The sequence below is a fragment of the Thermobia domestica genome, chromosome 3 (assembly GCF_964235325.1).
Source record: "Thermobia domestica chromosome 3, izTheDome1.hap1.1, whole genome shotgun sequence".
Classification (NCBI taxonomy): Eukaryota; Metazoa; Arthropoda; class Insecta; order Zygentoma; family Lepismatidae; genus Thermobia; species Thermobia domestica.
In genome coordinates this window covers 47,513,209-47,652,333 of record NC_137456.1, presented here as the reverse complement: position 1 = coordinate 47,652,333, position 139,125 = coordinate 47,513,209, and the positions used below count along the sequence as shown (strand labels likewise).

The window sequence follows — 139,125 nt, the reverse complement described above, 5'->3', positions numbered from 1 at the left end:
TCCCCTTGAGGTGCTCCTTCAACTTTGGAACCAAATGAAAGTCACTAGGGGCGAGGTCGGGTGAGTAGAGAGGATGTTCTAACACATCAAAACCAGCAGCATGGATTGCGGCACCAGTAAGATGGCTTTCGTGGGCTGGAGCATTATCTTGGTGGAACAGCACTGTTCGCTGCAACATCCCGCGCCGTTTTTCCTTGATTGTTTCGCGTAACTTAGGGATTAGGGCTGTATAATAGGCCCCCGTGATAGTGTGTCCAATCTTCACCAAAAAATGTGGCCATAACCTTGCGTGCTGATGCTTGCACCTTGAACTTGCGTGGGTGAGCCGAACTGCTGTGCCGCCACTCCATGCTCTGTCGTTTGGACTCGGAATCATAGTGGTGGAGCCACGTCTCATCCACTGTCACAAATCTATCACAGAACTCTTTCAGGTTTGACCCATAACCTCCAAACCAGCCCTTGAACATCGAACTCTGTCTTTCTGATGTTCACGAGATAACATTTTGGGTGCCCATCGCGCTGACACCTTTCTGAATCCCAAGTGTTCATGCACAATGGTTTCCGCTGAGCCTACAGAGATGTGCATGATGTCTGCTAACTGTTGCACCGTGATTCGTCTGTCTGCTATAATCATATCATGCACAGCATCAATGTTTTCTGGGATGCATGCTGTTGTTGGAGGACCAGCACCAGGGGCCTGTTGGTAGCTTTCCCTGCCGCAACGGAAGTTGGGGCACCAGTTCTTTACCACTTGGTAGGAAGGAGCCCCATCACGCAACACATTGATCATGTCTTCATGAATCTCCTTTGGGCTTAATCCCTTTTTCTGGAGGTACTTGATGACAGCTCGTTTTCCGGTTTTCTCCATTTTTTCAAACTAGGTGCCACCTCTCACACCTGAAACGACAAAAAGATTATTAATATAGCAGCTATGGTTCTGAAATTTAGCATATAGGCATCTAAGACATTAGGCTACAATATCCCCCATCATCCATCCCAGCTTAAGTATTTTTGCCGGGGACAATAATTACTGAACCTTCCTCGAATATATAAACACAAACAAAACTTGACACTTGAATTGCCCAACCGATCTCGATCAAATTTTCAACATCACGTTCGGGCTTTGGATAATTTTTATCATTTAAATTTAATGGTGCAACGTAGGGAATGAGGAGGGGGAGATATATATGTAAAAAAAAAATATAAATGAAAGTGACTGTCTTTCTGACTTCACTCTTGAACTACTTGACCGATCTCGATCAAATTTTCAACATAGATGAGGTTCGGGCTTGGAATGGTATTTATTTATTTACTTTGACGATAGAACGTAGGGGAGGAAGTAGGAGGGAGATATATATATAAAAATAAATAAAACTTAATAACTCTCAAACCACAGGACCGATCTCGATCAAATTTTTAACCTAGATGAAGTTCGAACATGAGATGATTTTTGTCATATCATTTTGACGATGTAACTTAAAGGAGGGGAAAAGACATTTACAAATGATCGAAAATGACTGATATTAGTGTCGAATCTATAGTTTTTGAAGTCGCTGAGATAAACAATGTCACTTCTTATGTCTCTTAAATCCAAATTCAACCCCGGAAATTGTGGGAGGGGAGGGGGGATATATAAAAATCATCGAAAATGACCACTATCAAAGAGCGTTTAGTAATAGTAAAAAGTGACTGAGTAACGAAAAATATAAATAGTTTTTCTTAATGACCCAGCGAAGCGGGTAATTGATGCTAGTTATTAACTATTTTGAAAATATAGTGTATTTAAGTGATCTAAAATAGTGTGTAATAATTGAACTATCATCGTAGTAAGCAGCAACTATATTTTATATGAGTATGTACTATATGATAAATCTTTAAATAAGGAAATATTCGAACTGTGGCATTATAACAGGTAGGAAGCAAGCAAAGGATACAATTAAATCTAGCAACTATCTATCTATCTATGAGGCAATCGGAGCGTTTTTTACCCCTTGACAACTTGAAAACTTATATATATATATATATATATATATATATATATATATATATATATATATATATATATATATATATATATATATATATATATACAGGGTGTCTCACCTAACTTTGCGACCTCAGATATTTCCGAAATAACAAAAAAATTGACAAATCTGGTTAGGCAAGAATGTACACATGTCAAGGCCTATAAAATTCTGTAAACAGAAAGTGCCTCCAGGGGTCCCATCATAGGTCCCCAAGGGCCAACTCGAAAATTCCAAACGGAAACCACCTATTTTTGTTGCAGATTATGATTTTACAATCAAAATTAAGCAACTTTTACTTGAAGCACTTTTTCGTTATTCTAACAGATGGCACTGTAATCGTAAAAAAATAAATATCATCGTAAGTACGTCCCTTAACTCTGCGACCTCAAATATTTCCGGAATAACAAAAAATGTAACAAATCTAATTACGTAAGAATTTACACATGTCAGGGGTCTATAAACTACAAGTGCCCCTAAAGATCCCATCATAGGGCCCCAGGGGCCAACTCGAAAATTTCAAATGGAAACCCTTATTTTTATTGAAGATTCTGATTCTATAATCAAAACTAAGCAACTTTTACTTGAAGCACATTTTCGTTATTCTAATAGATGGCGCTGTAATCGCAAAAAAGGATATCATCGTACGTACGTCCCCTAACTTTGCGATCTCAAATATTTCCGAGATAACAAAAAATGGAACTAATCTAGTTAGCTAAGAATGTCAGGGGCCTATAAAATTCTGTGAACAACAAGCCAACTTGAAAGTTTTAAATGGAAACCCCCTATTTTTATTGCAGATTCTGATTCTGCGATCGAAAATAAAGAACTTTTAGTTGAAGTATATTTGCGTTATTCTACTAGCTGGAGTCGTAGCAAAAATAATTCAATATCATCGTACGTTTGTACGTCACCCAAGGCTAGTGATACTCTAAATACCTCGAGAAATAAACTTGCAATTTAAGTACGTGTCCAATCATTTTAAAAGATCTATTCAACTAACATAAAATGAAGTTATCTTCGTCTTCCCAAAACTCCAAAAAATTCCATCTTCTTCTTCATCTCCTCTCCATTAATGCAGGTTCGGATACTGCGACCGAAAATACGCAACTTTTCGTTTAAGTATTTTTTCGTTGTCCTCCTAGATAACACATAAATTGCAAAAATAATAATATCGTTGTACCTGAGGTTGATAAATGAAAAGCTGGTTCAAGAACTGCACATGCTGTGTAATGTTGTTGCTAAGACTTGCAAACAAAGTTAGAACTAGGGATGGGCAAAACCGGTTTATATAAAAACCGAAAACCGGTTTCTATAAAAACTGAAACCCGAAAAACCGACATTTCGGTTTTCTCTAAAAACCGGTACGGTTTTTCACCGAAACTGGTTTCGGTGAAAACTTTTCGAAAACACATAAGACTATTTCTGTGGAAATGGATTCGGTTTCCGGAGAACAACGAAACACCATTCTGCTCAGAAATAGAACAAATCTTGAAAAAAAAAACCGGAATCGGTTTTGAAGAAAACCGAAACCGGACCAGGTAAAAAACCGAACCGGTTTTGGAGAAAACCGATAACCGGTTTCGGTGAAAAACCAAACCGGTTTTGAAGATTCATCGGAAAATTTTCAAAAACCGGTTTCGTTTTTTCTAAAAACCGAAAAACCGGTTTTTTGTGCCCACCACTAGTTAGAACACAAGTTTGTGATAATAATATTCTCCAAGAACTGATATTTTTTCTGTGAGCTTATGGACACTATGAAAGTTGATTTACTTTAGCTCTCCGTTGGGTCATGAAGTTTCAATTAATAATCGGGCATAGTGTCAAAAGAGAATTAAGTTATTCATTTTTGCCGTGTTTATGTAGATATGTATCATACGATTTGATTTGAATAGAGACCATATGATTTTACCTGAGATATAAAATTAAAAGAGAACACTTTAGGTTGATCGGTGGATCTATTAAAGTGTAAAAGGATATCATTTATTTTGTTGTTATGGTTATGTAGATGTGCATAATTACGATTTGATTTGAAACTACATATAATTCTATTTGAGAAGTGGAAGTAAATATTAACATGTAAAGTTGATTGGTAGATCTAAGAGAGCAAATGGGCTCTAATAAATTTAGTGTAACAAATAACATTTGACCAGAAGACACATATGCGTCACCCCTATGTCATGTTCTGTAAATACTTATGGTTGATTGTAAATTACGGTCCAGCAACGTAAAAGCCATTATTAGATATTGATAGCAGTAGGAATTATTACAGAGAACCTCTCAACACTCAAGCTGTATTTCCACTGTGTTTCAACTGCTCTCAAAGTAAAGTTCTAACGCTCTTGATGATACGAGGATGAGCAATAACCAAAGATCATGTGCTGAAGTAAGGGTAATATTTAACGAAAAAATTCGCGTTCTACACAATCCCATTTCGAGACCTGCTGTCTAGTGTATCGTAAGACGCGTCGAGAAAACGGTAACTATAAAGGATTGTAACATTCCTGGTCGACCGAAATTGGCGACAAACAGCTTGATGTTGCAGTCATTTGCTGAAAATACTTAACTTAGCATTCATAAAGTTGCAGAACAATATGACATTAGTCCATGTCTGCGAGAAGAATGTTAAAGAAGTTCTACCCATACAAAATTCATGTGATACACCAACTGAATGAAGATGTCTTTTATCGCCGTGTAGAATTTTGTAAAGATATGATGAAACAAACCAATAATGATAATACGTTTCTCACCAGCATTGTGTAACACGCATGTGTTCATAAAAAAAAATAATCTTGAGTTTTCTCTAATTTAACATAAGCTGCATGTCATTGTGACTAAACAAAGTTGAGTTATTAACCTTTGAAATCGTGAAGATCATTTAAATAGCCCTGTGTATCAATTAAGTTTCTTTGCGCTTATCCAGGTTTTGTAAATTTGTTCTGTGAAATCTTCTTTGTCATTTGTGCTTTTACGTACTAGTGTGAAATAATGATTTTATTTAATCTGTCCATGTCACGTGATATTTAATAAACATATTGGCTTACTTGACCTTTACAATTCTAGGGAAGATGTTTCTTGTTACAAAACACAAAAATCTTTCTTTTTCATATCGTAATTGTCTACCATGGTCGCATTCAAATGTAATTGAAAGCAATTTTGTTCTATGCTAAGCTTTTTTAAAATATTGGTCGCAACCACGCCCTGGAGGAAGAAGCATCCCTTGACAAACAGCGCATTGCCATAATATGCACAAGTGCTGAGAGATAGGACAATGGCAGAAGGAGTTTAGAGTACGTTTGACACACTTCCCGCCAATGCATTTGATTGGCTTATAAAGTATTTCCTGCTAGCACTCACCTGAACGTTTTAATCCAATAGACGTCTTATTGGTTTTGTCGTGTAGGTGACGTTAGTTTTCAGCCAGCCCGTGAAATGAAGTCATTGCTATTTGGTGCGTATTTGCAGAGTATGATTAATGGGGGGTCTTAGAGGGGCTGTCTGTAGCCCCGAGCCTGCACTCTGATCAAGATACAATCATCATCAGATCAAGAATTATACAATATACAATCATCATCACAAGACAAAATATGACCACAAATATGAAACATATTCCCTTAACTTTCCTACTGGACTTTCACAGAAATGTATCTATTAGGTGACGTCAGCAGAGGTCACATTTTTTCTAGCCCCGGACCTCCAGATGGGTTAATCCAGCCATGTGTATTCGGAATGTTTAGTTGCCACAATTGGAGAAATGTGTTACCGTGATTTGTGAGAGGAGTGGCGTTTTGCTATTTCCTAGCGTATTATAACTCTCGACTCAACCCTGGCGTGGCAGCAAGACATTGCAGACAGATCCGTCCTTTACGCGGGAAGCGCACAAAGTAAAAACAAACGTACTCTAGATGAGGACCGAATTTCTGTTTGAAATAAAACAGATTCACGAGTATTAAGGATAGCTTATAACTAAGTCACGTATTTTTATGTTCTTACATTTTTCTTTGTATGTACGTTGCTGAAAATCAGAAATGCTGGAAAATTACGATGTGAGGAACCATACACTGAGAAAAAAAATTGTAGGTGGCATACTTAAAAACGTAGGTTACATTCGTAATTCCTGTAGTTTCTGGACTTAACGTACAACCGTATATAACATCCTGCAGCAAACGTATAGCTGAAAAAGTATGTATTATACGTACTGTCTGCATAAGTGCAATGACGTCATTCGTGTGACGTCATCTGCAGTAACAAGTATATACGGAGGTGATATCTAGCTTTGTGACGTCAGGGTCGTATGTAGCATGTGGGTTAATAATGACGACATACACTGACTATCAGGACGGAGCATGATTTCAAGAAGTATGCAATATACGTTCTGTACGTATGTTTCTTGCGTTCAACCCCGAGACAGCATCTATATTGTACTTGTGCCCCATACGTACGACTAGATACAGTATACGTATTGTACGTATGTATTATACAAATTTTCCTTATGTCGCACACAGCTTGTCCAGATACAGCATACAGAATATCCGTATGCACCATACAGAGTGCATATATGTAGCTTACAGACTGTCTGCATGCAGCATATAGATTATACGTATGTCGCGTACAGGTTGGCCATATGTAATGTATAGATTGGATGTATATAGCTAATAGGTTGTCCATATGAAATATACAGATTTTACCTTTATCGAATACGTATTGCCTTCTTGTAATGTATGGATCGGACATATGCAGGATCTAGAGTGTACGTATAGTGCACCATTATTAAAGTGCTGCAACATACTGCAAAGTGCATGATACATTCTTACTGTAATGTTGTCAAATATTGTTTTACTCTGTATGAAAACAAAAATAGCTTAAAATATGGTTGATCTCCTTTGTGCCAATAATAATAAAATTAACAATACTACACTTTTCAAATCTTAGTTTGGAGCAGTGAAACTGTCCAAAGAAATGTATTTACCTGCAGGGTGTCCTATAAGTTTGGGCTTCCTGCTAATTCGTTGGAAAGCTACTGCAAAGTCAAGTGTTGAAAAGTGACAAACGTTAATTTTAAAATTATGGGCACAAAGCAGGGGCGGATCCAGGACGGACTTCTGGGGGGGGGGCGGTCGGCGGTAATACTGCTACTTTTAAGAGCTCCAAACTTGTTATGGATGGGTTTATTTATATATAAAATAAGAAAGTTTCCTCTTGTGGGGGGGGGGGGCGATCGCCCCGATCGCCCCCCTCTGGATCCGCCCCTGGCACAAAGGAGGTTAACCATATATTAAACTATTTTCGTTTCCATACAGAGTAAATCAATATGTGATATATTACTGTAAGAATTTATCATATGGTTTGCAGTTAGTTAGTTGCAGCACCTCAATAATAATGCAAAATGCACAGCCTTATACAATCCTATATTCAAACTCAAACAAGATTTACGTACAATCATTTATTAAGCTGTTATCATCCATTGCTTGTACGATATAAAGATTATTTTACCTCATTCTTTTCCTTAATAGTATCTTCTACTAAAGTGCAGTTGTTACCACAAGAGGCCTGAATAGAATTTTCCAGAAATAACTTCTCTGTACATTTTAATTAACAGGTATTTTTTTTTAAATGTCGCAATAATTAAAAGTGTGGTGTCAGCCGGAAACGCATTCGCTTACAATATTATTCCTACTCAGTACTCGCCATTAAAAATGAAACACCAAGAAGGAGACTGGGTAGATGCGCCAAAGTTCCCAGGCCGATACCTAATAGTAAGTGCAGAATACTCTTAAACGTTCGCTGTATTCGCTGTGTGACAACGTGGTGACAGCGGAGGCGTTGTGCAGCCATCGACTAAACATATTTATTCTTCCCTGCTATAGACATTCTGCAAATTTGGACTTTCCTGGATGCATCCTTCTTAGTGCAACATTTTAAGGAAAGAGCAATTTAACAGTCTCATACATTGCTTAAAGAAAGAGCAATGATTCTCAGAATTACTCGGAAGATATATATACACAATAATTTAAAACGGTTATTTCAAACTTTGCAATTCAAAGCACGAAAAGAACTATAGATAAAGGAACACTGATTTTAGCCAAATAGTAATTAGTAAACTCAATCACACTCAGTACCATTAGTTGCTTGGTGTTATCCGTAAGTCAGAGATCACGGTATCTCATTTCGTGTAGATTTTTGCATTTGTTTAACGCTAAAAATGTATTTTATCGCTAATTGAACCCAGTACCATATATATACCAACAGGACGTACCTTAGTCACAAGGTGACATGAGTGAAACACTAAACTATTCGATTGACACCTGCGGCCTTGTCAACACTAGAGAAAGTTACAAAGTGATTAAGTAAATACGGAACATAGTTCATACAAAGTATAGCGATGTATGAAGTCTCCGTTTCATACGACTTGGATAAAGGATACATCTGAAATAGCAACAAAGAAATATATAATGATTTCTCTGGATAATTTGGATTAGTCCAGAATTCGAACACACACACGCTGGTAAGTCCAACATTTTTTTTTTTTTTTTTTAACTTCGTTCTTCGGATTCCCAATAAAGTTGACTACTGAAAAGCTGAGTTATAGATTCTGTATTAAAACAACACCTTCGCTAGACATGTTCAGTATACACATTGTCTTACATACAGAACAATACATTAGTTATTAATGCATGTCTGAAATAATAGTGCTTCGTATAGAATTTTACTTCATCCAATCGCAATAGCACAAAGATAAAAAATATTGCTAGGGATAATGTTCTTATTACAGAGAAAAAGAATTAAAATGACTTAACATTAACTATCATTTTCTTTAAACAGAGATAATATTTTATTATAATTTATGGAAGAAAGAAATAATTTGTAGTACAGTATCTTTATTAGGGTTATATATTCGTACAAAATAATGTAAGTACAACTGAGTCTGTCTTCAGAAAGGGCGTACTTTTAGCCACAACCTACACTGCTTCTTTTGACTGTCTTTCAAGCAGAATTCTGGTTTGATGCACGAAATACCTGCAACAAAAATCAGAAAATATTTAAAATGTTATATTCAGTGTGCTTAATTTGGTTGTACTTAACAATACAAAGTATCTTAACATTTTTGAGATTAAATGGACAAAATATGTTCGGTCAGGTATGGACTTTTGGGTTGCACGTAGAAAAACTATGAAGTGTTTATTGATGCTGAACAACAACTCAAAATGTATTACCATTCAAAAGTAAGTGGGTACCTCAATGGTGTTCGGGCTACCATGGGGTACCTAATGTCTGTATTTTTTAGATATATGAAAATATGTCTCTAAAATGTAAGGAACTGACATCTGTTTACCGAAAACCTCAACTCGGTAAGCCTTATGGATATCGAGATATGGGAAAATAAAGAGCGACACTACAGAACTGTGGAGTTTGCGTACTAGATGGTGCAGTTTCGGAAACGTAATTACGAGGGCTTACAACAACCTCAAAAGTAGTTTCAATTAAATACACTACACACACGCCCTGATGGGGGTTTTCGGGTACCATGATATTCCCAGAACTCTCATTTCTAAATATTCTAAAATATGTCTTAATAACGTTTTAAAGAACGTTAGAGGTGTGTGTTTACCGAAACCGCAAGTCGGTACGCCTAACAGTTACCGAAATATGGTGAAATAAAAAGCGACACCATAGGTACGTGGAGCTTGCATATTAGACAGTACAATTTAGAAAATTAATTAAAATATGACTATCAAGATATTGTCAAATAAAGGGAGGATCCATATAGTTATGGGGTTTTCGTGTTAGGTGGTAAAATTTCCGAAACCGGTCATGTAAAGTTAATAAGCATCAGTAGCAATTTCATCTTAAAATAATTAGGTATTTCCATGGAGTTTAAGAACATCATGGGGTCTACCAAGATTAAATTTTAAAAGTTTTGTAAAATATATTTTGACATTTGTAAAGAGTATTAGAAATATGTATTTACCTAAAAGTTCCAGCTAGTACATCTAGCAGCTAGAGAGACACCATACAATAAAAGCGTATTAGATCTTGAAATTTCAGAAAACAATTATTGATCCTAACAAAAGTTAAATAAGATGGTACTTATATGGGTTAAGTGAGAACCTCAGACTCGTCAGTACAATTTCGATCGAAAGATTAATTCAGCTCTAAATTTTCTTTGGACAATTCCAAGCGTTCATCGGGCTCTGAAATAAAGTGAACATTTTTTGTCAATATCTAATATAGCAAGCGAGATATAAGGAATTATGTATTTTATGACGTCGTAAAAATAGAGACCCACATGGATTTGTACTTTTGAGTATTTGCTGTAAGAAGAAGAAATTTCAGAAAACAACCGTATATACCTTAATAGACAATTAAATGGGCGGGGGCACAGTGGCTTAGTGGTAGAGTGCTTACCTCTGATGTATTGGGTTCTTGGTTCGATCCACGGCCAAGTCAGTTTGTAGTGGACATCGTATTCGTGGGTTTTCTCGGGGTACTCTCCTCCCACCTTTGCATTCCATCAATTCTGTCAACAACATTCACTTGCTTTAATCATAATCTCCCTGAGACTAAAATGCATAATCGTGGGTCGCTACACTGAAATATTTCCTTTTATTTAATTTTAAAATTAAATAGGGAGTTAAGTATGATCGTATCTCTACGGGTTAAGTGAATACTCCAATAGTTTCTGCAAAAAAAAAAAAAAAAAAGATTAGTTAAACACCCTACCACTAAGCTACTGTGTCCCCGCCCATTGAATTGTCTATTAAGGTATATACAGTAGTTTTCTGATTTTTTTTTCTTATAGGAAAGACCCAAAAGTACAAATATATAAAGATCTCTATTTTTACGCCATAAAATATATAATTCCTTTTATCTTGGTTACTATCTTAGATATTGACAGCGAATTTTCATTCTTTTGTACAGCTCGATGAACCATTGGAATTGCCTGAAGAAAACCTAGGACTGAACTAATCTTTCGATCGAAATTGTACTGAGGTACTGATTTAACCCATAGAAGTACCATCTTATTTAATTTTGTTGCGACCAATAATTGTTTCCGAAATTTCAAGCTTTTATTTCACAGTGTTTCTCCAGATGTTAGATGTACTAGCTGGAAGTTTTGGGTAAATACATATTTCAAATACTGTTTACAAATGTCAGATTATATTTTCAAAAGCTTTTAAAATTTAATTTTGGTAGACTCCATGATGTTCTAACACCCCATGAAGATATCTAATTACTTTAAGATGAAATTGCTACTGGTGTTTATTAACTTTCCATGACCGATTTCGGAAATTTTAGCATCTAACACGAAAACCCCTTAACTGTGTTGGTCCTCCCTTTATTTGACAACATCTTGATAGCCGTTAGTCATATTTTAATTCAATTTCCGAATTGTAGCGTCAAGTATGCAAGCCCCACATACCTATAGTTTATTCCCCCCCCCTAAAAAAATCAGTTCTTTACATTTTAGAGACATGTATTTCCATATATCTAAAATGCAGAAATTAGGTACCGCATTGGAACCCCATTGGAGTACTCACTTACTTTTGCATAGCAAGGTAAAAACGCCAGTGGTTCTCACTTTAAGTTTGAAAACATACTATTTTGTCTCTTCTCTGAGCATCGTGAATCTGTCGGAGCTGTACCATAGTTGGAAAGACTCACTGATCCTTCCTATAGTGACCATGTAGTCAGAATTCAAAAAGGAGTAGCCCTTGAAGGAAAAACAATATTTTAAAATCCTTGCACCAGTAGTCGTCACCTTAAAATCAAAATGTTCCAGTAGTAGTCAGGATTTTCTACCAGTGTTCATCACTCAAATAACTTGACAATTTATTCAAAAACGCACTGTGTATCAGTTTAGGGTTGAGAATACAATATAAAGTAGTAAGCTTAATAACTTTGCATCACTTTTAGCACTCAAGAAAGAAAATAAAAACGTTTTTACATACTTTTTAAAGCAATTTCAGAAAGAAAAATGTTAACTGAATTCAAAAGTTAACTGTATATCACTTCCACGTTAAGAGTACAATATTAAATACTATGTTTAATAACTATACGTCACTTTAAACTCTCGAGAATGAACATAAACAATTGTACATACATTTTAAAAACAATCTGAGAAACAAAATAAGTTAACTGAATTCAAAATTTAATTATACATCACCTTAAGCTTAAGAATACACTATAAAATGCTGAGATTAATAAAAAATGAAATCTTTAAGTTTAACGTCCCACGGTTATGCCGGTTAGGATAAGGAGACGGTGATAATGAGAAATGAGTGAAATGGTGGAATGAACAAAGTGGGAGGAAACGGGAGAACCCCGAGAAAACCCACGAGCAAGGTGTTTGTCCACCACAAAGTCCACACGGCGCGAGTTGGGATCGAACCAGGGACCCCAAGCACCGGAGGTGAACGCTCTACCACTGAGCCACCGCCCCCCCTGAGATTAATAACAATGCATTACTGAAGAATGAAAACAAAAATGTTTTAGCTACCTATATTGTATTTACATGTTATTTCTCATTAACATTTTTTTTTTTTTGATAACTCATGATCAAGTCTAGGGATGCGCAAGAGAAAAGATTTGAGGTTGTCTCCTCTCGAAAAGGTGCCGCGAAAGTTGTCTCGTCTCGAAAACTGGATCCGTTTCTATTGGAAAAGCTCTATCTTGTCTCGAATTTCGTAACAAAAATTGTCTCGTCTTGTCTCGTGCGCATCCCTAATCAGGTCCATAGCCAAAAACTTCATTTCGGAGGGTGCTCGATAGGGCTTTGGGATATCCGAATTTAGATATAGATAATCGATGTCGACAAACTATCGAAACTTGTTCGAAATATCGAAAAATACAGCAATATCGAAATATAAACAATATCAAAAATCGAAAATATAGAAATATGAAAGAGATCAAAAATATGGATATATCGAACAAAAATGGATATATGATCTTGGAATACGATTTGGTGGAATAATGAGGGAGAAAAATAATCATTGATTAAATATTAAATTGAAAAGAAATAAGAGCCTGACGCTCAAATACTTATCTATCCGGCACCCATCTTGATCCCCATAAAATATCATGAAGTGCTTCATTGATTCTAAACCCAATAATAGTAATTTAACAATAAACACAATATATAATTTACTACGCACCTTGAAATGTAGAAATTAATGATTGTAATCCCCAGCTTTCCAATAGACCTTTGATTTCTCCAAATGAAGATTCGGATATCTTGTTTCTTCTCAAGCAATAATGGGTTACAATAATCAGTTGCAGTCCAAAGCCAAGTCACTAAGTTAAGCATAAAAATAAAAGAATTCATTAGTTAGATGCATACAAAATCCTACGCATGTAAATCCGAATCTACTTGTATTAAATTGTAAATTTAAACAAACTAAATTATACTACAGTTATAGTGACATCAAACATACATTAAATAAGGTATACAGGGTGTCTCAAAAGTCCCCTGACATAGGGTAACTCTGTTATTATCAGAGTTACAACAGAATGTAGGAGGGAAAAGCATATCCAATTATGATGTTTTCAATCTAAAGTGAAGGAATTTTTAAAATCGGATGACCCGTTTGCGCTGTACACTCTCTATGCGCCCAATGTGAAATGAAAATGCAACGTTGCCATTTACCTGGACCCACAACAGAAGTGAGTGAAGTTACTGTCTTTTACGCTAACATGTCGATGGCCAGCCCCCGTTTCAAACAGTAACTTCATTCACTTATGTCGTGGGTCCAGGTAAATGACAACGTTGCATTTTCATTTAAAATTGGGTGCATAAAGAGTATACAGCACATTCATCTTGTCCGATTTTTTAAAAAAGTGTTCACTTTAGATTGAAAACGTCATATTTCGAGATGTTTTTCCTCTTACATTTTGTCGTAACTCTGATAATAACAGAGTTACCCTATGTCAGGGAACGTTTGAGACATCCTGTATACATCATAAGAGGTTCCTTTCTTAATTCTACACGGATGTGGTTTCATTGAATGTGAGGTGGGTGATACACATTAGGCCTTTTGGGAGTACGTCACACGGACGACCGTAATTTTGTGTTCAAAATTTTTATGAACTGGTGGGATATGTGATACATATGGCCACGGGCTAGAATTTTCTCAGTATGTCAAATATGCAATCAGATTTCATGCAGCTTAATTTGGTGAAAAGCTATTGCCAATTGAACGTTACATTTACCTCTTTCTTGCAGATGTTGAACCATGCCGTTAGCACGTGAGGAATGGATCGAAATAATCAAACTGTGGGGCGGGAGGAGTATATGTGCAGTGGTTGCCGATTGCAGAGTCATCCACAATGTGACTCTGTGTCACATGTTTCAGTGTCACAGTAATTAACTAAATTTGAGAAGACGGGCACATTCGTAAACATACATCGTAGCGGTTCAAACTCGCGGGACCTTGTTCCTTCCCCATTTTGAACCGGTACATGAAAATGCCATTTACTCCATGTTTGCCTGCGCCGATTTTGAAAATTCCTTCACTAATCGATTTCTCCCGTTGAGTACTACAAGAACCAGTTAAAATCTCGCGGGCCCTTTATTCTTCCCCATTTTGAACCGGTACATGAAAGTGCGATTTTTTTTCATGCTTGCCTGCGCCGATTTTGAAAATTCCTTCACTAGTCGATTTCTCTCGACGAGTACTACAAGAATCAGTTAAAATCTCGCGGTCCTTTTTTCTTCCCATTTTGAACCGGTACCTGAAAATGCGATTTTCTTCATGTTTGCCTGTGCCGATTTTGAAAATTCTTTCAGTAATCTATTTCTGTCTTCGAGTACTACAAGAATCAGTTAAAATCTCGCGGGCCCTTTTTTCTTCCCCATTTTGAACCGGTACATGAAAATGCGATTTTCTTCATGCTTGCCTGCGCCGATTTTGAACATTCCTTCACTAATCGATTTCTCCCGTTGAGTACTACAAAAACCAGTTAAAATCTCGCGGGCCCTTTATTCTTCCCCATTTTGAACCGGTACATGAAAGTGCGATTTTTTTTCATGCTTGCCTGCGCCGATTTTGAAAATTCCTTCACTAGTCGATTTCTCTCGACGAGTACTACAAGAATCAGTTAAAATCTCGCGGTCCTTTTTTCTTCCCATTTTGAACCGGTACCTGAAAATGCGATTTTCTTCATGTTTGCCTGTGCCGATTTTGAAAATTCTTTCAGTAATCTATTTCTGTCTTCGAGTACTACAAGAATCAGTTAAAATCTCGCGGGCCCTTTTTTCTTCCCCATTTTGAACCGGTACATGAAAATGCGATTTTCTTCATGCTTGCCTGCGCCGATTTTGAACATTCCTTCACTAATCGATTTCTCTCGTCGAGTACTACAAGAATCAGTTAAAATCTCGCGGTCCTTTTTTCTTCCCATTTTGAACCGGTACATGAAAATGCAATTTTCTTCATGCTTGCCTGCGCCGATTTTGAAAATTCCTTCACTAGTCGATTTCTCTCGACGAGTACTACAAGAATCAGTTAAAATCTCGCGGGCCCTTTTTTCTTCCCATTTTGAACCGGTACCTGAAAATGCGATTTTCTTCATGTTTGCCTGTGCCGATTTTGAAAATTCTTTCAGTAATCTATTTCTGTCGTCGAGTACTACAAGAATCAGTTAAAATCTCGCGGGCCCTTTTTTCTTCCCCATTTTGAACCGGTACATGAAAGTGGGATTTTTTTTCATGCTTGCCTGCGCCGATTTTGAACATTCCTTCACTAATCGATTTCTCTCGTCGAGTACTACAAGAATCAGTTAAAATCTCGCGGTCCTTTTTTCTTCTCATTTTGAACCGGTACCTGAAAATGCGATTTTCTTCATGTTTGCCTGTGCCGATTTTGAAAATTCTTTCAGTAATCTATTTCTGTCGTCGAGTACTACAAGAATCAGTTAAAATCTCGCGGGCCCTTTTTTCTTCCCCAAGCCAATATTTTTTTGTATATTTTGAATGTATTCAAGTATGGAACAAAAGTATTATATAATTCCCTTAGTAGGCTTCTCAACTTAATATTTTTCAACTTAAATTTTATTTATTTTAATTATTTATTTTCTTGTGACTCAATATTTAATTGCAATCGTTCATTGGGGAGAAGGGTGGCCATTCTCAAATATATAAATATAGTATTCTTAAAATTTATGTGTTCTCGTACTATTAGTTTCTTCCACTAGACCTGGAAATTGCAAAATTAATACCTGGAAAACCTGGAAAATTCAGGGAAATTGAGTTCCATATTTATGTATGAACACTGCTATTTACAATTTTTTTTTTTTCGAATAGGGAGAACTGTACGAAAGGGTGGTTTGAGAATAGTATAACAGTAGGTTTCTGGGAGTGTTGTTCGAAATGAAATCTTTAAGTTTTACGTCCCACTATTATGCTGGCTAGGCTCAAGATGACGGGGTGTTGTTCGGTGGGGGTCAATGTTGCCAATTTTGGGTAAAGTCGCTAAATAAGGGGAATTCGACCTCAACGATAGCGCAGGGTGACCATAAAATTTTCAGTTAAAAACGGGACAGGTTCTTGCAACACTAGACTTTTAGATCTACCTTTGTTCTTATCAGTGCCTTGATATCAGAGTTCCCCCTCTCTCTCTTCGTTACAGAGCGGGTACTTATGAAAAAGGAAAGACACGTTGAAGTTTGTTTAACACACAACCAACTGCTAAAACCTCTGCTGCCTTTCGAGCAGTACTGCGAACTATAGAGTATTTTTAATATAGGGATTTTCAGTTCAATTTTTGCCGCTTTGTTATTATTAATACTTTTAAAAGGAGTAAAGGTACTGGGTTTGTTATTTACTTCTTTCATTTACATAAAACGGGACGAATACTACTTTTTTCCATCTACTGACGGGACGGCCGCGACACGCCCCTAAAACGGGACTGTCCCGGTCAAAACGGGACGTATGGTCGCCCTACGATAACGACAAAAAAAAAAAAAAATTCCGATTGGAGACTTTTTTGGGTGATTTTTAAATAACGATTTACCTACTTACACATTTAGCGACTTTTTGCTGCAAACAAAATGTTCATCTGTAGAGAAGCATTATTAGTTCAAAACAGTTTTTACGTTATTTTTTTCTGTTTGTTTGTTTTAATCAGCGCAAGTGATGAAGAGTTTGGAAATACAGCGTACTCACTACTCCACAATCCTGCATTGTTATGTTACCCTTGCCCTCTAACGAAGAATAACTACAAACTTGATGTCCTTTAGTTCGCAGAGTTTCCGTTGAAAATGAAATGAAATCTTTGAGTTTTACGTCCCACGGTTATGCCGGTTAGGCTAAAGGAGACGGTGATAATGAGAGATGAGTGAAATGGTGGAATGAAGAAAGTGGGAGGAAACGGGAGTACCCCGAGAAAACCCACGAGCACGGTGTTTGCCCACCACAAAGTTCACTTGGCGGGGGCTGGGATCGAACCCGGGACCCCAAGCACCAGAGGTGAACGCTCTACCACTGAGCCACCGTGCCCCCCAGAGTTTCCGTTGAGAGACACACGTAATACATCATTACCGATAGCAACAAGATTAGCTATAGATGCGTGAAAAAAGGCGAAGAAGGTGTTTGTTATATTTGTCCTCTGGGGTCTTTTAATTATTCTGCACTTTTTCTTTTACAAAAAATTGCTTAACGTAAGTACTGTAGTGTTAATTATTTAGGAACTATTTTGACCACAACATGAACAAAAGTACCCGAAACAACCTGAAATGATCCCTGAATTAAAGGATTGGTTGCGCCCTGTTTACAAAGATGTGAATAGAACCAGCGGCGCAAATCTGTCTTCAACATTGGGGGGGGGGGGAGGGTAAGACCGTTACCATACTTTTTTTGGCGATGTCCAAAATACTTATGAAGTTGAAAAACAATGTTGTGGAGGATCAGAGTTGTCTTTAGCGTTAGGAGGCTGCAGATTTGAGGCTTATTCTGGGGGACATCTCACGTTCCTTTGTAGCAATCGGACAAAAATCATCAAATTTCTCCCAAAAAACACATTTCAAATCGGATTATTTGGGAGAAGTCCCCATCAGTTCCAAGATTGGAGGGGACATGTATCCGTCATCCCCCCCCCCCGGGATTTGCGCCAGTGAGTAGAACATATTGTTTAGTTTACATCTACAACTTTTACAATGCTTATAGACAATTAATTTCTCGATTATTTCTTATAGCGACTTTTCACCCAAAATTGGAGTCGTCACCTCTCGTTTCGCAAACTTATTGCCAACATTTTAGAAACTGGTTGCGGGGAGAGCTACAATGGATGATTCAAGTTATTTCGTCGCTTCCGCTGTGAACCTAAGTACAAGATTCCAAAAGTCACATTTTTTTGGTTCCAAACAATATGTCTGCTGGGTGAAAGCATAGACTGGAATGTGTTGCCTTTCCTACCTTAACTTTAATCCCATAGTAGCTCCTTTCCCAAAGTTAAAAAAATGCAATTCTTCCTTTCTTAATAGTACTTATGACCCAAAGTATTACGTAAGCATTGTATGTTACTTATGTAGCTCACAGGGCCGCAGCTATGGGCAAGCAAGCAAAGCACGTGTCCCGGGCGCGTGGTTGGAGGGGCGCCTAAAAGAGAGGTTATATATTAGTACTTTTCCTGGCGGTATTTAATACTTTTCATCAGAGTGCGAAATCATGAAATCAAAGTGAGAGGAAAAAATGAAATGAAATCTTTGAGTTTTACGTCCCACGGTTATGCCGGTTAGGCTAAAGGAGACGGTGATTATGAGAAATGAATGAAATGGTGGAATGAAGTAAGTGGGAGGAAATGGGAGAACCCCGAGAAAACCCACGCACACGGTGTTTGTCCACCACAAGGTTCACTTGGCGGGGCTAGGATCGAATCCGTGACCCCAAGCACCAGAGGTGAACGCTCTACCACTGAGCCACCGCGGCCCTAAAAGTGAGAGGAGACTGGAGGAGTGAAGAGAGAGAGAGAGAGACAGAGAGAGAGAGAGAGAGAGAGAGAGAGAGAGAGAAGAAAACGCTCGCACTTTTACACTTCAAAGTAAATTAAGTCATTTATTTTTTCTGTCCCCCTCCTCCCCCTCCCCTAAGTTCTACTGTCAAAGTAAATAGCTAAAAACACTCCCAGGCCAGAAGCGCATCTACGTTGGAAATTTGATCGAGATCGGTCGGTCGGTGCAAGAGATTAAGAAAAAATGAAATGAAACCTTTGAGTTTTACGTCCCACAGTTATGCCAGTTAGGCTAAGGGAGACGCTGATGATGAGCAATGAATTAAATGGTGGAATGAAGTAAGTGGGAGGAAATGGGAGAACCCCGAGAAAACCCACGCACACGGTGTTTGTCCACCACAAGGTTCACTTGGCGGGGCTAGGATCGAATCCGGGACCCCAAGCACCAGAGGTGAACGCTCTACCACTGAGCCACCGCGGCCCCCGGCCGGGAATCGAACCCGGGTGTCCCACGCCAAAGGCGTGTTCATTAACCACTTAGCCACGAAAGAGCTCATCTGTGAGGCAGTGTAAACCCCCCAAAAAAGAAAGAAAATAAACGCACACTGGATGTTTGCGCAACTGAGGATCAAAACATTCTCAATGGAGTATGAGAAATAGTAAACGTCAATCAATGTGTGCTTTTGCTTATTCATTACTTCGTTAATACTTAATTCCTTCTAGAAATAGTGAAACAATACTATGAAGAAACACTAATTAAACTAATAACAATTACGTTGTATTTCTTACCATACCGTTTTTACCACCCATAGAATTTCAATCTAGCACTATACTGCATTATCACGCCGTAACGAAAGCTGAAATTCAAAGACATGGCACTCGTTAACTGTTGAAGCTGTGTTGTAGCTACCTGTATATCACGCGGCCTTCGTTGGTACTCCTCAACATAAATACGTCACAGCCCAAAGCCAGGAAACATCACAAACAGAAGACAGGGGCACAAGCAGTGCCTGACACTTCACGAACTCAAACCCACCAAGACTCAACTCAACATGACCTTCAATTACGTTCTAGAAACCAAACCAGTGCTAGGGCACAAACTCACCAACTTCCTATATGAAAACACAAGAAAAAAATCTAACGTTTTGGTTCCAAAGTGATGACATAACAATAATACTAAAAAGGTTTTAATTTTCAGTAACCCAAACATTAATTAACTAGGGAACATAACAAAGCAAAAATAAATAAATAAAAATAAATTAAATTAAAAAATAAAAACCTGACAAGTAAGCTCTCCCTGACTACTTTTTTTTTTAATTTCAGTGAGGCTGTAAAATATGTCAATATCTTCGTTATATATATATATATATATCATTGTAAACAAGTTCTTTAAACAAAAGAAAGCTCTGAGAGCGCTTACCTCTGATGCGGTAGGTCCCTGGTTCGATTCCTGCTCCCGACAAATAGGCTTTTGGTGAACACTGTAGTTGTGGTTATTCTTAAGACTTTCCAGTTTCCTTACATTTTCTTGATTCCACCATTATCATGTATCTCATCGTCACCTTCTCTCTTACATTGATGTACAATCATGGGGCGTTAAACTAAAAGAAAAAAAAATCTTGCAAATATCCTAGTAAAAATGAGTTTTCTAAACTACACTAGTGGCCCCGCGTAGCGTATTCGCTAACGCTCTCGCCTTCGGTGCGAACGGTCCCGGGTTCGATCCCGGTGGGGGAACTCGGTCGAAAAAGTATCAAAAGATTTTAAGTCCAGCCATCCTGAATGAGGTTTCCTTGGCTTTTCCTCATTCACAGCAGGCAAATGCCGGAGTGGTACCTAACATATAGGTCCCAAGCCGTTTTCTCCCTTCCGAAATCCAAAAATGAAAATGAAATCTTTGAGTTTTACGTCCCACGGTTATGCCGGTTAGGCTAAAGGAGACGGTGATGATGAGTAATGTATGAAATGGTGGAATGAAGAAAGTGGGAGGAAACGGGAGAACCCCGAAAAAACCCACGCACACGGTGTTTGTCCACCACAAAGTTCACTTGGCGGGAGCTGGGATCGAACCCGGGACCCCAAGCACCAGAGGTGAACGCTCTACCACTGAGCCACCGCGGCCCCATTTTTCCCCAATCCATTCTTCCCTTCCTTTCCCCGGATAGTGTGATCACCGAGGGAAGTCATCCCTCATATGCGACGGGCTAACAAGGCCATTGATGCCGAAAGCCCAGAAATCTAAATCCTAAATCTTCACTACACAAGGGAATTTTCGCGCTGAAAACGGTTTATTAGCAATTATGTTAAGCAGCCCTGTAGTAAATCTGCACCAAGTAATAAATCGTCACATATAAAACGGAATGAATAAACACATAACATTCATTTTGCTACCTTGAAATGTAAAATGTTTCAAAACATTAATATTCAAAGATTTCTCAAAATTCAGATTCACCCATTCCATTGTCCTCAATCATTAACGAGTTTTACAATAGTAAGAATTGTATTCGTAAACTACATTACTTACTTAGTACTATATTAAAGCAAGTTACACTAAAAGAATATATAATTAATGGAATATTTAACTAAAGTAATAGTTAACTAGTGTACTTACCCAAGCATTTTTCCTTCCTCTCTTCTTTTCCGTTTGTAAACAACCTCGTTTCGCAAGCAAAAGACGGTAGTTCAATGTCAGCCATGGCGAAAGAAAGAGGTGTCTATAGGCGGCCTGGATCTCACACACAGATGGACGTATATAACATATAGCTGAAGTATTTAACATACGTATATGTATGTAAAATACAGAAGATTGTTAGAAGTCAGACATCCTGCAGCGACATGATGTAATATCTAAGCGGGTAAAAGGCAGTACCTGTGTAGCATATGGATAAAGTACGCTCCGTACAGATTTCCTTAGTAAACATAACGAATCCTTGTATTTGTACAATATACCGCTGTCCGGATAATGGATTTTTCTCAGTGTATATATCAAAATCGCGTTACATATTTTTACATATTTTGAAGTCTGTTACATATTTTCCGTCTACTGTACATATTTTTTGCTGACGCACCTACATAATTTCTAATTAACTAACTACGAGACTCCAAATAAAAGTACAGCAGAAGGGAAACAATATGCCTTTCTAATAATTTATACCTACGGAAATTTCATTTTGCATGTTTATTTAAGGCAAAAACAAATAGAGTTCAATATATAAAAATTCTGCACAACTTTGCAATGAAATATCATTTTATGTCGTCTTAACTGATGTTTTCCCCCCTGATTATCCTTGGTCTTACTTAAGGCAAATGCTGGGATGGTGTCTTGTTGAGCCCAGGGTAGATACCTTCACATTTCTTAGATAAATTCCTCAGAGCAGTAACTGAGGGTTTTATTATTATTATTATTATTATTATTATTATTATTATTATTATTATTATTATTATTATTATTATTATTATTATTATTATTATTATGTGATTTGTATTTTCTTGAAATACATTTTCATTTGTTCCTTGTGAAAATTTGAACTGTCTGTGGCAAGTTAGTGATAATAATTTTGCAGTTATGCATAATTTTTTCAGAGCAACCTAGAATAAGCAACTGGAACATAAATAAATGATATATATATATATATATATATATATATATATATATATATATATATATATATATATATATATATATATATATATTTCATTGAGTAAATGAAGCAGAAATAAAATACACTTGAAAATATGTTCACATATTTTTACGTATGTTAATGATATTTTTACATATTTACAGTAGCCTAACTAAGGGCGCATGGATCTCCCAACTAAAATATTAAAAGAGACTCTCCTTCCAAGGTCATGAAGACACCCAGAATTTATAGAAAATACAGTTTTGACTTATGATGCTCCATGTAGTCAGTCACTACTTGTTCATACTATGGAAAAAATGCGTATAATAATTTATTATTATTAAGCAATTATACATTGAACTAAGAAAATATCAACAGAAACAGATTTTTCCTAAATAAATTAGAATAAAATGTTCACAAGTAATATATCAAAACCCATCAAAATTTCTGGAACCTCCTCACAATTTTCCAAATCGACAAACCACTTGGAAGAGGTATTAGTTGATTACTTTGTCAATATCAACATTGTGACTTTCTTGCCTTTCAATGCTCAAGATTATAAAAAAAACTCAACCATCTACGAATAGATAGTGACTAGCCAGAACATTATGACCACCTACTTAAAATTTCATGTGCCTAGTTTTGGTTCGCAGTACAGCAGCAATTCTATTTGGGAAACAATGAGACCTTGATACATGGTTGGAAACACTGCACATACAAGCAGAACCCTACACGGGCCGGGCGCGCCCGTTTGACCCGGCCCGGCCCTGCCCGTTTCAGGAAATAGCAAATTGTTTCAAGTAATATCAAACTGGACCGGGCCGAACCGGGCCGGGCACATTCCGGGTCGGACAGAAATGCTATAGGGCCGAACCGGGCACATGTATTTCCTGGTCGGCCCGGCCCAAACACTCTGAAAGACGGATCGGAAACTAATGTTGTCAGCCTATGTTAATCGTGTTGGGGAAACTGACCCTTTATTCAAGACTGCAAAGTACTGTAATACTACTACTATTACTACTACTTCTTCTTCTACTACTACTACTTCTGCTAATACTACTACAAACCACTCCTAATACTACTACAACTGCTACGACTTGGTGTCAGAGTTGACAGCTCTGGTGATACCGAATTTACTTTCTAAGTACATACAAAACGGAGAAATGCTAGTTATTATGGCAGGGCTGCGTAGAATGTGTACCGATTCTTGATCTACGAGGGACAACGGTGGCTCAGTAGGTAAAGCACTCACATCTGGTGCTAGAGGTCATCGGATCAATCCCAGCTCGTGCTATGTGAGCTTTGTGATGGACAAACACCGTGTGCGTGGGAGTCCCGATTCCTCCCACTGTATTCATTCCACAAATTCATCCCATCATCATCCATACGACCTGAGCCGTAGCTACCTAAAGAACATACAATAAAGTCAAGTAATTGACCTACTAAGTAGAATTTGGTACTCTACTATTAGACCACGGAGGTCAAAACCGTGAACTGGCGTGCTCCTAAGATTAATGCAATTTGTACTAATGTTCAATTATCAAGGCAAATTCCAAATGTTGTTACATGTTCCTGTATTCTTTATAGTATGATACTACAAACATAACTGAATATAATGATCAAATAAATCACCAAGACGCCGGGTCGATTAGGTGTTCCTGAAATGGTTGCTCAGTGGTTGAGCATTCACCTCTGGTGCATGGGGTCCCTGTTTCGATCCCAGCTCTCGCCAAGTGAACTTTGTGGTGGACAAACATCGTGTGGTGGGTTTTCTCGGCGTTCTCCCGTTTCCTCCCACTTTATTCATTCCACCAGTTCATTTATTTCTCATAATAACCGTCTCCTCTATCCCAGCTGGCATAACTGTGGGACGTAAAACTCAATGATTTCATTTTCATTCGTATTACTAGTAATAGCAGTAGTGGTATTTGCTGTCGTATTAGTATTGTAAAGAGTAATAGCAATAGTGGTAGTAGTAATAGTAGTAGTAGTAATAGTAGTAGCAGTGGCAGCAATAGTGGAATTAGCACTAGCATTCGTAATTGTAATAGTAATAGTAGTATTAGCAGTAGTAGTTGTAGTATTAGTATTACATATAGTTTGTTAGCAGTTTTACATATCTTCTCTGTTACTCATAATGCACTAATGAGTGCAGAATAAGACTTTTAAGTCCATGAACTGTATTTTCTATAATAAACATGGGTGGACGGAGCAAGCACAGACACAAATAGACAGACTGAATAGACATATAGAAAACAAACCTTTCACACGATTTTCCTATTCGAGCAGGACAAAAAGACATTGCAATATTATGACGACACATTTCTCATTTTCCATTGCATATTGAAGGATTGACTTTGTGCCCGGCCAGTTTAGGGTCCGGCCCGTTTCTGCCCGGCTCGACGTTCGGGCCGGACCGGGCACATAATATAGATCCATCTGGGCGGGCTGGGTTGTCTTCGGGGCTGGGTTTACAGAGCTCTGGTCCAAACTAGTGAGCTCGACACTCACGCTCAATCGTGCTCCGGCTGAATAATTGAGCATGAACTAGAGTGAGTCCGAGCCTCAATGATATAAGTAAGCGCGAGTCCGAGTGAGCGTGAGCCCAGTCGAGAGAAGTGAATGCGACAGCGAATGAGTGTGAGCCCAGTTGTGAGAAGTGATCGCGAGCTTCAGTGAGCTTAAGTGCAGTTGAGAGAAGTGAGCGCGAGTCCGAGTGAACGCGAGGTCACTTAGGATTATTGAGGGCGTGCCCATTCGGGATAATTGAATGAGAGCCCGGGTGAGCGCGAGCCAATTTCTGGAAGTGATCATGAGCCCGACTGAGCTCGAGCTAAGTTGTCAGAAGTGATCCCGTGCGCCCAGTTGAGGGAATTTAGCGTGAGCCTGAGTGAGCGCGAGCCCAGTTTGGGGAAGTGATCACGAGCCCAGTTGAGGGAACTGATCGTGAGCTCGAGCCATGTTGATAGAAATGAGTGCGAGCCCGAGTGAGTGCGAGCTCAGTTGAGAGAAGTGAGCCCGAGTGAGCGCGAACCCAGTTAAGAATAGTGAGCCCAGTCGAGAGAGGTGAGCGCAATACCAAGTATTCGCAAGCGCGAGTGATTGCGAGAACCGTCGAGGGAAATGGTCGGAAGTGCGAGCCGAATTGAGGTAAGTGATTGCTAGCCCGAGTGAGTACGAGCCCAGTTGAAAATAATGAGCTCGAGCGCGAGCGAGCTTAGTGTAAAATGGGTTTTGTCCATGGGCTGTTTTCGCTCACGCGGTATTTGCATGCGTTGTTTTTGTCCTCGTGCGGTTTTTGTTCATGCGCTGTTTTGTCCTTATACATATTTAACTGGGAAGAGTGCCTGTCAAATATGCAACCTGAATCACAGTAAAGACAGTTGGGTTGTCAAACTTAAGATACTTCTATATGAAAATTATTATATAAATTTGTTCAATTATTATACATTGTAAGCATAAAAATATTACTTACTGTATATTATGCTCTTGTAAATAGTATACTTATATATGGTATATTAATTTGGGTGCTGCTTACCCTACTCATTTAAAACCTTTGATGGTTCAAGAAAATAATATTGTAAGAATATGTTTAAAAACAAGGACTGAAGTAGATCAGATTTGAGTTGCCAGATGTCCCGGTTTTCAATGATAGAATTAACTGTCACGAAAAAGGCTTTCGGGATGCCTGTTTGTTCCGGTTTTGGTTCTTCAGATTGAAAAACATTAACATGCAAGAAATAGTATTTCTCGGCTAAAAACGAAAGATTTTCGGAACATTTGTGTAGCCAATTAATTTTACTAAACAAACAACTAGGAGTTTAAAATTCAATCCATTCTTTCTTCCTATAAGTTGTCGAGCTTCCAGAGGGAAAAAATGGATTTTGAAAATATTCAAGAGGGATCATATGTTATGGCAATAATTTCTTGAATATTACTTTCAATGAAAAAAAAATATATATATATTTTCTGGTGACAGGCTTTAACTACTAGTTATTTTATACTTCAATTGCCAGCGAAGAACCGTTTCATTGCTGGAACTTTGGTAAACAATGGAAATACCTACTGCTCTAAGCCGCTGCTTGTTAACCGCATTTAAACTATTTCGTCCTGTCTGCTATCTTCTGAGGCTTGGGGGGCGGATATTTTTGCATACCAAAAATGATAGTTTTATGTTTGACTTAAATTACAGTGCAACGTGTATTATGTTGTTGTTTTCATATTGTATAATTATAAATTAAAGTTATTTTAAATAAAATTTGCAATTTGTAAATAAGGTAATATCTACATATAAAATATTCGATTCTGGGTGTGAAAATATTGACATTTGAACCAGGGTCGGATTAAGGAGGGCTTAAGAGACTATAGCTCCAGACCTATAGGTGAACAGGAGCTTCCACTCTGATCAAAATTTCAACTGGCTATCCTGAAAGAATCATGAAGATACAATCATCATCATAAAATAAAATATGACCAAAAATATTCCCTTAACTTCCCTACTGTACACTCATGTCCAAAATTATGTCGCATGTCTATAAATGTGTTGTAGGAATATAATTTGATAACGAATTCGCCCGGTATTTCTTACAATTTTAGTATGTGTATAATCGGAAAAGACACGTATGTGACAAATTTCATGTCAAAAGAGCAGTAAATAAGAACAATAAAACGAAAATAAAGCTTTCTTGTCCATTTAGCAACATTTTGTTTTACTCATTCTAATTTTTGTATTTAAAATCCTTTTCCTATGAAATTTACAACAAATATACATTTCCCGATTATACAATAGTATCACTATTAAAAGTACCCTACAAAATCATTATCAAATTATATTGTTACAAGAAAACAGCTATAGATATGCGACAATTATTTTGGACATGAGTGTACTTTCACAGAAATGTATTAGGTGAAGCCGGCAGGGCCTACCTATTTTTTCTAGCTCCGGACCTCCAATAGGTACGGATGCGCACGGGACAAGATTTGTGGCTGTCTCGTCTCGAATATATGCTGTAAAAGTGATGTCTCGACTCGAAAAATGTATATTTTTCTGTTGGAAGAACCGTGTCTCGACTCGAATTTTGTCAGGAAAACCTGTCTCGACTCGTCTCGTGCGGAGATAGGTTAATCTAGCCCTGATTTTAGCCTATTACAGTGGTTCGAATTCGACGTTAAATGGTCCGTATGAATTGTACGCAGCCTCGGTATTGAGAAAGACACTAAACTCCTACCTAACAAACTTAATTGAAGATACCTTAGTGAACCTATATTTAACTGATTACACCACAATCTATCAGAGTTCGAAAAACCCTTTCGGATAAAATTTAGGACCCCAAGCACCGGAGGTGAACGCTCTACCACTGGCCCATCGCGCCCCAACAATTTCCACAGAATTCACAAGTAGCATCTTCCTAGGTTGATGTGATATGCAGCCTTTGAAGAAGGGAGAGAATGCAAATAAGAATGTTTATGAAGGTCTGAGACCATTTTGTGAAGTTTTGTTTTATTCGGGCTCTAGAAAGGCATTTCAGAACAAACGAATGAAAGAGATGGTTTTAGAGCGATAAATAATGCAAACTGGTTCCTGTGTTCTCCGTATTAATGGAAAGAGTACATTACATCGCACACCTTTTTAAACAAGGATAGGTCTAGGAGGGGGATGAGTTGGGGTGAATACCGGAAGAAACTAGTTGATGAGAAGTGTATTTCGGAAGCACACGGCGCAAGAGTTTGTTCCTAAGTTGAACTTTTTACAACATTTTCTATGCTTCGGACTGTACCTCAAGAATTTATGTGGCCCACTGTACATCACCGTTGTAATCCATGAAAACCATTAGTATTACCTTTCTGAACAGAAAAGGAAGTGGTTTATTTAGGCTTGGTCCTTTGGGTACTCGCCACTGGTAAACCGTTGATGTGTTTAGAGCATCATTGCCGAAACACTTTTCTAACATTTCCAAGGTCTTTGCACAATTGAATCCGTTTTTAAAGCAAAATTTAATACACACTCGTTGTTGCAAAATTAACTCCATTGCAAAAATCGAAACATGCCCCCAAACAAATGTACTCATCACTGTGTCACTTACACAAATGGCAAAATAGGTTGTTTAAAATTGGGAAGGAATATCGCTGAATTCCTAAATTTATTGTTATATCCTCCATTGTCTAGGTTATCCACTAAATTTCGAGAAAAGAGGGAGATCAGCTTAGTTCAAGAGCCTTAACCACATTTTTACTCGTTTTTCTCCTTTTACTGCCTGCACACCTTTGATGAAGCTGAACAATTAAGCTGACCTTCAGATGGCGCTAGCTGGCGTACACGTCGTTTTACAGATGAATGACTTTGGTGAATGAAGTGGGTACAATATTTTTAAAAAATCCATCAAGTTTTAGTCGTTCGAGGTGGGGTATTTCCCTTGTATGTGTAAAGCTAGATCTCTCAACATGCACATACAACTTTGAACCAGGAAAAGTGATCGGTCCAAATTTGTTTTATTTTAGGATGTTAGTATTAGCTTTATAAGTGTTTTGGTAGAATCACCCATGCAGTACTTCTTTGCTGAATATATTCATTAAAATAAAAATGAAAAGGTTAAGAAAACTATGCGATTAAGATTAAGATCCCGATTAAGATTCTAATGTGGATTATGATCCCGAGTTCGATTCCCGGTGGGGACACTCGCTCGAAAAAGTTTAAAGTTTTTTCTTGTCATCCATTCTAAGTGAGATTTTGATGGATTTTTCTGATTCACACCAGGAAAATGGCGGGATGGTACAAGGTCGCTTCCTTCCTTTTCCTCAGATAGTGTGATCCCCGAGGGATGTCATCCCTCATACATGACAGGATAACATGGCCATAGATACCGAAAGCTCAGAAATCTAATTTCTAACACTAATTAACATCTAGTGCATTAGAATTAAACATCAAGAGAAGATGAAAGTTTCAAAACACTCATGAACAAACTTGTTGAGTTATCAAAGGTCTCCTCATTGCGCTCGGTAACTCCCTATGTTTTAACCTTACGTAGGTTTTAACATTTCGGAACGCGTTTAGAAAGACTTGTTTACCCCCCCCCCCCCGAGGGCTGTGAATACATTTCTAAGGGCATACAAATCAATTACAATTATTCCAAGGATGGCTCTGTTCTGGATTCATGTTCGATTCTTGGTTTTACTTTTATGTTTTATTATACTTGTCTTACGTTTTAGTGTGTAACATTTGAGACTTGTCCTAAAAGAATACTTCTGCACTAATGGCATTACGTCGAACCCTTAGTTCACATGGATGTAATTGCAACTTACATATGTCAAGTGTATTACATGCTATTTACTGTAAGTGTAAAACTTATCTCTTTAATTTAACTTTCTTTATGCAAAGCCATTGACAAAATATTCCTAGGTCGTTTTCCGATTGGTATCCCAGTCAAGACTTTGAAAGCGTTTCTACTTTCTTCCATCCCAGCTACATGACCTACCTACCTAAGCCTCCTAGACTTGATGACCCTAACAATATTTGGTAAACAATGTAAATTATGTAGTTCCTTGTTATGAAGTTTCCGCCATTCTCCATTCTCGTTCCTCTTGGGTCCGAATATTCGTCTGAGGATCTTGTTCCCAAATACTTTCAGTCTATGTATCAAATACTACTACTACTACTAATAATAATAATAATAATGGTAATAGGTTCGCTTGTATCACAAGTGTATTTGGTATTATTTTTATATTAAAAATGACATTTTTTTTTTAATTTCTTGCATGAAATTTGATTCTTTTCAATAACTCACATGCGTCACAAACCTGTCAGGAAGGATGAAGAATGAATTGTCATTAAAGTGATAAAAATATTTTACGATTGTCGGCGACTCTGTTTATTAGTTTACTCCCCAAAGACTATTCTTAAACAAAACATTAAAGTACAACAAGTGTAAACTAGAACAAAACTGCACTAAGGCGAAAACGACGAGCTAAACCATGTCCCCGCATGCTAACACTCAATCTTCAGGTAATTAACCATTCAACCGGGATCATAGCACAGGCCCGTATCCAGGGGGTCTAGTGGGGACGCCCCCTAAATGTTTGCTGGCCCTCCCTAAAATTTTCACGATGGGCTTGCAAATGAATTATAATATTGTGATGAACTATAATGTGGTTGGATCGGCCTCCCCTATCTTCAGTCCCCCCTCCCCTACATTTTTGGGCTGGCTACCGGCCTGTCATGGCATATTTGCACCATCTTTCAAGAAGTCAAACATTCAAGCGTCAAGTAGCAGTGTGTCTCGGGGAAGAGCATGGGACTGGATGTAGCGTTTACTACGTAAGTCACTTTCCCTCTCTATCTTTTCACTTGAGCTGTGGATAGGGTAGCAAAGTTGGTATCCCGTGAGGAGATTATCTTACAATCACTGTAGGTTCTACTTCCTGTTGAATTCTTCTAAGAGGAAAGCAAAGCTGTCAATAAACTTTTATGTTTAAATTGAATTTTATAACTCGGTAGCAGACCTTCTTTTGACTTTAAAATAACATAACCCGTTTTCAGAGTTAAAAGATTGAAATCTTTTTTTAAAAAAGCAAAACTTTTAAAGATTAAAACACATGATAAATAGAGACGAGAAAAAACTTATTTTTAGTTATTCCATACGACAAGAGAAGTAAGTCCTGGAAACTAAAGAATTTTTCTTGAAATACTCTCCTCCACTAGAACCCCAGATTTTCCACTTCTTTTTGAAGGTGTATGAAATCAACACTATGTACCCAGGCCCGTATCTAGGGGGGCCGGGCCCCCCTTAATTTTTGCTGTCCCACTAAAATTTTCACGGTAGGCTTGCAAATGAACTATAATATGGGGATAAACTATAATATGGTTGGATCGGGCCCCCCGTACATTTTTGGGCTGGCTACCGGCCCGTATGTACCGCAAATTGAAACTTACTACTCTAGATTTAAAAATATGCATTGGGATCCAATAAAATACTTGCACAATGTCATAATTAATGAGTTTCTTTTTTTATTATTATTTACATGCGATAAATGTTTCCTTATAAGTGATTCATTACGTAATCAACAAACACAATAGCTTAATGTATGAGAATGAATGGTAGTGAAGATCTTTTGTTTCTTATGGTATGCAACGTTTCCACATGGTGAATTTCCTCAGCCCCAAAAGAACTAGTTACTCTGGAAAAGAGATCAGAAAGAGAGAAAAGAACATTATTCATTGAAAAATAAAATTAAACAGTATTTTTGAAGAGTATCCTTAACAAACAAACAAACAAAAAAGGAATACTTAATGCAGATTCTGGGGGCTTGTGTACAAGACATTCAATATAGTGGTCGATTTGGCAGAACCTGGTTCGAATCCGCTCTTAGCTCATATAGTTCGGAACTCACGTTAAGGTGTAAGTTCACGCCTCATGTAGCCTCCCTGCCGAAAATTAACTCCAATTCAACGAAGTGGTAGAATTGAAAATATATTACTACCGGTGTGTTTGTATATTATATACCTGTTTTAGGTGTATTTCAATATCGTAGAGAGCTTATTTTTGCATTTTTAGCTCCCGGCGTTAAGTATGCAGGAGTTAATACTCGTAGTTTCACTCCAGGTGTTTGTGTTATTTTATTTCACGGTAACTACTGGCCGGATCTAAACGAACTTTACTGAGCAAGTAGCCCATCGTCTAAGGAATAAAGGTCGCTATATATGGTGGGCAAACTCGGCTCAGGACAGGCTCGTCTCGGCAATACAGGCTGTGATTCACAGCTTTGCACGCCGGGAGCTTCTGATTTCGATTCACCGACTATGCTCCTCTTGATACAAGTGATTGATATATATATATTACTGTATTCATTTACTATTAGTGTGCCACACAGGATCACACCGATCCAATTTGATCACTGATTTAATGAAAGGCAAATTAAAATCTGAACAGGGCCAGTTCTACCCTGTGTGCAACACGTGCATCTGCACGGGGCGGCAAAGTGTGCCATAATTATTTTGTTTAAAATATTTCTTGTTGGAAATGGACTTCACGATCATGGTAGTTAAATTTACTAGGTTGACCTTCTATTTGAATACTACATTCATAAGTCATGTTTAGGTCACATTAGTTTAAGGTCACATGGACAGTGCTAAAGTAAATGGTTAAACAAGTCCCAGCATGAATAGTTTGATTGTTGTCAAATACAAGAAATTCATTCTCGAATGGTAGCGAACACCTGTTCCATTTAATTAGTTATCACCGTTTTGATATGAAAAGTAGTCTTGTCTTTATCACAAACAAGTTTCTTATCATCGAAGGTGGAAAAAAGTTGAAAAAAAAAACAGATGTAGAAGTAGAATCGAGAAACAAAGGTAAAAGATCTAGTCGCACTGGAATTGCAAATTGATATATTAAGAGTGAAGCTCGATATTGAATTCTATAGAACGGATTAACGTCTTTCCTCTGCAGGTGTATTTGCTTTATCTTTCACTAAGATAATAATTATTTAAAGAAAAAAACAGACACAACGAAATTGTATTTGTAGTGTTTAGGCCTTTTTGAGTGCAAGTGCTCTTTCCTTCCCCTTCGTTGTTAATGATGGGGTAGCATACTTAAAATTGAGGCTTTTAAGATTTGTTCCTTCTGGAGAAAAGGGGCGGCAAATGATGCTATTACACGGGGGGGGGGGGAGTTGCCTAGGGCTGGTCCTGAATATGAAGTCTACGGAAGGACGACTTTATGCAGGCAGAGCTAAAGGAAACACAAACACCATGACAATAGGATTGATAGTACGAATTCATCAGAGAACGAACATAAATGTAGTTACTATACCCATTCATAACAAATGAATGAGTATTATCATAAGATATCAATTTTGCTCCATAATTATCAATTTTGAAATCCTGTAGTGGATTTCGACCATTTCTAGTTTTCTTAAAGTGGTGAGAGCATAGTAGCAGTCTACTTTAAGCAATATATATTCTTATGAATATTATATGGAGTTATGAATATGATATTACCAACTAAGTATTAGATAAATAATTAATATCAATGCTTTATAATTTGTAGGTTTCAGGTTCGAATAGCTGGTCTAGACTCCATGACTAAGATTTTTCTAGAGATTTTGCTTGGAATTACGAGGTAAATGTACGGACTGTATCTTGCCGATTTCCTTCCGAATTCTGATTGTATTATATCTAGGTGCTTACAGCTCGTGCACGTACTAGCTGTAAAAATCTACATGAAAATAGAAAGCACTCGTTGTTGCCCAGACTTGGATAAATGAGAGGCAGAAGGGTGTTTTAATAACGATCCCACTACCTGTGTTTATCCTCAACTGTTATGTAAATCCGCAACACCTTAATGTAATGCTGGTTGCGTACAGGCCAGGAGCATTTAAAAATAAAAAAAAATATGGATGTATTTTCATCCAAATCTAAAATTTCCCAAAGCCAAAAATAGAAAAAAGAATCCTGATAAAGATCTGCCCGTCTACGAAATGTGGTGGCTCTAGGCCACTCCTTTCTACGCAAAATGCAGTCCACTATTACATACACAAATATACTCTTATGTTGTTCCATTATTATTAGATGTCTTATCGTATTTACTGTGACATACAAACGCATATACTCGTGTTAAGACCTTCCATATACTTATGAATAGCATAATTATCTCAACCTAAAAATCATTATGGATGAGTATCCACAAGAGTTTGTTATTGACCTTTCGTCTACATCTTGACAATATTATCCTGTATATCACGAAATCAGGAAAATCTCACAAAAATTAAACTATTCACCTATATTCACATGTAAATGACAACTAACAAGAAATTCGACAGAAACTTTACTTTTATTTATTTCTTTTGGGCTGACGGTGGCTTAACAGTAGAACGCTTATCTGTAATGCGTTACGTCCCTGGTTCGATTCCCGGACAAGTAAATTCGTGGAGGAGAACATCATGTCCATGGATTTCTCGGGGTACTTGTTTCCTCCTACACCCTCATTCCACCAATTATTCAATCATCATCAATTGCTTGCCTTAATCTTCGTCTCCCTTAGCAGAAAAGGCATAATCGTGCCATGTTAAACTGAGAGATTTTTTTTTTGTCTTTGTTAGTACCATGGCTTGAGGGAAATACAGAAATATTTTTAAAAGAATGTTAAAAGTACACTCACAAAAAATGCAACAACGTATACTAAATGTAATTGGAAAGAAATCGACAAGGTACAGTCTAAACATTTACCTTGTGTGGCAAGCGAAATTTCTGCAAAAATGTCAGCCACCGAGACCAGACCAACTATTCGAGCGTGGGACTTCCAGTTCATGAAGCATATATATATATATATATATATATATATATATATATATATATATATATATATATATATATATATATATATTAGACTAACATAATAGTCTTGAAGACTAAACTCCTTTTTTAATGATATACCTTCCATACAGCTTTGTAAGAAAAAATAGTAAGTTATGATGTACCAAACCATTAGCATTTTGTAGAAATATTGATAAAATTCAGGATTATAGAACTACAACAAAACTCACTACACTTGAGTCTGGAATAGTATAGTTGGCTAATTCCTCATGAATGACGGACAACATTGGGTTTTCTCCACTCCAACAGTTGTCCAAATAGTCATCGTAATTAACAGCCCATACCATAGCGCCACCATAACCATTGTCCTTGATGAATTGCATTTTGTATCTGATACTCTCCGGATCATCATAACCAATCCAGTCTACACCTGTTCAAGTAACAACATAAAGGATCTAATTAGCAACTAAATTATAAAGACATTAGTATACGAGATCTGTGAGTAAAGTAATGAGATCAGAAACTCGCTTTTATTTATAATGTCTACGGTTGCATTCTATCGCTTTCCAGATAGTTTCTGTCGGAAGTCATGCACCAATAAAGGAGTTGTTTCGAGTCTTCATAACAATGCTGAAACTGAGAAAGTGGGATTGCCTTCAGCTGGTTGTTTATAGCCGCTTTGATATTTTCCGTCATTTCGTAGTAAAGGGCTTACAGACAGGGGCGTCCGTAGAGTATTTTGTAAGGGGGGCCCATTCCATGGTTGCTATATCGCGTCTGATATTTAATATACGTGGTTTCCTATATTACGAATACATTATTGTGAGCCAAGGGGGGACTGGGCCCCACCTTGCCCTCTCCTTCGGGCGCTCATGCATTGAGATGTTCTTTACAATTGCAAAATGAAAGAAAGCACACAGACCCAGGTCAGGCGAATACGAAGGATGATGAACGACAGGAGTGTTTCTCCGTGTGAAAAGGTCCATAACCGAAACCGAAAAAATGAAATGAAATCTTTAAGTTTAACGTCCCACGGTTATGCCGGTTAGGCTAAAGGAGACGGTGATAATGAGAAATGAGTGAAAATGGTGGAATGAAGAAAGTGGGAGGAAACGGGAGAACCCCGAGCACGGTGTTTGTCCACCACAAAGTCCACACGGCGCGAGCTGGGATCGAACCAGGGACCCCAAGCACCGGAGGTGAACGCTCTACCACTGAGCCACCGTGCCTCCCAACCGAAACCGATATGTGAGAAGAAAGATTGTCGTGATGCAACATCCAAGTGTTTGAGATGTCGCACGTGAGCTACCGGTTTTACAGCCGTTCAAGAACAGCACAGTAAAAGTATCTAGACTGTCCTTGAAACACGATTTTTTAAATGGATAATGCCTGTACTGTCAAATAAGCAAATAAGCATTGTTTTGATTTTTGAGTTGGTCAATTGGGCTTTTTTCTGGTTGTGGTGATCTGACCTGAGAGTGTGTCGTTTGATTTCGGAAGATCTAAGTCTCGTCATCTGTGATGACATCCTTAAAAAATTTTTGATCATTTTCAATCGCTCCAAAAGATAACGACACAATTTTCCCTATTGCACTTTTGTCAGGAGTGAGATTTTTTCAGTACTAGATTCCCAGTTTTGTCATTCCAGTTCATTGGTCAAAATCTGACGAACGGTCGTGTGCTACAACCGTTCGGTTCGACTTCTTTAATCTGATAGTTAATCAATAGTCAACCTGTAGGGTCTACAAGATTTTCAATTCGTTTTACATTTGCATTATTTCTGGACTTTGCTGACTTCTCAGATTGGGGATCACCTCCTACTAATTCCTGGCCTTTGAAAAATGTCTTGAACCACAAAAGCTTGCGATCGAGACAAAGCAGCAAATCTGAAGGCCTGTTTAACATTTTTTTTTTTTTTTTGACATCTCGCTTGCGTTGTACCCAAGTTTGTAACAGAACTTGGCAATGGTGCTAGTAACTTCGTTCGCTCATTTTCGTGACACGGCATAAAAGCTCACTTTTTATTAACACGACGGACTTGTCACTCACACTGGCTCTGTACTTGATATCGATGATGCGTACACGTTGTGAGAGTGGGAATTAGGATGGCGTTCAGTGTTGCAAATTCGCGAGTTCTGACTCCAGTCTCATTACTCTAATTACAGACATCGTATGCTTAAAGAATAATCTATCAAGATGTCTGACAGATAAAATCTTAAGTGCAATCGAAGTTTTAAGTGTATAAGAATATGTTTTGTAGTAGATGAAATTAGAATAAGCAATTGTTAGTACTCTGAGCAAGTCCTATTCACTCTAAGGATAGAACACGAAACTTACAGTATTTTACTCTCCTCCCTGGACAAAAGTAAGCACATTCCCTAAATATATGAAGTAATCAGTAGCGGAAGATGGTACTCAAAAATTTGAACAAAATATTAATAGAAACGAAACATATAGTGTGTTTTACATCGCGATAATACACGTTCAACAATAAATGCAATGCTAAACCGAGAACTTGTCTGGGTAAGCACTTGTGATTCAGATTTCAATGGTGATGTATACAAATATTTCATAGAACTTGAGCAAATAGTGTGACAGTATATTACCAGATGATCAAAAAGTGGTCAGTTAAGAAAAGGTAAAATAAAATTTACAAATCTCTTTGTTAGAGTAAAAACCTCTTAAAAGCAAATTTAAAGATTTGTGCACTCACCCAAGGTAAACTACTCTTCTTATCTTTTAAGGTTTATTTGTTTATTATCTTGTTATACTTTTAGGAAATTTATTTCTTTTCTTAATTAGTAACTAGTAGGGTACCTTGAATACGGAAAACATTCGTTCTTCACTGAATCTTAGCAAATCTTTGATAAAAGTGCAAAAAATTGACTAAGCACAAATTCTAATGTTGATGGTGAATAATTCTCAAAAACCAAGCGCATACACAGGAAAATATTTTACGTGCAAACTAAACAAATCAAAGTCCACCTTTATGCCAAGCTTGGTTAAAATTGACTGTGAGAAAAGTAAATAAAGAACAAATATTACCTTTGTATATGTAAGGTGCTTTTCCAATATCATCCCATTCTTGAGTCCAACCTTCTTCTACTTGAAGGGTTGTACAGATCTGGAAGACATAATATGATCAATCACATTCTTTTATGACTAATGAAGAGACTATATGCAATTATAATACCGATGTCGTCATTATGTTCTGTTTCAAGTTTATCTAGCATAAAATTATATGAGTTAAATATCGTCCAGATTTGTGGAATTCTTCTAACAGTATGGTGATTCACAAGCTCGTTAAGAAGCTTTACGCTTCCTTTGAGATAATGAGATCAGCTGTTGTATGCTGTGTAAGTTATCCATGGCTTAAGTTGTAAATACTTTGTTTCAGAGCTAAGGTTGTTTGGAAACTGTAGCGCTCTGTTTAAAATTTAACAAATTTCTCAAACTAAATGTTCTGATAGACTAACTGATCGAAACACATGTCGATCTCAAGCAATCCCTTTACAGAAGTCCCGCCTAACTGAGATTGACTATTATCGCAACAATTCTAATCAATTATCTGTCTTTTAATTGTCGTTCTTGGTATCAGATGTCAGCTTGATGTAACAACATAAAGGTGATATAGGTCTCTTCGTTTATAAGTAATATACAATTATCAGTATTTTCGTCGTTTTTCAAGTACTGCTGTATTGGAAATCGAAGTTATTTCTTTCCTCACAATTATCACAGTGTAACAACATAAACAACGGGAACTGATGTTTACAATATAATGAAAGCGTGTCAAGTATGTGTTTAATCCTAAACACATTCAGTATCCGGTAAGTTTATTGATTTTCAGAACATTAATCAATTCTATTGTTGTTATTCGAGATTTCGAGTGTCACATTTAAAAGTGGATCTTTAAATGTGACACTCGAAATCGAAACATCTAACGAGACGCTCTATATCAAATCTGGTCTGTAAAGTCTGAACATTTGACTGCTACATCCGATTGGCTTATCAGATCTTAGACAGTTACAGTTATAGGTAGTTGCTACGACAGATTGGCTTATTAGATCTTAGGCAGTTTACACATATAGACAGCTGCTACGTTGGACTTACCAGATCGTCGAAAACTGTAGACATAGAAAGAAAATTCAATTACTTCCGACTATAGAAGTACTTTAAGTCAGTGTTTCTGACAGTGACAGTGGTTCAGTAAAATTATTTGAGTTGCGTATCACTCCTTAACACGTCAAATGTAACTAGTTCACTTATATTGATTTTGTAAGACCGAACAGAAACAGTATTAAGAAGATGAAGAATGATGTCAAATGTGAACCCGTGTAGCCTCGTAAACGTTGATACGTTATTTTAACTCGTTTTGCTTTTAGAATTAAAAAAATCATTATAATAAAACAGAAAATGTACTCGAGAAAGTTGTGACCCCTATATTGGATGACAAAAATCATCTATAGTGCGTAGGAAACTTCAGTGATTATTGTCTCAATTGTATTGGGGACATAAATAAATTAAAATATTTCGTCTGTTTATGGTACGGAGATCTAAAATAAAAGACACAGACCGTAATACTAAACGTTCTCGCTCCGATTTCTTACATGATACGAAATTATGCCATATTACAGTTACCATGAACTATTTACTTATGAATTATGAACAGAATTTGTTTATGAGAATATCGTCTGAAGTTGACGAATTTCCAAGAGTAAACTGCCCCAGCTTGATTTTTCCCAGAGGGATCATTTATACCATATTACAGAAGGTTGATCCGCCTATATGTATCCGATTTTAAACCTTCATTCCTGCTCACAGAATCGAACGATCTGAACGATTAAAACAGCTGGAGAAAGCCAAAGGCGACTAGTACCGGTATGGCTCCTAAGCTGAACCGGTTTTGAGAATGCTACGACGTAGCACTTTTCTATGTGAAGCTTTCCGTGACACATATTCAAAAACAATGCAAGGAAAATGGATGTGCATTGGGTCAACGACTATCAAGAACATAATTAATCGACATAAACACCAAGACGTTTCAGTACTTCGTTCACCCAGTAAGGGGGGTAGAAAGCGACCACATGTACTGAGGTGAATCCACATGTAGTTCAGAAGTTGCTTCGAATGACTCTGCAGGAAAACTTTCCTACACAACTGTAAAGGCAACGATTGCACGTGGCACAGTCAACTGTAAACTGCAGCCTACGTGGCAAATTAAAGCTCCGGATGTGTTTAAAAGTCGTGAATATATCATTACTGCAACCCACTGGAGGCAGAGAAACACCTATTGCAGATGCTTCTACAAACCGCTACAGACGTCTTTCCATCTATCCAGGGAAAAGTAAAAAGTTGTTACCACGCTCGATGAAGCGTGGATTTATCTATCAGATTGTGGCAAAATTCAGGCCGTAAAATACGCCTCACGAGACTGACTTCAATCATCAGTGCAAAGCAAGTTTCCCGAAGAGATTTTTGGTTATCATGGGATACTGCTATGAAGGTTCGATTAGGCGGGTGCCTAAAACCTGGAAAATCAATTCCGCATTTTTTCAGCGACATATCTTCACACCAATTTATACAGAAGATTAGCTCTGTTTATATGGAAATGCCATAAATCAAGACAATGTGTATATGAATAAGGCCTCATCACATACATCCCGTTCTACACAGAAATTTCGGTAGACACTGGCATCCAGGCTATTCCCTTATAGGACATATCAGTGAAGTCAGATGACACCAATCTCACGGGTGTTTTCAGGTTTGGTCTATTGAAAAGAGCACTTACATCTCGTGTCACTATTGTCCTACAAAGCCTGCCAGGAGGAAAGTTCAAGATTTCCGTTCCTGCATTTCAGAACCTTCTACAATGGTTATTGCCAAGACACATGGTGTTCACATCAAGGGCAACTGTTTGTGGTTCCGTTGTTTTATGTAGTAGGGAGACATCACAATCGGACACATATAGATGGACGGATCAACTTTCTGTATAAGATTGTTATTAAGTTGTTGATTTACGGAATATAAACAAACTCGTTAAAAATGTTTTCAAGGAATTCACAATTTTTGAATTCCATCCTCCAGTAAATTATGTTTATTTTGGGGGATAGGAAGAATATTAAAAAAAATCGTGAACCTCAATTTCAATCTTATAGAACCCTTAAATTTAAAATTTAATCCGGACATGTTGAACAGTACGGCTTCTAGTTGATTGTACATCCATCACGACATGCCAAGGGACCAACAGACGTTCAGACATGTAAAAACCTAGGAGCTGAGATATGTGTAAATGAATTCAAATCTAGAATTCAATTTCTTTTCACTCTTACTATACTTTATACTTTACTATCGTTGCTCGAAAGTAATTAATGAAGCACAGCACCAACAATGATATTCATTTTAGCGAATATGTTAAACTGACTTACAAGAAAACATTTTCTGTGTGTCGCACGAAATGTCGAACGTGACTATGGTCAATCGATTTGTGTTAGTGAACAATAAAATCCATAGGTTGGAAAAACCCTCGATCGCAACCGTTTCGTACTTATGGGGGTGTGTAGGGGCACTGGCAACAAAACACGTTGTGGATAATGAAACAAAATATGGAGCGAGTTTGATGAAAACATGCCTAGAAGCGCAGATAAACATTCGACAACACTCTGACAAGTGAGAGCAGAGGCGTAGCATATAACGACAGACGAGGGGGCGGGTAAGAGCAAATAAAAATTGTCATATAATTGAGGGAAACGGAGAAGCAAGACGTCAGGACATGGTCAAGTAATCAATCACAAACTATAGACAGCCTGTAGACAACACCATGAAGTAGTGTTGTAAATAGAAAAAAAACCGTTCGTTTTTTTTCAGAAATGTACGTTTTTTTTAGAAAAAAAAAACATTGCCTCTCGTTTTTTTTCTAAATTTCGTCTTTTTTCAAATAGTCATTTCTAATGCATCTTACGTCTATTTAAGTATTAAATATTTTTATGTTGGTATAATCACCGTAAAATGCAACATAAATTAAACGCTAGATACTGATACGCTACAAATATTTTACAATTTACATGAATACCATACCTATTAACAATTCGGGTTTCAGCAGTTTTCATCAATATCAACTAAGAAATAAAAGTAGAAATTAAATTTTGTTTTTTCGTGAAAGCAGGTCTTTAATAAGTACGAAAATAATGTCACGAACAGTATAAAATTCATATAACTTGTCTAAAGATAAAAACTAATGCTAATTTGCCTAATAGTATTTTTCTAAATGTCATATATAAATAATTTGTCGACTAGATACATATGATATGCAGAGCCGGCTCTACCATATATGCAAAACGTGCATTTGCATGGAGTGGCAAGTTTGGATGGTCCGGCAAAATCTGTCATAAGTATATTATTTAAATTAAATATTTCTTGTTGGAAACAGACTTTATGATGATGGTAGTTGCATTTACTAAGCTGACCTTCTATTTGAATACTACATTCATAAATTATGTTTAGGATGCATTAGTTTAAGGCCACATGGACAATGCTAAAGCAAATAGTCGAATAAATCCGAGCACAAATTGCTTGATTGTTGCCAAATGCAAGAATTCAATTCTCGAATAGTAGTGAATATCTGTTCCATTTAGTAAATTATCACAGTTTTGACATGACAACTAGTCTTGTTTTTGTCAGAAACAAGTTCCTTATCATTGAAGATAGAAACAAGTTTTTAAGAAAATGTTAACAGATATAGAAGAGAAATCAAGAAATAAAGATAAAAGAACTAGTTGCACTGGAATTGCAAACTGATACATTGAGATTGAAGCTCGATAGTGAATTCTATAAAAAGGATTACCATCTATCCTCTGCAGGTGTGTTTGCCTTATGTTTCACTAACATAATAGATTAATATTTAAAACACACACACACACAATGGGATTGCATTTTTAGTGAGTATTTAACCCTTATCCGGGCAACCGAGGCCTCCCAGGCCCAGTAGCTTCATTTTTCTAAAATTTCTCAATAACCATACATATTTAGAAGACATAAAATACTGAATTCTTCTATCTTTCGTCGAAGTTAAAATCATGAACATATCGAGTTGGTAAAGCTTTTTTTTTTTTAATTTGAAAATCTTTTCCTGACGTAACCGGGCAACCGGCGCCTAGGAGGCCCCGTATAACTTTAGTGAAATTCCTGTCAAATATTAGATCAAATTGTCACATAATTATATATTGAACACGTGACTATTGTAACCTTTAGTCGGAACAGTATGCGGCAACAGACATTGAATTTTGAGTGTTCTGCACTTAAAATATATACTGGGCCTGACAGGCCCCGGTTGCCCGTTTACGTTACAAAAATGTCTGGACCGGATTTGCTATTCTGCTTGGTCGGCTTACAAAAGCGTGACACGAAGTTTCGCTACTTGACAAAAATATATACCGGTACATTCTAGACTAGTCTGAACAGTAAGTGACACTGGGCCTCACAGGCCCCGGTTGCCCGTTTACGTTACAAAAATGTCTTGCCCGGATAAGGGTTAAGCCTTTCTGAGTGCAACTGCACTTACCCTCACCTTTGTTGTTCATGCTGGAGTAGCATACTTAAAATCATGACTTTTAAGATTTGTTCTTTCTGGAGAAAGGGGGAGGCGGCAAATTATGCCATTGCATGGGGCGACAAATTGACTAGGACCGGCCCTGATGATATGTATATAAAAGACACGAATATAGGATGACTCAAATTGAAGCAATGCAGGATGTTTCAAAATTAATATTAGGGTTTTGAAACTTTGTAGTATCTATTACAATTAACTTACAATTATAAATATTATATAAAATGAAAGAGCAACTCAAACAGTTTTGTACGCACGCATGTACATGCATTGTTTCTTCTGTCTGCCGTTAGAAAGAGCAAGCAGCAAAGATGTAAACTGGAGAGCAGAAAGTTTTTTGTGTTTTAATAAAGACTGAATCTGTACAATGCAACGGTCTGTGTGAAGAATATTAAGGAGACACTTGCAACTACATCCTTATCGTTTGCAGTTGCTACAGGTCTAAAGTCTACAGACTACGGTTTACATGCCAATTTCGCAAGTGAAATATTGCTGCATAACAATGAAGATTTTCTGGATCGTGTCGTCTTCAGTGGTAAATCAACATTTCACCTAAGAGCTAATGTGAACACTCATAATGTTTGTATCTGGTCGTCAGCAAATCCTCAGGAGATGGTACACTTGAAACGAGACTCTCCTAAATTGAATGTATTTTTTGCCATATGGCGGAAAGTTTATGGGCCTTTCTCGCCTATCGACTAGATGTGTGCCGTGTGACGAATGAATCTCACATTGAACACTTGTAGCAAAGACTGTTTGAGGTGCTCTTTTACTTGATGCATTGTTTATAATTGTACGTAAAATGTAATAAGTACTACGAAGACTTAAAACCCCAAAATTCATTTTGAAACACCCTGTATTTCTCACCAACAGTGTTGGAACTAAGATGTAAAAAGGAGAAAATTTTCCTTATAAAGTTATTATTTACAACTACGGTAGTATTATTAGTCGAGACTATAACGACAACAACAACACGAGTTAGTAGTAAAACAAAATGTAATCAAATGTATACTCAGTGGCCCAGGTGGCCAAAGTGGCACACACGGGTGTGTCATTTGTTTAATCCACTCCTGTGTGGACACTAATTAAGATATCGGGATATTATTCTTGCAAAATATGGTTGGACTATAGTTTATTATATTAATTTTTTTCTTCTGGTGTCGAATTTCCTTCTCAAATTTCACCCCAGCCAAAAATGCGAGAATTTTCTGATTACAAATTTCCTTTACTACTTTTTCCCTGTAGCTTCCTTCGTTGTAGAAAGACCTCCTTAAGACTTGCCAAGTAGATACCTCGGATGGATACCTAGCTGATGACATCAATTGGACGGGCCTGCGCGCAGTGTTGCCAATTAGGGAAATTAAAATTTTCCTAAATTTGGGCAAAAATTAGAAATTTTTATTTATAAATCCGTACCTATACGTCCGAGTGCAAGTCAACTTACGCCAATCGAACATTTGTCCTTACTTAAGAAACGCAAGTTCAGATCGTTACAATGGGATAATTAGGGAACGCACGAAGAATTCATATTTAGGTTCTAACCCTTGATTTTTCTAATTTTTCCCTACTTTTCTGTTTACCGTAATATATTTTTGGTAATTACAAGTTTTGTTCCTTAAATATCGTCATAACACTTGTAGAATATATTAGTGGTGTACCAATGTTTAATTTAAGATAGTTTACGTCTGTCTGGTAGCAGTATTACCAGATACAGAAAATTTTAATTCCAGATTTTAGGGGGAAATTTTGGAAAAAATATCTGTTTTGTCTCTATTATTTCCCTCTTGTTGGCTATATCGGACCAAACGTACCAGTATCTGGAAGTCTCGTCTTTGCTCTACACAACGCACTATAGAAAGTTTCAATAGGATAATTAGGGGAAGTACAGTTGAGGTTTACAGTAGACCTTGTTCTCTAATTGGGAAGATAACTGATTTTTTTAAAGGTAGAATGAGATATTTTTTATTGACATGCTTACTTTATTAGATGTCATACTACTTGTAGGATATATTAGAGGGATACCAAATCTTATTTTAAGATAGTTTGTGTGTGTCTGATAGCAGTGTTGCCAGATACAGAAAATTTTAATTCCAGATTTTATTTCTGGAATAATCCCTTTTTTATTTCTATTATTTCCTTCTTGTTGGCTACATTCGAACAAACGTAGCAGTGTCTAGGAGCCTCATTCTTAGCCTAAGCAGTGCACCATAAAAAGTTTCACTAGAATAATTAGGGAAAATACAGTTGAGGTTTATAATAAACCATGTTCTGTAAGTGGTAAGAAAATGGTGAATTTCTGAGGTAGAATGAGATTTTTTTTTAAATTTCATGCTTACTTTGTTATATGTCGCCATGATACTTGTAGGATATATTCTTGGAGTACTAAGGTTTATTTTTAGATAGTTTTCGTCTGTCTGATGGCAGTGTTTCCAGCCAAAACAATTAATTCCCGCTTTTAGGTGAAAAATTCGGAAAAAATTCCCTTTTCCCCTCTAATATTACCCTCTTACTGGCTACATTGAAACAAACGTACCACTACCTGAAAGCTTCCTCTTTGCCCTACAGAACGCATCATAAAAAGTTTCCATAGGATAATTAGAGAAGTTGTAGCCCCGGCATATTTGATTTTTGCTTGTGAGGCGTAAAAAGTGTCAAAATTTCATGTGTATGACAGAATTTTTTCTTTCTCTCTTTGGATGGAAGCAAACGACTACAGGATTTCACTGTACCTTGTCAACACACCAAAGATTCTTTTTGGTGATTTGAACCGATATAGCAGGAGTGGTACTAGATACAAAAAAAATTGAAATTCGGTTAGGGATTTTTTTGTAAATTTTCACCCCTACATTTCCCTCAATAATTTCCTACCCATTGGCAACACTGCAATGCAACTTACACCAAAAAATAGTCACATCTATTTTCCAAAAAATAAGGCCTTAACCATATCAATCGAATGAATGGTTTTTGAGCAATAAGTCACTAACTGGAAATGTAGGAAAACGCCAAAAATGACCTGGGGCCGAAAGGAATAATCACACAATTTTGCTAGTATATAGGTAGAAAGAAACAAAAGATTTGTAAGTTATGAGGGCTTCGACTCAAGTTCTGTTGATTATTTCAATAATCTCCAATGTAAATCAATAAATAATAGTTGCCAGAAAAAAAAAACAGAAATTTGAAAAAAAACATGAAAAAGAACGATGTTTTTTATTGAAAAAAAACTTCACAGAAAAAAAACCGTTTTTTTACAACACTACCATGAAGCATAAATGGAAGAAAGAGAGCTATGGAGGGGATTGTCCGTAAGGTCCGGAGCCACTCCCTTCGTAACGTTCGAGGTGAGGGGCAGGGAAAACCCTCGATGTATAAATATAGGCATTCATTTTCATATGTTTGTCGCACCTGATACTGTCTATTTATTCCCTCAGCATTGCTAGGATCTTCCTGCCCCCTCAAGTCCTGACTTGCTACGTCCCTGGTTGGAAGTATACGTTGAACATGAATAAGAATGAACGAGAAGTATGACTAAAAATATAGGGTACAAAGGAAATGTAGTGCAACATAATGGACTCCCCACGATAGACGATTGAGGAGAAGTATTGGAGAGACCTTCATCCAGCAGGGGATCGACAATGGTTGATTATGATTATGGTGATGGTGACATACAAGTGAGACAATATTCGCAACTGTGTGAATGGACTGCAAAGCACCAAAGAAGCAAAATATACTGCAGATAAATAACACAACTGTGCACATGTACACAGCTGTGATAACGTCTAATAAGAAAAAAAAACACCCTCCTCCTCTGTCGTTATGTGCTACGCCTCTGCCCTCACTTGTCAGAGTATTGTCAAATGTAATGTCACATTGTAGTACATGTTTAACTGCGCTTCTATGCATATTTTCATCGAACTTCAGCCATATTTCATCTCATTATCGACAACATGTTTTGTTGCCAGTGCCCCTACTCCCCCCCATAGCAACGGAACGGTTGCGATCGAGAGTTTTTCCCGCCTATGGATTTTCTTGTTCACTAAACATAAATCGATTAACCATAGTCTCGTTCCACATTTTGTGTGACACCAGAAAAAGTGTCCTTGTTAGTTTTAATAATGTATTTGCTTAACAAGTCTCAGTGTAATAAACCTAAGCTAGCACCACAATAGTAATTAGATGTATATAAGTGATATATAAAGATGAAACTTTATGCTGTACCAAGTACATTCTATCAGCAACATTTGTTCAAACTAATCCTTTTACAGTAGTGGTAATGCTTTTAAACTAGATACTTACCTCTTCGTATGAAACTTCTCCGTGTTCTTCATTGACAATGGGAGCGCCCAAATCATGTTGATCTGCGTCCTGTAGAATGAATCTATGTCCGTATATAGCAATGCCTACGTTCAGCTTCTCCTTTGGACAACCCAGGCTTTCCCATAAAGCAAGACCTCCTTCCTGAATACACGGAGAGAAGAATTAGTCTGGTATTTTAAACTAACTAACTAACTAACTCTATGGCCTATGGAACCCGGAGGTTCAGTGCCGCGTTCACGAAAGCTCTCCACTGACTTCTATCCTTAGCTAATTGCATCCAGTTTCTACTTTGTATTCCTATCTCTGCGAGATCCATCTTAATATTGTCCTCCCATCTGCGCCTAGGTCTTCCTAATGGTCGTTTTCCTATGGGTCTACCAGTCAAGACTTTGAAAGCGTTTCTACTTTCTTCCATTCTAGCTACATGACCTGCCCACCTAAGCCTCCTAGACTTGACGACCCTAACAATGTTGGGTAAACCGTATAAACTATGTAGTTCCTCGTTATGAAGCTTCCGCCATTCCCCATTTTCGTTCCTCTTGGGTCCGAATATTCTTCTCAGGATCCTGTTCTCAAATACTTTCAGTCTATGTTCTTCCCTCAGAGTAAGCGACCATGTTTCACAACCATACAGAACAACAGGCATGATTATCGTTTTATATATTTTAAGCTTCAAATTCCTCGACAGAATTCGCGACGACAAGAGATTTTGAACCGAATAGTAACACGAATTCCCTGCTTTTAGTCGACATTTAATTTCTTCGTGAATATGATTTTCGTCTGTTAATATTGATCCTAAATATTTGAAAGTATCTACTTTATCAAAAGCATTATTTAATATTTTAACGCCTCCACAATTTGCCGTATTACGGTCCCGACGCACTTCCATGTATTTAGTTTTCTCTGCATTTACTTCTAAATCCATGTCCCTGCAAGCGTTTAATAAGATCTCTGCATTTATTTCTACTGTTCTCCTATCATCCCCTATTAAATTTACATCATCAGCATATGCCATAACCTGGTGAATGCCGTTCAACTCTAGGCCCTGGTTGCTATCTTTGATTTTCCTTATGGCGTATTCCAGCACAAAGTTAAATAATAATGGCGACAACGCATCTCCTTGTTTCAGGCCATTTTCGACGTGGAAGCTCGTGGACAAAAATTTTCCTACCCGGACTTTACTTTGGGATTCACTTAAACATATCTTAATTAATCTAATTAGCTTTCTAGGTATTCCAAGTTCTGTAAGAACGTTGTATAATGTTTCTCTCCTAACCGAGTCGTAAGCCTTTCTAAAATCAATAAATAGTTGATGTACCGGGATATTGTATTCCCACTTCTTTTCGAGTATTTGGCGAATGGTAAATATTTGGTCGTCTGGTATTTTACAAAGTTGAAATAAAGTTAATAAGTATGCGTGAACAATGAAACATCCCTTTTAGGACAAAGACAAATAATATAATAATACGATTTACAATTTAAATTTACTATTTTTAATTGATAAACGGTAAACATTTCAGTGGAACACGTTAATTCTTAAGGGTAAACGGTCGATTGAAGACAGTAGTTACGAGTAAACAAGGTGTAGTTGGTGGTTTTGCTGATACATTACTCGTGGATGCATGAATATAATCGAACATTCTCTGTTTTATTCCATTTCACTACCTCCACCTCTCTCCCCTGTTTTGTTCAGTCTGTTCTCTCTTCTGCCTGTAATCGTAAAAGTCAGCTCCTACGCCATACCTTCGGGTGTGGGAAATAGATGTTATACACAGTATACAATTTGATGTGGTAAATAGTATATACAAATTCCAATAGTTTATACTACGTATACGGTAGATGTATTATTATAAAATATTCTTGGTGGCTTCCAATTATTAAAAAAATCTATATTTTCTTTTATAATACCAATATAAAAGAGTATAAGAATATAAGAATACTCATTATCATAGGTATTCTATCATTCTTGGCAGATCTCTTGCTAAGAAGCTTCCATGCATCTCTGTCTTCAGCTAACTTCTTCGTTTTAATGTAGATTTTTTCTGCTTAATTATCCTCCATCATCTGTAGCATTTTCGTTCATTCCTCTTTTTCCTGCCACGATACCCACTAGCACGTCTGTCATGTTCCTTCTAAGCTAATATCTCAGCCAGTTCCTTTCCCTCTTTTCAGTTACATTTAAAATTGTTCTTTTTACCTCAACATTTCTAACACCTTTTCATTCGTTTTCCGATTCGATCTAGCTAATCCTCTCCATTTTTCTCCACACCCACATTAGAAAAGCTTCCCATTTTTATTCAACACTTTTGAGTAATGTTCATTTTTTCATACTCCTAAATGTTTCTTTCACCATTCCTAGCCTTGGTTTTATTTCAGTTCTACACTTTGTGTTATCATCAATAATACTGGTATATGCTTTTTTTTAAAAAAAGAAATGACAAATTTGCTTTTGTATGGCACAATAACAAAGTGGTCCTCAGAACATTCTGACTAATAGAAGTACTCCCCTCTTGAAGAAAATTTGAGAAACGTTACTTTAGAGACTCTAGAGCTTCACAGGTATGTAATTATTTTCAAGAATTTTAGTTGTGTTTTGCCTATTACTTGCGGGTATTTGATTACAATAGGGTTCCAAACAAAACAGTGCTCTAACTTTGATCTCACGTATGAAAAGAACAGTTTCATGTAGATTGTCTCATTACAAATATTATTTTCTTATTTTGTAAATAAAACTTTGATTTCTACTTTTCCTTATTGTACAAATGTGGTATAACTGAAATTAAGCTTGACATTAAAGATAATTCCTAGATCACTAATGGTATTGACTTAAACAGAACCCTTACTTTTAAAAATAAAAGCAGCTGTGTTTACTGTTAATGGAATGATCACAACTATAATCACTGTACATTTAGTATTTACGAACTAAGAATGCTATGCTAACTTACAACAGTGTAATTGTGGTATGGTCCATCGTCCAATCCTGGTCGTGCGTGCATTGGACTAGGAATATCGGCATAACCATCCCAACCTCCTCTCAGGTCATAAGTGTAAGTATATAAGGCATCTACAATGCTGAAATGAAAGTTTTATTATGATATTAAAGATTCAGTAACAATGTATCGTATTTATTTGGAGATAAGATTATCTCAATGAATCACATTTTATCATATCTTTCAATCTTCAATCAGAGAGGAAGAAGTCTTACCTATGATCAATCAACCCTGGAATATGCTTGAAAGTAATCAGACAATGTATGACAAAGAACCACTTCCTAGGATAATGTTCATAGCTTTCAAATTTTATCATTTCTTACAATCTTAAATAAGTGATGAAGTCTTACCTATGCTCAGTCAACTGTAAATTTGGTTGAAAGTAATCAGATAATGTATGACAAAAGAAACACTTCCTAGGATAATGTTCATGACGAACTTGGAAGAAAAATGTTGGTCGAAAGATAACGAGAGGTTTTGGCTTCTTGGCTGAGTGCACGCCTGGCAAATTTCTTATCTGGTTGCTTGCAACAATATTCCTCAGTTGACTGAGCGTGAATAAGATTTCTTGTTCTCTCATATTGCAGATTGAAAGATATGATAAAATGTGACCATTGATCTCAGCTTATTCCCTATTTGTAGGTGAATGAACTTACACTTTGGGAATCTATCTTCCAAATTATCATTAGTGAAAATTGTTGTAAGCACGTTTTTCTACAATAAATCTACAAAATATTTCTTTCCTACACGCTTTCTAACTAGACTTTTACAAAAGACATATTTTATGTCGCTTTTGAACTTAAGGTCTACGAAAGTTGTTTTTCCCTCAGATATTTCAACTGAAACTGTACAAGAGACTTCCCACACATTTCTCGACTAGAATTCTACAAAAGATGTCTTTCCCACACACTTTTCAGTTGCAAACTTAAAAAGCTTTTATTAGTATACTTTCCAACTAGAACTCGGCAAAATATCTCTACGAAAGATTTTCTATAAGATTTCAAACTTGTTCTGCATTTTTTCTCTTTCTCTTGTTGTTTCTAACTGGAACTATCAACGTAACTTTCTCATACGCTTTCTAATGAAACTTAAAAACTTTGCACGCATTTCCATTCGGACAATGAGTATCGCTCATTTTAGATGTGTTTAAGGTTGATGTAAACGGACAAGTTTTGCCAATAGACGTCACTAGTTCCATTGTTAAAGGTTTGGATATTTCAACAATCAACCCATTTCAACAATGAAGAAAATTCTAAATAAAAAAATCGGCATGGATTCTTGCCTTTGATAGGTTATGAAGTTCCTTCTCTAAAAATTTGAAGTCTGTAGGTTGAAATTTATAAGAGAAATCGTCAAGTTTCGTGAAAGGTAAAAAAAAATACATGAGAGAGATACGAAGATTGTAGTAACATCTATAGGCAAAACTTGTCCCATTAAACCAACCTTAATCGTAAGATACATGGTGTTATATAGTTAGTGTGAAAATTCTCCTCTATGTAACTTTCTTGTCTGTTGTTTTCATTGACAATTTGCTAAACACAATGTTTTCGACAAATATTTAGCCTGTATTTTTCTGTGCAAGATTTATTTATTTATTTATTAACTCTTATTTTAAATGCAAAATTGAGACATTTAACCATTTAATGTATTAATTAACCATTTAACCATCATACACATAGACACTTAACCACTTAATCATGTTATTATCAAGTACAATATTTCAATTATTTTAATAATAGGTTGTCATTAAGCATGTCGTGCTATCTATATTCACTTTCACACCAATATTACTCGTCAGAAGGATATTCTCGTTTTCTTGCATAGCACGGTTTGACTTTCAAAAAATGAGCTCCTTCGTGGTTAAGCGTACGCGCCTTTGGCGTTGGAAACCCGGCTTCGATTCCCAACGGCAGCTCATGTGGTTCGAATTCCACGTTAATCAATAAGTCCCGTCTCATATAGAATCGCTGCTGAAAGGGACATTAAACTAAAAATCAACTCAATTCGACTTTCAAGAAATAAAAAAAAGTAATAATCAAAGAATGAAAGAAGTTAATGCACTCTAGTCCTGTATATACGCCTACCTTTTACAGATACAAGAGTTGATTTGCTTTCATTTTCTGCGTAACACCACCAAGACCTAATTTACAAGTACAATAAGAACGTTTCGCGCAGTAAGAAAGTTCTTTGTACGTATCTCCAGCTTTATACTGACTTCCCCAGATTTTCTAAGGAAAATACGTAGAAGAGATTATCTGAAGATGATACTATCTTAGCTTATGATAGCCAGACTGAACATTACAATGATACTGTTTGAAACTTTAAGCAATGTTTGAAAATGCGTACCTGCAAAGCTCTTCAACATCGTATCCAGCGTCGATAGTGCTTGTATTGATTGGAACAACAACAGTTATTTCTAATTCTCTTCCAGTAGCATCAAAGGCTTCTCTTAATTCCTGAAGGAACAGACGGAAGTTCTCTTTGTCTTCTGGTTTCCCGCCTCTGTAAGCATCTCCAGGAAACTCCCAATCAATATCCAAACCATCGAAGTCGTATTCCAGAAGAAGATCTTAAAAATAAGAATCACGAATTGCCTGTGAATTCTCAAATATAAATTTTCACAACATAAATATGTAAAACTTTAAGGCATCGAAAGTACTAGGGAAGGAATGAATAAAACATTTGACCAAAAACTTTAAAGTCTCATTTCAAGTAATTCCCCAATTATCTCAGATGTTAATTTGTGTTACTAAGCTTATTTTGCACTGTGTCTGCTAATTTACTAAGGCTTTACTAAGGCTTTCCTAAGTCATACAGAGGAAATACGGAAAGAAGAAGGTTCCCATTAGATGCTATCATTGCCAAGCCAATCCTCTCAGAAGTTGTTTTCTTTACACATTTCGTAGATAGATAGATATAGATATAGATATAGATATAGATATAGATATAGATATAGATATAGATATAGATATAGATATAGATATAGATATAGATATATATTCTCCTATCTCTTGGACTACATCAGATCTCTTTTCCATACATGTTTCAATTAGGACTTAATATATAATCTCTATCACTCACACTTTCCAGACAGAACCCTGCAAAAGATTTCCTTCCCTCACGCTTTCCAAATAGAACTCTACAAATGTTTTTTCCTTCACTTTCCAGAAGTCTACAAAATATCTCTTTCTCATATACTTTCTAAGCAAAACTCTACAAAATACATATTTCTTGTGCACTTTCACTTTCCAATTAAAATTTTACTGAATATCTCTTCTGTCGCTTTCCAACTAAAATTATATGAAATATCTCTTATCCTCATGCTTTCCAATAGAATTATAAATGATCCCTTTCCCACACGGTTTCCAACTGGACCTCCACAAATGATACCGTAATTTTTTTTAACACTCTTTCCAAAGAGAACTGTATAAATTATCTCTTTTTCATACAATTTCCAACTAGAGCTCGACAAAATACTCTTTCTCATATGCTTTCCAACCACAAATTTACAATATATCAAATTTTCATACTCTTTCCAACTGGAATTTGACCAAAGACCTCTTTCAAATAGATTTTCCAATTAGAATTCTAAGAAAGAGCTCGTTTTCGTCATTTTCTGACTAAAACTCTACGAAACATCTCATAAATTCAAGTAGTTCCACTCTGAGAGGCTAATAGGGTTCCGGTGGCAGCTCATGTGGTTCGGATCCCATGTTAAACTGTACATGCAAGTCTCATATAGTCTCACTGTTGAAAGAGACGCTAAACTCGAATCAAGTAATTCCACAATTACCTCAGATGTTAAATTAAATCTGTAAAATATGTGCCACCGCCGGAAACCGAATTGAAGACTACAGGGATCTAAGAAAGGCACATAGGAAAATACCACCTACATTTCCTATCAGGTAAATACCAGGTAAAACTAGCTTCCCAGGATCTCCTATAGAAGCTTATGTATATATGTCCAATGACAAACACACCTATTAATACTTACTAACTGTGCTGTTGATGAAGGCTTCTCTGCGTTCTGGAAGCGAAACCATGTCTGAGTAGTTTTTGCCATCCTGTATATACCATCCACCAGCTGAAAGAGTAGTTTTCAATCCTGGTTCCTCCTTCTTCAGATCTGTGAATCGTCTGAAGCCACCAGGAAGGCCATTCTGTCCATAGTCATTCTAAAACAAATAAGAAACAAACATTATTTTTTTTTCAAGTCTAGAATGATTTTTTAAATGGATATATGAATGGTATGATATGATCCCTCTGTTAAACACATGACAGTTTTATAATATAGTTTTTTATTTTTGACTCTTGATCAAAATTCGCTGAGTCATTTGCCGGTATGTGCACAGTTTTAACACTTTCTTAAAGTTTTATCACCGAAAATTAAGCAATGATGATAATCATAAATATTCTTTTATTAATAGATTGCTTTCCACACGTTAGGACCGTCTATCTACGACGGTTCTCCACTACTCTCTATTTTGTCACGTAGAATTGCCTTAATGTTATTAAATAGTAATCTTTTTCCTTTCTTTTCTCTGTTACCTTCGACCATATATTTTTAATAAAAAAAAAATATATCCTTAAGTAATTTCCAAACCAGTTTCTTTCATTAAAAAAAAAAAGAAAGAAAAAAAACTTTCTGGTTCTTATTTATGTCCAAACCAGTTTCTTTCCCTCCATTCAACGATTTCTATTCTTACCAAACCAGTTTCTTTCTCTCTTTTTAACTATTTGCACTTCTTAAATAACATCCAAGCTAGTGTTTTTCCTCTTTTAAATCTTTCCCATAGTTTTAAGTAAAGCCCAAACCGGATCCTTTACTCCTTAGAAAAAAAAAAAAACATTTCCACTTCTTAAATAATATCCAAACGAGCTTTATTTCATCCCTGTAATTGTTCCCACTTATTAAATAATGCCATACTATTTTCTCCTCTTTCCTAATCCCCTTTTTATGTATTTCATCTTCTTAAATAATACACAAACCTGTTTATTTACTTCTTCATAACTATATCCAGTATTGCTTGACTTTCCTCAATTTTCGTTTACAGTTCATTAATTTTTCTTTTCCTAATCTATTTTACATTCTTCTTTATACTCGCATTTGGTTCGCTATCAGTCACTTTTATCCCTCTTCCGTACTATACATATTTTGTTCCCTGTACAGCCAATAATCTTCCCAGAGAAAATTCGATGCCTTTCTTTCATAACTCCTCCTTTAACGATTTACAACATATTCTTGCAGAAGTAATTGAATCACTTTCTGTTAAAAGAGCGTATGTAACATTTCTCACAATTTTTAACTTTTTTTTTTTTTTTTAATGAAATACTTTAAAGGTAGATGTAACAATTTGTGTTAAAAGAACATGTGTTTCTTGAAACTGTTATAAATATAAGGCTTTTTTTTTCATGAACCAAACCGTCTCTTAAGAGAAGAGTTTTTGGCATTTCCCGACAACTTTTTTTTATTACACATACGCCCTTTTAACAAGAAAACGATTCAACTATAAAAGCGAAAAGGGCATCCATAAAGATGGGATTTGTGACACAAATTGTGTCTTCAGATTTTATGAGAGGAAGAAAAAACTAGTTGAAATATCTTTAAGGTAATAACTTATATAAAAGTCACATAAAAAAGTTAATAATTTATAGAAAAAAAGCGCATCCTAGTTTTGGTTGTACTCTACATATAACTTAAATAAGAGTAAAAACAACAAAGTGAGCAACAGTTTCGCCAATAGATCATTGCCTTCATCAGACACGTTATAAGTTATGATCAAAATAATTCACATCATAACTTCTATCAAAGGGAAAGTTCTACCGTCGTAGATGAAATATTTTAGCCAGTCTACTAAATTTCAAGACTGACAGCACTGCAAGATAGCCGCTGGAGCCACCAAGCGGTTATTGTGTGTAGCTTTTAGTACCGAGTCTGTTCTGCATCGTGTAAAGAATTCCACGAATTTATGTTCCGAATTTTGTGACTTACAGTGATTTTAGTGAACTGTGATTGTTTTGTTCGTCATGCAATATTAAAGTGGAGCAGAAAGTAGCCATCATATTTGTGTAAAACTTTGCAAAACTGCCACGAAGATCGTGGACATGATTAAAACAGCTTACAGCAATGGTGCTTTTTCTCGAGCGAACATTTTCGTGTGGCGTCATTTTTGTGAGGGTCGGGAGGCGGTCACGGACGACCTTAGCGTTTGAACTGCAGATGTTGTTGAAAAAGTGCGGGAAAAGCTGACTGAAAATCGTTGTCAGTCCCTCAGAATAATTGCGGAGAACTAAAACATTGTAATGATACTGTTCGGAAGATCTACAGAAGAAGAAGATATGTTCCAGATTTGTAACCTACTGTCTGACAGGGAGTCATGAAGTACAGACACTTTTGGCAAACTGATAAAAAAAGATTACTTGTTTCAATCATCCGTCCTACTCACCTGACCTGGCCCCAGCAGATTATTTCTTATTTTCAAAGATCAATGACGTTAAAAGGAAAATATTTTGATCCTATTTCGGATTCCAAAGGGCTATGACGAAAGAACTCAACACTTTCGGACAAGAGTACTTCTGAAAAGGAATCTAGAAATTATACAGCAATGCCTGTATACAACAAGGAGGGTATATATTGAAGCAGCCAAATCAAGGTAATTCTCTTGTGCATTATTTTCTAATAATGCCAGTCTTAAAATTTAATAGACACACTGTGTAGTCAGGAAGAAAACTGACTACAAATGAACCTCATAAGAGCATTGCTTGTTCATCTCAATTTGAACCATAGAAGTGTAGTTATGACAGAGATTGTACGTACGTATTGTTGTTTATAAAGAACAAACACGAATATCTCTTGAACTTACTGCAGGGTTCAGACTTTGAATTTCCCATGTTGTGGTGTTTACTCCAACGTCCGAGTACATCAAATAGTTGCACATCTGGGTAGGAATGTTTTGAATTCCGTAGATGGAATCATTGTAAACTGGCCACGATTCGTAGTAACAAGCTCGACGGGCAGGTTTAGCTGCAACTAAACACGCTGTAAGAAAAATTAGAAGGTATAAATTTGAATATACTTGTACCTATAAAATAACGCCTAAAACACTATGAACTATATAACTAGAGACAAATTTAGACTAGACATTATTTAGCTTTCTTTTTCGAATGTCAGGCATGATACTATCAACATTATTCTGCGATCATTAGCTAAATATTATTCGAATTAATAATAATAATAATAATAATAATAATAATAATAATAATAATAATAATAATAATAATAATAATAATAATAAAAATTAGGCTTGTGCATATATTCATCTATATGTCGACAGTAGACAATCCTATTTCGGTAATAAGTTATTGACGAACACTTTTAAGCACATTTTGCTCCTGTATTCATAAAACCAATTAGTGTTAAGTTTTAAAGCGGAAGATCTACATTTAAATGAAGAGGTTAACAAGGTTTTGAGTAAATAGTAACTTCTTAATTTAAGTCACTCGGCTTACTCATCGTGCTAAAATATTTGAAATGATGATGGGCAAAGGTGATTTTAATGCTTCTTTTGAAAATAAACTAGCATTTACTTAAATGGGACTCAGACCTACAACGTTCAACTCTAGTGCGGGAGGGCTCTGGTCGAATCCCCGGTCAGGGTGGATAAAATCAAGTCCCTGGGTTTTATCGTGGAACTGCCGCTTTCTCACACATTCTCATTCCACCAAATCTTTCACACTCATTCCAGGGGCGTCATTTAGGGGGCAGGGAGGGGCAATTGCCTCCCCTTGACTTTGAGATCTATATAGATTTTTATCAATAGAATAGTAGAAAGTTAGTGAAAAACGCGAAATTTTGCTTATATGAAGAGGTTTTGCCACCCCAAGCAAAATATGAAATGATGCTCCTAACTCATTCACTTTTATAAATCATCTCTCTCGTTTATCTTACAGAGCATATGCGAGGGACGCAAAACCAAAAATTTAATTTGATCCTCATTCACTTAACTTTGGATCCTCATAATCTCAAGCAAATACTTTCAACTGCAGTCGCTGTTTCGATTTCACGATGGTAACGATTTCAAACAGCACTTAACTTAAGAGAAGCCATGTAGCCACCATCGATGGTGCTCTTTTGAATAGCCCTGCAGCATCGTAACTGCCCGACAGTGAAGTTTTCACTGTAGGAGACTGGCACAAAAGGTAAAGATATCTATTTGTAACCACTCCTGATAGGCTTTCTAGAGCTCTTTAATAATGCATGGTCTCCTGTGAGAGAAGGCACGTTTCAATAGGCCGAAAATGCAATAATCCATCGATGAGGCGTCAGGTTGTAATAGCTCTGTTTACGAATTTGTTTATTGCTCAACAAACTTATTCTTGATACAGTCCCGCGACGGGCGACATGGCAGGTGTCGTGGAACTGTAGGCCCATGGTCGCCATTGAGGTATGTCCTCAAAACAGATAACGCATTCCAAGTCCTTTGAATAATAGGCTGGCATGATGGAAACCACATAATCACAACGCCCGGTCGGTTAATTGAGTATTACCGTGACGTAATAGATGGAATTATTCCAATACATGAATGCACTGTACGTGTATACGAGGGAATGAACATCATCATATCATCTGATACTTCAACATTGAATATATTAACTAGAGTATAATGCTACTTCAATTTTAATAATTGAGACCCTTCAAATATAATGTTCTATTTACAGTTCCAATACATCAACAGTAGTAACACCTGGAATATCAATGAAAATGCGAAATTTTATTAAGCAAATGACGAATGAATATGTTCCCTTTTTCCAATTGTATTAACAGAACGTACGAATCACAGAAGGTGAGTATCCATTTCAATAATATTTATACATGCAATATTATCAAACTTCAGAAGCCACTATGTTTGCTTTACCACAGCACGTATCACATTAGTGTACCAGATATCGTATTTGCATTAAGAATCAATTGTACTTTTAGTACACTTAGGAAATAAGTCGCATCGCCAGTTTCGAAATTCGTACATATTATTACACATTGTATTAACTTTAATTATACTTTATTTCTTTATATTATTAGTATTAACTTCTTTATATCAATAATTATCTTATACTATTCAATTACGTAGAAATGCAATGGCTTATTACCTATATTATTGTATTAATAAAATATTACTTTCCTTTTAGATGCAAAATGTCATAAGCTGGTATTTCAATGCTGACTTCCTAGTGGCAATGATGAATCAAGCTATTAGTAAAACGTTCATAATAATGTGCATGTATTCTTTATTATTTCTGAGTTGGCACTCTCAACGATTCTACGCATGATAAATTGACTTTTGCTTCGGCAGGACAATAAGATGCAAATTTACCAAATATAGATGATTGAATTATTTCCAGAATCTGTTTTGTTAACTGTTGATTTTGATTATAATATGAAATTTACAATATTTCTATGAATTTTGATGTCTTAACATTGTCCCTGGGATTTTGAAGAAAAGGGGCAGAGCCCCTAAGCTTACCGTTTACAAATTCATGGTTTTTGAAACCATTTCTGCAATAAATAAAATTTATACTTAGCTTCCCCTTTTAAATAAAATACGTAGAAATCACTGAGATTATTGTTCCACTTGGTGAGTTGTCAAATAATTTGTTTTAAAACTTAAACTTTATAGTAATTCCATACTTTTTCTTATATCGAAGTCACAAACAATTTTCTTCTTCTTTATCTTCACTTGATTAAAATTGATTCGGACCAAATTCCAAGTTCTCGTTATAATGTCACATAGTATGGATTGACTTTAATCTCACTTATTATAACTAATAACAAAACAAATACTTTTAAAATTATACGAACAATGAACAAAACATTAACATATTTATGACGGTGCAGGATTGTAATACGTACACCAAATGGTGGAGCATTACAAGGTGACGTCACTGGAATCTGTGAACGAAATGGTAGAAATACTAGTTTCTTCCGCCATGAGTTGAAGAAACAAGTGGATTGAGCGAGAAGTGTGATTTGGTGCTTTATCTTGATGCACTCAAATACGATTCTGATTCCTCCCATAGAAATGGAGAATGTCATGGCGGTAAACGGATGTCAGGACGTTAATTTGGCAATATTCTGCATTTGTCTTCCTATCTTTTTTTTTTTTTTTTTTTTTTTGGCTATAATAAGCATTAATGAACCAGAGCAATCGTATCCTAATCCCAGATAAATAATATGCCAAGAGTATTGAAGAATCGGAGCAGCTTTATTCTGATCCCAGATAAATAATACACCGACCATTAAAGAATCGGAGCAATCTTATTCTGATCCCAGATAAACAATATGCCAAGAGCATTAAAGAATCGGAGCAACTTTATTCTGATCCCAGATAAGTAATACAATGAGCATTAAAGAATCGGAGCAATCTTATTCTGATCCCAGATAAATAATACGCCGACAGCTAGAATGAATTCGGGGATGCGTTAATGAATTTGTAGTCAAGTGAATGGGAAAAATCTCAATTTTATTCAAAACTTCACTATTTTAAAATTAATTAGTTTTGAACTTACATGTATTCTCATCTAGAATATCTACAGGCAAAGAAAATATATAAAAGACAACCTACCTGTTAAACTGATAATAAAGACTGTGAACAGTATAAGGGAATTTCTTTCCTTCATGGCGAATCTATTTATAATGTACGATCTCTTAGTTCTTTTACACTAATTTCTGAAAGAAAAGAGAAAACACACATTAACTAAAATTCTTTACACAAATTAAAGTGGTCCTCTTTTTTAAAAAATGTGTAAATTGAGATCAACGTGCCCGGCGAATAAGGTTAAAACTAGCGATTTTGTGTATTGTTGAAGGTTGTAGAAAGGAACTATCCTTCTCACCCTATCTTACTAATTTCAATCCTTAAGTCTGTGGCTATTTGGGAATGTGTTTTCGAAGCGTTACCCCCTAGAGCGAACGCCACCAAGGTGACTATTTGGTAACTTTACTTTTGCCAGAGTTATAAATCATACTGTGAGCCAGTTAGGGTTTCCAGGTCTTGTTTTGCCAAGTCCAGGTCTATAATAGCAGAATTCCAGTACTCTGCACAAAGCATCTTCAAAGCAGCTGTTTCTCGCTAAAAATCCCCTTGCCTGGCAACACGTGTTTTCTTTTTTCTTTCTTTTGACATCTTTTAAACAGCAGGCGGTCTATTGTTCCGAAACGCACCAAATACGCTCGAGCTAACGTCTTCTCCGTGTTTTTATTGCTTTCGCGTTTGTGATTAACCATCCATATTTAAATACATGGTCAGCGTATTCCAAGCCCCTACGCAAGAGCAATAAAATCGCTCTGCAAACGCTACAAATAGCCAGGGACTAAGCACACGCAGGGACGCAATTATGCTAGTTGTCTCCCGAGGCAAGAACTCACCCTAGCGCCCCCCTGACCAACCAAACAGGGCCGTAACTTATGGGAGTCAGAGGGCAACTTCTCCCCAGGGAAGCTCCCTGCCGTTCGAGAGGCAAAATTTTCTTACTCCATATATGATACGAACTGATACGAACATGAAATTATAAATAAAGCATCGAACAGGTTCACTATATTACATAACAAAACAACATACAAAAGCTAAATAAAACAAAAATGAGTCGTGGACCCATTTCAGTAAAATATGTCTACTATTACGGGCCCTAGAAATAATATTTATTCGTATGGCTTTCAGATTTTTTAATGTTGTTTCTATTAAGTAATTTATCATGTATGAAATGGGTCCAGGGACGTGCGGGAGAGCCCACAGGCTCCGGGGGGCTCAAGAAGAGTAAGAGAAAGATGGAAAGAAGAGTCTTATTTTCGAATTTTGCGGAGGGCCCAAAACAACTTTTTGTAGGGGCTCCAAATATTAATGCTTTCCCTCCCCCCAGAAAAGAATATAAGTTACGGCGCTACAACCAAACCAAAATGCTTCCCCACCACATGTGATATTGACGTCACACAGTAAATCTCCTATTCCATTTTTTCTTCAAGTAGTAACGCTTGATTTCAAAATTGCAATATATAATTTAATTTTTAGTTCAAGATAAAATACCAAACTAATTAGAAAGTTGATTGCCAAATAATCTGAGAGTATAGCATACTTGGCATATTCTTATAGTCTTATCCTAACTGCAAATCACGATGTTTTTAGAAACATAGCAGGATGTGCATATGTGTACAATAAATCAACAGTCTGTTGCTTTACAATAGAATATTTAATTATAACTAACAAAAAACCTGTTTTCTCAAGTATTAGAATATACTCGGACATTTTGCAATCTCTTAAATCGATGTAAGTTAAATTAAAACACAAAAAGCTGGAACTAAAATTTAACTTTGCAGGCTCTTTTGTCTGTAAAGGTTTTCACAATGTCCTCAATAGATAGCTTTGAAGCTAACTTATGCTCCATGGCTATGATTCTAAAGTTGGTGAATCGTTGTTGTCCTGTTAAGTTTCTGAGGTAATTTTTTTTTTTTTTATGATTTTGAGTTTGCTAAAACTCATTTTCTTGCTTTATAGTACAAATAAATATTTGTCCAGTTTTGCGCGCCCCAGAATTCGGCACCGGGGCACAAGCCCCGTTTGCTCCTTCCCTTAGTTATGTCACTGAGTATACGAGTAAGTGTTTAATCTTAAACAACACGCACGCTTTACAAAATTGGAAGTTTTTATAATATTTCTACGGAAATATTTTATTTATAAGAATGGAGAGTTTAACTCCCTCATTCTTGACTCATTTAAGCTTCATCGCTAAGAAAGAACGATTCAGTATCCTCAGAAAAAAAAATTGCGCCATATTCCACCAAAATTGGATTATTTTATATTACGAAAACAATTGAGGAACTTACATTAGAAAAAGGAATGTAAAGTGTATTACATGGGAGGTAGAATCGTAGCTAGGGGCTAAGCAGGGGATTCATCACCCACCCCGAAACTTTAAGTTGTTCGTTTATAAGTATGTATGAGTGTAAGTTGAACTCCAGTTAGCCTCCTCCAAATAATTTTTTTTTCGGCCCCTTGTCTTAAGAGTTCTGGCTACGGGCCGAGGGAAGCAGGAAGTAATATCTCATTTCTGACCGACTTCAAGAATTGGAAATTGTGTACAAGCCTCGACAAACATACATTGTTGTGTTAAAACGGAATAACTATTAAGTAGGTACTTATGGAATATACTGTATATATATTTACTCCGGGAGAGGGAGGGAAATTCACTCTTCTGTTGTTGATTGATTTTAATTAAATCCAAGTGGTGGATATTATTGTGAAATTTCAAGAAAATATGCGTCACATTGCATCAAACGTTTTTCCTTTTTAGAAAGTTATGGTGGAATATATATAGAGTGTTTCAAAACAACACCGACAACGTTTGAGAGATGATTGCTGACACCAAGATGAGACAAAAAGTATAGACCAACCTCGGTGTAAAACTGCTTCCTTTTGGAGTTATAGGTTGCCAAAAACACGAAAAAAAAAATGAAATTTAAAGGTCCATAGCTCCAAAGTTATGGGACCTACCGTAGTCGGGCTAAGACTTTACTCAGGAACTAATATGTGCGCTATCCAGAAATACATGTTTCAAAATCCAAAGGTATCTACGCAACAATTTTTATAGAGAGAGTTTGGCTACGGGTATATGATTTCAAGTACTCACCATCTACCTCTATAAAAATTGTGGAAATACTGCAGGATTGTAAAACTTGGATATTCGAACAGAGCACATAATAGTTGACCAGACTACGTTAAGTCCCATAGTTTTGGAGCTATGGACCTTTAAATTTCATTTTTTTCATTTTTTGGGCAACCTATAATTCCGAAAGGAAGCATTTGTTCACCCAGGTTGGTCCATTTTTTTAATCTTATCTTGGTGTCAGGAATCCTCTCCCAAACGTTGTCGGTGTTGTTTTGAAACGCCCTGTATATATGCCATTATCGGAAGGAGAGTTCCACCCGACATAAGAGATAAGTTTAAAAGAGGAAATCAACCATAACACTCGATTCGGCTCATACATTCTTCGCCTTACATTTTTTGCAACATTTCCAAAATTTCTATATTTGTCTTGCCCATCGCCGGCTGCGATCCCTTAGCACCTTCCCAAATAGCAGAGACAAGCGAACAGGGCCTAGTTCCTTTAGGAGCCGCTGTGGCGCTAGTTACGTGCACCAATATTTTCTCTGTGTGGCAGGCAAATGAAACGGCTAGCTATAACAGGAAAATAATTCTTAAGTCCCCCGCCCCCCATATCGTATCACAAAAACTAAACTGTTTTTAAATTTAATACAATTAATATCGATTAATTAAGAATAAAAGATAATACAAACACACCTGTAAGAAATCCTTTACAAATTACAAACGAGGCACTTTCCCAGAAAATGGCTTGGCATTTAGAAATTTTGTATGTTCAAAACATCCTGTTTCAACATCTGCTATGTTCTTCAGCAACACTGGAACTATTACATCGCAAATTTTTACACTTAATTTGAACGAATGATTGTCCGAAAAGAGGCACTGCAAATACTAAACGTGTTGCAGAAAGGAAACAATATAGACGGAAAGTGTTTCCGAAATTCGGGTGTTCACAAACCGATGGGCCTTTCAACAACGTGAATCACCCACACTAGTTCTTTTGTAGGATAGCACATTACGTTTCTACTGTCTTGTTTATATATCAAATTCATAAGCGAAGAATTATATTTGTTCTGACTGATAAGTTTGTGACATGAGGCACAATCCATACTTTGAATAATTTTCCGATCTACAAAACTTCGTAAGAAAACAGTAGAAGCTAATTTCACTGTTCCTGAAAAAATGTTTGAAAAGAAAAATTGTGACAATAGTAGTGAACAATAGGCTAAAATGTTATGAATTGACTAATTTCTTAAAAATGTTATGAGTTCACTAATTTCTTAGTGTGTATATGGTGTGTACAGTCTGAATTGTTAAGGATTGAATTTCATTTGCGTTATGATTTAACTGAATTTCACTTTTAGTTTACACTTTAATGAATGTGTCAATTTTTCTCCTAGTGCAAAAATGGTTATATTTTTTTTCCCTGGCATTATCGTATTAGTAGGTTTCATATGGTAGATTGACAGAAATACATAAATATCTTTCTACAACATGGGATCTTTGTATATTATCTGTTTTAGTAAAATATAAATAGGAGTCTACTAATAACTACGACATTTCACAAAAGTAAATAAAATCATTTTATCTAGATAAATATTACGGAAATTTTCGATTACCACTGGCACACCAAATACTGGGATATTATCTGAAATAAAGGCTCTAGGTTCTTCTTCTATTCCATTAGCAAGGCATCAATCTTGAGAAGCTTTGGAGGATGGGGCCCCCCGAAGTTGAAATTGGCTCCCCTAATTGGGGGGGGGGGAATGCTAAGTTGAAGTAGGTTCTCCAATTTCTACAGTACATGGTATTTCGTTTTCCTGTTCTACTAAAGCGTATCTGCCATAGGGCTCCCCCAAAGTTACAAAGAAATCGGCACTCTTGCCCATAAGCTAAAGGTTTTAGATCTATTTTTTCTTTAGAAAAGAACCAACCTACACATAGATCCCATTACTACTCAGAAACATAAATAAATAAAATTAATTGCACAAGCAAAAAACACTTACTAGAATCAATATGAAGACCAGTCAACAATTCTGTAACTGGTATGGGGATATACGCTTCAGAATCAGGAGAGTGACTAGGAATATGTATTTTCCTTTGAAATATTAGTAGAATTTGCGGTGGAAGGCAGAGATAGTAATCAAGTTTTTAAAATTCGATTTATTGTACACAATGGCTCTGCTAACATACATATCATTGCTCCCAGACAAAATGATACACAACAATATACCATAGTTAAACAATAAAAGAATACTTTTTGTGCTGTTAATTTTAGTACATAAAGATACTGCAAGTATTCTGCAACTATAGTGCCTACATACGCCATGTGACTTTTTTTTTTTTAGCAAGGAGAAAAAATACGTAAAACACAACACTCAGGGTTCCCAAATGTCCCGGATTTTAAGGGACAGTCCCTTATTTTATGATTTTGTCCCGCGTCCCAGGGAGTTTCGATACGGGGCAGCAAAAGTCCCGTATTTTGCCCAAATGACAAATTTACCTCAGACAACGACTTTAAAGCCCGCAATTTTTAATGAGTCGTCATGAACCTGGCCAGTAAATGGCAAATGCTATTTCAGAAAAGCTCCGAGTTGCCAAATTTATTTAAAGTCGTCCCCTTTTGCCTAAGGATCCCACCGTCAAATTCATTTGTGAAAAGAGTTTTCTCACATATGAATTTGAAATGGACTGACACAGAAATATGTGTTTCTGCCCAGTTGATGACAGCTGAGTTTTTCGACAGCCTAAAGAAAAATCCAAACTTGAAAAATTTTATCAGTACAGTTAAGTCAAGCGTGAAGTAGGATTTTTGAAATAGTTTAGATTACGTAAATTCAATGTTTTAAAAGTAAGATTTACCTATTTTTTCTTAGATCTATATTAGCTCTTTGTGTTAGTTCATACTTTTGTATTCCTTTCAGTCTAAAATGATTACTTTTTTATTTGATGTCTGGTTCATTTTCTACCACTAGATTATGTTTATTAAAACCCTTCCCGTTAATACTCATTGAAACTAGTCAACCCATCCCTTATTTAGACTATTTTTATTTGGCAATCCTGACCACACTACACTTGTCTAAATCCACTCAGACTTATGTGACAGACAACCTGTCCCTCTGTTTAGTGCACGTTAGTAGCGCCACAACGGCCGAAAGGTCAACTATCCCTTGTACGCTAAATCTCATGTTACGAGAGAGATATGGTAAGGCGCTAAGAGATCGTAGCCGGCGATGGTCTTGCCCAATGTGAGACAAAATTTGATGCACATAGGCTGTTCTTATAAAATTATAAAGTAGCCACAAGTACGGAACACGTAACCTCAATTGAACGCTTGCAACCTCACAATGACACAAAGCAGGATGATACAATTACCATTAAAATACTTCGGAAGAATCCCACTAGGGATGCGCACGAGACAAGATGTGAGGCTGTCTCGTCTCGAAAATGTGCTGTAAAAGTGATATCTCGACTCGAAAAATGTATATTTTTCTATTGGAAGAGCTGTGTCTCGACTCGAATTTTCTCAGGATCCCTAAATCCTACTACGCGACGCGGGCAAGCAGAAAGTCAAGGACAGTTTCATTGGTCATATTTTCTGAAAGTACGTTGTCTTTCTGGACAGACTTTATATGTAACAAGGCTTCTTCTTGGTACACATACAGTATCTATCGTGAAGATTACCATAAAATGATCGTAGCCTCCTGCTGTATTTTCCTTACTTCTTAGAGATTGAAGAAACTAACTCAGGAAATGGACAGCATTAAATTAAAATAAAAGCAAATGCATATAGAAAATGCAAATAGTCTTTAAAAGGATACCAGGTTTTATTGCAAAGTTTAAGATACATGAATTAAATACTGAGATGATCAACTTCGGAAAATTAAATACCAGTCATTCTGCAGAAAGCAACGAAAATCTATGAGAATCAATTCCACATAGCAAGAACTCAATGTACTGTTTTAAGAAAATGGAAGCTGCAACATTGATTGCTCTAAACGGTCTTAGCCTATGTTTACTTTGTATGTAATTTTAATACTGTTTTTTCTATTTCTATCTTCTAAGTTTGATTTTATCATAAAGATATTTTTAAAAGTTGGTTCGTTTCTTTTAATCTCTCAAAACTATGGATGAACACAGCTATTGAAAGAAATGATTATCGCAGCAAGAGATAAAACGGAATCAATACCGAAGGTAGGGGAGTTAACTCGGCTGTATCCCTTCCCATAAATATAGTGATGTAAAAAACGGATTTTGCTTATATGCAATATATTCAATTTGTGATCCCTGATGTTACGACATTTTTTAATAAATTATTCCTTTAAAAATAGTACAGTACAGTTTTGTTCAATAGAGAAGTGCAGGGCGGCTCAGTGATAAGGTGCTTACCTCTGGTGTGTGGGTTCCCTGGTTCGATCTCCGGCCAAGTAAGTTTGTGGTGGACAGCAGTGTGTCCACAGATTTTCTCCGGGTACTCCCGTTTCCTCCTACTTCCTCATTCCACCAATTCTTCCATCATCACTCGCTTGCTTTAATCACTGCTCGTCTCCTTTAGCATAATAGCCATAATCACTGGAAGTTAAACTGAAATATTTCACTTCCTTTCATTTTTGTTCAATAGAATTTACTTGCCAGAAACTCTATTTTAATCTCACATAAGATTTCAGTAAATTATTTGCGTATATACTGTTGTCCGTGGCCTAGTTAAGGAGGGGCTTCCGGGCTTAAGCCCTGCCCGGAAATTTTATTTATTATTTTAGAGTAAATGAAATATCTTGCAAAATTTTCACAGTTTTAGGAGTGAAGTTAGCAAAACCGCCCGAAACAAAATCATAAATACACCACTGACTGTAGTCCTCATCTTTGTGAGTTCTTTGTGGTTGGCATATACATAAAAATTTACCTCGGTAAGTGTAAATAGAAAGCATTAAAAAAGCAATTGGATAATGTATATGCGCGCCTTTCTTTGACATGACAATTATTAACCCACCGAAATATTCCTTGGATAAACCAATGACGGAAATTCTCATGAAACACACGTGTCACTTATCCAAAAATTAATAAATTTTGACATTCTAAATTGAAAGTAAAAAAAAAAATCTAGGTAAAAGTAATATCCACTGTTTAAGAATTCCTGTTTTAACGTACCTGTCCTGAGGGTTATGGCAGGTTGAGTACAACCTGGGTCTTTTTATGTGCTGTTAGCGGACACAATTTTCGCAGTATCACGGGATTTTTTCCTTATTGATAACGTCACAGCAGTGTTATCTTGATATTCACAACCACTTCAAGTAATTGCTCATGAATTACCATCACTATCGTCTTATCTAATATTGTAACCTGTTTAGTTATTGGTGAATATTGTGGGATTACCCAAGAACGCCGTCTCCAAGAATTGCTTAGAGAAAATGAAACAAGATTTTACAAGTTGAAACCGGTCATAATGAGCACTTTTTTGTTTATTTTTACTCGTTTTTTTTTTTTTTTTTTTTTTTGTAAAAACAATATATTTTAGCTCTGTTCTTTTCCTCAAACTTTCCTCATGATCATTAAGATAAAGAGTGAGTGCTATGGCCCGGATTCAGAAGTGGATCCGAAGGTCAGAATCTTCTTTGAAATTTCAAAATTTACACACAATAGCCTAACATATAAGGTTGACAATTTTAAGTCTTTTAGAAGAGTTCCTATTCCCTTAAGCTTTTAAGAGAATAAATTCTTCCATTTTCTTCTGTGTATGGCGTTGAGTAAATCCGATTGTAATGTAGAAAATAAATTCATATTACACAAGCATCATTACACATGGAAACCCTAAGTAGAATGGCTATTTTTTAAGACTCCGGCAAATCACAAGAGAAGAGCTACGTGAAATGAGGAGAAGGGAATAAGGGAAAGTTGTTCATTGGGCGTTGCCCACCCTCCGTTCAATGGACAGACTGCCGTTTACCCATTGTGAAGTAGAGAGCGTGAAAACATATCAATTTCAATCGTAGCTCCTCCTGATAGTGAACTACATTAGAGTAATTCAAGAGTTGATCTTGAAATTTCAGAGAACTCAGAAGACAATTCAGAAATAGTAATCTACACCTTTCCCGAACCGCATTATTTACACGACCAGCTAAGTCGCCTGCCACCACAGATTTCCACTCTTAGAAGCCGTCGCCGTATACGTTGGTAAATTCTTCGTACACACAGCCATCAGCTATTAAAAGTCAGCCTGAATCCTTATTCATTCGACGACAAATATCAGCTATATTATATCCTTCCGCCTGGAAGGATAGAATTACGTCACACTTGGCTGGAGCTTCGATTGCACTTAATATGTTTTCGTGTCTGCTAATCTTCAATGGCTGAACAGCAGAATTTGCCTATTGATATATGAAGTGAGCCAGTGCAATGAACAGCTTCATTAAAACATGTGATTCTCATCTGGTGGCTTAATGAATGTTGAAACTAATAGCCCTAGATGAAATGTCCAATGCTTATAAATCGTAAACTGCTCGCGATGTAAGGATGAAAGAAAAATGAGATAGGAAAATGTCAGAAGGTGCATCGAATATGGAATGTTCTGCTTGCCCCACATCATGAGGCCCTTCGGGTTACAATCCACCATTAAAACAGATAATAGAAGAAACACCTCTGTAGAGAATTGTTCTTGTGGGGCACCATTTTAGACTAGGGAGATGCTTTCTGCTTTGATATTATTACAGTACAATTGAATAATAAGTCATTTTATCAACGGTTCCAAATGGAAAGTTTTTTTTTCCTACAAAAGGTTTTTAAAAACTCTTTTCAATGTCGAATCAGGCTAACATACCTTGTCATTTAAAATTTTGTGGTGACCCCGAAGGTCGATGATAGGGGCCCTGTGGGGAGAATCAAACCAATGCATTCAATGCACCCTACGATATTTCCTTATCTTGCTTTTGGTTTCATCTTTCTATCCCTTTCTGATTCATACACACTGTATATATACTGATATACAAAACCTAAGGACAAAGTAGTTAAAGTCACATAAAATATATATTGTATAGTCAATGTAAATGAACGAGCCCGGCGGCATGTTGCCAGAGATCTCCCACACGTGCACAGGGAACAATATATTGCATTGTATAGTATGATATTAGTATGATCATATTGCCAAATTGGTCTGCTTCCCAACACGAAGCAGTTAAATGAAAGAAACAAGTGAATAGGAAGAAGAATCGGGGAACTGGAAGAAGGGCGAAGTGTGACGACTTCGCCCAGGAGTCTAGTGTTGGCCACAGCATTATTTCACGTGCACGGAGAGCATCCTGAACCACAAGGAATGCTGTGCGAAGGAGAGATGGTGGTCGACCACAGTCAAATACAATAGCGGACTACGTTGTGCAACAGGCAAGAAGGGACAGACATCAAACAGCGGGTGCAATTGCAAACACATTCAAGAGAACTGCAAGGGGCCCAATCTTACGATCCATAGGGGCACATCGACTGCAAGGGAATGGTCTCTTTGACGGCCATTACGTTGTGTTCCATTGACATATGCACATCGCTGGTATCGTTTAGAGTGTTGCGAAGAACATCACAAGTAGACCAAGGAGATCTGAGATCTCATTATCTTCTCCAATGAGAGCAGCTTCAGTCTGAGTAGCGAGAGCTAATTCATTCTGGAATTCTGAACATACATTTCTGAATACACAATGAACCAAAGAATTGTCGAACATATTCGTGTTAGCGGTGCATGTGTGTGCATGAATCCACAACACATGCCATGTGATTTTGTATGGGGAGATATCATGTTGCACGGGCATACCGACCTACAAATTTTTGAATGCTGTACACTCACCGGTCAACATTACTGTAACATCGTATTCTTTCTGCGTATGTGTCTGTGCGTCCACTCTGACTTTAACTAATCTTTAATGTTTAACTTACAACGATAACGTTGTATATTGTAAAATTTACCTGTGCCTGTTTGCAGGAAAGGGAATCAGAGGCGAATTATGTGAGTAATTTTGTGAAGATGTGTAAGTTGTTTTCAATTGTCAATTTTCATATATAGTTGCTATGGTTACGAGGTAATATATGTAATGAATAATAAGTCAAGATTACATGTGTTTAAAGCATTAAAAACTAGTATCAGAAATAATAATTTGTCTTTATCTTTATATATATAATGGAACCAGGTAATAATTAATTACTATATCAAAAGGTGTTATAGCTATTTAAGGTGATTAACCTTACATTTTTATGGTGCAACGTAACCCGGGACCCTGTACAGTCTTGAAGATCAGTAAAGACGGGGTTTTAAGTTTATTTAAAGAGACTTATGAATATACAATATACGTGTTTACGTAGTGGAAGAAAGATAGAACGAAAGGTAAATATGGCTAACGTACAGAATACTGATAAATCTATGACTGATAGCACAGAAGAAACCATGTTGCAATCTGTAACTATCAATCAAGTTATGGATATGTTGAAACAATTAAGCCAACAAATGAAGGAAGGTCAGACTCAGCACACTCACCAAATTAGGGAACTCCAGGAAGAACAAAGTCAACAAATTAAGGAGCTTCAGGAAGATCTTGAGAAAAAGATCAACCAACAAACCCAAGATTTCGAGGCGAAGTTTGAACAAATAGGAATATGTCACGAAAACAAATGGAAAGCCGTTCAAAGTGAACTTGCTCACATGAATCAATGCATTATCACCAGATTTGAGCGATACGACGGAAAATTAGAAGAAATAGAACAAAAGGTTAATGAATTTCAAGGGTCAGTAAATGATTTAGAATCCTCAGTATGCGTGCACGAGAACCATATTAAGCGGTTACAGGAAGAGGTCAATTCGCTGAAAGAGAAAGGTATCCCTGATGATACATCACAAGAGGATGGACATAGGAACGAAGTACGCTCTGCCTTTTCTAACCGGCAACCTAATCGTCCCCATCGCAGAGTAGTGAAAATCAACACGTCATCAAGCGGTGAAGAGGAAAGTATAGATACAGAAAGAAGAGGGAGACAGTCATCCCGACGTAATTTTAACAGACGTATGAAAATCAATACAGGTAAACGCATAAGATTTAGTGAGGTTAAGTCTCTTACTAGATTTAGTGGAGTACCAGAGGATATCACTGCTAGATCGTTTCTAGAAAAGTTTGAAGATGAATGTGGGCTGATAGGTATAGACGAGTCCCAATATCTAAAATTGTTGCCACATGTACTGCTACCGCCTTGTCTAACTTGGTATAAAGCTATTAGGAGCAGTTTGTACACATATTCTGATTTCAAAAATGCTTTACTGTCAAATTATGAGAACGATTTCATGATTGCAAACAGAGACGCCATTTTAAGAACCAAATCCTACAGTCCAAAACTCCATGGAAGTATATAAGGTCTGTTCCTGTGAGGGAAGCCAGATATGAGGGGAGTGCCGGTTCTGGTTTCGATACTCGTTTGTTCCAGTGCGAGAAGACCGACTAATAATAGTAATATTGGGATTCGAACCTTGGATCTCTCAAAGTTTCCTTTGCAATTTCATTCAAATACACAAATTAGTAAAATGACATAAAAGACTGGCAATGAACAAGTATTTTCACTCCTCCACGGTCCTAGGATTCGAGCGTAGCACTAACTAGAGGCATAGGCCGTTTACCCACCATCGCTGTTGCGTCAACTCCAAGTTACGCTGATCAATACCTGTAGAAAAGTGCAAGGTAGGATAGCCATGCGTGATTTACGCCAGATGGATAGTGGGAGACGAAAGTAATATTTGCCCTTCACCGCTTATTGATACCTTACCTTTTGACAAACACTTTATCCGTGTATGCTTTATTTGGTACACATTTGAACCGCTAAAAGAAAACTTATTAAACACATATGGTTAGCACTTTCACTTTTATGAATAAAAATAAGAATTTTAAATTAGCACTATATTATCTTTCACTGTACATATTACATATGATTTAAAAACAATAACATTTGCAAATTATGGATAATATTTTACTTGAACGAAAATATGACCCAATCACTACGATAAACGACACGTAAACGCGCACGACGGTTCCGACAACTATACGAAATGATACGCGAAACTTCGACCGAACGAAAATAATGAATCGGTTGGTGGCTACGCGGTTTACTGCTGGCACTTCACTTCATCACTATATGAAGATAAGGTGATTTGATGTTTTCATGGTACGGCTCACAGTGACACTTTTCTCTGCGTTTGTTCATTTAAAAGTCGACCATGAATATGAGATGAAAATGCATCCCTCACACAACAGATTTACAAACTACTAATTTTGGTAGTAATGCCATTAGAAATATTCCATGAAACTTATAAAAGAACTTGAGATCACATGATTTGTAAACTATACTAAATGCTTCACTTTATGTCAGCGTTTCCCGTGTTCGAGAGCTGGTGTTTTTGCGTTTGTCTTGCTTTGCAGGTGATGACGCTCTCTCTAACATTGCGACTTATGAATTGGAGTAGTACGATTATGCGGTCTTCACCACTCACCAATACGTGAAAAGACACTAATCGTAAAACTCTGTCATCGTCATGAGGACTTGTGCGTGGGCGTTTCTCTCAAGGGTAGCAAAATTTTTCTTCTTAATATGGACTGACGGGAGGAGGCAAGACTGTCTGGAGAAGTGAGGTACCTTTTGGGTGACAAATTCCTAAGCATTGTTCTCTTCCAACTGTTCGCTGGCTGCTTTCATTTCTAAGAATTGAGGCTGGGGAAATACGAGGGTTGATTTAAAAATTCATGCCAATCCATACCGTTACAACTGGCGGCGAACGGACTGTCCACTGAAGGTATCACAGAAGTGGGCAAGAACCCTGGAATCCAAGTCTTCATAGTCCCACTGCAACACTACAGCAATCACAGCACTCCATTAGTCCATAAAGGGTTAATGTCATTTTGAGTTCGTTCTCACTGAAGAATAACAGTTTGTAGCTCCACTCGAACGCACATGATCGCGAAATTCGAAGAATAACGAACACGAGGGCCATTTACGATAACACGAGGGCCATTTCGTAAATGTCTTTTGAGTCCTTTCATTTTTATTATTTGTTTATATTTTTTGTTTATTTCAATTATTCCTTGAAATATAAACACAAGATAATTGCAATATTTCAATATAAATCAATAGTTACTAGTAATTCAAAGTACTATTCAACACTATACTTCATAATATTTTTCAAAGTTCAAACCAAGTTACACAAACATATTAATATATTCCATGCAATAATATATTCACTAAAGCATATTGGTAAGGTATTACATTTAATAAGGTATCGAATTCAATGCCGTATGTAAAATGCACAATAACACAAACTAAATGTATACCAATAAGTTTGAAATAGTAAAATTGATTTAAGATTTTGCAATAATATTTCTTAATTTCTAAAATAGAACACACAATATCACTCAAGAATAGCATATACCATTAAGTAATTCAACTTATCATAATATTATTTTTTATGAAAATAAGATATTCATTCCTACTATGTGTGTAGGAAATGTATTGCAATGAAAACACCAACATTATTCATAAAATTCAAAAATGTATGTTCATTGACATATTAACACAAATTATTCACTAGAACCATTCAAAATAATACAACACAACTAAAACATACGATATAATACACACAATTGGTTCGTTTTTGTTAAGATTACATATTAAAAGCACATAAGTAAATATAACACTAAAAATATTTCATTTACTATGAAATGAAATAAACTAGGCATATGCGAGCTCGTCACGCTCGAAGTATATGAAAATATACTGCCTGCATGAAATTCACAAGACCCTACCCCAATTGTTTATTAATATGTTTCCATCCCCGAAGCAAAGTGAAAAAATAGAACGTTTGGTTAAAATTCAAAAATAATATAGAGGGGACTAATAAGAAAATTGCCTACTCCGGGCATTACATAATATGGATAACCCATAATATTGGAGGAACCTTTGCTTCAATGTCTTCAAGTACTACTTGACATGTTTTCGTATTCAACGAAAAGATTACTACAAAGTGAAGGCAACAATGGTTGCTAACAATTAGCATGTACATAACTTACTTAGTACTTATTTATAGTAAGATGTCTCATTGTATATTCGTTTCATCTGAACGACGCGTCATGAAGGTGGGTACAGGTAACTACCATAATTTACCACATCAAACTTCAAGTATCCTCAGCTGATTAGTAATCCCAGAGGCATACTGATTAGTTAAAACAAAATAACTTGATATAACACATCGTAAGTATATTACTATTAATTGACGCATAGTTGTTATTTAAAATTGAAATCTTTAATTCATTAATTTAAAATGTACTTATTCAGGTTTATTACCGGACGGTTTTTCACCAACATATTTAAATTCGTGATTCAAAACATTTTAATTTTGAAAAATTGCAACACTGTGATGGAATATTCACTAAAGATTTTCCACATCTTCACTACGCAAATTTATTTCTTTTCACTATATTTGATAATTTTCACAGCGCAAATTCACTCTTGCACATCGAAAAGAAATACTATATTTTCCATGATTCAAAAATTAAATTTCGTGGTGAAACATTAACGAAAAAATATACTATTACAAATAATTTTGCAGCAGGTATTTTTGAAATATCAAAATTTTAAAAATGGTATCTCTCCTTCAACATTTTCAATATATTATGAGGTACAACAATATATGAAATGAAAAAAATTAATATTCAAAATTTTTCCTGAATCTATCGGCTACAGCCATTAACGTGATACATACAATAAAATATTATTGGTTTTATTTAAACATTCAAAATTTTGTAAACACTAACAGTGTTAAAAAATATTTATGGTATGAAAAATAATTACTAACAACAAAAGGAATTTTGTACAAAATTTTCTGCAATGTATCCAGAATTTATTTCCATTGCCATGTTAAAAATATGGAAAATGGGCAATCCGGCTATGTAATAATGTCGTTTACCCAATTCCTTTTCATATTGGATTTAGTACAACATCGTAGAGTAAAATTCTCATGCATTCAAAAATTCTGAGTTTAACTTCCATACTCGGCATCCACTTATTTTTGTTAATATGACAACGCAACATTCTGTAAGCAGTAGATTTTTGTGTTACCTTACTATGAGAACTAGTAGTTACCTTACGAATGGTTTGTACACTCGGGACATTTACCACTTGAGTGTCATTACGAAAATTGGTAGCGAAGAATTTACGCTTTCTACCTAGGTGTAATACCTTACTTAATTTACGGACCTTTTTGCCAATTCTCAAGTTATTTTTCATTTTTGCACGGTGGAAAAACCTTTTGCTTTCCAAACAAAAATTTCTGTTTCTAAATTTCTCAACAACCTTTCGAGTTGAGTACAAAGTGTTGGTTGGTGGATAATCAATCTGAACGTTTTGACTTAACTCAATACACTTTTTCTTACCTCTTCTGAATCTAAATTTCATAGATTTACTAGTTGCACGATGTATGCCAAGCGAACATGGAATGGTTTCATTTCTGTTAAAACATACAATTACGAATATACATACTGTACCTTTCAGCAACAATAAAGATATATTACCACTGGAAAAATTATACAACTCACCAATCTGAAGAGGTTGCCTAATGCAGCTTACTTTAGGGTAATTCGTAACATGCCGTGTATACACCACAAAAATTACAGGACTTACAGACAAACATTTTTTTCGAACAAGTAGCATTGAGCCGGAGGGGGGAAACAGCTGATCCACCCACTTCCTATCACATAAGGGACAAGTGCAGACTTTATTTTCGTCTAAAAATACTACAACAGTATCACCTTTTATTTCCCTAGTGGTGGTTACGCTAACCACGCTCGTACTACTATTGGAGGTAGCCTCCATGAAGTCAACCTGCATGGTGTTTACATTTACACTGACATTTTCATTACTTACTTCATTTCCCTGAGCAAAGACATCATTGCTATGTAAAACAGAAATATTTTCCACCTTGGTTGTAATGCTTTGTAATTGTACGGAATTATTTTCCAACAACTGAAATAATTCATTCCACCTACTTTCACTTTCATTAATTTGAACAAAATGTGATCCTTGGACTTCAGATAACCTACCTTTTTTAACAGGGTTTGGATATGAATCAACATCATCGGCAACATTTTCCAATTTCCTCTTACAACTTTTAGTTCTAACCTCAAAAGGACAACTATGGCGAACATGTGCTAACAGGTCAACATTAAATTCATCAGAAAATCTAACCTTTTTAGAGATTTTATTTTCCTTTTCGGTTTGATCCACATTACCTGACATAGTATGTAAACTGACATCCTTGTTACGTTTTTTGAGGATAGATTTGATACTACCAGCAACACTTTCAGGAGAATTTTCAACATTGCTTGAAAATAATTCTTTCTCCTTTTCATTGAACGTACTATCATAATCACTAAGAGAGCTGACATCAGAGTACTTTTTCTGTAGCCGTTGAACTATTATTTCAATAACTTTATTCTTGACATTAACGTCCTCACATTGGAGTTTCAACTTTCTAGCTACATACTCAAAATATACATTTTTGCCGCGAGCACATTTCTCTTTCAATTTCTCATACTGAATTGATTTCCTAATACCACGTACACGGAGATTAACCTCCTTTTCTACGTTTTTCCTATATTCACAATTAAAATTAAACACATATTCGCAAATTGCGAGTTTCGCTGCTCTACTGAATCTATGAGTTTCTATATCGAGGCCTAAAACATTTTGAAACTCTTCTAAGCAAAATGGAACAGTACTATACTTATGTTCATTTATTACGTTAGCATACTCTAATTCTATCTGTGCTCTTACATTCATCAAATTCAGTGCTAGCATTTTGTACGTGGATTTATGAATCATATACTCTAAAATGAACACAACATATAAGAATGTAAGTAATACTACATGTGAAAGAATGCAAGGATATATTCCTTTCGAAAAACATTAATTGCTAAATTCATAATTTGCTTTTTCAGTAATTGTTTCGCATTCTTGTATGCATAAACTGGAACCTACCTGCGCTTGTTCAGCGGTGTTCAGTGGCTGACTTAACAGCTCCCGAGAATTAATTGCAACCTTTTTGTGCGTTTCATACTTTTCTCGTAATTCAACTACATCTGCTTTTATGTTCTCAAATAGTTTAGTCAACTCTTCATGATTTGATTTTAGCATTTGGTTAGTTGCAGCCAAATCTGCAGATAATTGTTGTACTGCTTCAAGCAGTGTTTCCATTTCATTAGTTGACATTGTAAAATATTATACTACAAAACACAACACAAAAATCACTGGGATGGCATTGAATGCAAACAGTGAAGTTCAAAAATTCACTTTCTTCCCACTAAAGCATCTGTCTTTGTTCGGTGCGTCAAATATAAGGGTTCTGGGTTCGAAAACCGTATGTCCCTGTTTGGGCAAGGCAGATATAAGGTCTGTTCCTGTGAGGGAAGCCAGATATGAGGGGAGTGCCGGTTCTGGTTTCGATACTCGTTTGTTCCAGTGCGAGAAGACCGACTAATAATAGTAATATTGGGATTCGAACCTTGGATCTCTCAAAGTTTCCTTTGCAATTTCATTCAAATACACAAATTAGTAAAATGACATAAAAGACTGGCAATGAACAAGTATTTTCACTCCTCCACGGTCCTAGGATTCGAGCGTAGCACTAACTAGAGGCATAGGCCGTTTACCCACCATCGCTGTTGCGTCAACTCCAAGTTACGCTGATCAATACCTGTAGAAAAGTGCAAGGTAGGATAGCCATGCGTGATTTACGCCAGATGGATAGTGGGAGACGAAAGTAATATTTGCCCTTCACCGTTTATTGATACCTTACCTTTTGACAAACATTTTATCCGTGTATGCTTTATTTGGTACACATTTGAACCGCTAAAAGAAAACTTATTAAACACATATGGTTAGCACTTTCACTTTTATGAATAAAAATAAGAATTTTAAATTAGCACTATATTATCTTTCACTGTACATATTACATATGATTTAAAAACAATAACATTTGCAAATTATGGATAATATTTTACTTGAACGAAAATATGACCCAATCACTACGATAAACGACACGTAAACGCGCACGACGGTTCCGACAACTATACGAAATGATACGCGAAACTTCGACCGAACGAAAATAATGAATCGGTTGGTGGCTACGCGGTTTACTGCTGGCACTTCATTTCATCACTATATGAAGATAAGGTGATTTGATGTTTTCATGGTACGGCTCACAGTGACACTTTTCTCTGCGTTTGTTCATTTAAAAGTCGACCATGAATATGAGATGAAAATGCATCCCTCACACAACAGATTTACAAACTACTAATTTTGGTAGTGATGCCATTAGAAATATTCCATGAAACTTATAAAAGAACTTGAGATCACATGATTTGTAAACTATACTAAATGCTTCACTTTATGTCAGCGTTTCCCGTGTTCGAGAGCTGGTGTTTTTGCGTTTGTCTTGCTTTGCAGGTGATGACGCTCTCTCTAACATTGCGACTTATGAATTGGAGTAGTACGATTATGCGGTCTTCACCACTCACCAATACGTGAAAAGACACTAATATGTTTGTCCAAATTCGAACGTTGCGTTCCACAAATTATTTTACATTATTCCAGAAGTTAGACGCTGAAACCTTACACTCGTCTATACTTTAAGTGAAGACAGAAACTTGGTACCTTGTGCTTCACATGGTGGCTAGGAAAACACACATTTCTCTTCACGCCTCACATAGTTGCCAGATTACAGCGCAAGAATACACTGACTAAACTACAATATAGTTCGTAGAAAACATTAAGCTTTGACTTTATTCTATTGCTGATAATATATAATGAATGGTTTATAAGTTAATAAAAATCACATTAAAAACACTGATTGTTCGAATAAGTCGTACAATCGACAATTATTGATAGACTTCACATTGTCACGTAAAACTCTGTCATCGTCATGAGGACTTGTGCGTGGGCGTTTCTCTCAAGGGTAGCAAAATTTTTTTCTTAATATGGACTGACGGGAGGAGGCAAGACTGTCTGGAGAAGTGAGGTACCTTTTGGGTGACAAATTCCTAAGCATTGTTCTCTTCCAACTGTTCGCTGGCTGCTTTCATTTCTAAGAATTGAGGCTGGGGAAATACGAGGGTTGATTTAAAAATTCATGCCAATCCATACCGTTACAAGTATTACTGAGTTTGTGGTATCAACGTACAATGAGTTAAGATCTCTAAATCCTACTTATCCTGAATCCTGTATTATTGCATCCATCCGAATTTTGCTGTCATACAGGTTACAACAATTGTTAATGACTGTACAGTGTATTAGCTTCAATCATTTGATCATGCTTGTTCAAAGCTATGAAAGTCAGTCAATAATTCACAATAATAATAATAATAGAATCCAGGATAGGGGTCAGGTTAATTCTAGACGTAATCCAATTCAGTATGCTTCTGTTAGTAATATTAATGTGCAACCTGAGAATCATTCTAATGTAACTGGTTCTAATAATAGAGGGAATAACTATAATGGTACCGGTAATCAAACACAATCTAGTTACAGAAATAGAACTAGAAACTTTAGAAATGGCAACAGAAATTTCAACAGAAATAACAATTATCGCAGATTTTCACAAAATCGATTTGCAGATGGCAGGAGTTTTGTAAATAGAAATCCAAATAATGTAACTGTGCCTAATTGTTATGGAAATACTATAGATTGTGGGATACAATGTTGTTTAAGTGAGCCCTTCGAACGTATAACTTGAACTATCCAAAAAGGCGTCCGATGGATTTGTATTAAATTGACCTTTGCTTACGTCTATGGTTGATATGTTCTTCTGTCAAAAAACATTATGTAATTATGAAATATTTTGATTATGAGTAAAACTCATTATTTACGGAATATTGACTAAGTTAATTTATGGCAATTAACTGAAAATATTATTGAATTTATTCGCTATAGTTTAGTTACAATTTCCTTTTATAACTTTAATTTGAGGAATTGTTAATTTGTACGGTTACATCGTCAAAGTGACGCCGCATTAAAGAGGATATACAAATTTTGTGAGTTGTATGCCGGACCTTATTTATGCACTAAACAATTTAGTCCTAAAGTATTTGAACTTATGGATATAAAGACAGGCAAAACTTTAGGATTACGAAACATCGATGAAATTAAGTTGTGGAAACCTACCGAAAGGACTAGAAAACGGTGGTTGGACTTAGTTCGAACTTTAATTCCTTCTGAGGTCATGACGCATGCTAATATTGAGACCAATTAACAAAGGAATTCTTTCTTTAAAAGGAGAAAAATGAAGTGTTTTGTGGATATATAAATATATAATTTAATTCATTGTATTTTACGTTGTGTCCTTTTGTTATTGTGTTTTCAATTTGATATATCTTAGAATTATGTGTCTTATTTGATGTTAATGTACCATATCTTTTATAAATTCATCCATAATTATAAAAATGATAAAAAAAAAGAATTTGCTCATTAGGGGATGAGCATTTGTTTTAACAATGATTTTGTTTGAATTTGTTCTCTGAGGATTTGTTGCAAAGTTTCTTTCCAAATTATTCCTTGAAGATTTGTTAATTTGTATTTCATATCAAGAAATCATTTAAAAACTGTATTGCATTGTATATATATTTAAACTATGTTTATATTAGAACGATGGTACTTATACAGGGGCTGTTCAAAAAGTAAGTGTCTTAAAGTTTTCCAGGGTTCTTTCCTTTGTAGTCAAACTACTACGGAAGTCCGCATTCGGGCCCCATTTACAACGATAACGTTGTATATTGTAAAATTTACCTGTGCCTGTTTGCAGGAAAGGGAATCAGAGGCGAATTATGTGAGTAATTTTGTGAAGATGTGTAAGTTGTTTTCAATTGTCAATTTTCATATATAGTTGCTATGGTTACGAGGTAATATATGTAATGAATAATAAGTCAAGATTACATGTGTTTAAAGCATTAAAAACTAGTATCAGAAATAATAATTTGTCTTTATCTTTATATATATAATGGAACCAGGTAATAATTAATTACTATATCAAAAGGTGTTATAGCTATTTAAGGTGATTAACCTTACAAACTAGTGTATTATGAATAGTTAGCCTACTTCTATAATAGAAGTGATAATAGCATTCTATTAGAAACATAGGATTCCAACTAGTTTGCGGTTTATTTACTTTGTTAGAGTCTTCATTATTATTGAAACTCAGCTCTTAATTATTTCTTCTCATTCCAGTCATATTTTTAAAATGTCTCGGTAGTGACTACTCACCGTATTTGAAAAGCCTTGTAGTTGCAGGAGGCAACTGTAAAAAATAAAATACCATTTACACACTTATAGTACAGATGTTATGGGAAAAATTGATGAACTAGTCTTTATAAATTGTATTTCGCGTGTCCAAAAGCGATATCTCAAAAACAGTATCTAGTATGGCATATTTAAAAAATTTCTTCTCGGCAATCAGTTCAAAAACAAAGAGATGACACATTTTGCAAATATATCTGGGAAAAACAGTATTTAAAAGGGGTGAATATGTCTAATCTGGAGATGTTCAAAGAGTGTCGGTAATGTGTAAGTGTCCTACTGTGACTAAAAGTAGTTTCTTTATTTTTTGCAGTGCACCAAGGGTCACAAAGGAGTACTTCAAGGATCAATCTTGGGTCCCCTTTTATTTTCTATTTACATTGCTGACCTCATAGATTCCATTAAATACTCTACTGTGCATTGCTACGCGGATGACACACAACTTTGCATCATGTCATCACCACAAAATATTGAACAAACTGTAGAACTTGTTAATAGAGATTTGACCTCTGTATCCGAATGGTGTACCGATAATGGTCTTGTCATCAACCCAAGTAAGTGTACATTTACGATTATAGGAACCTCACAACAGTTGAGTAAAATCAAGGCAGCGGATCTAAAAATAAAAATTATGGATACTTATATTTCTTACTCTACCCATGTGAAAAGCTTAGGACTCATATTGGATAAGGAACTAAACTATAATCATATATCTACTCAGTGTAATAAAGCTATTACTTTATTACGTCGACTTTACAAAGCCAAAGACTTTCTATCTCAGTCTATGAAATTATATCTCATACAAGTTCTTATTTTACCGTTATTAGACTACTGTGACGCTGTATATGGACCATCTCTCTCCGTTTACAATTCTAGAACTATACAGAAAATACAGAACTTGTGCATTAGGTTTGCCTTTAACTTAAAGAAATCGGAACATATCCTACCAGTGATAAATAGAAACGACATTTTAACAATGTCGAGAAGAAGATACCTACGCTATAGTTGTCTGATATATAAAATCCTTAAAACTCAATCCCCACAATATTTATATTGTAAATTTACAAAGCGGTCACAAATTCACTCTCACGTTACGCGTAACAGTGAGAAATTCAATGTACAAAGACTTAAACTGAAGATAGTGCAAGGATCATTTTCTAGAGCAGGTCCGAGAGTATGGAATGCGATATCAAAAGCTCTCACGGAAATAAAGTCATTTAATTCATTTCGAAATTCATTAAAATCACATTTGATGAAATCCCAGCGACTGGCCTCTGGCACTTACGACATGTACAGTTTTATGTAACAACTTAGCTAAATCCAACAATATCGATACTTTTATTGCATATGTCACTTGTTTATTTTCTGATTTATTCTTTTACTTGTATTTTTTTAGTTTTTTCTGTTCATTTTGATGTGTAATGTTTAATATTGTATTCTTTTGACAAGGGTTAGGTGGTAGAGCAGCCATGGCTGAACCTCGCCCGCTTCAATAAAGACATTTTCATTTCATTTCATTTCACATGGTAGGTCGGAATATTTAATTCAAGTAGCAATCACTGTTACGCCTATATATAGCCTTCTTACTGCATGGCGTAGTGTCCAAGAAATATTGTACCTTTTATTTTTTTTTTCTACATGCCCAGTGTATGGAGAGAGGTGTCAGTGATAAGGATTGCTATTAGAAACTCCAAGGTTTGATTGAAATACCCGCCGTTTCAAAGACTGGTGCCCACAGAACAACATAAGGCATTTTGTGCTGTTGAATACGTAAAGACAACGTTCGTCATCACAGTTCAACGCAACTTCCGGCGACAGATTGGGGTCGATCCACAACTCATGGAGACAGATTACCTATGCAAAGGGAAAGGCCCCAGCCGTCCTTCGCATTCAGAGGATACACTGGATATATTTCTAGTTTGAAATCCTTTCAACGCAGCTCCACGAAGTCAGTTCATAAAGCGAGCCGTGATTTAGCATTAGCCAGCTCAACAGTATGGGGTGTTCTACATAAGCGTTTGAAATTCAAGGCTTACAAGCTGCAAATTGTGCAGGGACTCATTGAAGATGCCAAACAAATTTGCACTGCCTTCAGCGTAGACATGTTGGGATTCCTGGAAAATGATGTTTTTATTGACAGGGTAGTCTTCAGTGATGAGGTGACCTTCCATATCAACCACAAAGTCAACAGGCATAATGTTCGAATCTGGAGTTCAGAACACCCTGCGCGAATCACTGAGCATGTGAGAGATTCCCCACAGTTGAACGTGTTTGCTGCCATGTGCAGAACGAAGATTTATGGGCCATTTTCCTTAGCAGAAAGAATTGTAACGGGAGATTCGTATTTCGACATGCTCCAGATGTGCTTGTCATCACAACTTGAAGAGGACTTCCGAGATTTCATTTTCCAACAAGATGGAGCTCCACCCAGTTTCATAATGATCTGAGAGGATATCTGAATGAACATTTTTCACAATGTTGGACAACTCGCACTGGTCGTGTTGATGAAGCGTTATTGAGATGGCCCCCGATATTTCCATACATGACACCATGCGACTTCTTTTTATGAGACTTTGTCGAAGACGGTGTCTTTGTCCCACCATTGCTTCGAGATCTGACAGAGCTGCGAGAGTCTGTCACAGAAGCCTTTGCTGAGACATGCTGATTCGAGCATGAGAAGAAATGGACTATCGACTAGATATCTGCTGTGTCACGAAGGGCGCCCATATTGAACCTTTGCAAAGTAATTAAAAAATTGATATATTAACTTATTTTTGTATATAAAGAATTCTAATATCACATTAGGGGATCCGAGAATATTTTTTGAAAAGGGCATTCCTTTTCTAACATCCTATATTAGCTTTTGAAAAATTGTAAAGGAGAGGAGATTCTTGCTATTTTTTTTATTACACTTAACATCTTATGTTTATGCTTTAAGAGTAAATGGGTTGATTGTTTAGTTTGAAGTTAAACATCATTTCAAGCACCAAATCAATATAAGATCCGGATCCATAGTTTAACATAGGATTCAAACAACACGAACTGGAAATCGAACCCAAGTATCGCGCGCCAAAGACGTGCACGTTAAGCAAACAACCATGATGGAGGTATGTACAGTAAATCAGAAAGATCACAACAATACTAGTCAAAAAGATACTGGATTCTCAGCAATTTTTTTAAAAGTATCGTGTTAAGAGTTTTACTAACGACTGATGCTAACTTCTATATCTAGAAACACGATACTGAAGTTAGCAGCGGTTTAGATCTAAAAAGACCAATCACAATTTTTTCCTCAAGGTTGTCTTGAGAAAATAGTGCATAATGATTTTACCCATAAAATTGAGCTTGATGATACTTGAAGACATACAAATATTTGTTGCATTCTTTTTGATATAACACCCCCAATTATTTGGAATCACTAAATTTGTAGTCTTGCGATAAGATTCTCCTGGCAGTTGTATACCCCGATACGGCCTACAAACTTATTTGGAGCTAGGAGCACGGTAATTCCGTCACAAGACCATTTTCTAATAGATATTGCCATACACTTCCAAAATCTGCATTTAATACCCATTAGCTAAATTATTCATTTTATGATTTCGGTGCAGCTTAATTGATTGAAGTTTAACATTTGTATTCGGCTAGACGGAGTTTTCCATTTGAAGTGGGATCCGAAGATTTCTATCGATTCCCGAAGTACGCACTTTAACCAAGTGGCTAGAAAGAGGTACGTGTTTAACTTAATGTTCCTATTGGATACGTAGTGTTTTACCTCCGTATCTCACAATGACAAATACTCGAAATCATTAATTAGAACAAAGGTCAGAGACAGATAGCAGACAATGAACTTTGTCTGGCCTAAATCTAAGTCCATCACACACTTGAACTTAGATAATATGTAGATAATAAACGCATACAATGAATTCATTCTTCTTTAATAATAGTGTGGAAGAAAGTAAAAAATACGCAGACTTCCTGTCGATACTTATCTTATTTGTCTTATTCTAGTGTTTATTCTGATTTTATGTATTGCGTAACTTTAGTTCAAGGAGAAAAACTATTCAAGTTCACAAATGAATTTGAACAGATCTGTTCCCCATTTTGTGAATAGAAGGCGTTATTTTGGCGACATCCAGTTGCAAGTTAGAACTTTTAGTGTAAGAGCAATATTCTTCTTAAATCTATACTGCTCACCGTAAATAAGGCATGATATAGATTCTGCTAATACTTCATCTTACCTTGCAACTTTGTTAATAAATCACTCCCAAATACTGAATGCACTCTGGCTCTAATCTTCAGCAACGTTCAGAACACAGAGTTCTTTGCCTTTAAGTGGACACATTTCTAATTTTTCATTTGGGTTTCTGGCCATTCGTTGTTCGGCTCTTAGCTGAGCTCAACAGTTTTGTCAATTTCTAGGATCTAGACGTGGAACGATTTTGTCAGTTTCCTGTTGTTTTTTTTTCATCTTTTTGCTTTTGCTCAGAGACATAAAACAGGTGGGTTTCAGAGCTCAGGTTGAAACCACGAGATTTCTAAAGAGGGACATAATTTGTTTTATTGAAAATTTCAAGATCGATTTTTGAATACACGATAATGATTTTTTTTAAGTACAGTAATATTAAAGGAGAACTTAGCATGATTAACATTCTAAATTATTAATTCTCATAGCAAAGAATATATTCTCTTTTGATTGAAAAATAGAAATTGTGGGAGAGGGGGTATATAGCCAGACTGATTATCTCTAAAAAGAAGAGGGCACAAACTACCAAGTGTAGCAGTTTCCTGCGTATTTAACATGAAATTCAATGTAGGAACTCTTTATGTTTTTGCAGGGGAAGTAAACTGGAAACCATTTCTTGGTGGAAATGGGAAGTTTGGGAAAATTGCCCAGGATTTTGTCAGTTCCCTGGGTTTTCTTCATCTTTTTGCTTCTACCCAGAGATACAAACAGGTGTGTTTCAGAGCTCAGGTTGAAACCAGGAACGTAGCCAGATAAGTTAATCCCTGGCTTCTAGCACTTGCGGGAGGCTACCTTCATCTGACTACTTTTTTGCATGGGAAACATGGAGCTACATTGAGGTCTGTGCCTTGGAACAAGTGTTGCGAGATTTGTGACCAGCGCCAAACACACCTTTCATTTTCGTTCAATTATTTTTTTTTAAATAAAAAGTCAAGGATATTATTGTTCAACCGAACTAATACAATCTGGATCAAACTTCGAATGATGGTAGACTTTGACCTGCTATACAAGTTTGTGAAATATTATAATGCGCAGCCTTTATGTTCCCAAGTTATATATAATTAAATTTGGAATTTTTGACCTTTTCACACAACAATTTCAATAAAGATTTACTTTTAAAAATCAATCAAGAATGATTTTTGTCTGTAACAGGAACACTTACACTTGTAAAAAATAGATGCCAGCCAACAGCCATATCGTGACATGTTTCAAAATCTTAACCGAAAGCTAAGAAGCGTTCATGAACTACGGTAATCATTTCTAACTCGCCAGTGTATGACGTACGAGAATGTCTTTATAATTTGAGAAACATTATAAAGAAGAGGGTTATAAAACTTCATATGCGGGATGTAAAGAAAGAGTGGAAGGAGATGACGTGGGACAACAAGTATTGGCAGTGTATGCCTAGTTATGGGTCCACGAGGAGTATGTCCGTAGAAAGTATCGATTACGCTATCGTTGTTCTTGGTTGCCTGTCAACACTGTCTTTTAGCAAGGTCAAGTTACCTTCCAGTCCCTTCCTGTTTCACTGAGAAGGCGAGAATCAAACTGTAGTGCCAGAGCACTCAATTGGAAAATACTGCAAATACAGTCATCAGCTAACTTCTTCTTTCTGACGTAGCAAACGTCCGTTTTAACACCATCTATCAACTGTAGTCCCTGTTGTAATTCTAATTCTTTCTTTCATCACATCTTTCGGAATACATTTTCTTCTCAGGTTGTACCTTGATCAGTCTTGCCTTTCTTTTTATTATCTCCAATATTGTTCTTCTCGTCTACTATCCCGAGTACATTTAATATCGACTTTTCCTCGCATTCTTTCACGTAAAATAGTACCTCATATGAAACATTTGATAAATTCCTTATACTTTTTCCTATCTCTTCTTTCAAAGCTCTATTAAAAGTCTAATTTTTTTCTGCTTTCAATGTGTTTCGGCATTTTTATTATTGTTTTATTTCCGTTCGAACTTATAATTTCCACAAATGATACTCGTATGTGCAGTAAAATTGTATTTTCTTCTATATTTTCTGCCTTCTTCCCGGGTACAGAACAGACATAGGTTAATCCAAGATGATAAATGGTCATCCCTCTTCCCAGTGGCATAAGCACTAGTGCTCCTAAAACCCGGTGAGATAGAAAATTGAGAATTTCTCATCGTTCCTCTCCCCTCCGCGTCCCTCTGGATCTGATACAGAGCATTATGTTTGAATCACCATTGCGTCTGATTCTATACCTGAGGATCGTTTCCCGAAAGGTAATTTCCTTTTCGAAAAGAATCGAACCACCTTTAAATATACTTCTGGTGACATGCAAAAACAACAGTTTCACACTTTGAACTGTATTTACAATATTTATAGGCTGTCATTGATGGAAAGTTATTCTTGCTGCTGATTGGACGATTGCTTTCAAATTTGAGTTTAAATTTATTCAAATTTTAAATTTTTCGGGTCGGGTCGGGTGGTTCAAGAGTTATTAAGTTTTATTCATTTTCATATATTTACCCTCCTCCCCTCCCATCCCCACCCAAAATTCTACAATGAAAATGAAATAATAAAAAACTTCCCAGGTTCGAACTTCATGTATGTTGAAAATTTGATTGAAGTCGATCGGGTAGTTCAAGAGTTATTATCTCACGAACATGGTCACTTTTATTTTTATATTTACTAATTTTGTATATCTCCCCCTCCTTCCCATCCCTTACGTTGTTCCGTCAAAGTGAAATGACAGATCATTCCAGATCCGAACCTTATCTATGTTGAAAGTTTGTTCGAGATGGTCGGCAGGTTCAAGAGTTACTACGTTTTATTCATTTTCATATATTTACCCTCGTCCCCTCCCTACCCTAAGTTCTACAATCAAAATGAAATAATAAAATCCATCCCAGGCATGAACATTATCTACGTTGAAAATTTCATCGAGATTGGTCGATTGGTTCAAGAGATATTAAGTTTTATTTATTTTTTATAGTTCTCCCCCTCCCCTGAGTTCTACCGTCAAAGTGATTAGCTAAAAACACTCCCAGGATAGAACTGCGTCTACGTCAAAAATTTGATCGAGGTCGGTCGGGTGGTTCAAGAGATTAAGGGTCAGAAACATAGTCACTTTCAATTTGGATCTGAAGTTTTTGTTTACAGACACCGCTATTAATATATAGATGAACTGAAGCTACAGACAAACACAGTAGAAAAAAATACTTGCACAAATCCAGGCATTCGCAAAATTTCAACATGCAACCCGTACGATGTGTTTTCAACTGTTTTACATAATATTTCTCAAGAAATATGTCAACAGTTGGAAACAACACCGCGTTACTGTCACTTCTACACAACACTAGAGCTCACGAGTCAACGCCGGGGACTGTGTTTCAAAAATGGCGAAAAACATAGAAACACGATTAAGAGGCAAACATATTATAAGGATATAGGTAAGGGTTTCCTATCATTCTTGAACAAGATTTTGGTGAAGGTTGTGTTTTGCACCATCAAGAAATACTTCACAGTAAATGTTGGGGAGGGCAACAAAAAAATTTATGAAGATTTTCTTAATGAAGTGTTCTGTAGTTTACTATTCTTATTCTAAAGGAGCAGTTCGACTTAGAAATGCATTTTTTACAAATTATTATTATTTCCACTTGTAGAGTTGAAAATATAAAAGGAATGGTGTTTGTTTTGTCGCGATAGGTTCAGTCGTTAGCGAGTAACAGAGGAAAAAAGATTTTGTGATGACGCCATACGTGGTCAAGTAGCGAGAGGTTTCCATACACAGTACCAAATATTTTGTTTGTGAGAGGTGTGGTGGCACGTTCTAAAGTGCGATTTCCTTTCCCAGAACTGATTGCAAGGACTTAGAAATGTCATCTGCATGTCGAAAATGATAATATGTGATGGTAGGCTGCACAAAAGTATTTTATAATGTTATAAAACGTAGTTTTTTGTACAAAGCATAAGTTCAGCGCTTCACAAAAGAAACTAAAATTTCGAAACCAATACCATGTAAATAGATGTCTTACGAGATTGCTGCAACACCTAAGTACCTTTTTTTTTAATCATGCTTCCGATTCCCAAACATAAGTCCCCATCAGGAAGTCACGGTCGGAAAGAGGAATTGCCGCCATCGACGGTGGCGGGCCGCCGGAGACAGCCGACACCCGTCCGCAGCGGCACGACGATCTACTTGTTCAAAGTTGCCGACCTTCTGCCGAGGCGGCAAGCGGCCGAAAATCGTAAAATAAAATGCCTTTTTGCCTACTGTTGATGACCGTCAAAGTCGGCGAAACAGTCGGAAAGGCCTCTTTCCGACCCTCTGCCGACTCCTTGTGTCGACCTCTTTCCGACGGCGGCGCCGGCGCATTTAATGCTCATTTCCAGCTGTTTGCCGACTGCTCGGCAAGGCAACTATTCGTCGCGGTCAAAAATCGCGCGGAAAGACGCCGGTAATTCGACCGCGACATCTGGTAGGCATGGATAAATTGTCCGACTATAGACGGCAGGATCCTAATGGGGGTATGTTCATTTTCACGTTTTGTTGCAATTTTCAACGCTGACTCTATAATTTTGTGTTTCAAAGTATGTACAGGAGCGCGACATATGTGTCAAAAATGGTATATCTGTAAAGTTTGTCATTTGGCACAAAATTTTTCCTATCGATTTTCTTGAGCCATAATTTATATCGATCTGGTGATTTCTCACGACTTGGAAACTATATATATGCTTCTGCTTTAATCACGCTCTGCTTTCACACAATACTATTATATCTATTATATTATAGACGTATTATTTTGGTATCTTCCGGGGAGCACTCTCAGAGCTCCGGGAGACAGTGTCACCAGCAAAAACTTGTCTGGAAGAAACACTGCTTCGCACAAAACTACATAATTACTGCTCTCTCTTTCTTCTCTTTTTTATACTAATGCTGTAGAGAAAAACAGCTTGCATAAACGTCCCTCGAGAATTCAACACAAAGCAAGACTGCTAACGAACCCAAAACCAAATCATAGATAGAATAGATCTAACGAACAAATGCCTATAGAAGCTGAACGAGACAGCTTATCAAGATTTTAAAAAATGCGGGTCTCTTATTTTTTGTTACTCTTCCTATTGCACCAAACTTGTATTTAACTCGAACTGCTCCTTCAAAATTAGAATCTTTGGTGGCGTAAGCATGCACACCATAAGCTTTCCCAACACAGACAAATGGTTATATCAACACCACATACGGAGTTATTTCAACACCAAAATAGATGTCGTAGTAACTCAGAAGTGGAGTCGAACTAACGCCGAAAACGGTGTTAATCGGATGGTCTGACCTTAAATTTTAACACACGGAGTGCTGACTTAACACCAAAACGGTGTTACTTACACGGTTTTAACCTTGAATTATGACACAGATTGTGTATTGAAATAATAAGAAAATGATGTTGAAATAACACAGGGACTGTGTTATATTGATATTTGATATGGTGTAATATTAACACAAAATAATTAACACACTACACAGTGTGTTAATTTCTTCGTGTTGATGCAACACTGCCACATGTAACACTCAATACTTTTCCCCACACTACCGACCCTGACATAATATTGAATCAACACTGAAAATACTAACACAGATCCGAATTTACCACCGCTCAACACCGGTTGTGTGTTAAAAACGTAATACACCGCCGGTGTTAAACGCCAACACTGCGGAGTCTGTGTTGCACTAACACCGCATAGTGGTAGTCACGTTGGAACCACTGCCTGTGTTAAAATAGAGTTGAATTAACACAACCATTTTTTTACTGTGTTCTTATTAAAAACTAAGAATTTTGAGCGTGAACAAGTAGATAGGTTACAAAGTACCCTTTACTTTTTAGGTAAGGCTGTGGATTATGGTCAAGCTTTAACCAAACTGTGTTCGCTGTTAGTGTTTCTAATGTAAACAAACTGTAATTTTATCATCCGCCATTCTCGTCAAATTCACTGTGAAATGAAGTGAGAAACCAGATATTTGTGACGGGACTTCATAATGATGTAAGACTGTTGACATTTCTCGTTAATTTACCCTCTCGTAATAATGTAGGAAGATAACACTTATTTCTACTTTCATGTTTGGATCTTGATATTTAAGAATAAATGGAAAGCATTTTCAGTGGTTTATTGTGCATTCTAAAATTCGATCTACTTTCAGCTAATGCAGCACTTCTATGTTGCTTTTAGGATGCTGTGGCCAAATACCAACGGACACGACGGTTTGTTTCTAATGAGAACACACTATTAGTGAACACAGTTTACCGTTATGGCTTCGGAAGCACATATTCCAAAAACAAAGGTACGATTGAATCCTCTCATGTGCCAAAGCAATCCATTTGAGTTTAGTACAGCATATTCCCCGAGATTTCCCAAAAGGCTTTGCAACCAGAACTATAAAATCTCATGTGTCCATTTGAAGAACCATATAAAGAATACTACGCGCTTGGTCTTGCATTAGATTAAACATACTTCTTCGAATAGAAAACTGACTTCGGACCAGATTAAAACACGTTTATTTCTATAAGAATTGTAGGCAAGGAGAGATATATTTGTTGTGCTCTTTAGACTAAAAGTGACATGTGGATTCCAAAATTCGACATCGCAAGTTAATCCCTTGAACGGTTATCTATTACCATCTGGGGAAAATGTGTCTCTCTGTCAATATGGGATTTTTAAAAACAAGCATAAACAGTATTATCGTCTGGGGCAAATATGTCTCTATGGCAATGAAGAATTTATAAAATCAACCACTTCCGGTATTACTGGTGACCGTTATAGATTAAAGACGGTAAAAGATAGAAAGAAGCTGTTTTCTGCATTTAATTAAGATTTCCAAGAGCATCTCTATTCCATCTCCACTGCAATCTCTCTATGAAAACAGGAACTAATAGAAATTTACTACCACATTAATAATAATAGGGAAAATATCAGGATATATGAACCAAACTACTCCACGGGGTGTACACGGGAAACTGATACTTGTTTGATTTTAAAAGAAATATTTTTTTTTCATGTTTTGAAAAGATGAAGTTTTACTCTCACTTATTATGTGATTGTGTTCAGCTCGAAATATATAAACTGGTATACGTCTCATTTTTGGACATTGTTTTTATGGTCCCGTGTAGTATAGTCGTTAACGGTATCATCTTTGGTGCGAGCGGACCGGTGCGGATACTCGGTCGAACAACTGTAAAAGTCTTTTTTCAGGCCAGCCATCCTGAGTAAGGTTTTCCTGTGTTGCCCTTATTCACACCAGGCAAATGTCGGGATGGTCCAGACCGCTTCCTTCCGTCCCTTTCCTCGGATAGTGTGATCGCCGAGGGACATCATCCTTCATACGTGACTGGCCAGCATGATCATAGATGCAGAAAGTCCAAAGATCTTATTCCTCAGTCTCTCGGGCATTGTTTTGTCTTTAAACGCTAATAAAGTGTAACTTCCACGATTTATCATGAAACAGGGCAACATAGTTATGGTTTATATTTTCGACGAAGTTAAAAAGTTCGTTACTGAATTCCCTATGTCTGTCTCTGTGTGCGTGTTTGTTTGTTTGTATGTATGTCCCCATCAGGAAGTCGCGCTTGGAAAGAGGGATTGCCGCCGTCGACGGTGGCGGGCCGCCGGGAGGCAGCCGGCATCCGTCCGCGGCGGCACGACGATCTACTTGTTCAAAGTTGCCGATCTTTTGCCGAGGCGGCAAGCGGTCGAAAATCGTTAAATTAAATGCTCTTTGCAGACTGTTCACGACCGTGAGAGTCGGTAAAACAGTCGGAAAGGTCTCTTTCCGACCCTCTGCCGACTCCTTATGCCAACCTCGTTTCGACGGCGGCGCCGGCTAATTTAATGCTCATTTTCGGTTGTTTGCCGACTGCTCGGCAAGACAACTACTCGTCACGGTCGAAAATCGCGCGGAAAGACGCCGGTGTCTGGCGCCAGCAATCTGACCGCGGCTTCTGGTTGGTATGGACAAATTGTCCAACTGTAGGCAGCAGGATCCTGATGGGAGGTGTCTGTTATTTATATTTTTTTTTCAATTTTGAGCCCTCTATTCGATACAGCATCAAAAAGTTTTCCTGTCAGTCTTACCATTCCCAAGATATTGGCCAAATAAGTTCTGATTTCGGGAGATTTAAGAAATCATATCTCGAAAACCGTAAACCATAGAGAGATGACATTGGTGTTGATCAATACCTAAGAGGATGATGAACATTTTGGTACCAAATAGTAACCGGTAGCCACTCGTTATATCTGTATATCTGCAGGTTCCAAATGTGCAAGTGAATTATCTATTCAATTTAATCAAATAAATTTAATATACAACTTCATATAAATTTCGAAAAAAATTCTTTTTAAGTTTCTTCTGGGAATGCTCTTCGAGCATTTTCAACTGACTTTATTTGAAATTATAGAAAAGAATTAAAACGTGGGTTTACGAAAGAATACTGTGACGGTATGCAGCTATTGATAATCAGATAGTATTTGTACTTTTTCTAGAATTTTAGTTTGGCCATAAATAATACTTCTCTTTTTAAATATATTAACATGGAAGCTTGATAGGTATCTAGGCGTGTTGTAATACAATTAGAAAATTTTCTTATCTCGCCATATCTTGGTTCCACAAACATTTTGAGAAAGCTACGTGAGAGTTAACATGTAATATATTTTTGAACCGAGAGATCCTACGCTACTTGATTAACATATCTGGAATTTAAGAAGGAAAAAGAACGTTTTATCATTAAATAAAAATGTGTATTTTTGGAAATCATTTATTAAGCCAAAAGTGCTTTACTAATAATATTTTTTTTTTAATTTCTACAACTATATTTCATGTCGATCACAATCTACAAAGATTATTCTTCGCACAAGAGACTTTAGAATTTGTTTCTTCTATAAAATACTTCTTTCATGCGGGTCCATATTATGATGCCTTTTACTGTAAACAAACAAAAAATTAAAAAAACAAATATTATACTTATTTACACTAAATAAAATTTCACGCATGCCAAATTAATCTATGACCTATATGCTCTGCTGGATTATGCATGGATAAATCTCTATACAATATGATACCATTAAATATACTGTGTGCAAGAGTTGTGTATACTTAATTTGTTGTGAACAATTTACAGGATATCGAAGAAATAAATAGGTAGCTACTTAAAACAGCTTTTTGACTACATATTAAAGAACTTTTGGACTGTAGATTAATCACATCTCTTGTTTGAATTGTGGAAGTAAAGATTTATTGAATGATCTAGGAATGGGAACTTAATCAATATTTTCTCTCTCTCTCTCTCTCTCTCTCTCTCACACACACACACACACACACACACACAATCACTCACTCACGCTCAGTTCCTCCAAGCCAATGGTAGATTCGTTCCGTACTCCCTATTGGAAAACATCCATATGATAACCGTTTTGCCCTTACATCCAGTATTACATTTAAAAGAAATAATGAAATAATTTTGATATACTTCCAAGATCCTCTTCGTGTTTTTCCTCTCAGACGGAAAGATTTTTTCAATTTTTCTTATTTACATTCTAGAACTGAAGGAAAGTATTTGTGGTTAATTTTAAGTTACTAGGCTGGACAGTTTTCGAAATCTTGGCTACAAATTTAAGTAAAAAGTAAATTTTCCATCACATACAACTTTAGATGCTCTTAAAATAGGCTTAGGACCATAGCATGCTCATATATTTTATAGAAAATTTATACGTTAAATACATGACTTCATTTTCGAACTCGCCATTAATAAACCAGTGAGTTGCAACATTCATATAAAACTTGTTCCAATTAATTTTCTTGTATTAGTTCAATTATGCTTATATAATAACCAGAACGCAACTAAGAGACTTATACAAAGTAGGTCAATCTGATTTTATTGAAAAAATATTTTAATGTTGCATCCATATTGGGTTGCATTTTATGTTCGTTCCACTTAAGTAGATCGTGGGCGACAACTTCCACATTACTAACACCATGCTACTATCAGTTTAGTTTTACCTTGGACGGTATACTGAAATCTTCAAACTAGAATATGCAAGACCTGTACAGCCACATATCTTATGGTGCGAGTTTCGGTTATCTACATAATAGTAATGAATCGATAGGATAGAACAGAAAGAGGAGGAGAAAGACTGCCTCAATTTATCGTTATGGAACGAAAAGGCAGCCGAAGACATTCAAAAGAGACGTAAAAGATTAAGAGAAAGGCATTAGACAAGAGAATGGCATAGGGGTAGATAAGACGATAAACTATCTAGATATACAAATAAAGAAGTCGGTAGAAAGAGAAATCATTACATTATTGTACCAGAAAGTGTGTGCAGCGGAAGTATATAACCACAAAAGAAGTTATATGGACGAGGGTACGAAGAAAATTTTCATAAAAAGAACGAAGGAAATAATATAAGACCTAAACGCAAATGAAGAACAGAGGAAACAAGATTTATAGACATTTTGGACACAACTAAGACGAAATGAATACAATAAAGAGAATAGAGTAAAAAGAAACATGGGAAGAGACAGGAAGGAAGAGAAAGGCAAGAATAAAAATTGGCTTGGTATAGAGAACTTAGGCAAAGAAAAAGAGAAGATAAAGAGGATACTTCGGAAATCAGGAATTATGACATACAGAAAGGGAGGAAGCAGAATACTTAAAGTAGTCCGAAAACCAGAAAAAAAGCAATAATGTTCAAAGATCAAAGGAGTTAATATATAAAGTGGAATGTGCGGAGTGTAACAAACTTTACATAGGAGAAACGAAAAAAGAAGACGGAAGAAAGGATGAAGCAGCACAAAGAAGATATAAGATTGAAAATTACAACAACGGAATATATTAACATCAGAAATATACAAACCATTAAATAGAGTTGAAAGAAGCAAAGAACAGATCTTTGGAAAGAAAATGGAAAGATGGCAGAAAAATCATGAAGGCAGGAGACAAAAGGATGAATTGGAATAGAGGATTTGCGATACATAAAGAATGGGAGAATATTTTATTTAAAGAAGAAGTGAGGAAAGGGAAAAAAGGAGAACAAATGAATATGGAAACATAAACAAGGATAATTAAAAGACAGGATGTATTAAACAAAAATGTATATTTTTAATTTGAGAAGTTCGCAGCTGAACAGATGACAGTAGAAAAACGCAAGTATTACTTTTAATGAAGGAGAAAAGTCTAAATAAGAATTGATGTTCGGAAAAAGGTGACCAATTCCCAAGAAGCCAGACGAAGTGGAAATCTGATGAAGATAGTGTTAGCATATTGAAAATGTTACGTGTTTGTGTTTTTATATATTTTTGTCACATAGCCTTGCTCAATATGTTGTTACGTTTAGTTCCTATATTTAAGAGTTTTTTCCTTGTTCGCTTCCAAATTGATCTTGCATCGTTTTACCTAATTCTCTTCTCGCCTAACCAAATATCTCATGCAGTCACTACAGATTCATGGTAAGATTTGTGTCCTTCATTTTAGACGAAATAAGAAACCTTGTTTTGCCTAGTCATAGTTTTGTCTAAAGTTTCAGATAATAAACATATTAAAAAGGCGGAATACTGAATTCAAAAGCTCTTGGTATGCGAAGATGTGGAATATAATTTTTCATTCCTGCAAAATGGTATGAAAGGATTATGTTTAGAAAACAAAATTCCAGTTGACGTTCATATCCTAAAATTCATGCACAAGTTCTAACTCTTCTTTTTCCATTGTTTAGAGTTTTCCAGCTCAGATTTATTCAGGTAGTGGTACATGCTTTTTTGGTCTTCTGCAGTTTAGGACTTCTTCATGTTCTTAAGAACTTACTTCTTGTCTTTCAGAATTTGTGGACTTCAGGATTTATGCATATCAATTTTAATTCAGTTTAGAACTTCTACACTTCGAAACTTCTGGTGTGATCCCAAAATTTTAAAAGATGAATCTAACATTAAAACCTGAATCAAATTTCTTGTCTATGTTTTCTAAACAACTGATTCTATTATTTTATTGATAGAATTGAACTATTTACAAAATACCACGAATCTTAAGTATTATCTGGTTCTTACTATTTCACTATAATTGAGTAAATGTAATAAATTCAAACCCTTACCTTCTTTGTTCCTGGAACAGTATAGTTTGCTAGTCCTTCGTGTAGAGCGGTGAGTACCGGGTTCTCTCCCTGGCCACAGTTATCCATGTAGTCATCATAGTCGAGGGCCCAAAGCATTGCTCCACCGTAGCCACGCTCACGGATAAACTCTGTTCTCGCACTTATACTTTCTGGACCAAAGAACCCGATCCAAGTGTCTCCTATGTGAAATTAGAAATTATATTACAAGTAATTTCTAATTACCAACACACTAAGAATTACCAATATTTTACCAACCAATTAAAGACAGAGTTAAGCAAACTTCTAAAATTCAAATCAGCATATGTCTATCTTTTCTACAAGAACTTTTGTAATATACTTATCTATACATACTAAATATATATACAGGGCGTTTCAAAACAACACCGACAACGTTTGGGAGAGGATTCCTGACATCAAGATAAGACAAAAAGTATGGACCAACCTAGGTGAACAAATGCTTCCTTTCAGAGTTATAAGATGCCAAAAACATGAAAAAATGAAATTTAAAGGTTCATAGCTCCAAAACTATGGGACCTACCGTATTCAGGTCAAGATTTCACTTAGGAACTAGTATGTGGTCTGTCCGAATATCCAAGTTTCAGAATCCTGCAGTATTTCCGCAACAATTTTTACAGAGATAGTTGGTGAGTACTTCAGATCATATGCCCGTAGCCAAACTCCTTCTATAAAAATTGTAGCGTAGGTACCTTAGGATTTTGAAACATATATTTTTGGATAGCGCACATATTGATTGCTGAGTGAAGTCTTGACCCGACCACGGTAAGTCTCATAGTTTTGGAGCTATGGACCTTTAAAGTTCATGTTTTCGGCATCCTATAACTCCGAAAGGAAGCATTTTTGCACTCTGGTTGGCCTATACTTTTTGTCTTATCTTGGCGTCAGGAATCACCTCTCAAACGTTGTCGGTGTTGTTTTGAAATACCCTTTATAATATATGAAAATCCTTAAAATATGGCAGAAGATAATTATTATTCATGATAGCTTAAAAAGAAACCCTATATAACCAAAGAAATAGAAACACCTGAAAAGAAAGTTCAATTTACGAAATTCATATAGCGTTAGATCACCTTAGCCTTCAGTACAGCTATGGTGCGACTTTGAATGGAGTCATAGAGTTCGTGGATGATAATAAGTGGAGTATTACCCCAATCCGTGTGCAGCGCAACACTGAGTTCCCTAAGAAAGGTTAAAGAAGGAAACCTTCGCCGGATTAGTGTCTCCAAAAAGGACCACAGATGTTGAATTATCTCAAGGTCGAGAGATTGGGCGTACCAGTTGAGTGTCCAACTTTGTTATGATCTTGTTGAAATCACACCTCAAGAGCTCCAGCTACGGGAATGAGAACTTTATCATCATAAAATATGGTGTCTTTGCCTGGAAACATCTGAACCACAGGATGCATACGATCCTTTAAAAAGGCTACACGATGACTTGCAGTGACACGATCGGTAAGCATCAGAACAATACCCATTGGAAACTTAACTAGGATATTACAACCGACAGCATCACTGAACTGAAGTTGGTGTTCCTGGCATCATTAGCGCCGTGCTACAGTGTCATGGTTCCTTATCATTGGTTTTTTCATGCAATCAGAACCCGTATATCTAACATGTAAGTGATGTAACTCTTGCCAGACTCTTATTGTCAACACTGGCTATAGAAGATTTTTTCGAGTTCCTCAGTCACTTGCACGGAATCGTATGAAGGTTCTGAGTGATAATTCGCTTTAAAGATCAGCGGGACTTCTGACTGAAGATTTTCTTCCAACCACTGTTTCCCTTCGCCGATGAAGTTTTGACGTGAGTTTTGTAGGCTGACATTACCTTGGATATTGTCTCTCGCGACACGGCCAACACACTTGTCACCTTTGGGATGATCACACCATATAACAGAGTGCTGGGTGTACCTCTTGTCATACGTAGAAATGCACAAAAATGTTCGTACTTCAGTATATATTAAGAAAAAATCATATCAACTTGTATTGATATATATTGTTGTTTACTTGTGCAATACAAGATCTTATGATTCTTCACTTCATTTCCATGCTCTTTTTTTCTTTCTTTTATCTATCTTTTGGATCCAGTTCTGTTCTCATCACGGATAGTGAAGTGAGGAAGGGAAATGACATTGTTACAGTACACAAAACTACAATATGCAATTAGAATGAAGTTGCACTACAACTCCACTGTATACAAAGTTGTCAAGACATTTGAAGTACCGGTATCATGGATCGCCTTAAAGGACAGTGCTAGTTGGATACTTAAGAGTGAAGGTATAGTGGGCAAAATCTTGGCAACAGATATTTCTAAACTCGGCCGACCATTTGTTGTTGACAAGGTAGTAGATATTAAGAGTACGGACTGATGATTTGAATGCAAGAACGGAGCTGTGGATTAACTTTCTTACCAAATAACGTTAATTTTCTGAGACGTCATGTAAATAAAAATGTAATTATGTGGACTAACAAGTTTGCTCAATGGCGTTTGGATCCACCTGACGGTACTGGAGCAGATTGTCCGCAATTTGTTTATGATAAATGTTGCTTATGATTTTCCTCATTCAGACGACTATTTGGAACACACATCAGACACATCAATTTTCACGTATAAAGTACTTGGCAACACTATTAGTAGTACTTTATGGTTAATTCTCTTTGTTTATGAAGTAGATGCAATACCTTCAAACATGTTTTTGCACTTATAAGCAGAAGTAGTGGGTTTCTGCACTTTTTTGTTGTATAAGGAAATTAGCAACTACTTATCACAATATTACCAACGATATTACTATATTCACTAGTACACAGGAATAATGTCCACAAATTTATTATTGTTCAGGGGCGGACCAAGACAATATTTTCAACCGGGCAAAGTGACTTTTTGGCGCCCCCTAGTCCTAACCTATATTTTACATTTTATATTTTACATTTTAATAGTTTTTACAGTTTATATTGTAGATTTTATAACAGTGATTTTAATATTTTAAACCCATTTTTCGAAAAGAAAAATTAATACTCAAATACATGATGTAGTACTTAAAAATAAAAGTAGAAAAAAAATATGGTATCAATTAGACCTACATTGTGTTTCTTCTTATTATTAATTATGTACTGTCGACTCTGTCGAAATGAATAATTTGGCAAGAACTGTAGAAAGCGAAACAATAGCATCTCTTAAACACTACTTTCAAGAAAGGCGAACAGTTTGGTGTGGCGGTGTCGTTTCTAAGTAATCGAAAGTAATTACTATATATACTATTCCCCCTCCACTACCAGTTTATAAGAGTAGCGTATATAAAATCCAGTAACATTCATTGCCTGGGAAAAGTTCACAAAGAACATGACCCGCTATAAACAATACAGACTCCCACTCCGTTCTTTTTTCTACATGCCATGTATCCATTTGTCGATACAGCCCCCCCCCCCTCCTAGTACTATGAAACTCTCTTCTTCCATGGTGGAATGGAAAAAGATGGTATAATTGACGCTACTTTACAATAATATAAACCAAAAAGTCAGTAGAAAACACATTATAAAATTTACTTTTTGAGGCTCGTTTTGGTGCCCCGGGCAGGCTCCCCGGTTGTCCGATCCTTGATCCGCCCCTGGCATTGTTTAAAACTTTAATTGTATCACTCTTACAAAACACTAGTTAAGTTGTTCTCTTACTCACATACTATTTTTACTTTGTAATAGTTATTATTCCTCGCTGAACTATGTTTTTGTTGTTAGTAGAGTATCAATGGCTATATGACTCAACGAATTTTGTATGAAGTAGTTATGCCTTTGTAACTATGCATTTGTATTACCTTTGTAAGTAAAAGAAGCTTTCCCATAATCATCCCATTCTTCTGTCCAACCTTCTTCGGTCACAAGATTCAAACAAATCTAGAGAAGAGATATTTAAAACATCTAATAAAATGATTCATTATATATACATGTTCTTTTACAAACTAGCTTTGCTACTATCGTAATTTCTTCTATTATTTATTTTCCAGTGCTTTACATTAAAAATTTAATTAACATTTTCAGTTAGTACAGTTAACTGGAAAAATATGTATGCCATATAAATACACATACCTCATGTATAAGCATTCTCAAAACTAAGCGTTCTAAATTAATTGATTCTCTCTTAATTTTGTATACTTTTCTATGCTAGTATTCATCAATGTTAATCCTAAAGGAAGTATGAAGGTCATATTAAAGAAACAAATCCATTGTGCTGTCCTCATTATTTACGTACGGGACGAATCTCACCTACGCAGCAGACAGTTGAGAAGCATGCGCAGAGATAGATGCACACCTTGGCTATACATAGGTTTGGCTGGAATTTAGGCCACTTTTAGCCTCGGGGTTATTTGAGACGCGAATCTACAGTTTAGCTTGGAGTTTGATTGCTATGATCCCAGGAATCGAACACAAATCTCCTGCGCCGAAGATAGAAAGCTAACCATATAACCTCGAGCGAGCTGTTTGTTGTAGAGAGTCGTGTCACTATTCTCTTTGCAATGATACGTTTCTGACGAACTTCTCTCCTGAACTCTAGGGGCCCCCTATTTCTGATTTCGAACGCCTGCGAAACGAATGCTTCCACACGTTCTTTTCTATTTCCATTACTTACTCCTACACCAAGTTTGGTGCAATTACCTCTGAGTGACGTCGTACCCTTCCCTCGTAAGTTTCAGCATCATCGTACAAAACCATATTTTGTTGTTGTTGCGTTTTTCATTCTGAACATATGTGTAGCTTCAGAAAAGGAAATTTAGGAGAGATGGAGTATTTCTACCTGTTAATAATTTTTGAATACATTTTCTCCACTGTGTAACTGAGGTGAATATATGGCACTAGTGTCAAAAGTTTTCAAATTACTTAAGATGTAATTAGCAAGTATATCACATGTAATTGAAGGATGAACTAGAAGTGAGTAGTATCCTTAATCTACATTCTAGTCTTAACAGAACTGTACACTTCCAACACGTTTATCTATGGTTCCAAATAACTTAATAACCAGATAAGAAAATCATAGGCACCTATTATGAACATTCTTTTCCTTATAATTATGTTTCCTTACCTAATGAGCTTAATACATTTTCGAATTTTCTTTCCTGAGAAATTTAAAATCAAAATTACAATAATATTTATCGTTATCTATATATATAAAAGAGAACGCACAAATCCTTTGTTACCTCATCACGCTAATACGGCTGAACCAATTTCTTTTATTTTTGGGGGGTTATTAAGATTTGGACCCTAGATGGTTTTTATCATATCACTTTAATTTTTAATTACCAGTGTCTTGAGATAATTGACCATTCAAGTGTCCATAACGTACAAATCCTTTGTTAGCTTATCATAGCTAAATCTAACCGTATTTATATGCAACCCACATGACCGTGTCACTCGGCGGGTTAACATAAATGACAGGCGATATAATGTTAACATTTAATCCAATCTTCTATGGTTTTTATCATATCACTTGAAAGCGAAAAAGTAAAAATTATCTAAGTAACAAAGTTTATTGCGTTCCAGGGTGACCGCAGCGAAGCGGGGTGAATGCTGCTAGTAGTCTTATAAGCAGGCGCAAACCACATTAACATTGTAATTATCTTTTGTTTCCTGTTTATTTGTTTGGAGTCAATAGGAAACAAATAAAACCGAAATTAACGACGGAAGTATGGCATGGGCTGCGATGGGTCACAGGTAGCTATAGCACATGGGGTCGATTCCTGCTCGCACCAAGTAAATTTCGTGGTAGACAATACCGTGTGCGTAGGTTTTCTCGGGGTTCTTCCGTTATCTCCCACGTTCTTCATTCTACAACTTCATTCATTATTACGCATCATCATCATGTCCCCTACTTTCGGTCCATAATCAGGGGAACGTTAAACTTTAAAAAAAAGTACGCCATCTTGACTCAATCTCTATGAGAACAATAAAGGGGACAAGAACAACAATAAAGGCATTTTTTAAAGTATTTGTTAGACTCACCTCTTTGTATGGAATCTCCTCTATATCCTCACTAACCACAGGGGCGCCCAATTCATGCTGGTCTGGATCTGCTAATGTGAATCGGTGACCACTCGTAGTCAGACCCATCACTAACTTCTCTTTTGGACAACCTAACTCTTCCCATAATGCAAAGCTCCCTTCCTGTAAAACAGAATCATTACAGATAATACAAGTTTAACTTCCAAGAAACTGACACTACAAAGGTTGTCCCTAAACAGTTAAGAAAATACGTATGAATCTTGGACAACACAACGTATAGCCTTGGTACATTTGGAATCTCGTGTTACTACACGTCGGAGGTTCTTGGTTCGATTCCATAGACGAGCCTTTGGATTTACGACATCTACTTCTCTGGATTATTTTTATTTTTTTTTTCTCATCGTAAACTTCAATTATGTAGTCTCTAGCTTCCTCGAAGTATTTCTGTATACCTTTTCGTTTCACTAAGGAAAAGTGCAATAGCTGATTCCTTTAACCTCAATAATGAGTCAACATTATTGTTCGTTATCTTTATCTTTGTGTAATCTGTTAACTTCTACTTGTGTCTGGCTACGTTTCATTTCTTGGCCGTGTCACTATACTGCGTTTGAGGACATTGCTTATATCCAGCTTATTACGAAATATTTTAAGACTCCAGTAGCACTCCTCTAGCTTACTGAGACATTTCTCTCATAAGTTCATGAAAAAAAAAAATCAAGAACTTGAAAACTCTCGATCAGCTGATTGGTTAAATAAACTTGTATATGGAAACATTGGCTCTGTAGGTCAATGTCAGGGTTCCGATGTTCGTTTCTTCGAAGTGACTAAAACGCCATCTATCTTTTGTAATTTACTCGTACCTATTGCGTTTCCATGAGATTGGAACGTGAGGTAAGCAGAGATAGGAGCCTAGAAATTGTGTCCGTTAAATTGATAATTAGTTAAATGTGATTTCGGTATAGTTTTTGGTGAGTGGTATGTCTTTGGTCACTAGTTTAATTTATAAATTCTTATATTTGGGAATTAAATTCAATTTGTGTAAATATTTGATATATCAAACCTTTCAAAAGTATAACAATAAATTTAACGTGGAATATAAAATTAGTGGAATGTGAATGTATGAAAATTTCCGGACTACCATTTAAAAAGGGAAAGGGTTCTAGTTAATATTGAGCAATGTTGTTTTGTGTTAGCATAGTTTTATTGTTTAATTTATATATATGTTGAAGAAATTATATAATAAATTGTTCGAGTTGAAGTAGATTTATAATTTCCAAGAAAAAGGATTACTTGCCCAATCTATTCCGCATTAAGGGGAATCCTAAAATACCCTTTCATAGGTAGTGGATTACTTGGTAACAAGACTGCCGCTACATTACTCAATTGATTACTTCAGCCACAAGATATTGTTTTGTAATTACATCGGTCAAGTAATTCATTTCCAAGTTGGAAGTTGGTTTTTACTCCTTTCTGCTGAGGTTTAGCTTTGCACTTGGTTTTCCTCAGAAAACTACAACTCAGGATCATGAGGTGATTTCTTCAGCTTTTGACATCTACGACTCATGAACGTCTTGTCAAACTTGATGTCACGAACACGGTGTTATGAGGAGGTTAGATTGTTATGGATTGACCATATTTGGTATGGAGGAGGACAGCGGGTGTGGTTTATGCTTCTGTCCGGGAAACAAAACTGGCTGGTTGGAGTTTCTTGAGGAACTTCGATTGAGATAGTGGTACGAACAATAAGCTGGAACAGAGAGGAAAATATGAAAAGTCATCTGTTAAAGAAGGTAATGTAAAACATCAAAACATCTAGTGATAACGCCAAACTCTATTTACTCTAACTTTACCTATCGTTATCTACTGCACTTTATAAAATGAAACGTGTTCGAGTTATAATTTGCAATTACCTATGAGCTACATTTCTAATATTTATAGTTTGGTTAAGTCATTATATTTTAATGAAATTCACAATCTTATTCCAGCTCTTGATGCTGGTGGTGGAGAAAAGTCCCCTAAATTTGCTATCTATTGGTCACGTAATGACCAAAGGGATGGGTATGAATAAGCTGAACACAACTGCAATTTAGTCATGTTTCACTTGTGTAACGATAGTAACAGGGAATCGGATATTTATTGCTCCTCTGCTGATGGTTAGATAAAGTTGAGTGAGTGTTGGTTAACGCTCCTACAAGTATTTGAGATTTGCAATTTCAGGAAGAATTGATGTAAAGAAAGGATGGCGTCTTTAAGTTTCGGTAGGAGAAGTTTTCCATCTTCTCCAGGAAGATACACACTTCAAAGCAGAAAGAAGTACTTGGAAGCCGTCTTCATTATCCAATACATGACCAAAATCAGCTTGAAAAATCATATTGATTGCAATGTTTGATTGTCGAGGTCTAATTTATCAATACATTGTTTCCTTAAGCACTACAGTAAATGCAGTTTATTACAGAACACTGTTGCAGACATTAAGGAAGCATGTCGAATGAAAATGGTGGATGTGTCATTAATAAAAATCCAACTGGGTGTGGCACAAAAATAACCACTTATCACATACGGTCAGTGCAATTACTTCTTTCTTACAGGAACTGGATGTCATACTAATATCCGACTTCATATAGTCCAGATTTGTCCACATGTAACTTTTGGCTTTTTCTCAATTCAGTTCGTTTAAACAACATTTGAGACTGATTAACATGTCACAACATTCTTAAAATGCATTCCATGCAAATTTTAGAAGACGTTCGAAAAATTGCAGGAATGATGATTAAGGTACATATAATTTTCCTTTCAACGTTTTCTTAGTTGTTTTTGGGACATTCTTTGTAGTTTACAACAAATGAAAATAATGTTACATCTATCTAAAAATGAAAATAAATTATTTGAAAATATAATGCGTTCAGTGAAACATTAAGAAAGTTTCTTCTTAAATGTGTCTTCACCACAGGTTTGTGTTTACCAAAATAATCAAAATGTATTTTTTTTTTAAATTATACAGCCTATTATAATTTGCATTTGTAGTACGTAAAAACATACTGCAAAACTATCAATGTCCCACATAGCGTAGTTGCTAACGCTCTCGTCTTTGGTGCGAGAGGTCCCGGGTTCGATTCCTGGTGGGGACACTCGGTAAAAGCTTTTTCAGGCCAGCCACCCTGAATGAGGTTTTCCTGGGTTTTCTTTATTCACACCAGGCAAATGCCATGATGGTACCTAACATATAGGTCCCAGGCCGCTTCTTTCCTTCCCTTTCCACGAATAGTGTGTTCGTCGAGGGACGCCATCCCTTGTACGTGATGGGCTGACATGGCCATAAATGCCGAAAGCCCAGAAATTTAATTCATAATCCCTGCAAATCTATCTAGAAGTTTATATTTTCTTCTCTTAAAAAAAAAAAATAATAATAATAAAAGCGTAAACTTACCACAGTATAATTGACATATATTCCTTCATCCAAATCTGGTCGTGCATACAGTGGACTCGGAATATCTGCATATGCATCTCGTTCACCTCGATAATTGTAATTGTAAACGTAAATTGCATCAGCAGCACTGCAATTATAATAATAATGTCATAACAATGAACAAAAAGCAAAGCTCAATGATATTTAAATTAGATGGAAAAAATAACAGAAATATTTTTATTCATGGTGTATGAGTTAGTGTCCTGTAGATCGCAATCGTTGTCACTATTCTGGAAATTTGTAAACCTAATTATTTTCTTAATGACTCACCATATGTTATCCCTAAATTAAGAGCAGTACTCTCAGGCACGAGGCACCGTACAGTTGCCCAACTCACCCTATGTTACCCACCACTGCAACATAGAGCAGATTCAATTAGCAGATAGGAATTCAATTAGCAGATGGAAAACAAACAAACAAACGAACAAAAAGATTGAGAAGTAAAAACAGCAAAACAGGAGATTAAGAAACTGTACTGCTTTGATGACGTAAAGATAGCGGTGTAGCCAGGAAATTGTTCTAGGGAAGCTATTTACTAGGATGCATACCTTTAGCAGATGTATGTATTTGAAACTGGGGAATTCCTTTTTTTTCGTTCGACTTGTTGCAGTGTCGTACACAGGGTGCGAGTCCTCGGGATCCGGATACCCGAAATCACGACTTTTCTCCAAATTTAGTCTAATTGTAGATGTAATATTACAAATTTTAATATAAATGATCCTCCTATTGAATTTGCATCCCCTCTAAAAGTCTTTGAAAGCTCCCGAAATAAATTCCTGCGTACATTCGTACCCTGTTGTGTTAATATCAAATACAGACATAATTTCATATTTTCGAAAGAAGTTTTAAAAATTGGAACAATTAGTTTTGCAAAATAAATAGATTTCCAGAGTTAGTTCGAAACTGCGAAGTGGATGACATTTTATTAGTCGTAGTTCGCAGTTAGTCAGGCGCGCACACATAAATTTTTGTTGGGGGTGGTCCAAACTTTGAGGGGGGATATCTATGTAGTATTAAACTGGTATTATTCTGCACCCGAAACGATAACTAATTGTAAAATACTTTCACTTATATTTTTAGAAAAGAGTGATAGAACTAGATTGTTTTTATAAGAGAAATAGTACAGATGAAGTGTGAGATCAGATTCATGCTAAATAAATCATTTCCCAGTTAAACAAATACAGTTTTATTGAGAAATAGTACTGTTGAGCTAGGGGGTTTAGGGATCCGGATCAGGTAGACCTCTCCGTGGCTGCAACCCTGCAGTAATAGCTGGGTTACCAACTTCCATTCAACTAAAAACAAGACATCTCATTTCAAGTGTAGATATTTGAAACAAAAAGCTCTTATTATTATTATTATTATTATTATTATTATTATTATTATTATTATTATTATTATTATTATTATTATTATTATTATTATTATTATTATTATTATTATTATTATTATTAAGTATTCTGCCTTTCGGCAGGTCCTGTGACTAATGAGGAATTTTTTTCAATTTTAGATTTTGGCCTGGATATGTTTCTTCCACTTTTGTCGATCTTCAGCTTCCTTTTTTAACTCCCAATATTTTCTCCTATCTTTCAAATCATCGATCAGCTGTGTTCTTCTTCTTCCTATTCCTAGCTTCCCTTCCATCTTTCCCTCTATGGCGGAGTGAAGAAGACAATTTCTTCGCAAGATGTGTCCAATCCAATTGGCCTTTCTACGAAGGATGGTGGCTAGAAGTGTCCTCTTTTCTTCTATCCGTTTTAAAAGATCTTCGTTTGTTTCTCTCTCTGTCCATTTTATCTTCTCCATCTTCCTAAAACACCACATTTCGAAGCCCTCCAAATATTTCCTCTCTAACTTCCGTAATGTCCAAGTCTCTGAACCATACAGTCCAATGCTCTATATATAGCACTTGACCAACTTCTTCTTAAGTCCAATATTGAAACGCTCTAAGATTTACATAAACATTAAATATCTTGACACATAAAAAAAAACTTACTGGTTCAGTGAATACACAGTGAAAACAAAATTATTACTTTAGTCATTATTCCTTCATGCTCCAGGTACTCTTGCTATGATTAGGATTAGGAATTACATTTTTGCTAATAACCAAGGGCATATATTAGTTGAACCAATGTTCTTCAATAGGTTTGATTGATGATATGAGTAGAAAGGTGGACATTTGAGAAATCCTTGAAGTTATATTGCACTGGTAGGAAGTGATAGTTCCAGATTTTTCACAACAGAACTTTCAATACATAGGGGGATGGGGTGAAAATAGTACAGCAAAAACCCACGTTGAGTACGATCGGATATACCCCTCTGGAGGGGTTTTTGTAGTTCCAAGGGGAAATTTTTCTGAGGCACCCCTTGAAATCATTACTAGTGTCGGAAGAATGTAATTAAATGTTCTTTGGGAATAATGATTCATTAAACGAGATGTGCTCAAAAATAAATCAAACATCTGAGTGAGATGAAGCTTCAATTGACAGAGAGAGTGTCCTATGGTTACTATCGGAAGGTTTAGACAACAAATTGCCATTTGCCTCGTTTTGCTATGGCCGTTAGCTGCCGAGATATAGCCACTGAAAGAGTGCGTGCACAAGCTATTCGTAATATTAATGATACAGTAACGGAAAAGGGCGTGAAGAACAAAATGTATGTATGAAATTTTGGTACAAACCTGGCAAAACATTTACAGATACATTTCAATTGCTTTTCAGTTCATTCAGGGTCTCCTCGTCCAAAAAGGCACGCATGAGTCGATCAAGGATCAAGGTGACATTAGTTGTGTTTTTTTATTGGAAAGGCATCTTTATCCTGAATAAAGTGCCGAGATGGTAAACAACCGCGGTTGTACAAGAGTTTTTTTTTTTTTTTTAAGCGCGGTTGAGGGATGTGTGCTGGAAGAGGTCTGAACTGCGAAAAAAAAAAAAAAAAAGACTTGGATGTTGCACCGTGCCAATGCGCCTACTCACACTTCGCTTCTCATCGCTTCGCTTCGCTTTATTTGGCAAAACATCAGACTCCCGTTGTGCGCCAGCATCATGTTCTCCGAACCTAGAACCAGCAGATATTTTTCTGTTTCTGAAACTTCAAATCACTTTGAATGGACATCGTTTCCAAACTATAGAGGAGTTTCAGAATAATGTGACAAAAGACCTGCCCATCATCCCAGAAGGTACGTCACAGGAGGCTTTCCAAAATTGGAAGAAATGTTGGAAACTGTGTGTTGCCAGTAGATCGAACTACTTTGAGGGGAACAGTGTTTGAAATGTTGTACGATGAACAATAAATATATTATAGTATAAGTTTGGTCGTTTTTTTGAACACACCTCATATACAGTCACTATCCGGGAGAAAATCTTCACCCGTGGAATATATCCCTTGTTATGACAATACTGAACTCAATGCAAACAATCTGGAGAATAATAAAACAGGCGAAAACGTACGACGTTATCCGCAGTGCTAATCTCAAAACACACGATTACTAGTCGACTAAATGCGTGGATGATGATGCTCAGGCTATTAGGTAAGTTCACTTAGATTACTAGTAACAAATAACAACGTTCTGATTATTTTTCTATAAAAACTCGTACGTATTACTATATTTAAAAAAAAAAAACTACCTGGAACCAGACAATTTCCAGAAAGATAAAAGAATTTTTTCTGTTTAATCTCCCATGATTATGTCCTGTGGATACAGTGCAAATGCATGATGGAAAACAGGGACGGCAAGAGGGGGCAGTCCCCCCCCACTTTTTTGAAGTGACCCCGTAATGTATATAGTTTCATTTGGAAATGTAAAGTTTTTGTATGTGTTGCTGGTTCATAAAAAAAATGGTGCCATATAATATTTGTCGTTGCGTGAGTATGTATTGGTTATTTGTCTTCCCGTAGAGTTAAGAAAGCTACAGGAACAGATCATACCCTGCCCCCCCCCCACATTTAACATCCAATCGCCGCCACTGATGGAAAATATGTTGGAATGAGAATGTGTGAGGAAACGGGAGTACCCCGAGAAAATCCACGAACAAGATGAGAAAGATAAAAGAGAATGTGTCCGGAGAAAGGAAGACATTCAGTAACTTTGACTATTTCTAGCAATGTATCAATTTTATGGCATGTAGGCAATCTTTCAATAGATATTCTTTATCTTGGTAGTTTATTATACCGGAACCATACATTATTTACCTGCAGAGCTCTTCAACATAGAATCCTGCATCTATAAGGGAGGTGTTAACGGGAACAACGACCGTTATTTCCAAATCTCTTCCGCTGTTGTCAAACGCTTCTCGTAACTCCAGCAAAAAATCTCGAAAGTTTTCCTTGTCGTCAGGGACTCCACCCAAATATGGATCTCCAGGGAACTCCCAGTCAATGTCAAATCCATCGAAATTATAGTCCAACAATAAATCTGCAAAAGCAATTACAATTTCTTTTAATCATTGTTGTAAGTAGTATGTGCGTAAAGAAATGAAATGAAATTTTTGAGTTTTACGTCCCACGGTTATGCTAAAGGAGACGGTGATAATGAGTAATGAATGAAATGGTGGAATGAAGAAAGTGGGAGGAAACGGGAGAATCCCGAGAAAACCCACGCACACGGTGTTTGTCCACCACAAAGTTCACTTGGCGGGAGCAGGGTTTGAACCCGAGACCCCTAGCACCAGAGGTGAACGCTCTACCACTGAGCCACCGCGGCCCCTATGTGCGTAAAGATTATGTCATAGTTAGGACAAGATAATAATAATAATAATAATAATAATAATAATAATAATAATAATAATAATAATAATAATAATAATAATAATAATAATAATAATAATAATAATAGATACAATGTGCTAGGACAGTGAATCTCAATCTATCTTGAATAATGAGACACTTTATTGAAAGTCCAGACATAGCGACACACATGTTTGATATTTTTATTATACATAATAATAATATTATTATAATGATAAAAACCATTAATTTTTATAATGACTCTATATAGCACTGAGCTATTATTGTTACCGCTGAAAGTGTTGACTGGTACACTCGATTTTAAATATTTATTATTAAATTCTTCATTATTTTTAAATTCTAAAATTTCGCGACACACCTTAGAGGACTATATGACTTACCAGCGTGTCGTGAGACACTGGTTGAGAACGACTGTGCTAGGTGATATAGCACAAAGATAAATAACTTCTTCCAGCAATATAATGACTACAATTTATTTTTGATAACAAACGACCTGCATTTTAGCACCTCAAAAGCTCTTCTCTTTTATATTTTCTGAAAAGAAAACTACGCATGAGAATTCATCACCAAGCATGTTATTTTGTTCTGCTCGATATGAACTATCAACTGATATATATATATATATATATATATATATATATATATATATATATATATATATATATATATATATATATATATATATATACGAGGTGAAGTCAAAATGTTCCCGGAATTCTGTTGTAGCGCTTTATTACCACAATATAAATATACATTTACTTAATCGTCTTCTAAGTATGCACCATCGTAACACCACACTTGTTCCACCGATCCTGCGGTTGCTGAAAACACAGACGAAAATCCTCTTTTTGTATCTTCCGAAATCTAGGTGTCGCATTGGCTTTGATCTCTTCTACGGCGACGAAACGGGTACCTTTGAGGCCCGATTTTTAGTTTTAGGAAGAGCCAAACATCCGATGATGCTAGACTGTTTTTAAGGCTATTAAAGTCTCTGGAGCATATTTTTCTCAATTTGCACATGAACTTGACATTTGCGCGTTGCTCGATCTGTGAAATTGGGTCAAGTGATCCCTGCACATTCCTCCGTTCAGCTACACTATTCGTACATTGTCTGTTACGACCTGTTAATACTTGTCAAATTCAGAAATAGGCAACCTAAGGGCACTATACTGTGCAAGATTCATTGTTATTGCATGACAAATACCAAAATTACAACATTCCGGAAACATATATATGGACAATACTTTAGGTTTGCAATTGGAGTTTAGTGCTCCTTTCAGCAGCGAAGCTAAATGAGACTTAGACCTACACATATTTCTTATCCCTTATAGTATTTTTCTAAATACATTTAGATTGTGTGTTTTTACCTGGGGATATTCCAGAGGGGTCCAAAATTGATGAGAGGGATTTCTGGAGGGAATTTTCATGACATTCTCCAATTTTCCCTGTTCAAGTACGTTATGGACCACAACACATAGCACCTCTGGAAAGCTTGTTTCATGCTGAAGAGAATGAACTATAAAACATGACTTTCCAATGAACAGTGTTGATGCAATAGCTATTTCACTGCGAGTCTACGATTTTCTTTATATTTGCAGAGCTACAAATAATTAAATGCGCTAATCAGGATGCTTGTCTTCTAGGCTCCGCTCTCACAAAGGAAGCTTTTACCAATGTCCTGTTAAGCAAAATATCGAAGTTAGAATATTTTTTGTCTCGACTCGCCTCGATTTCTGTCCATGCAGCTTTCTTTCTTCTACGTGCCTCTTTGTCGATCCCTCGTTTAAACTACTTCTTACGATGTTTTTCTTCTTGGAATGAGACTCCATTACTGGAGAAATACGATTATATCCTTAAAATGGGTCTGGGGTCAATTTTAAACTGCTCCTTAAGCGACGACTCTTGGATTCAAGCATCCTTACTTGTGAGATTAGGGGGTCTTGGTATTCGACGATCCGTGGATATGGCGATTCCTTCCTTTTTAGCGTCCTACCACGGATCTCTTCGTTTAGTCGAGGCTCTTCTTCCGCAAGGTTACCACCTAGACCCAGATGGCACAGTTCAAGAAGGCTCTACCAAATGGAAAAATTTAACAGATACAGATCTTCCAGAGATTAACAAAATAGATTCTCAGGCATCTTGGTACACACCAATTGCAGCGCATTTTCATGAACTTCTCTTACAGTCAGTTATTGCTCCAGAGGATAAAGCCAGGATTCGTGCTGCCTCATCCCTACATACTGGGGCATGGTTGAATGCATTACCCTCCCCACCATTAGGTCTTCATATGACTAATTAGGCATTTCGAATCTCTGTCGCCTTAAGATTAGATGCAGATATTTGTGTGCCACATCGCTGTCCAGCTTGCGGGGATCAAGTTAACCAACGTGGCCTGCATGACCTGTCATGCATGAAGAGCATGGGTAGACACGCTAGACACTCCTCTGTGAATGATATCATTTTACGAGCCCTTACCACAGCTAGAATTCCTTCAATACGTGAACCTTCAGGATGTTGTTCAGATGGTAAACGACCTGATGGCATGACATTAGTTCCTTGGTTGAAAGGCAAATCACTAGTTTGGGACTTTACGTGTTCAGATACATTTGCCCATTCAAGTCTCCCTTTAGCTGTTATGAATGCTGGGGCTGTTGCTAGTCGTAGAGAAGTAGAAAAGCAAAGGAAATATAACAGCCTCCTTGATAAATTTATTTTTGCTCCAATTGCCATCGAGACTAGTGGTGCTTGGGGATCTGCAAGCCTTGATTTTATTAGAGAAGTAGGCAGACGCAATTTATATCGTTACTGGAGATATTCGTTCAACATCTTTCTTAATACAACGCATATCTATTGCTATCCAACGTGGAAACGTATCGTCGGTTCTTGGCACCTTACTACATGGAAAAGAACTAGATGAGATATTTCTTCTCTAACACAGAGGACAATACTGAACATTTGTACAACTGGACGACGTGCTATGCAAGTAGGGTGTGGTGTCATTGGATGGTGTGGAAAGGCAGGCAGTGGCACTGGATGTGATGCCGTTGATAGGTGGTTTTCTACCCCTTCCTTTGGTTCGACTATCGAAATATGTTTCCTGTTGACTTAGTTATTTTTTCTTAATTGTTTCATAAATTTATTTAATAAATGGGCCATTTTTATTGTTTGTCGTTTGCGCAACATGTAAGCTACATTTCCTGATAATTTTGTTTTCATATACAGTTTGTTATAATTTCATTTGTATTTCTTTATGTCATATAGGTCCATAAGCTTCTCATGTATTCTGGTTTGAAATAGAACAATAAACGAATTAAATGCGATTACTTTTGTTGTGTTAAAACTAGATATTACAATACAAAATAAATATATAAATAAAATAAAATAAAAGGCATAACTCAAGCAGATGGTTCTACCAAATTTTGACACATTTCTTACATTTTCGGGTTAGATTAGATCTTTGTATTTCTTGTATCAGAGCATGCACTAAATGAAGAGCTCCATTACTACTTTCAGGGTTAGGAGGGTTCAGTATAAATATAGTGTGGACGTATGGCATAAAAACTACAGTGCATAAAATACGAACCAACTTGTGCTAGGTGGCCACTAAAAGCACGAGTGCTATCAAACTGAGTCAGGGCTGGAGCGCAGCAGGGGGCCCTGAGCGGTAGCGAGGGTGTGCGTCCGTAGCGAGCAGGCGCGTCAGAAGCGACAGGATATATACACATAAACGAGAATAGTGGAAGAGCACACTTACACGTACAATATTTTTACTATCACTCAAAATTCACTTCAATGTGCTGTGCACTGACAGTAATTACTTTATATTCACACTCTCATTCTTTCACGGAAAGTGTTTCACATCGTATTTTATCTATAAATTTTCTATTTGGTAGAATCGTCTGCTCGAGTGAACCCAAATAAAAATAAATAAATAAACAAACAAGTGTGCATACAAATTCACTTCAAACAAAAATAAATCTAATAGTAATCACTCGTATTATACTTACTAACAGTACTATTAATGAAAATTTGTCTTCGCTCCTTGAGAGAAATCATATCAGAGATATTTTTGGTGTCTCTCAAATACCAAGCACCAATAGACAGAGTAGTTTTCAACCCTGGTTCCTCCTTTTTCAGGTCAGTAAATCTCCTGAAATCACCAGGTAGGCCGTCGTGTTCTAGCTCTCTCTACGGAAAAGAATCCAATACGAGATAAGGATATAACTTGTTTAATTAAAGGAACACCTTTCCTTTCTTAGATCTAATTGTTTATCTATCAATATGAACCGTTTGAATATCACGTGAAGTAACTCCGGAAAATGAATAAATGAACTCATGGTTACATTCGCTTCTTTGTATGAGTACCTTTAAAAAGAAATAAAGAATTTAGTAAACAGTAAGTTACAAAACCATAATCTAATAGTTATGATTGTGGTTGCAAATACGAGGTGAAGTCAAAAAGTTCCCGGAATTCTGTTGTAGCTCTTTATCACCACAATATAAGTACACACTTATTTAATCGCCTTCAAAGTTGACACCTTGGGAACACACACACACACACACACACACCTGTTCCACCGCTCATGCAATTGGTGGAAGCACCGACAAAATGCCTCTTGTGGTATCTTCCGAAGCTCAGCCGCAGCGTTGGTTTTGATCTCTCCTGCGTTGGCGAAACGGAAAAGGCCAATTTTTAGCCTTGGAAAAAAAAAAAAAAAAAAATACGAAATATTCGATGCTGCTAAGCTGTTTTTAAGGCTATCAGAGTCTCTGAAGCAGATTTTCTCCAATTTGCACATGAACTGGATGTTTGCGCGTTGCTCGAGCTGTGGAATTACATCAAATGATCAGCACACATTCCTTCGTTCAGCTAAATTACTCGTATAATGCCTCTTCTGACGTGTTAACACTTGTCAAATTCATAATTAGGCACAAATGCTATTAAAGTACTGTACAAGATTCATTGTGATTGCATGATAAATGCCAAAACGAGAACCATATTCCGGATTTTTATTTTTATTTTTATTAATTTTTTAAATTTTTTTTTAATTTTTTATTTATTTATTTATTTATTTATTTATTTTACTGTTCCTCGTATAACAGAAATATGAATTATTCATTAGACATTGAACTTCAGATTTCACTCCTGAAAATTTTTAGCTTTAGAATTAGGTCACTAGGCATCCAATCAACGCATATTTGAATTACTTAAAATCAAAATCATTTGTTTTAAATTACAAGATGGCTGCGACACCCTGAATATTGTTAAGGAATAATACACATGAAAATACTCTGGACAGATTTTCAGCTACTGTCAATCACTCCCTAACAAAATCTAAACCTCTGACAAGTTTATTATTAGAAACTTATTATTGGGAACGGAAGCATAATCAACAACTTACTTGTAGAGAAGAAAACATCCTCATACTCTGGTCTGTAAATTTTTGTAATAAGACACTAAAAACAAAAAATTAAAATAGAAGATATATTGATGTTTTGTTTTATTTCTTCAAAATAGATTCTATGTAATGCAATGCATGTGTTTCCAATATCTGAATGGCTATGGGAAAGTCTCCTTAGAGGGTCATCTACAAATTTGTGAATACTATTCGGCAATTTGTAGGTGACCTTCTAAGGCGACTTCGAATACAACTTCTGGGATTTCATCAACAGTAATAATGCGTAATTTTGTCGGTGAGTAAATCAGCATTATGACAGAATATCCTTAGGACCTTTCTATATATGAAAGAAAAGACAAATAGTTGCTGACGGATCGGGAGGGCATTGTCTTGCAGCAGGTAAAAGTCCTTTGGGGCAAACAGAAATGGACGAAGTTCTAGCAAGTGCAATTAGCTAGGCCAATTCTAGGTCCTTCAAACATAAGCCAACGAAGTTTCAGCTCTGCAACAGTTTGATTACGACAAGTTGTTCTTATTTGTATAATCTCAATATATTGCTTAAATATCGACAAGGCATAAGAATCAAAAGATGAACAAAAACAAAATTATTAAACTTAACATTGAATCTACTTATCACATTAATCGAAAAGAGTTTAAGCTGCGTTTCTATAGATGACACCAATAGGAACGAAACAAAGAATTGGATTTTAAAAGGTATAAACTCATACGTTTGTTGATTTATTGATTTGGAATATGGCGTCCCGTTCAGTATTGACGCCATCTAACGCGTGGACTTAAAGATTAACGTGGGATCAGAACTACATGACCCGGGTTTTCCGCGTCATAGACTTAATAGTGTAGAAGTACTTATATTAAAGACTATTGGTTATCATAGTTTAAACTTCAATTCATCAAACGCATCAGCATTGATACTGATATAGCTTATATGAACTTCGTGGGTAGATATATTTTGTTTGGCAAACGTGGAGTCAATCTAATCCAGCGCGGTAATGCGGGTTGGATACTTCTTAATTCAACTAATTTCCTAATTATCTCACTGTTATCGGGTCAGTACCGAAAATATTGCGCCTAATCAGGAATTGAGCCTAAATGTATGGATACAAAAGGCATGCAAGGTTTAACACAAGCAGCCTATATAATACATACTGATATAAAAAAAAAATGATTCACTTACTTCAGGGTTAATGACGAGAACCTCCCACGTTGTGATGTTTACGCCAACATCGGAGTACATTAAGTAATTACACAAGTGAGTAGGTATGTCTTCAATTCCATATGGACTATCCTCTCTTGTGGACTCATTGTAGACTCGGGATGATTCGTAGTAGCAGGCTCGTCGACCAAGTAAAGCAAAACTTTCGTTTAGGACTAAAAGAAAGGAAATTAAGTGCTTGATTCAAGTTTATGAAAATACTTAAAACTAATTTATGTGTCTGCCTACTCATATAACATATTTTCGAATATAGACTAGTGTTCTTCTTAATTGAGTTGATTTTGAGTTTAACGTCCCGTTCAGCAGCGAGGCTGTATGAGACGTGGACCGACTGATTAACGTGGAATCCGAACCACCTGAGCTCGCGCCGGGAATTGAACCCGGGTCTTCCACGCCAAAGGTGCGTACGCTAACCGTTTAACCACAGAGGAGCACGCTTTCTTTTTAAGTACTTAGGTGTGCACATACAAATCCCAATGCCTCTTTCTGGCGCCTAGAAAGAACTTCCTAAACAATTAGTTTTCTCCTAACTTAATCACATCCATAAAATCGCCCCACTGTTGCTTAGGTATAACAACACTAACAAAAATCGGCCTAGTGTCAGCTCAAGAATTGATTTTTTTTTTTTCATAATATCAGCCAACCGACAGTTCAGGATTGAACACATTGCCAGATTAAGGCTCATTTACATGCACAAAATCGACTGTTTATCGAGCCGAAACCTAACCATATTCATAAAATCAGGAGACTGCTGGCCTAGGACATAATGAATGTTTAGTGCAGACTGAAAATATAATTATGTCATAATATCGGCCAATAATCACAAATAACTTAAACATGTTCATAAAATCGACCCACTATTGGGATATGACTTCAGCAGTTTATAAAATCGGCCCACTTTCAGACTAAGACCAATCCACATGCACAAAAACAGTACACTATTAGCCTGGGAACTAACCACGCCCATAAAATCGGCCCGTTGTCAAATTGCAATCAACATGTCCTCCAGCACCACTAATCTGCATAAGTTGCTAAGATCACATAAAAGGAAGCTGACTTCTCTTGCTGTAATGTTACATATCCACTTATTCATATTTTGTGTATTTTAAAGAGAAATAGTTTACCAAAAAAAAAAAAAATCCTTTATACATTTATTCTCTCTGTCCGGGTATCTGTCCGTCCGGGAGACAAAAAAATTTCAAGAATTACTTGATGAATCATCATTAATTTTGACCACAATGTTGAGGTTCAAATGGTAGAAATCGAGTTCCCTGATTAAGATGATAGTCAAACCGGAAGTGCAGGAAATTAACCACTTCCGGATTTAACGCAGATCACTATAGAAGAAAAACGGTAATAGCTAGCAAGAAGTAGTATCGCTGCGAATCGATAAAGCGTCCCAATAATACAATTCACCTCCATTCTTAACAGTCTTCTGAAACCGAAAGTGGTAAAAATCCACTGCAGCATTCAATTTCAATATTGATATACATAATGTAAAAACAATCAGAGATAGCGATAAGTGGTTTTATGTAATCCTTTTAGCGTTCTACGAATAGATGTCTCTTCTCTCTTAACCCTCTATTCATACCGGAAGTAGAAGAAATCCACCACTTCCGGTTTCAACGTTCATTGCTATAAAGTAAAAACGGTAATAGATAGCGAGGAGCTGTTTTCCCACAACCAATTAAGCGTCCCAAAATATATATTCCATCTCTACTCTAATCTCTCTACTAAAACCGGAAATGGTTGAAACTTACTACAACTTCCGAATTGAGAAAATATCACAACATATAAATCAAGCTTCTTTATGTGATGTACACGTACACGTGACGCTGCTACTTGTTTTATATTCTTATCTCAGTAATGACAAATAAAAGTTAAGTTTGGAAATTTTACCCATTTAATACTTGCAAAATATTATTGAATGAGGTAATAATTTTCTAAGATTATTGTTATATGTAGAAATATGACTGACACACAATTATGACCTCTTAATCTGCGTCCCAAAGATTAACTCTCTACTTTTATAGACACCTGGCTTCGTTTCTGGCAGAAATTATAGGTATCTCCAAGTAACTGAAATACTTCATACATTCAACATTGTTTTCTCAGAGATATTTATAATAAAGGAAACTAGAGTGAAAGATGTTTCTTTCTCTATTAGAACAGAATGTTTAAATTTACATTCTAACGTTTCAAAGTAAGCTTATGGCCTCTCTCTTCAGATTTTAACGAATATAAACTTTTCTTATGACAATTATTGTAACATGTAACACTTTAGACCAAGGACGTTATAAAATAGAGGATCTGCCCTTACAACAAAAACTTGAAGCCATACGTCACTGTTTCACCACCCCTACTCTGCCCACTCCGTCCAATAAGATCGCAATGTTTTGATCCAAAAATCATGGCAGAAACGAAAATAGCCAATCAGACGATGGTGAAAACGAGACTAGCCAATCAGACTTGCCGATGCTCGATTGTTTTTTGTCTTCATTAATTTAATAGGATGAAGATACGTATAGGCAGATCCTCTATTTTATAACATCCTTGATTTAGACATAGTTTGAACATTACTCAAGAATAATTTTTAAATAATAACTTTTGCGGCATACTGGTGTATTACGAGACATTGGTTGTGGAAAAGTCTGTTTTAAAATAACAGGAAAAAAAGAAGAGCTAAAAAGAAATATACGAGACGTATGTTAAAAAAGGACTGCTATTATTTAAAAAAAAAACAAGAAACTGTTAGGAGAAGAAATTTATTGTGATATTGATATTCAAGTACTTACTTTGGCTATTTTTCCACATAGTCACCATGAACTTTCTGACATATCTGGTGGCTTGGCACAAGCTAGGGATGCGCACGAGACAAGATTTGTGGCTGTTTCGCCTCGAAAATGTGCTTTAAAAGTGATGTCTCGACTCGAAAAATTTATATTTCTCTATTGGAAGAGCCGTGTCTCGACTCGAATTTTGTCAGAAAAATCCTGTCTCGACTCGTCTCATACGCATCCCTAGCACAAGTTTCCGTATACTCTATGTGTAGAAATCTGCCACTTGAAAGTGCAACCAGTCCAGAACTGATATGTTGAGCATTTCACTGTCGTTGAAACACTTCGATGAAAGCCACTTTTTCAGGTGAAAAAAGGAACAAATCGCTGGGGTCAAGGTCGGATCTGTAAGGAGGATGGTTGAATAGTTTCCATCGAAATTATTGAATTGTTTCAACAGTATGAGCAGCTGTGTGTGTGTGTGTGTGGACGGATGTTGTGATGGAGCAGAAGAAGTCCAAAGCGTAGCATTCAACCGATTTTGGAGGGTATGTCGCAGATCATTCAGTGTTTGGTAATACAAATCTGGTGTAAGGGTTCGTCCTGGTTCCAAGCATATCACAAAAATCATGCCCTTTAGTCCCAAAATATGGTTGCCATGATTTTGGGAACTAGTCGTGTTCGTTTGAATTTCTTCTCTTTAGGAGTTCCAGAGTGCCACTATTGTATTGACTGCTACTTCGAGTTCCCAGTGGCGTACGATATCCATGTTTCATCCCTCATCACTATGTGAGAAAAGAAGTAATTCCCATGCCAAAAAATTACGTGCATCTTCCATACTTTGCTTTTTATGAGCTATGTCAGCATTTTTGACACCCACCTCGCATACAGTCTGTGATAACCCAGTTGTCAGTCACAATTCGATGCACTGTTTTCCCAGACTCTTCTGGAAACTCTTTGGCAAGTTCAGTTATTGTGATCCGTCAATTGGATCGTACTTTCTCGTCAACGCATTCGACCAGATCGTCCGCCTTCCGTCACTAGGTCTTTATTCAGCTACGCTCACCGTCATAACTATTTGAATTCCCGTGCCGAAACTCTCTGTACCATTATCTGATCTTCCCTTCACTCGTTACTGTCGGTCGTTATATGTCACACAATTCTCATAGATGTGAGCCATAGTTGGTCCTTTACAGTTCAGAAATCGTATGACAGATGTCGCTTCACGTTTGACAAGCTTTTATGTTACGGCAACCATTTCGCCTTACTGTTACCCACACGTATACAACAACTCCATTCGGATGATTCTATCTCTGTTGGAAGCACAGGATACTAAAGTGTGCTCCTGTGCATGCCCAAGTTCATCAGCATTAAAACTGCACGAAATAAAATGTCAGCATGCGAAAATTAAAATTAGAGAATTATTTTGTTCAAGAACGTAGAGATGAAGAAAAAATGTTAACAATCGGTTTCGGATACCTGAGAAACTTAAAAAAAAAAAAAAAAACGATCAGACCGTATGACACTACTGTTTATAAGAGCTTGTTTTTATGACATTAGTATTTAGTTTTAAAATATTTAATTAGAAACTATTGTTTATGTATACGTACTTGTAACTGTTAACGTTGCAATTATTAATGGCACAGTAACGTGGCTTCCTTTCATGTTCAACTACTAAAAATTGCAACTTATTTTCGAAACCTGGAAAACGAAAACAAAATAAATTAATACAGCAATTCTATTTGAGACGACCTATGAATACTTAAAAGTTGTAATTTAAACAGGAGAGAATTCATTGTCTCTGAGAGCCGAATTGATGTTTGACCATTACTTCTCTCACGTCAACCAATCCTTTTACAGCGACATTGCCAACGCGCAGTGATGTGGGAATCATTCGCCCGACATCCTTGTAGTTTCGTATGTTCTTAGCAAGATGAAAATCCTTGTTAATATGTAGCGATATTCGCTCGGTGAAAGAGATTTTCTCATTGGAGGTTTGGCAACAGCGCATCTTGAGCTCATTTGCTTACGTGAAATGTCAATTTGACTGCTGCTTAGTATAGAAAAAAAAATATATTTTTATTTTATGACTAGTTGAATTGCCCGTTCTTACAGAGATAATAGATTTATCCTATTTCAATGATAGTGTAAAATGAAATGATATGTTTTAGTTTTACGTCTCATGGTTATGTCGGCTAGGGTAATGTAAACTGTGGTTATGAGTAATGAATGCAATGGTGGAATGAATTAAGTGGGAGAAAACGGAAAAACCCCGAGAAAACCCATGGATACAGTGTTAGTTCACCACAAAATATACTTGGCGCGAGCTGAGATCGAACAAGAAACCGCACGCATCAGAGGTGAACGCTCTACCACTGTACCATAGGTCAATGATAGTGTAGTGATAAAACCTCTTAAGATAATAATATTATTATTATTATTATTATTATTATTATTATTATTATTATTATTTTTATTTTGAGTTCCCCTCTTCTACCCTTTTCTAATCGTTTACACTTAACCATTTTAAGACAATCCGGACATTTCTGGTTACAAAATTAGAACAACTTTTTAACAATAGAGTACAGCTCACACATGACTAGAAGAACCCTAGCAGAAGTAGTGTGATGTAGGTATGGGCTCACCCACTTTTCGCACGGGGGTTTCAAATGACACCACGGAATAGCACACATATAACTTTACCCGGAGTGGCAGACTACATCTAAGAATAGACCACACCTCAAAAACCGAAAATGGACTTGACTGTGTCATTGACCTTTTCCCGCTACCCCTGTTTTAAGGTTCTTCTCGTCATCTGTGAGCTGTACATACAACTGAGGAGATAGTTATATTAAAAGGAAATAGCAAACAAATTGGGAAAAAGAGTACGAAAGCGAGAAGAGTTTACATTTTTCCTAACATAGACCAAAGACTGCAAATGGGAGAGTTAGACCTTAACAAACACGCTGTTCGGTTCTCAAGTGGACACAGTCCTTTCAGAACAACCTTAAAGAAAATAGGACTCTTAGATACCGACGAATGTGTTTGTGAAGAAGTACGTACAATCTCCAGATTACCTAATTTTTTTTTATTGCAATAACATTATTTTATCACATGAAAATTTTAATTAAGACTAGACCTGAGAAACGAATTTGAAACGAAGGGGTTATTGGAAATAATACGAAATAAAGACAATAGAACGAAACTTAATACTCTTTGTAAAAAGGTATTAGAAATAAATAGAGTGTAAATAGGGCTAGACCTTGCTATTAGAAGATAGAATAGCCGCACAATCCAGGCTGAAATAGATAAGAAGATCGCAAGGCATATTAAATCAATTATTTGTAATAGTGTAGTGGCGTGTCGTAGTGTGTGTGTGTGTGTAATGGTTATATATTTGTTTATTATTTTAATCAAGTAATTAGGAAGATACCGAAGGACCGTGAAGAAAGATCAACGTTACTACTGTATACGGAGAACAATACCGAGAGTGTTAAAATAAAACCTGATGGAGCACGAATTTGATCTAACCAAACGGGGGGTCCAAAGGCTGCGATAGAATCTCATCTATGAAATAGAAATTGCAGGGGTACTCCAAAAGAATCCTTGCAAAAATAATATATACGACCACTGTATAAGTCATTGCTTAAATTTGTGTATATCAGATCGATTTAAATTTCAGGCTGTAAGAAATGTTATGAACGTAATATCAGGGACGTGCCCATTTTTGGGGCAGTACAAAGTGAACTTTCATTATAGAGAGAAAAAAGTTGAAACCAGAGTACAAACGTTTTGTGTAATGAGATGGTGGTGTAAGAGGAATAATGCAGTATTGCTATTCAAAGAAATGCAGATTCCTATTAATGTAACTCTTGAGTGTGTCAACCAAATATCTGCTTAGCATTAAAAACATTTTAATTTTAAATATCACAGCAATAATGTTGTTCATTATAGTTCTGATTGTTACTTCAAAATTATTGGGATTGACCTACAATATATCAAAAAATCTTCAAGCTAAAGCAAGCTTTAAAAATAGACCAGAAAACTTGTAAGGGTTCATAGTTTGGCACGAAATACTGCTTTTCAGTTTTAAGAACTGTTTAAAGCTTCCTTGGAAATAGCAACCCATATAAATGTTCAGGTAACAATGTCAAGAAAAGCTTACGTTTAGAGGCATAAAGCCAATTCACGCTATACAAACAGGAAACAGACAAGACTGACAAGTAGGTAGTTTTGTTTACTGTATTTCATGCGTAGACATCAGGGCATTGTGTAATTTCTTCACTACCAGATAAGCCACTAATGTTCGACCTGGGTTTACTGAAATATTAAGTTTCACAAAAGTTAACAGTTTCAATGAGGCAGTCGAGAACCGAAATTGGAATGTTCAGTTCCAAAGATAACGTTTTAATCACTTGGTTAAACTAATAGCTACTTTAGAGGTTAAAGTCCCTTAGTATTAATGCTATATGAGAGGTAAGCTTCATTGTAAAGAGGGTTCCAAACCTTTCGTATTGAGTTCAAATCGGAAGTGAGCTCGGAATCTAGTGTAACATAGATACGAGCTTCAAGGTAATCTTAACGAAATAAGTTAAATTTGATTTCTCATCACTGCCAGATCAGTTGATGAATGTTTCATACGTAATTTTGTACTAAATTCCGTGAATATTGAAGCGAAATAAGTAAAATTATGGGATTTACACTTTGATTTGCTTACTTTGGCAAAACTGCCATTCAAATATTGGGTCGATACATAAGTTCGTGTGGTTCTTATATTTTATATTTTATTTTTATTCTGCTGTTCTGTTACTTCAAATACAAATACAACATAGAAGTAACATTAACATATTCTACGAGTGTAACAATACATTGCATGCATTTTACTGTCACTCACATTAACTCACAATCACTCAGTGATGTATTCACCCCCACTATCTACGATCTTCTGCCAACGCTCAGGTAGCAGTTCAATGCCTCGCCTTTAGAACTGTTTTGATATTGATTGGAAGAAATCTGTTAGCCATTGGTCAAGAGAAGCTTTTCTGTGCTGTTCTTTCAGCAATTGCTTCATTCCCGTTCACTGCACAAATTGTTCTCGCAGCTTCTGCTGCACTGGATCCTCGGTTAAACTCGAAGAGTGAAATGTGACGGAAATGATCACTTTTCTCAACTTGACATTCCATATTAGTTTGTGTGAAATGTATACAATAATACGATCAAAATTAAGAAAACCTGTGTTTCACAATACACAAACTCCAAACTACCTTCCAAAAGAAAACCGCACGAACTTATCAACCCAATAATTACACCATTGCGCAAATTATGTTTCAAATACAACCATTATTATACACTTTATTTTCATAGACTTATTCTTATAGCAACTATATCGATTTCCTAGTTAAATTTAATTTATAGATAAATGTACCCGGCATAACCGTGGAACATGAAACTCCAAGGTTTCATTTCATTTTCATTTCAAAATGTAATAGACTCCTGTGCAAATACTTGTGTTATTTTTTACTTGGCTGGGAAGTTCATTCCAATTTCTTACAATAGCGAAACACACTTCCTCCCACAATTTCTTCTTTAAATTTGTATCTTGATATTCTTGCAAACTTTTGTTTTTTTATAACCCTGGATATTTCTCTATTTTCTCAATTTTTCATTGTGTCACCGCTAATTAAAGACATACATGTATTAGCTTCCATTGCAAACACTTCATTTCATACACTATACATGGAACGAACTGTTACGTGAAAAAACTTGTGGAAAACATTTATTTTTCTCTCTCTCTGCTTGGAGGTATCTCGGAAGTGAACTCAATTAAGACTCAATGCATTTTTAGATGTTGCTCAACTGCTCCGTCTCCGAACTGTCACCCTGTTTGGCGACACCTCGGCAACTTTTCTGTCGCTGTCGCTTCAGCGAGCGGACTCGCGTAAGACTCAATGCATTTAGCCAGAGCAACATGATAGTTGCCCAACAAAATGTTGCCAGTGAGCGGTAGGGCTTACTCCCTTTACTCTGGGGCATCATTTCAGGGTTTGCTTGGGAAGGGCAAGATCCTTCGTACATATATATCGTCATCAGTAAAGAATTCTCTTTCAAGCAAAATAATAATAATAGTAAATCGAAACCGATCAATGTGTTACGAAAATACACTTGAGCATACATAAACATATAATAATGAAATGCATTAACGACACACTGTGTTATAGACTATTCAGGCATATACAGATGGTGATCAGAAAAATGGAAACACCTGAACGAAATTGCAACTTACCAGATTAATATGGTGTCGGGCCACCTTTCGCCCTCAGAACAGCCTTGATGCGACGTGGGATGGAGGCATAGAGGTCGTGAATGGTAGCAAGTGGAATTTTACACCATTCCTCGTGCCAGTTCTGTGAGAGAGGATGGAGGTGGAACTCGTCGCCGGAGTCGTGTTTCCAAGACGGACCACAGATGTATAATTATGTTGAGGTCTGGGGATTGGGCGGGCCAGGGGAGGTATGAACTTCATCCCGATGTTCCTCAAACCACGCTGCAACAACGCCAGCTGTGTGAATGGGTGCATTATCATCCTGGAAGATGGCGTCATTGTCCGAGAACAACATCCGGACCATAGGATGCAAGTGGTCTCCTAAAATTGCGACATAATCGTTGGCAGTGATTAGTCCGCTAAGTGTGACCACAGGACCCAATGAAAACCATGATATGGCGGCCCACAGCATCACCGAGCCGCCGCAATGTTTCACAGTTGGGCGGAGACACTGCAGATCATAAGCTTCTTTGGGCGTTCTCCACACATAAACACGGCCCGTGGTTGGGAATAGGGTGAAGGATGACTCATCCGACCATATCACACGTTTCCAGTCGTCAACGGTCCAAGTTGCATGGTCGCGGCATCATTTGTGGCTTGCGAAAGCGTTATGGTCTCTGATGATCGGTTTGGCCCGTGCAACACGACCACGTAAGTTCATGTAGTGAAATTCGCGGCGGACTGTGATTGTCAAAACAAGGTGGGGGAGGTGCTGATTGAGTTCCTCCGTCACTTGCTCCGCAGTGGCACGACGGTTCTGCGTGACAATGCGCTTTAATACCCGGCGTGACCTGTCACTCATGATTTTCTTCCGCCCACTGTTCCGCTTCCCCGATGTGGTTGTCCCGTGTATTGTGTAGGCCGTCATCACCTTCGACACTATCCCACGCGACACATCTAACATAGTAGCTACTGGCATCAAACTCACACCACATAAGCGCGCACCAACAATTTGCCCTCTTTGAAAATCTGAGAGGTCTCCCATTTTGCACTACCTCCGTCTGCTGCAGCCACTGGACACTGCTGTTCCACTGCGCCTGACGTAGTATGGAGACCAATCTAACACACCACCACCAGCGGTATGACGCTGCGGGCGCCACGACACCACTGCAAACCCATACATCTGACGTGTTGCTAACTGCAGGTGTTTCCATTTTTCTGATCACCATCTGTATATACTCGAGTGTATTACTTCAGATTTTAAAAAGAAAGAAAAGAAAGAAAGAAAAGGAAGAAAGAAAGAAAAAGCAGAAAATGTAGTGAGTAATATTGGCTTGTTTAAGCTTCAAAGTTGTTTAATATGAACTGACATTGCTGTTTCTTTTGCTATTGTAAATATCTTCCTTTGAATTCACTTACGTTAGCTTAACCATTGATTACATTACGTTTATATAATTACTGTTTGTACTAAAAGTTTTACTTCGTTGAAGTTCACTACAAATAGAAGAGGAGAAATTTGCGTGTGAGATACAAGCGAGCAAGCACTTGTTAAAAGCACATCTGTCTCTCGTTGGCCACGTCTGCGACCAAGGTGACGTCATGAGCCAGAGCGACAAAAGTGTAGCATTGCATTGCATCCACCTTGTAGTCTTTCCACCATGCTTTAGACCTATTATAAAGTCACAGCATATCTCAAAATTCGGTTGAGGGCTTGTCTGGGAATTTCACCCTGCATGTAATACTCTGTACACCCATTGAACATTAATGAAATATGCATTTTTGGATTGCATATGCGTGACTTCCTTTATTCTGATAAGAACCATCATCCATAGTTTCTAGAATTCGAAATAGGGCCACTTGAAATTTTTTTGTGATTTTGGACAGCCCTAGCTCTGAAACTATGCACTTTTGCCCACAGATCCATATGAACTTTTTCTCTTATTTTGATGTAAGGAAGCACCTCTTACAGTTTGTCGATAGTGGTTAATTTGGTTTGTGCCTATAGCTTTCATATATACTCTACACATCATCTAACCTAATGTTTAGATACAATATACATTTAAAGAAAACATTTGCACCATTCGTATGACTGTAAACTTCCTCTTTTTTTTTATTATTTCTTGAAAAATTAAAAAAAAACGTTCATCTGCACTCTGATCTTTTGGCGCTGTACATTTTCAAATCATTTTAAAGCTACATCTGTGATTAGCTATATATTCATTAAAGCATATTATATTACTCATGCTTCATACTGTGGAGCACAAATGGAAAAACACAGAAGTGTATGCTTATATTTCCTAAATACTTCAATAGTAGTCATAGATACATTATTTATACATTGATTATTTTCTGCAATATCTTAAACAATCAGTCATTTGAGGAACAAACAAATTAACAATTAACATCCATCTTTATTCAGTTCCCACCGTGTTTCCGCATATGTTACCTTTCTAATATGTATGTGAGTGCGTGTGAAACTTAGGGAACAATTACACCCTCCTGTCTCCCTAAATGACGCCCCTGCCTTTACTTTATGGATTGCAATCTTTAACAATGAGAATATTTCGGCGAGTAGAAATAAGACATTAATTTTCATCAAAATTAAATAAGTTTTACAAAAGTTATCGTGGATCAGGTGAATGGACAGATACACAAATGCTAATCCATTTCTTTTGGCTAAAATGAACAAGAAACAAATTAATAAAGGAAGGAATTGAAATTGCTTCTCATACGGAGGAGCTCATTTGTTTCTGCTCAACAGAGAACACTACTTCTTGACATACAAAGAAATAATAATTATACAAGTCTACTTCAATATATTGCATGAAATAGTTCCAACTCATTTTCTGAAATTAGAGCTTTTAAGTCAAAAAGAATTGTCCGTTTATAGTATTTTCTTTAATATAATCTTTACAATAATTTGCACCATCCTGCGGTTTTATGTATGTAGAAAGTTGGTAAATTTTAAGAAGGCAACACAGTTTTCATAATCAATAGGTTTAATTAGTGTCTTGAAGGTAAATATTTAGTCGAAGAGTGTCGTAAAATGAAATGAAATTTTTGAGTTTTACGTCCCACGGTTATGCCGGTTGGGCTAAAGGAGACGATGATGATGAGAAATGCATGAAATGGTGGAATGAAGAAAGTGGGAGAACCCCGAGGAAACCCACGCACGCGGTGTTTGTCCAACACAAAGTTCACTTGGCGGGGGCTGGGATCGAACCCGGGACCCCAAGCACCTGAGGTGAACGCTCTACCACTGAGCCACCGAAAATATTGATAGTTTTTCAATTATCGTTGAGTGCGATCCCTGCAGTGGCGGACCTAGCCCGGGGCCCGGGGGGTTTGGTCCCCTCAATTTTTGAGTGACGAAAATAATTTTAAGTTATTATTTGTATATTTTCGAAAGTTTATAGTAAACTTATGATATACCTATCATAGTATGGGTTCTGGCTGTCCCTGTCCCCAAGGTTTAACCTTTTAGATCCGCCTCTGCTGATTCTAGTATGTACTCTATAGGACAGAAACATAGACATTGCGCAAAAACAATGAAAAATTGAGGCTTTTGAATCCTGAACATAGAGAAAAAAAGGAGAGAATTGTCTGGGTTGAACGGAAAACAAATGAGAAGGTGTTAGAAACAGCAACCTTAGGGGAGAAAAGAAGAATTTCAGATATAATTAAGAGGAGGAAGAGGAACTGGTTTGGACTTTGGCTGAGGAGGAACTGTATTATGAGGGACGTGCTAGATGGTATGGTGGAAGGAAAGAGTGGGAGGGGGCGAAGGAGACTGTAGTTGAAGGAAAGTATTAAAACAGAAAATTACTACGTAAAGACGAAGAGATTAATTGATTACCACCATACATCGAAACTTCTCAGTTGCAGCAAGTGACCTGCCAATAATGGCAAAATAGCTATGATGATGATGATGATGATGATGATGGTATGTTTAGCAATATTAGCCAAAAAAAAAAGAGAGATAGACAATTAAAATAATAATGATTATAATCAAACCTCTTAACATTTTCACTAAAAATGACTCAACTGTCTATGTCTTTAGTGTAAACTATTTATACATATACTTTTGACCTATATTAGAAGCATAAAATAACGGCATAAAACTCAAGTTATTTGAAATAACTGTACAAAATCACTCTTACTTGTGAATATGGATTATTTATTGTTGTATAACGCCATGCCACTCACTCCTCGACGTCCCGTATATCTAAGGAGGCTAAAAGTTATATTGATAAACACTTATGCAACGTATAAGCATCCACTAATGAAATCAAACTTGCAGTCAGATGCACTAAGTTTTTATCAATATCATGAAAATGCTATTTCGATATTAATCTTATGAACACACATTAAAAATTTCCAACGTTTACTTGAGCCTCAGAGCCAAGGCCATACCCATGTAGTCGGTACCTATGGTGTACGGCACTACCAATGTTCAATATTTATTTATTTATTTATTTATTGTCAACACAACAGGCTTTAGCCCAATTACAGTGTTGTAAATTACGTAATTCCATATTCATAACTCTTGATGACTCTTGATAACGGCGTTTCTAAATTTCTAAAGTGACATGTCACATATATCAAATTCGTTATTATTTGAACACATTCTATTATACAAAGCTGTTGTCATCTAGATTGGTGATTTCATCATTATATGATATTAGTTCTTGATTTTTTTGCAGTAAGAGAGACCAGTGTTTTTAATGAGGGAACATGAAAATTCAATAAAGAAACTCAGGACAATCCAAAATATTTTGAGTTACTTTCTGAATGAATAATAAATCAATCGTATGACGATTTTGTACTAATGTTGGAAGACGAAAGTTCTCAAGAATAGTTTTATAGCTGTCGTAAGTAGGATAAATGTTAGTTTCTTTGTAGGTTAGAAATTTCAAAACATTTGTCTGTATTCTTTCTAATTGCTTACGATGTTTTATGTGAGTCAGATTCCAAATAGTAGAAGAATACTCTAACTTTGAGCGAACATATGCATTGTACAGCTTCTTTTCTCGTTCTAATTATGAATCCTAATAGCTTGAATGCTTCACTTGTTATATTTACAATGTGAGCCAAACGTTAACTTAGCATCAAACGTAACACCAAGATCCTTAACTGAACCATGCCTATTTATTATATGTTTATTAATTTCATAATCCAAGTGGCGAGGTGATTTGCTCCTAGTAAATGATAACACTTTGCACTTGCTTGCATTGACCCCAAGTTGATTGGAAGAGCACTTGTTACCAATACGATCTAGACCTTACTGCAGTTTTATATTATCATCCACAGAATTGATTTCAGCATATATTTTTAGATCATCCACATATAGTAATAGTAATAGTACATTTCTCTTTAGTTTTGGAAGAACAACACTAATATGTTTTGAAATGAAATGAAATATCTTGTTTAGCGTCCCACGATTGTGCACCGAGGCTAAGAGAGACGGTGACAGTGAGAAATGAATGAAATGGTGGAATGAAGAAAGTAGGAGGAAACGGTAAAACCCCGAGGAAACCCACGCATCACTAGTACCGGTACTTGTGCAAGACTCTTGGTCTTGGTCTTGATCTTGCATCGGGATTTCTTGTCTTGATCTTGTCTTGGTCTTACACATGCAAAACTCTTACGCAAACTGCAAGACCAAGAGTCTTCCGCTCATCACTATTCACCATTGATCTACATAGTGTAACAACGGTAAGAGAAGGAGAGAAATAGCTCTTTGATATGAAATCAACATCCCTAGAATAAGCTTCTCTCTATTTTTGTCCTTCTATTAACATCGAAAGTTTGTGGAAAAACTATTATTTCAGGTTTGAGCACTAATCGTCATAGTGAAGGAAAGCTTAATAGATAGTGAGAACTATTTATTGTTTTAATCTTTAACACTTTCGGGAGCTAGTCATTTTTGTCGTTTTCGTAGAATTTCAGTTAATGAATTATAACTCAGACACTGTTTACCCGATTGATATGGATAAGACCTTATTTTTCAGAAGAAGAATGTGGCAATTTTTGGGAGTAAGTTTGATTCCAGTGTTGCAGACGAGAGGGAATTTATGGAGGGAAATGTAGAGGTGAAAATTTACAAAAAATTCCCTAATCGAATTTTAAGATTTTTTGGAGCTGGCACCACTGTAGCCACATGAGTCCAAGTCACCTCAAAACTTTCTTTGGTGTGTTGAAAACTCACAGTGAAAACGTGAAGTCGTTGGCTACCATACAAAGACAGAAAAAAATTCTCCCTCATCGTACACACGAAATTTTAACACTTTTTCCGCCACAGAAGCAAAAAACAATCAAAAGTTATGCAGGTGCTTCAGCTTCTCTAATTATTCTATTGGCACTTTCCAGAGTGCGTTGTGTAAGTCAAGGATGAGGCTTTCAGTTACTGCTAAGTTTGTTCCAATTCAGCCATTAGGAAGGAAATTATAGTGTGAAAAGTGAGAAATTTTCCGAATTTTCCACCTAAAATCGGGCATTAAAATTTTCTGCAGCTGGAAACACTGCTATCGGACAGATGCAAACTCTTTTAAAATAAACGTTGATACCCCTAAAGGATCATAACGATATCTGATAAACTAAGCATGTACTTTTAAAAAATCTCATTGTACATAAAAAACTATCTTACCACTTAGAGAACAAGGTCTACTATAAACCTCAACTGTACTTCCACTAATTATCCAAGTGAAACTTTCTATGGTGCATTGTGTAGGCCAAAAACGAGGCTTCTAGATACTGGTATGTTTGTTCCAATGTAGCCAACAAGAGCGAAAAATGGGATATTTTCCGAATTCCCCCCCTAAATTAGGGAATTAAAATTTTGTATAGCTGGATACACTGCTACCAGACAGACGCGAATTATCTTAAAATAAACTTTGGTACCCCACTAATATTTCACAGAAATATCATGTCGATATCTAGGACACGAAGCTCGTAATTAAAAAAATGATTATGGTAAACAGAAAAGTAAAAAAAAGTGAAGGCTTAGAACCTAAATTCGAATTTTTCGTCCTTCCCCTAATTACCTGATTGTAACGATCTGTACTTGATTTTGTTCAGTAAGGACTTATGTTCGACTTTCATAAATTGACTCGCGTTCTTACGTATAGATACGTATTTATAAACATAAAATCTGAAAAGTTCGATTTTTTAAACCGAAAAATAGGAAAATTTTAGTTTTCTTAGTTGACAACACTGATTTGAGTTGGTCAAATTGGTCTAAACAATTAGGTACTGTATCCGTATGTGGTATATATCTGACAAGTGCTAAGGAGATATCCCTAAAACGAAGGAAGTTATTCTGAGAAAACTAGAAAAGAAAATTCGAAATTCGAAAATTCACGATTTTTTTTTACTTTGGGCTCAAATTTGAGAAGGAAATTCTACACTCAGAAAAAAAAATACCTTCAGGGTAAACTATGGTTTAACGATATTTGGTATAGCAAAATCATCCCGATATCTTAGTTAGTGATCACACAGCAGAGGATTAAATATGTGACAACGCCGTATGTGTCACTTTTGCGATTAGGTCCCGCTGATAAGTATAAACCTTTTGATACACTTAGCTGAAATATTTATGAGCTATAAATTACTAATATTTATGAGCTATATATATAAAGTGGTAGAAAGATATCCTTTTAACGGAATACCGATTATGCTACCGCTACAGCTCAACGGCTACCGTGAAAAGACAAGAGTTGGGAGACAAACTGACAAACTTACACAGCAATTCCACTTACAGTCAGTCCCATAATCCTTTTGCTGTTGCGCTTCTGCTGTTCGTTTAGCAAGATGTTTTGAGGTTGTTGGCTGGTTGAAGGAATGAATGCTTGAATGATTGCCGCTGCTTCCACCCACTTTTTCTTGTTTACAAAGTTTATCTCCCATATAAGCTTAAGTTTTGTTTTAATGGTCAATTATCAAAGATTGGGTGTTAGCCAGTTTTAGTTTACCGCAGTTTCTACTTCTTTCCAGTTTTCACTTTACTACAGTTTCAAGTTTTCTCCGGGCTATAAACTCATAAACTTATTTTAATCGCTAGACTCGTCTGTTATTATCAGAAAATTAATTGTTTTTAGGTTACTTTAACTATTAACTTTTTCTTCTTCCTTCCTGGCAGGTTTTTGACGGTATACTGATTTTTACAGCTTCATGTTCTGGCAACTTTGTAACGTAATGCAGAAAACTAGACATGTCTCTCTTCCAACATCTACTTCACCCAATAACATTACGTAAATGCAACAGCAGCCACTCTAGGAAACAAATGCAGTAACCTACCAGATTTGCAGTACATACGATTTTTTTTTTTTTTTAAGCATATAGTTCTCTTATATCGGGAGAGATCAAACAATTGTCCTAAATAAAAATGAAATGACATCTTTTAGTTTGCCGTTCCGTGATTATGCCTTTTACTCTAACAAGTAAGCAAGACGGATGATTATGCCTTTTAGGCTAACAAGTATGAAATGATATCTTTTAGTTTACCGTTCCGTGATTATGCCCTTTAGGCTAACAAGTAAGCCAGACGGATGATTATTCTTTTTAGGCTAACAAGTAAGCGAGACGGATGATTATGCCTTTTAGGCTAACAAGTAAGCGAGGCGGATGATTATGCCTTTTAGGCTAATAAGTAAGCGAGACGGATGATTATGCCTTTTAGGCTAATAAGTAAGCGAGACGGATGATTATGCCTTTTAGGCTAACAAGTAAGCCAGACGGATGATTATTCTTTTTAGGCTAACAAGTAAGCGAGACGGATGATTATGCCTTTTAGGCTAATAAGTAAGCGAGACGGATGATTATGCCTTTTAGGCTAACAAGTAAGCGAGACGGATGATTATGCCTTTTAGGCTAACAAGTAAGCGAAACGGATGAATAAGGCAAATGAATGACGATGAATGAATTGGTGGAATGAGATTGTAGGAGGAAACGAGAGTACCCCGAGAAAACCCATGAACATGATATTGTTTTCCACGAACTTACTTGGCCTGGGACCGAACCAGATAATCCACGCATCCGAGCTAAGCACTCTCGGATTGAGCCACCGTACTCCCTCA

General features: G+C 36.4%; 2 protein-coding genes, 1 long non-coding RNA gene and 1 other non-coding gene across 7 annotated transcripts; 1 reads left to right on the top strand and 3 right to left on the bottom strand.

Moving 5' to 3' along the window:
• Window positions 1–8,818: 8,818 nt before the first annotated feature.
• LOC145680366 (uncharacterized) lies at window positions 8,819–20,039 on the bottom strand. Its single transcript, XR_014130641.1, has 3 exons — window positions 19,878–20,039; window positions 13,178–13,316; window positions 8,819–9,041 (listed from the first exon to the last, which is right to left on the bottom strand). It is a non-coding gene; the product is annotated as an uncharacterized LOC145680366 (long non-coding RNA).
• An 11,526-nt stretch (window positions 20,040–31,565) lies between these two features.
• LOC145680365 (endochitinase-like) lies at window positions 31,566–81,226 on the bottom strand. 3 transcript variants are annotated; one of them, XM_081750779.1, is made up of 10 exons: window positions 81,164–81,226; window positions 61,420–61,523; window positions 57,664–57,839; window positions 54,795–54,975; window positions 53,147–53,369; window positions 50,756–50,882; window positions 47,790–47,951; window positions 37,940–38,018; window positions 35,125–35,324; window positions 31,566–31,758 (listed from the first exon to the last, which is right to left on the bottom strand). In XM_081750779.1, the coding sequence occupies exons 2-10, from the start codon at window positions 61,472–61,474 to the stop codon at window positions 31,750–31,752; spliced, it is 1,212 nt and encodes a 403-aa protein (XP_081606905.1). In that variant the 5' UTR covers window positions 61,475–61,523; window positions 81,164–81,226; the 3' UTR covers window positions 31,566–31,749. The 3 variants fall into 3 exon arrangements, with proteins under 3 accessions (XP_081606905.1, XP_081606906.1, XP_081606907.1); XM_081750780.1 differs by lacking the exon at window positions 81,164–81,226 and adding an exon at window positions 81,028–81,154; XM_081750781.1 differs by lacking the exon at window positions 81,164–81,226 and adding an exon at window positions 69,599–69,620.
• A 15,577-nt stretch (window positions 81,227–96,803) lies between these two features.
• On the bottom strand, window positions 96,804–137,932 carry LOC145680363 (endochitinase-like). 2 transcript variants are annotated; one of them, XM_081750776.1, is made up of 10 exons: window positions 137,809–137,932; window positions 125,400–125,490; window positions 120,974–121,167; window positions 118,387–118,567; window positions 113,825–114,047; window positions 109,595–109,721; window positions 106,168–106,329; window positions 103,989–104,067; window positions 100,143–100,342; window positions 96,804–96,984 (listed from the first exon to the last, which is right to left on the bottom strand). In XM_081750776.1, the coding sequence occupies exons 2-10, from the start codon at window positions 125,452–125,454 to the stop codon at window positions 96,982–96,984; spliced, it is 1,224 nt and encodes a 407-aa protein (XP_081606902.1). In that variant the 5' UTR covers window positions 125,455–125,490; window positions 137,809–137,932; the 3' UTR covers window positions 96,804–96,981. The 2 variants fall into 2 exon arrangements, with proteins under 2 accessions (XP_081606902.1, XP_081606903.1); XM_081750777.1 differs by having other exon boundaries at window positions 137,792–137,929.
• Window positions 109,222–109,295, top strand: TRNAQ-UUG (transfer RNA glutamine (anticodon UUG)). The gene has a single exon. It is a non-coding gene; the product is annotated as a tRNA-Gln (tRNA).
• Window positions 137,933–139,125: the final 1,193 nt, after the last annotated feature.

Excerpts from the sequence above, each read along its gene's own strand:
- LOC145680365 (XM_081750779.1), bottom strand. The coding sequence starts at position 61,474 with ATGAAGGAAAGAAATTCCCTTATACTGTTCACAGTCTTTATTATCAGT. Across the intron at positions 50,883-53,146 it reads GATGTTGAAGAGCTTTGCAG|CATTGTAGATGCCTTATATA; the intron begins GTACGCATTTTC and ends CTTTCATTTCAG. Across the intron at positions 38,019-47,789 it reads GAGAAGTTTCATACGAAGAG|ATCTGTACAACCCTTCAAGT; the intron begins GTAAGTATCTAG and ends TATGTCTTCCAG.
- LOC145680363 (XM_081750776.1), bottom strand. The coding sequence starts at position 125,454 with ATGAAAGGAAGCCACGTTACTGTGCCATTAATAATTGCAACGTTAACA. Across the intron at positions 118,568-120,973 it reads TTCTCGTCATTAACCCTGAA|AGAGAGCTAGAACACGACGG; the intron begins GTAAGTGAATCA and ends TCTTTTCCGTAG. Across the intron at positions 100,343-103,988 it reads AGCTTCTTTTACTTACAAAG|GAGACACTTGGATCGGGTTC; the intron begins GTAATACAAATG and ends AATTTCACATAG.